Genomic DNA, 144,179 nt, shown 5'->3' with positions numbered 1-144,179 from the left:
AAACACATCTCATGATGCACTGGGAGTAGACAGTTTCAAGGAGTGGGTCATCTGCCACCAGCAGCACTTAAAAGTTGCTCCTGAAGAAGGGGAGAAATGGCGGCAGCACGCTTTACAACTTTGGAGGTGCAGCTGAAGGAAGTTCTGCAAAGGGTAATCTGGGGGAATTTTAACCCCAAAAACGGGTGGGTTGGGGTCGGGTGGGAGGTTTAAAAGTTAAAAATCTGAATCCCGACCTGAACCCACCTCCAACCCACCCACTTCCGGTTTTAACGCCCAGGAGGTGGGTTGGCATTTTAAATATTATAATAAGGCTCTGTGCCGCATTTGGAAGCTCCATTTTAAATTTAGCTCTGGCTGGCCAGGTTCCTGGGCCTCAGACAGGGACTGCTGGATCAGGAGCTAAGTGCCTTTCCACTTACCTGCTGGATCCAGCATTCCTGCCTCGCCAGTCCCCCACAATCGGACACCTCCCCCACCCCCCACACTGTTCCAATCTCCCCCCCCGCATCACCAACCTCCCCACAAGGCCTCCGAGCTCCGATCCCCCCCCCACCCCCTCCACCTTCCTGACCCCCCCACCCCACCTCGGCCTCCAAACCTCCCCCCAACACCAGTCCCCGACCTCGCCATCGATCTGGCCCCCGAGCCACCCCTCCAACAATTTGGCCCCCAAGCTCACCGATGATCCCTGACCTTCCAACCCACCACCCCCCTCTGATATCCCCCCCCCCTCTCTGCAGCCTGGTGCCGCAGGCCTACCCGCCTGACAGCCAGCCAGCCTCTCCATCTGGTTGGCTGCGGGCAGGAAACAGAATCAAAAAGCTAATCAGGCCCTGCCATTAAATTCGGCAGGGCCTGAGGGAAGCCCATTCTCTCGGATTTCCCGGCCTCTTTCCAGCCTCCCTGCTCCCTACCCGCCTCCAAATTAAAATTCCGGCCACTGTTTCACGGATGAGGGCCACCCTACATGATAAGTACTACCACAGCAGGTGGCAGAAAGTGTCAATGTTTTTTCAACTGTGCACCAAACCTGGTAGCAGGTGAGAAATATTTCTCAGGAATATACTAGAAACATAGAAAAATAGGAGCAGGAATAGGCCATTCGGCCCTTCGAGCCTGCTCTGCCATTCAATATGATCATGGCTGATCCTCTATCTCAATACCATATTCCCGCGCTCTCCCCATGCCCCTTGACGCCTTTTGCGTCTAGAAATCTATCTATCTCCTTCTTAAATATATTCAGTGACTTGGCCTCCACAGCCTTCTGTGGTAGAGAATTTCACAGGTTCACCACCCTCCGAGTGAAGAAATTTCTCCTCATCTCAGTCCTAAATGTCCTACCCCGTATCCTGAGACTGTGACCCCTTGTTCTGGACCTCCCCCCAGCCAGAGGAAACATCCTCCCTACATCCAGGAAGGTTGCCAAGGTAAGTACTATTCATATTTTGCTTAATTTTACAATTTTGTCTTACAAGGCACTTCCCTTTATGTTTTGGGGCAACATTACAGAGAGAGAGAATACACAGCACTAAAGCATAAGGTCATGTACTTTTCAAGTGTACAGCATGCCCATGTTTACATGGGCACTGTGTAATGCTGTCATGGAAATGACCTTGCACTTGAGCCCATTACATAGGGCAACAAGCACTCAGCATGCTGCCAATACAAGCTACCTGCATGCTGAATGTTCACAGACTTATCAAGATCAATGGGAACTGCTAAAAGCTACTTTAACTTCAGTCTGCCAGCAAACTATCGGCAAACTAGGAGAAAGCATCGAGATTGGTTTAATGAAAATTACCAGCAAATTAAAGATCTTATCAAACGGAAATGCTACAGGTTCATTGATTGACAGAACCATCCTAACTTATGGGCCAAGAAAGAATACTACCGTCAACTATGAGCTGAAGTATAGCACAAGCTGCATTCAATGAAGAATAAAAACAGAAAATGCTGGAAATACTCAGCAGGTCAGATAGCATCTGTGGAGAGAGAAACAGAGTTAACGTTTCAGGTCGATGACCATTCGTTAGAACTGGAAAAAGTTGGAGATGGAGCAGGTTTTAATGAAGAATAATTGGTGGATAAAGAAACCCCAAGAAATCCAAAACTATGCCAATCATCATGAGACACAAGAAATATTCGATGCCGTTAAAGCTATCTACAGGCCATCAACTAACAGATCAGTACCCCTTCGGTCGAAGGATGGTAACTATTTTATTAAGGATAGTGAGGGGGTTTTAAAGCAAGGAAGGAGCATTTCCATGACAAATAATTGATCAGATGCTCTAACACAATATCTCAGCCGAACTAAACAACATGCCTAGACTCAGGGAAGTACAAAGAGTGATCAAGCAAGTATGTAACAACAAAGCTGCTGGACCAGGTGGGATTCCAAGTGAAATTTATGGGTGGGGATGAGGTGCTGACCAACAATCTCCACCTTCTTCTGCAAAGAAATTGGGAGCAGGAAGCAGTCACCCAAGATCTGAAAGATACAAATATTGTAACCAATATAAAAAAAAGTGAGAAAGCAGATTGTAGCAGATAAAATCGCACAGCTTTCAATAGCTCAGAAAAGATTCTTCCTGAAACCCAGAGTAGTTTCAGACCTGGTAGCGGTACTAATGACACGCTATTTGTAGTGTGCCAGTTACAAGAAAAGTGCCAAGATCAGCGCCATGATTTATACATGGTATTTATTGCTAAGACTTATGATTCAGTCAACAGAGAGGCTCTATGGAAAACTGTCCAGAAGTTTGGTTGTCTCCGAAATTTTGTCTCAATTGTCAGACAACTTCACGAAAACATGATATGAGGGGTACTCTACAGTGGGTCTCAGTCTAAATCCTTCCCCGTCAAAACTGCATTGCAACAAGGATGCTTCATTGCACCAATCCTTTTTTACTATTTACTTGACGGTTTTGCTATCTTGAGCTTCTGTCAATCTATCCTGCAGTGTAGAGATGAAGTACGAACTCGATGGCAAGCTTTTCAATCTAAGGGGCTTAGAGGCAAAGAGGAAAGTTCTCGCCACCATCATCATCAATCTTCAGTATGCTGACGACTGTGCAATTGTGGCTCACTCTGCCAGCTGCCTTCAAATGATCCTAGAAAGCTCTTTTGAAGCCTGCAATCTATTTGTACTCTCTATTAATGTTTCCAAAACTAAAATGTTTTATCAACCTGCACCTGGTACTCCAGCTTCACTCCCATCAATAACCATCAAAGGAACAATTCTAGAGAATGTAGACTACTTTGTGTACCTTGGTAGCTATCTATTAAAGAATGCAAACATCGATGAGGCAGGACTAGACAGACTAGATGCAGGAAGGATGTTCCTGATGGCGGGGGAGTCCAGAACCAGGGGTCACAGTCTAAGGATAAGGGGTAAGCCATTTAGGACTGAGATGAGGAGGAATTTCTTCACCCAGAGAGTGGTGAACCTGTGGAATTCTCTACCACACAAGGCAATTGAGGCCAATTCATTAAATATATTCAAGAAGGAGTTAGATATATTTCTTAAGGCTAAAGGGATCAAGGGATATGGGGAGAAGGCAGGGACAGGGTACTGAATTTGGATGATCAGCCATAATCTCATTAAATGGCGGAGCAGGCTCGAGGGGCCGAATGGCCTGCTCCTGCTCCTATCGTCTATGTTTCTATGAGGCGGTTCAACATCGCATTAATGGCTTTTGGCCCCCTGAGGACCCGCGTCTTCGATGAAAAAGGACTTTATGGATCTACGAAGAACATGGTTTACAAGTCCGTTGTTCTCTCAGCTTTGCTCTGAATCCTGGGTCACTTACAGAAGGCATCTCAAGACTCTTAAGTGCTTCTGTCAAAGCTCCTTATGCACAATCCTTTAAATTTGCTGGGATGATCCTTAAACAAATGTGTTTGACCACCCACAAAAAACAATTGTACCAGTATTGGAGCTATGGTTATCAAAGCCCAACTACGCTGATCTGGCCACATATGCTGAATGGATGACTCCAGACTCCCAAAACAACTACTTTATTCGGGACTGAGCTCCCGCCAAAGAAGTGTTGGCGGCCAGAAAAAGAGATATAAAGAAGTCCAACCTGAAGAAATGCGGTATTGACATCAATACACGGGAGGAAACCATCAAAGACCACAAGCTGTAGCGATCCATAAGCAGGATTGAAGTTAATGATTTTGAATAAGCTAGGATTGCCAAAGAAAAGAAACACAGGCAGAGGAAAGAGTGTCAGTCTGCTGTGACTACATCATCAACTGGGATGTCTTGCATATGTCAGCTTTGTGGTAAAATATGTCCCTCTAGGAATGGTTTACAAAGCCATCCAAATGCTCACCAAAGACCTGGCCAATCTTAAAACTCAATTTTGTTTTAATGCTGAAAAACAATCTTACTCGATTACCGAGGGATTGCCAAATAAGAAAGGACCTTTTTTAAAATTTGTTTATGGGATGTGGGCGTCTCTGGCAAGGCCAGCATTTATTGTCCATCCCTAATTGCCCTTGAGAAGGTGGTGGCGAGCCGTCGTCTTGAACCGCTGCAGTCCGTGTGGTGAAGATACTCCCACAGTGCTGTTAGGTAGGGAGTTCCAGGATTTTGACCCAGCGACGATGAAGGATCGGCAATAAACTTCTAAGCCAGGATGGTGTGTGACTTGGAGGGGAACTTGGAGGTGGTGGTGTTCCCATGTGTCTGCTGCCCTTGTCCTTCTAGGTGGAAGAGTTTGCGGGTTTGGGAGGTGCTGTCGAAGAAGCCTTGGCGAGTTGCTGCAGTGCATCTTGTAGATGGTACACACTGCAGCCATGGTACGCCGGTGGTAGAGGGAGTGAATGTTTAAGGTTGGGGTGCCAATCAAGCGGGCTGCTTTGTCCTGGATGGTGTCGAGCTTCCTGAGTGTTGTTGGAGCTGCACTCACTAGGCAAGTGGAGCGTGTTCCATCACACTCCTTACTTGTGCCTTCTAAATGGTGGAAAGGCTTGCTGAATGGTCACAGACCTACATCAGGTGGCTGCTGGTCTAGAGACTTGGATGGCCCACATCTCTCAGGTTCCTGCTTGCCCACATATGGTGCATAGCAAGCAGCAGTGAATGCATACGGGGGGAGATTTCCTAAGATGCAGCTCTTGGCTCCTTACAAGGACAGGGCCCGAGAGATTCTGGGTGCAGAGGCAATGGAAAGAGTGAGGGAGGGGAACCTAAGGGTTAGCATCATACTTTTTTTTCATTCTTTATTGACCTAAATCAATCACCCAACACTCCTCACACAGCCATACACTGCAATGTTGTCCTATGTAAGTATTTATTGAAAGAGTGCCTTATTGCTAGTATTCTAAATTCTGTGCATTTCCTCCTTTAGGTGACCTAGAGGAGGAGGGATCAGAGCCGAATGTGCAGGCTGAACCAAGCACCTCACAGCACCTTGTATCACCCACTCCTACAGCAGTAGGAAAAATAAAATTCTGTTTTAAACAGTGAAAATGTTTGAGATTTCGGGACAGCCCACTGAAAGAACATGTTGTCCAGGTCAAAATCCGATTAGGTAACAATGCTGAGAAGAAAACTCTGTGTAGGCTCCACTATAGAATGATAAAAAAGCAAAGAGAAAACAAGTACGGAGAGCAAATAAATGAGATAGCGAGAAGCACAGAGACTGAAGTGAGAGAAACTGGGAGAAAAGTCTTGTGAGATAAAGTTGGCTGATCAAAAATTCCAGAACACCACTGATAGTGACCATTGACAATTGTGTGCCCCAGACATTCACAACTCAGAACAAAAATGTAGTAGCTAGAAATAGTAGATGGGAATTTTACAGTAGCTGTAAAATATACATTTTTTATTATAACCTTAAATCAAAATATTTTAATTCTATTATTTCCATTTTGTCATTCAACAACAACAACTTGTATTTATATCGTAGTAAAACGTCCCAAGGTGCTTCACAGGAGCGTTATAAAACAAAATTTGACACCGAGCCACATAGGGAGAAATTAGGGCAGGTCAAAGCTTGGTCAAAGAGGTAGGTTTTAAAGAGCATCTTAAAGGAGGAAAGAGAGGTAGAGAGGCGGTGAGGTTTAGGGAAAGAATTCCAGAGCTTGGGGCCTAGGCAGCTGAATGACGGCGCAATTAAAATCAGGGATGCTCAAGAGGCCAGAATTAGCGGAGCACAGGTATCTCAGTGGAGTTGTGGGGCTGGAGGAGATTACAGAGATAGGGAGGGGTGAGGCCATGGAGGGATTTGAAAACAAGGATGAGAATTTTAAAACCGAGGCTTTGCTTAACCAGGAGACAATGTGGGTCAGTGAGCACAGAATAGGCTTATGTGTCTATTCAAGAAAATCATCCAAGAGAATACAGATAAAATATGTAGTGCACAGGAATCCATTTGAGTAAGGCAGCATTACTTTTAGTTATAAAACAGTGGAAAGTTTCCACCTTCATTGTTGTTGTGTTAAAAATCAAACTTTTCAGGTACACTAAATTCCTGGAACAACCAGGAAAACCACAGCCTAGAAGTTGTGATTTGTGTACTATTTGAGGTTACTAAATTTTGGGGGGAGAATTTACTCCTGCTGGCCAACTCAGAATGTTGCTGTTTTCTGTCTGTGACCTAACATGTGGGCTATATTTCTCGCATTGTGGGACAGCCACTGAAAAGGAAGAAGAAATGATCCTGTTAATCAGCTGTGAACTACAATTAGAATGCCATTAAGCATGTGAAACAGCAACAAGGTAGGCAAAGCCAGATGCTTACTGAGCAAAATTGCTGTAAATTGGGAAATACAGAGGGAGGAAAGCCAATTTTGCAGGTCAGGGTTCGAAACTGTACTGCCCTCCCGCCACAAAGTGACTCGTCTAACAGGTATGGGAGGAGGTGTCTGACAGGAAGCACCAACAGTCAGCCACCATATGGCTGACTCAGATGCAGGAGTCACAAAATACTCAGCTCAAGGAGCTCTGGAGGGACCAGCATCTCAGCAGGAGAACATAAGAACATAAGAAATAGGAGCAGGACTAGGCCACTTGGCCCCTCGACATTGCTCCGCCATTCAATAAGATCATGGCTGATCTTGGGCTCAAAGCCACTTCCCCGCTCGCTCCCCATAACCCTTCACTCCCTTATCTTGCAAAAATCTGTCTATCTCCACCTTAAATGTATTTAATGACCCAGCCTCCACAGCTCTCTGGGGCAGAGAATTCCACAGATTTACGACCCTCTGAGAGAAGAAACCCCCTCCTCATCTCAGTTCTAAAAGGGCGACCCTTTATTCTAAAACTGTGCCCCTGCGTTCTAGATTTCCCCACAAGGGGAAACATCCTCTCTGCATCTACCTTGTCGAGCCCCCTCAGTATCTTATATGTTTCAATAAGATCACCTCTCATTCTTCTAAATTCCAATGAGTATAGGCCCAGCCTGCTCAACCTTTCTTCATAAGTCAACCCCCTCATCTCTGGAATTAGCCTAGTGAATCATCTCTGAACTACCTCCAGTGCAAGTATATCCTTCCTTAAATAAGGAGATCAAAACTGTACGCAGTACTCAAGGTGTGGTCTCACCAATACCCTGTATAGATGTAGCAGGACTTCCCTGCTTTTATACTCCAACCCCTTTGAAATAAAGGTCAACATTCCATTTGCCTTTTTGATTACTTGCTGTACCTGCATGCTAACTTTTTGTGTTTCATGCACAAGGACCCCCAGGTCCCTCTGAACTGTAGCATTTTGTAATCTCCATTTAAATAATAATTTGCTTTTTTATTTTTCCTGCCAAAGTGGATAACCTCACACTTTCCCACATTATACTCCATCTACCAAATGTTTGCCCACTCACCTAGCCTGTCTATATCCCTTTGCAGGTTCTCTGAGTCCTCTGCACAACTTGCTTTCCCACCCATCTTTGTATCATCCGCAAACTTGGCTAGATTACACTCGGTCTTTCATCCAAGTCATCAATGTAGATTATAAATAGTTGAGGCCCCAGCACCGATCCCTGTGGCACCCCACTAGCTACAGTTTGCCAACTGGAAAATGACCCATTTATCCTGACTCTCGGCTTTCTGTTAGTTAGCCGATTCTCTATCCATGCTAATATATTACCCCCAATTCCGTGAGCTCTTATCTTATGCATTAACCTTTTATGTGGCACATTATCGAATGCCTTCTGGAAATCCAAATACATCACATCCACTGGTTCACCTTTGTCCACCCTACTCGTTACATCCTTAAAGAACTCCAGCAAATTTGTTAAACATGATTTCCCTTTCATAAAACCATGCTGACTCTGCTTGACTGCATTATGATTTTCCAAATGCCCTGCTACTGCTTCCTTAATGAAGGACTCCAGCATTTTCCCAACGACAGATGTTAGGCTAACTGGTCTATAGTTTCCTGCTTTCTGTCTCCCTCCTTTCTTAAATAGAGGTGTTACATTTGCGGTTTTCCAATCCGCTGGGACCTCTCCAGATTCCAGGGAATTTTGGTATATTGCAACCGATGCATCCACTATCTCTGCAGCCATTTCTTTTAAGACCCTGGGATGCAGGCCATCTGGTCCAGGGGACTTGTCATCTTTTAGTCCCATTATTTTACCAAGTACTATTTCCTTAGTGATAGTGATTGTCTTTAGTTCCCCCCTCCCTAGGGCCCCTTGATTATCCATTATTGGGATGTTGTTAGTGTCTACTACCGTGAAGACAGATACAAAATATTTGTTCAGAGTCTCTGCCATTTCCCCGTTCCCCATTATTAATTCCCCAGTCTCATCCTCTAAGGGACCAATGTTTACTTTAGCTACCCTCTTCCTTTTTATATACCTGTAGCGGCTCTTACTATCTGTTTTAATGTTTCTTGCCAGTTTTCTCTCATAATTCATCTTCTCTCTCTTTATTTTTTTTTTGTCATCCTTTGCTGGTTTTTTTTTAATTCCCAATCCTCCGGTCTCCCCCCAATCTTAGCAACATTGTATGCCTTTGTTTTCAATTTGATACCATCCTTTAATTCCTTAGTTAGCCATGGATGGTGCTTCCTTCTCTTAAAATCTTTCTTTCTCACTGGAATATATTTTTGTTGAGAGTTTTGAAATATCTTCTTAAATGTCCACCACTGCATTTCAACTATCTTACCCTTTAATTTATTTTTCCAGTCCACTTTAGCCAGTTCTGCCCTCATGCCATTGTAATTGCCTTTGTTTATGATCAGGACACTGGTTTGAAATACAACTTTCTCACCCTCCAACTGAATTTGAAATTCAACCATGCTATGATCACTCTTTCCTAGAGGATCCTTTACTATGAGATCATTTATTAATTCTGTCTCATTACACAGTACCAGATCCAAGATAGCCTGCTCCCTGGTTTGTTCCATTACATACTGTTCTAGGAAATCATCCTGAATGCACTCTATGAACTCCTCCTCAAGGTTACTATGGCCAATTTGATTTGTCCAACCAATATGGAGATTAAAATCACCCATGATTATTACCGTACCTTTTTTACAGGCCTCCATTATTTGTTGATTTATACTCTGTCCAACAGTATTGCTACTGTTCGGGGGCCTGTATACCACGCCCACCGGAGACATTTTCCCCTTATTATTTTTTATCTCCACCCAAACCGATTCTACATCTTGATCTTCTGAGCCAATATCACTTCTCGCCACTGTACTGATCCCATCCTTTACCAACAAAGCCATCCCACCTCCCTTTCCTTTCTGTCTATCCTTCCGAATTGTCAAATACCCTGGAATATTCAGTTCCCAGCCCTGGTCGCCTTGCAACCACGTCTCTGTAATGGCGATCAGATCATACCCATTTGTATCTATTTATGCCGTCAGCTCATCTATCTTGTTACGAATGCTGCGTGCATTCAGATATAGAGCTTTTATCTTTGTCTTTTTACCATTTCTCCTTGTTTTGGCCCCATTTTCTCTTGCACTCTTATTTTTAAACATTCTGTCCCTTCCTGTCACACTCTGGTTATTATATCCCCCATCTATATCCTGCTCTATTGCTTTCTCATTTCACATTGACTTTTTAAATTCCCGCTCACCTGGATCCTCCAGCACCTCCCCCCCCACCCCTACTATTTAGTTTAAAGCCCTCTCTACAGCCCTAGTTATTCGATTTGCCAGACTCTAGTCCCAGCATGGTTCAAGTGAAGCCCGTCCAAACGGAACAGCTCCCTCTTATCCCAGTACTGGTGCCAGTGCCCCACAAATCGAAACCCATTTCTCCCACACCAGTCTTTGAGCCACTCGTTCATTTCTCTGATCTTATTTACCCTATGCAAATTCACTCGTGGCTCAGGTAGTAATCCAGAGATTATTACCTTTGTGGTACTACTTTTTAATTTAGCCCCTAGCTGCTCATACTCTCTTTCTTTATCCTACCTATGTCATTGGTGCCTACGTGGACCATGACAACTGGATCCTCCCCCTCCCACTCCAAGTTTCTCTCCAGCCCAGAGGAGATGTCCTTAACCCTGGCACCGGGCAGGCAACACAGCCTTCGGGACTCACGCTCTCGGCTGCAGAGAACAGTGTCTATACCCCTAACTATACTATTCCCTATCACTATAACATTTATTTTTTACTCCCCCCACTTGGATGGCTCCCTGTACCACGGTGCTGTGGTCAGATTGCTCATCCTCCCTGCAGTCCCTGCCCTCGTCCACACAGGGAGCAAGAATCTCGTACCTGTTGGACAAGGCCAAGGGCTGAGGCGCCTCCATCACTACTTCCTGGATCCCAATACCTGCCTCGCTTGTAGTCACACCCTCCTGTCCCTGACCATGGGCCAACTTGGAAGTAAATACTCTAGTGGGTGTGACTGCCTCCTGGAACTTAGTGTCCAGGTAACGCTCCCCCTCCCTAACGTGTCACAGTGTCTGAATCTCGGACTCCAGCTCATCAACTCTGAGCCGAAGTTCCTCGAGCAGCCAACATTTGCTGCAGATGTGGTCGCCTTGGACCTCAATGGTGTCCACCAGCTCCCACATGCAACAACAACAACAACACATTGCCTGATCTCCCATCTCAATTAATTAATGAGTTAGTTTTAAAATTTGGAACACGTATATCTTTTAATCTCCACCAAGGCACTTAAATTTAGAAGCTCAAGTTTGGTTAAAAAAAAGCGAGAAATATAGAAATGCTCACCAACCAATCACTTACCTGCTTTCTGGTGACATCACACTTCGATTACTTTTTACTTCTTTACACTCACCGGTCTGTTGTAGTCGCTCTCCTGGGCTCCCGCTGTGTTTAGTACCGCCGAACTCTCCCGCTCTCCTGGGCTCCCGCTGTGTTTAGTACCGCCGAACTCTCCCGCTCTCCTGGGCTCCTGCTGTGTTTTGTACCACTTGAACTCTCGCGCTCTCCTGGGCTCTCGCTGTGTTTAGTACCACTTGAACTCTCGCGCTCTCCTGGGCTCTCGCTGTGTTTAGTACCACTTGAACTCTCGCGCTCTCCTGGTCTCCCGCTGTGTTTAGTACCGCCGAACTCTCCCGCTCTCCTGGGCTCCTGCTGTGTTTAGTACCGCCGAACTCTCCCGCTCTCCTGGGCTCCCGCTGTGTTTAGTACCACTTGAACTCTCGCGCTCTCCTGGGCTCCCGCTGTGTTTAGTACCATGGAACTCTCGCGCTCTCCTGGGCTCCTGCTGTTCTTTGTACCGCTGAACTCTCCCGCTCTCCTGGGCTCCCGCTGTGTTTAGTACCGCCGAACTCTCCCGCTCTCCTGGGCTCTCGCTGTGTTTAGTACCACCAAGGTCTCGCGCTCTCCTGGGCTCCCGCTGTGTTTAGTACCACCAAGGTCTCGCGCTCTCCTGGGCTCCCGCTGTGTTTAGTACCACCAAGGTCTCGCGCTCTCCTGGGCTCCCGCTCTCCTGGGCTCCCGCTCTCCTGAGCTCCCGCTCACCTGGGCTCCCGCTGTGTTTAGTACCATCAAGGTCTCGCGCTCTCCTGGGCTCCTGCTCTCCTGGGCTCCCGCTCTCCTGGGCTCCCGCTCACCTGGGCTCCCGCTCACCTGGGCTCCTGCTGTGTTTAATACCGCCGAACTCTCGTGCTCTCCTGGTCTCCCGCTCTCCTGGGCTCCCGCTGTGTTTTGTACCACTTGAATTCTCGCGCTCTCCTGGGCTCCCGCTGTGTTTAGTACCGCTGAACTCTCACACTCTCCTGGGCTCCCGCTGTGTTTAGTACCGCCAAACTCTTGCGCTCTCCTGGGCTCCCGCTGTGCTTTGTACCGCCGAACTCTCGCGCTCGCCTGAGCTCCCGCTGTGTTTTGTATCGCCGAACTCTCGCACTCTCCTGGGCTCCCGCTGTGTTTAGTACCGCCGAACTCTCGCGCTCTCCTGGGCTCCCGCTGTGTTTTGTACCGCCGAACTCTCGCGCCCTCCTGAGCTCCCGCTATGTTTTGTACCGCCGAACTCTCGCGCTCTCCTGGGCTCCCGCTGTGCTTAGTACCGCCGAACTCTCGTGCTCTCCTGGGCTCCTGCTGTGTTTTGTATCGCCGAACTCTCGCGCTCTCCTGGGCTCCCGCTGTGTTTAGTACCGCCGAACTCTCGTGCTCTCCTGGGCTCCCGCTGTGCTTAGTACCGCCGAACTCTCGTGCTCTCCTGGGCTCCTGCTGTGTTTTGTATCGCCGAACTCTCGCGCCCTCCTGGTCTCCCGCTGTGTTTTGTACCGCCGAACTCTTGCGCTCTCCATAGCTCCCGCTGTGTTTTGTACCACCGAACTCTCGCGCTCTCCTGGGCTCCCGCTGTGTTTAGTACCGCCGAACCCTTGAGCTCTCCTGGGCTCCCGCTGTGTTTTGTACCACCGAACTCTCGCGCCCTCCTGAGCTCCCGCTGTGTTTTGTACCGCCGAACTCTCACGCCCTCCTGGTCTCCCGCTGTGTTTTGTACCGCCGAACTCTCGCGCTCTCCATAGCTCCAGCTGTGTTTTGTACCGCCGAACTCCCGTGCTCTCCTGGGCTCCCGCTGTGTTTAGTACCGCCGAACTCTCGTGCTCTCCTGGGCTCCCGCTGTGATTTGTACCGCCGAACTCTCGTGCTCTCCTGGGCTCCCGCTGTGTTTAGTACCGCCGAACACTCGCGCTCTCCTGGGCTCCCGATCTGTTTAGTACCGCCGAACTCTCGTGCTCTCCTGGGTTCCCACTGTGTTTGTACCGCCGAGCTCTCGCGCTCTCCTGGTCTCCCGCTGTGTTTAGTACCGCCGAACTCTGGTGCTCTCCTGGGCTCCCGCTGTTTTTTGTACCGCCGAACTCTCGCGCCCTCCTGGGCTCCCGATCTGTTTAGTACCGCCGAACTCTCGCGCTCTCCTGGGTTCCCGCTGTGTTTGTACCGCCGAGCTCTCGCGCTCTCCTGGTCTCCCGCTGTGTTTAGTACCGCCGAACTCTGGTGCTCTCCTGGGCTCCCGCTGTTTTTTGTACCGCCGAACTCTCGCGCTCTCCTGGGCTCCAGCTGTGTTTGTGCCACCGAGGTCTCGCGCTCTCCTGGGCTTCCGCTGTGTTTTGTACCGCCGAACTCTCGCGCCCTCCTGGGCTCCCGCTGTATTTGTACTGCCGAACTCTCGCACTCACCTGGGCTCCTGCTGTTCTTTGTACCGCCGAACTCTCGTGCTCTCCTGGACTCCAGCTGTGTTTGTACAGCCGAACTCTCGTGCTCTCCTGGACTCCAGCTGTTCTTTGTACCGCCGAACTCTCGTGCTCTCCTGGACTCCAGCTGTGTTTGTACAGCCGAACTCTCGCGCTCTCCTGGGCTCCAGCTGTTTTTGTACAGCCGAACTCTCGTGCTCTCCTGGACTCCAGCTGTGTTTGTACAGCCGAACTCTCGCGCTCTCCTGGGCTCCAGCTGTTTTTGTACAGCCGAACTCTCGTGCTCTCCTGGACTCCAGCTGTGTTTGTACAGCCGAACTCTCGCGCTCTCCTGGACTCCAGCTGTGTTTGTACAGCCGAACTCTCGCGCTCTCCTGGGCTCCAGCTGTTTTTGTACAGCCGAACTCTCGTGCTCTCCTGGACTCCAGCTGTGTTTGTACAGCCGAACTCTCGTGCTCTCCTGGACTCCAGCTGTGTTTGTACAGCCGAACTCTCGTGCTCTCCTGGACTCCAGCTGTTTTTGTACAGCCGAACTCTCGCGCTCTCCTGGACTCCAGCTGTGTTTGTACAGCCGAACTCTCGTGCTCTCCTGGACTCCAGCTGTTCTTTGTACCGCCGAACTCTCGCGCCCTCCTGGGCTCCAGCTGTTTTTGTACTGCCGAACTCTTGCGCTCTCCTGGGCTCCCAATGTAACCTGCAGCTAGCCAGCCAGCACACTTACTTCTTTCACAAGGCAATCACTTAGAAGGAATGGTACATTAGGTGAATCAAAGCACCTGCACCATCTCAGCTCAGAATGTTCCCCAGCACAAGATACGTCCAGCGGAGGGCTCAGGGAGGAGAATCGTGGTTGGGGCGGCGGGGGGAAGCCCAGGGCAGGAGAAGTCCAAACTTTCCTTGTGGAACTTAGAAGAGAATTTAAATTGAAAGTAATCTTGAGATTCATAGCTGCGGCCATCTGACAAGATAATAAGAGCTTGTGCTACTTGGCAAGTCTAGTATTTTTGTCTGTTAAACTCTTGCATCTATATTAAAATCAAGGTGCATTGTAAAAAGAAAGATTTGCATTTATATAGCACCTTTCATGATTTCAGGATGTCCCAAAGCGCTTTACAGCCAATTAAGTACTTTTGGTGTTGTCACTGTTGTAAGGCAGGAAACGCAGTAGCCAATTTGTGCACAGTAAACAGCAATGTGAATAATGACCAAATAATCCATTTTAGTGATGTTGAGTGAGGGATAAATATTGGCCAGAACACCAGGAATAACCCCGTGCTCTTCTTCGATATAGTACCATGGAATGTTTTACGTCCACCTGAGAGAGCAGACAGGGCCTTGGTTTAACATCTCATCGGAAAGACATCAGCTGAAATTTTCCCCTAAACAAATGTGTGCGTTTGGAGCATGGGGGCAATTAAATGGTTAAAAATGGGATTCCCGACCTGATCCCGTATCCAACCCGCCCACTTACGGTTTTAATGGAGGTGGGATGGGGTAGGACGGGTGACAACCCACTCCCAGGGGGGCAGTATGGCAATTTAAATATTATAATGAGGCTGGAAGCCTCTTTTTTCCACCTCCATTTTGAATTTAACTGCATGTGGGTGGGTTTCACAGGTGAAGCCCAGCAATTAAAGCGAGGCGGGGACTGCTGCATCCAGGAGGTTTTGGTGTGGAGATGCCGGAGTTGGACTGGGGTGGACAAATGTAAGAAGTCACACAACACCAGGTTATAGTCCAACAGCTTTATTTGAAATCACAAGCTTTCGGAGCGCTGCTCCTTCTTCAGGTGAAGTGGAGAAATGCATAAAGACACAGCTTATATAGTCAGAGAATCATGTCAGATGTTTACAGGTAACCTTTCCAGCTGCCATTTATCACACCTCGGCAGAGAGATAATCACAGCAGTCAAAGGTGTGAATGGTGTCCAAACAGGTCAGTCAGGGAAACATTACATCAAAGAACAATGAGGTGGGGTCACAAGGGGTCAAATATTGCAGATGCTGGGGTCTGTATGAAAAACAAAAAAACAGACAAAAAACATTTTTTTTGGCTGGAAATCACAGCAGGTTCGGCCGCATCTGTGTAGAGAGAACAAGCTAATGTCGACTCGAGTCTGGATGACCCTGCATCAGGTGGGGTTACATGTAGCGTGACATGAACCCAAGATCTCGGTTGAGGCCGTCCTCATGGGTGCGGAACTTGGCTATCAGTTTCTGCTCCTGGATCCAGGATCCCCAACTAACCCACCCCCTACGATCGGAGACCCCCTCACGAGGCCTCCGATCGCCTTCCCAGGCCTCCGATCTCCACCATGAGGCCTTCCCCCCGCCACCCTACTGATGATGCTGAGGCCAGCCACAATCCTCCGGTGGCCAGCCCCAATCCCCTCTCCCCTCTTGCTGATGCTCCAGCCAACCCCACCCCGTCGACCTCCACCCCCCCCAGCCGCGATCCCTGGCCAACCCCCATCCCCCGCAATCCTCCCTCACTGCTGATCCATGACCAAGCCCCCCACCGCAATCCCTCCCCCGGACCAACCCCTCGCTCCCTCTCTGCATCTGCAGGCCTACTCACCCATAGCCAGCCAGCCAGCCAGCCTCTCAATCCAGCCTCCCGGGTTTCCCGCCTGCCTCAGAGGCCCCCCGCCCCCAACCAAACTACCTGAAGAAAATTCCGGCCAGCATCTCCGACAGTGCAGCAACTCCTCAGCACTGCACTGGAGTGTCAGCCTAGATTTTTGTGCTGAAGTTTCTGGGAGTGGAACTCTGAACCCACAACCTTCTGACTCAGAGGCAGGAGTGCTATCTACTGAGCCACAGCTGACACAGTTGCATTAGTCAGCTTCTGCTTCACAACACAAATGCTGCCTGACCAGCTGTTTCCAGCATTTTCTGTTTAGAAATGGCATGCAAGTCTGCACCCTTGGTGTCGACCTGCTTTTTCCTTCTCCCAGCTTCCTGGACTGCTAGAGCCTGCTCCACTTTGCTGGTTTTTCCTGCTTTCATCTAAGTCCTTTATAGGTAATTTTACCTTCTCTCTCATATGGCTTTTTTCATCTGCAGTTTATAGATTTTTGACTCTATTTCGAATTTTTATTTACGGGAACTTATATCTGTCATCACTTTAAATTGAGTTACTACTCTGACTGAGCAAATGCTGTCCAGTTGGAATACACATATCTGTGGCTCATATCAATGCAAATAGGGCAGGCCTGAGTTCCTATTCTTTCTGTGTCAATTACATAAGAGACATCACATAGTCACGGGCCTGTCCTATAGAATAGAAGCATTATTATGCTATTATTCAGCTAGTGAAAAAAAAGACTCACAGCTTACTCAGTTAATATTGATAACTGGCAATTCAATGGGTTTCATCCAGCCAAGCCTTTGAAATGAGATTGTGTGTGTGTGGTGGGGTGGGGTGGGCGGGGGGAGGGTGGGCGGGAGAGGGGTTGGTGAAGAGATTTTCACCCTGCAAACATGTGAATGACATCTTTTCTGATATTTCTTTGTTTCAGTTCAGATTTCAAAGCAATGAGTGGATCCAACTGTTGTACTGAATGTAGTCTCTGGTAGGTTTCTGTTTTGTAGAGGCCATTGACAAGTAGCAGCTCGTGGGCACAGTTGTGAATACGTGTTTTCAAGTCCAAACTTCATATTACAGACACAGGTCCAAGCTGAGCATCATTATGGACAACACTAAGGACATTGAATCACTTTTATTGTTTTGGAACAGGGATTGTAAACTTTTGTCACCTAGTGAAATCTACAAGGAGGTTTTTCAATCTCCCCTCCCACCTCCCCCCCCCCACCCGTCGTGAACGGTGCAGGCAATGGGTTAAGATGCCAGGGGGAGGTGTTTCTCATTGTGTTCCTGCCTCCCACCATCTTAATTTAATTTACATGGGAAGGCTGCCCAACCCAGAGGAGCTCGGGCCTAATTTAAATAGTAAAGTCGCATCCCAATTACATCATTGGGATGTGCACGCCATTTTAACTCCCACAATCAGGAGGTCTGCATGGCGTCAAACCTGCCAGTAAAAGCTGGCGCCAATCAGAAGAGGCCAAGATAAGTCTTTGTTTTTACATTTTCATAAGCTTCCTTGTGGCCCAACAGGGAAACCTTGGGCCTTCTCTCCCCAGGCTCTGCCATCCCCCTTCTGCAGCTGTGGTCGGCCCGGACACCTCCTCCTCACTTACTCAAGGGAAAAGTCCCCGGCGGTGTCGGACGGCCTCCCATCTGATTTCCTATTCCCAACAACCATCTCTTACGTCATTCCCGCCGGCTTCAGGCGGGAGACCGTGCACATAATGTAAATGAGGCCCGAAAGTTAAAATGGTCGAGGAATCTGTGGGGGTAACCCACCCAGAGTTAAAATTGGTGCTACAGTTTTGCTTTATTTTCTGCTAATTTTACTTCTTAATAAACATGATTCATAGTTTATAGACTGAGGATGTATGGTTGTTATTTGTCTGTCTGTCGAAGAGATCTGGCAAGTATATTCAGTAACATTATTATCAGCAACATAAGGGATTCATTGCTCACCCAGTGCATGCTATCTCCTAGATTACTTTGCAATTAAGATCATATTTCAGTTCAGAGGAAGGGTGAGCTTTGCACTAGGCATGTGAAAAAGATATCTGGCTAACTTCCAAATCATAACACCGTATACTAATATTGCAGTATATCTAACTGTTCCAATAGATTTAATGCACTGTCCTGAAAATGCCATGTAAGCAAAATTTACAACTGCATCGTCATGCAAAATTCTGAATTTCATTTGTAAAATGACAGTAACCGTGGCTAGTGTTGTCATATTATTCTGAGGCCTCAGCCACAGTAAAATAAGACTTTAGAAATGTTTTGTTAGAGTATAAAGGGATATTGATAAAATACTAATATAAAAGGACAGATTGAAGCAGTTAAGAAGGAAAACTGAATAGAGGAATCTTGTGACGTACAAACGCTGGGCAAAATTTGGACCCCTGCTGTTTAATTCTCAGATTTTACGTAGTGATCTCAACCAACAATAACACACTCCAAGCTCTATGTTGCCTTATAAATAGTGATTGTATCACTTAAAATATATTACTCTTCAAATATTTCATTAATACTAGTTGATATCCAGTGGCATTCACATGGGAGGTCAAGAGCAAATGTAGTTATCAGGTGAGGTAGGGTTAAAGGGTCCTGCAGTGCCTCCACTAGTGAAAGTGTGTAATTACAGTGTGACAAGTTTACATAAGCATTTTCCATTATAAATGTGGACATAGGAATTTATAATGGTAGAAGTTGACAGGAAGTGCACACAGATGTAAGATTATTGATATTTTATCAATAATCTGATATTTACACCTTCATTTTTCTTTTAGTCCCTATTCTCTGTTTCTCCAACTTCGTGTAACCGACATTTATTTTCCAGCAGGCTCTCTCTATGGGAAATCTACTTGTCACAAGGTGATCTAACCCGTTTCTATTTCAATATGTGCCCTGGAATCACCTGCATTATTATTGTAGCAGTGATGTTGATACAGAATCTCACTTTGTATTTTTGGCAAAGTTCAAAATTGTAAAGCTTAAAAATGTCCACCCACCTTCAGCTATGTTCTTTCAGAGAGGCAATCTACAGAGTTAACTGAATTAATCAGCTGGAATATAAAGCAGAAATATTAAGCGGGAGTGATAGGTAATCATTGATGTTGTTGCATTATGCAGGAGGGACTACAGCCAACAACGTTTGGCAATGTTGCTACAGTGTCGAGTTAGCAACAAATCCAGAAACATGTCAGTCAGACAAATATCCATTGATGGGCCTCGCAGAGGGATCAAATGATAATCATATCATACAAATATTGTTTCTCTTCAATGAGTCGTAATAAAAACAATTTGCTTATGTATGTAAATTAATACTTGCAACATTGCAACAATAAAAACTTACTTTATTCAGTGGCACAATGGGAAATAATACATGCTTAGTTCAGAGGTATTTTCACATAGCCACATGTGTTGCCAGTACTTAAATTGACCTTTTCAACAGACCAGATTAGCACCTGGGTGAAAAAAAACAGCTGATAACAACACAAAGGCTTTTTGGGACCCATGACCAGTTGAGGACAAGGGTCCTAATACTGTGCCTTTTTAAATTTTGGGCTGTAGAATATAGAAGGAGTTAAGGAGTGTCACTGCCGTGCTACTTCCAGGGCAGTAGGATCAGCACCACCATCAAACGTATTAAAATCCTGTTGGCATCATTTGACTTGCCAATACTGGGCAGAACAAAATTCTGTCACTATATACAACAACAGAAAATGCTTGAAACACTCAGCAGGTCAGGCAGCATCGTGGAGAGAGAAACAGAGTTAACGTTTCAGGTCGATGACCCTTTGTCAGAACTGGAAAATAGGTATTTAAGCAAGTGTGGGGCAGGGAAAGGGAGGAAAGAACAAAGGGAAGGTCTGTGATAGGATGGAAGGCAGGAGAGATTAAAAGACAAAAGGGATGATGGTGCAAGGCAAAAGGAGATGGTAATGGGACAAGTTAAGAAACAAAAGATGACTCTAGATGAGGTGTAAATGGCAATGGCAGAGTCATCAACAGTTGCCATGTGAGAAAAAAAGGAAATCACAGGGGCCAGGTTATTCTGTCACTATATATACTGCTGAATAGTATTGCCACCACATTTTCCCTTCCTTTTCCAGCCAATTTTCTCCACTCTTGGTCACCTGATGACATTGACTCCTTGGTGGGGTATGGTTCCATGGGCACTGTACTTCATCCAAGTACCCATTCTTCACATGTGACATCTCTGTTCAGTGATAGACGTTAGGCTATTGAACTGTGGGGTGCACTGAGTACTATTTTCATCCCATTTATGCATTATGTCATAACTAATGATCAATAGAGGTGCTAGTTTGGTAGTCCATGCGCTGTATTGATGTGGATCATTTTACAACCAAAATAGATTTCTGTTTTTGGGAAGGAGGTCACAATGGGTTGTGTGAAATAAACAATAGTGCACAGCAAGCTAGGGTGGGGATAACCTCAATAGCAGCAACAACAACAAAAACATGCATTTATATAGAGCCTTTAACATAGAAAAATGTCCCAAGGTGCTTCACAGAGGCATAATCAGACAAAAGTGGACGCTGAACCAAAGGAGGAGATATTAGGAGCGATGACCTAATGCTGGATTTTAAGAAGGTTCTGAAAGGAAGAGAGGGATGTGCAGAGCAGAGGATATCGAGAGGAAATTCCAGAGCTTGGGGCCCAGGCAGCTGAAGGCACAGCCACCAATGGTGGAGGTGAAGGAAGGGGAGGTGCACATAAGGCCAAAATCAGAGGAACAAAGAGTTCTGGGGGGGCTTGGAACATTGAAAGAAGTTACAGACATATTGAGTGGTGAGGCCATGAAGGGATTTAAACACAGGATAAATTTAAGGTGTTAGGGGATTGGGACCAAATATAGGTCAGTATGGCCAGGAGTGATGGGTGAGTGGGACTTGGTGTGGGAGAGGATACGGGCAGCAGAATTCTGAATGAACTAAACTTTAGAGAGCATGGAGGATGGGAAATTGGCATGGGGAGCATTGGAATAGTTGGGTCTGGAGATGACAATGACATGGATGAGAGTTTCAACAACAACAACTTGTATTTATATAGTGCCTTTAACGTAGTTAAATGTCCCAAGGTGCCTCACAGGAGGGATTATCAAACAAAGTTTGACACCGAACCACACAAGGAGATATTAGGGCAGATGACCAAAAGCTTGGTCAAAGAGGTCATTTTTAAGGAGCGTCTTAAATGAGGAAAGAGAGGTAGGGAGGCGGAGAAGTTTAGGGAGGGAATTCCAGAGCTTATGGACTTGGTAGATGGTCTCAGACAGGGTGGAGGCAGGAAATGTTGTGGAGGTGGACTGTTATGATGCGGAGGATATGGGTTTGGAAACTCAGCTCCATGTCGAATAAGATGCCGAGATTGTGAGCAGTCTGCTTCAACCTGAAACACTGAACCGGGAGGAAAGAAAGACTTGCATTTCTATAGCACCTTTCATGACCACCAGATGTCTCAAAACGCTTTAAGACAATTAAGTACTTTTTGAAGTGTAGTCACTGTTTTAATGTAAAAACGCGGAGGCCAATTTGCACACAGCAAAATCCCACAAACAGCAATGTGATAATGACCCAGATAATCTGTTTTAGTGATGTTGATTGAGAGATAAATATTGGCCAGGACACCGGGGATAACTCCCCTGCTCTTCTTCGAAATAGTGCCATTAGATCTTTTACGTCCACCTGAGAGCACAGATGTTTAACGTCTCATCTGAAAGACTGCACTCCCTCCGTACTGCACTGGAGTGTCAGCCTAGATTTTTGCGCTCAAGTCTCTTGAGTGAGACTTGAACCCACAACCTTCTGACTCAGGCGAGAGTGCTACCAACTGAGCCATAGCTGACTCCATAGGAGGGGAGTGGAATCAGTGCAAATGTTACGGTGTTTGTGGTGGGGTCTTAGAATGACAGCTTTGGTCTTGCCAGTGTTTTAACTGGAGGAAATTGCAGCTCAGTCTGACAACACAGAGGCACTGGGGCAGTGGAGAAAGGTAGTGAAGAGGTAGAGATGTGTGTGGTCAGCGTTACACGTGGAAGCTGGGCTCTCTACGCGGGAGTCCTCCCTTTATCTATTGGGGACTTGGCCTGGAGGGTGTTGCATGGAGCAGTCCCGTGCAATAAGGTTTTAAGTAGGTTCATGGACTCCCAGGCCGCCTGCCTTTTCTGCGGCCTGGAGGAATCCGTGTTCCACGTTTATATGGAGCGTGAGAGGTTGCAGCCCCTCTTCCATTATTTGAAGGGGCTGCTCCTCGATTTTTGGCTGCACTTCAGTCCCACGCTCCTGATCATTGGTCACCTGGTGCGGAGGGGAGCGGGCAGATCGGGGCACCTCCTCGTGGGACTGCTCCTGGGCCTGGTCAAAGTGGCCATCAACTGGTCCAGGCAGTGGGCGGTCGGCCCGACTGCCTGCCTCTTTTCCGCGGCCATGTTTGCACCCGGGTGGCCCTGGAGGTGGAGCACGCGGTGTCCGCCGGCACGCTCGGGGCCTTCCGCCACCGATGGGCACCGCAGGGACTGGAGTGCATCATCACCCCCTGGGAATAACATTTTAATTTAAGTTGTTAAGTTTCATTTAATGTTTTTGTTAATCTACAGTTTATTTGTTTATTGTTCCTACCCAAAAGAGTGCACGTGGAAGCTGACCCCGGGTCTTGAACAGTGTGACATTACTGGGAAGAAACACCTCAGTGAGAAAACTCCCCCCTCTCATGGATCAATGCCACAATTAATGGGATTGGCAGAATTTTTGGAAGGTTTTAAATCTCGCTGCCCGCCCGCGCTGGTAATATCCTCTCTTTGCGCGCATCCCTGAGAATTTAACCCAGTGGAGCTGCGGAAAACACCCACTGCGGGTTTTCCTTTCGCTTTTTTTAAAACCTCATGACGTAATGGACGTGTTTCGACGTCATGACGCAGAAGGGGGGCAGGCGGAATACGTCAGCACGTTTAGCGTAAGTTGAAAAAAACAGGCTGTGTTCTGCCTGCCGAGGAAATTGTCCAAAAATGAAGTGGGAGGAAGAAGAGGCGGCGGTGGTGGTGGAGGAAGCGTTTTTGAATTAAATGGCATTTTAATCGATTATTATTATTTTTTTAAAACACGACTGGGTTGTTTGAAAGGTGACGATCGGTGTGTTTTTTTTGGGGGGTGGGGGGTAGGTGGGAGAAGCTCGGTCAGTTGGTGCCTCTGCCGGGTGGGAGACGGCCGCTGAAGTGGGAGGGGGGGGGGAAAGACATCAACAATATGGCGGCGGTGGAGCTGGAATGGATTCCCGAAACCCTGTACAACACCGCAATCTCGGCCGTGGTGGACAGCTACACCCGCTCCCGCAGGGAGATCCGCTCGCTGCCCGAGAACATCCAGTTTGACGTTTACTACAAGGTATGGCCGCCTAACCCTCCCTCCCCCGGCGCTTTTTTCTTTCAGTTGCTTTTTTTTTGCATTGCAGCTGGCTCGAGTATTGAGCTGTTTTCAGTGGGTTATGTGTAATCCCCCGTTATCCAGTGCTGATCATGTCATGTCATGTCAATGTAGTGCTCCGGAACACGGGACACAAGCTGGAGGGGGTTCTTGTCATTAGTAATTGGGTTGCAAGAATTTAAAAATGAGCTTTTTTTGAAAAAACAACCCACATTTGCCGCAGTTGTAATCTGTCATTTATAACCAGGCCAGTAATGACACAATCCCAATCTATCGCTACACTGCAGTTTATATGTACTATATATTTACACAACTGGGATATTGGTTTATTGTATTTTGTAATTACCTGGAGTAAGTATTGTAGCTTTTTATTTTATGCAAATAGCAAAGTGTTTTTTGAGAGGTTTTATTTCTTATCGTATGTTAACATCAAGAAATTATCAAACTTGTACGGGGGGGCGGTGGGTGGTGAGGTGCACAATTCAACTGTACTGATTATGTATGTAGATTTGTTTTAACCATATCTTCTCTTCCCTTCCTCCACATTCTTATTTGTAAAAATGTATTGCTGATTTATCGTTCACTGGAATCCCAGGTTGATTATCTTGGGCAAGTCCAGTGCACCCTTCAGATTCCTGCTAGGCTTGCAAAAACTTTTTTTGCTTCATTGATCAGCTGTTGTTGCCTTCCATTTGTTTAGTGAAGAATTGAAATGACAAAACTACAGTGCTGCTGTCCAATTGTATGCCCATCTGTAGTAGCAAACAAAATTCACTATGTATTAGTTTTAGCAGACTATACCATGAATTAAGCTTTGAATACAATGGTACATAGTCTTATATAGTCAGATTTATTACCATTTCACATATGCTGTGATGGTGTGTTCATTATTTTTTGCTGTGCAGTGGTAAGTCAAAAATAAAAACTTAAGACAATAATCCCATCATGATGGAGTACCAATGTGCTGTAAGATGAAGTACTGGGATGCAGGATTGTACCCCTCATGGTAAATTCCCAGTCTTGCTGCACTGTATTGAGTGGAGACAAGGTGAAGAATTAGAGGGCCAGTCACCCTAAGCTGCTTCTATGTAACTTCAACCAGTTGTTTAAAGAGTATCACTGACGTTGGCCTTGGAGTGGCCTTGTCACTTGGCCAAAGATAGTGCATGTTGCAAGAAGACTTTGGGACAGGAGAAAATATTAACCAAAAGGTAAGTGACAGTAGCTTATTCAAGGGTCACTCTGGCATCCATAAATCACCAGCTTTGCTCTTGACACTTATGGCATCAAAAGTGCTTGATTTGTAAAATATTCTCCTGTGATGAACTTATAGGAACAAGAGTAGGCCATTGAGCCCCCTCGAGCCTGTTCCGCCATTCAATGAGATCATGGCTGATCTGCGACCTAACTCCATATACCTGCTTTTGGCCCAATATCCCTTAATACCTTTGGTTAACAAAAAGCTGTCAATCTCAGATTTAAAATTTGTTGATCTATCAGTAGAGATGGCGATTCTGGTAAAATATATGGAATGGATTTGCTCTGCGTGTCCTTGCTACAGGCAGAAAGATGATCAAACAGAATAAAGCTTCACAATGTATCAAACTATATATTGGAGCAGAAAGTTACAAAGGGACATAGACAGATTAAGTGAGTGGGCAAAACTGTGATAGATGGAATTCAATGTGGGGATGTGTGAGGCTATCCACTTTGGATCCACAAAAACAAATCGGAATGTGTTCATCATGGCGGGAACTGTGGAGGAGCAAAAGGATTTGGGTGTCCACATATCACTAAAAGCTAGTGCATAAGTACAAAAAGTAATCAAAAAGGCTACTGGAATGTTGACCTATCTCAAGCGGGTTGGAATACAAAGGAGAGGAAGTTATGCTTCAGTTGTACAGAGACTTGATCAAACTCCATCTGGAGTACTGTGTTCAATTTTGAGCACCGCACCTCAGGAAGGATATATTGGCCTTGGAGGAGGAACAGTGCAGAATTATACTCTGGCTTAACGGGTTAAATTATGAAGACCGGTTACATAGACTAGGTTTGTATTCCCTTTAGTTTAGAAGGTTGTGGGGTGATCTTATTGAGGTGTATAAAAGGATGCAGTAGAGTAGATTCAGAAAAGTTACTTCCTCTGGTGGGGGAATCCAGAACCAGAGGGCACAATCTTAAAATTAGAGCTAGGTCATTTAGGAATGAAATCAAGAAGCACAACAGGGAGTGGAAATCTGGAACTCTGTTCCCCAAATGGTTGTGGGTACTGCGTCAATTGAAATTTTAAAGATGGATCAAAGGTGGGTAAATGGAGTTGATATGCAGACCAGCCGCGATCAAATTGAACGGCAGAACAGGATCGAGGTGCTGAGTGGCCTACTCATGTTCCTAACAGCAGAACTTAAAATGTTATTTGCAAGAAAGAGTTATAGAATATGCCATTGCAAATTTCATCTAGATTTTGGTAATTAAGCACCCATTGCTGAGGGAGGATGGGGTAAGGAAAGGCAGAAAGAAAAAGGTTTCTTTATAAGTACAATAATATTTATGAAATAGTAATGGTGTTCTGCCTTGGCTTAGTACGTGTGAGAATTATTATGCTTCATAAAGTTTGATAAATACCGCAAAGCACATAAGACAATCGCATTTGTCATAACGTTTTAATGATTTTTTTTCCTTCTGAAATTTAGACACATTTCCTATAACCTCATATTCAGGGCTGATGATTTATGGTGACTGTACAAGTCACATTCCAATTTTATTACATGGAATTCAAAGGTTGTCAATTTTTTTGTGAAACCCATAAACCAATTGCCTTGCTCATACTGTGCCAAAGCTCTGGATGCAATTTAATTCTCTCCTTCACGTCTTTAACAATATGAAGTATGTATTTCATTTTGCCCACGCTTCAAAGGAAACTATTCCGATTGATTTCCCTGAGGTGTTTGTCATGGCATTACCAAAGAGCACTTTGAAGGACAAGTTGGAGTACTGGGATGCACATTCATTTTCCTAATCTGATTGCCCAGAGGAAAAGCAGTAGTTTTCATTTACTTGACTCAAAGATGCTAATTGGGTGTGGTAATTCCAAATGTATTAAAATCATACAAAAGAAATTGAGTTTTCAGTTTAGTAAATTAATTCTATTGTTTCTCCAAAAATCTGCTGTCCATAGTCTATCCCATACCAAGCCCCACTTGCCCATTGTTCCTGTCCTCGCTGACTTACATAGGCTCCCAGTGCCTCAATGCTGCAAATTTAAAATTCTTACCTCTGTTTAAATCCCTCCATGGTGTCTGTCTTTGCTAACACTGTAACCTTCTCCAGCCCTTCATCATCCACCAAGCGCTCCGTTCCTCTGACTATAGTTTCTTGTGCATTCCCCCCACTGCTGATGGCTGTTCCTTCAGCTATCTAGGCCTCATGCTCTGAATTTCCCACTGTAAACCCCTCTGCCCCTCTAGCTCCCTTCCCTCATTCAAAGACCACCTTAAAACCTACATCTGTGACCTAGCTTTCGGCCACTTCTAATCTCTCCTTTGGCTCGGGTCCATTTTTTTCCCTTGTGTCTTGGGATGTTTTTCTACGTTAAAAGCTCTGTATAACTGCAAGTTATTGTAGTCTACTTGTAAATCGACTGGAATACTTGGACAATGTTTGCATGTTATAAATTGTTACACAATGGGCATTGGCTTAAAATGCCTGAGATTTTAAATTCCAGTATTAACACAGTGCATTTAGTGTCAGTTTGTTACAAATGCATTTTAAATAGTTTCATTGTTTCTGCATAGTGATACTGCCACAGATTCAGAGAATACTGAACTATACAAATTGCAGAGATTAAAATAATTTGCAGGACTAAATGTTCCGGGGTTGACTCTTATCTCAATTTTTACTACTGTCTCAACTAATTTTCATATCAAGAGTAAAGTTTAAGCCCCAACTTGAGTTATTTAGTGTGGACAGTTAAGCACAGTGATATAAAATTGTCATTATTTTAATTAAACCATAACTGCCACAAAAAATTTAATCCTCTTTTCCACTTTTTTTAACATACTTATCTAAAAATGACTTGTGTCTACGAATAATAGAGCTGGGAAATTAAAATAAGCATTCCAGTTATTAATTCAGGGACTTGCTTGTACAACTCCTGTCTTTCATTTCTTGTAGGGGTAGTTCCACCTTTTTTCTTAGGATGCGGGGCTTCAACATTAGGTAATGAAACAGTCTTTGGACTCATTCAGGACAAGAATAGCTTTTTGGGGGCCAGCTGGGTATCTGACATGCATGAAAACCTCGCACCATATTTTAAGAGTTTCCAATTAAATATACACCAACCTGTAGGGTTTATGTTGGCCCACCAATTGCACAAGCTCTCTCCTTGCAGATTGGCAAAGCCAAGGCATAGCTAAATGTGCGCCGGGGTACTGCTGCAACTTAATTAGCTAAGATGGCTGGTAAGTTTCCCACTGCTTGTTCGTCTAGAACATCCTACCCATTAGCACTGTGGTTTGTGAGGAGCATCACAGATGCCCTGCCCAAAGTCCACATATGTGTTCCCAGCAGCGGTCGCTCGATAGCGATCAGGCGTAGGAAACATAAGAGACTTTTTTTTATGTCCTCCTCCCTAACTTAGTGAGAGAGGCTGATTGTAGCACATGTCTACTGTGATCAGCTAACTCAGTAACTTAGCAAAGAGTAGAGATTGAACATGCGACCTTCTAGTTTGTATACTTAATCAGCCGAGCTGTTGGAGGAGCAAAATAAGTTTTATAATAAAAATTGCACATGTACATTCAGTAGCATTTTTAAAAATTTACTTTTTTTAAACTTCTTTCAGCCAGACTCCATGCATGTACTGAAATAGGGTAAAATTGCTGCACAGGATATGTATTGTTAAGGAGCAATGGATATGAAAGGGCTCGGGTCATTTTTTTCTTCTTGCCAATGCTGAAAATTACTTGTTGATTAAATGCAGAAGTCTTCTGAACTGGCAAGTACAAGACCTCATTTCACCACAAACTGAATTCACTCAAACGTGATTATCTTTTTCCACTAAGTACAGTACTTTGCATAATTAACTGCTGTTTCTGATTTATATCAGTGACCTAGACACACAAGTTCAATGCAAATTGGTCAAATTTGCAGATGATACCAAACTAGGAGGGGGAGTGAAATCGAAGGAGGCAGCTCAGATTATGGAATAAGTTAAATCAAATATGTGAGTAGGTAGAACATTAGCAGATGAAATTTAATGCAATCAAGTGTAAATAAAGTACTGCACATAAGGAGAAGTGGTTGTACTCCATGAATAGTGTTGAAATAACTAAAGAGCCCTAGGAATTTTATTAGACTTGGTGCTCAACATGTCCAACCAATGCAGAGCAGCAATTAACAAAACCAATATAATGTTGAGTAAGTAACAACAGAAAATGCTGGAAAAACTCAGCAGGCCAGGCAACATCCGTGGAGAGAGAAATAGAGTCAACGTTTCGGGTCAAAACCCTTCATTAGTTTGGGGGCTGGGAAATGGGGGAGGGGATGAAAGAGTAACATTAGCTAATACAGTAGAATACAAGCCAGAGGGAGCTGCAATCAAACTGTAAGGGCTCTGGTCAGATCCTATCTTGAGTATTGTGTCCATTACATTTAATATTGTAATTGTAGAATCAAACTTCATCAGATGAAAATAACATTTGTAGTAAGGCAGCACTTCTGTTACTCTGCCAACCTATCGCTTTCAACGTGGGTGTCAGTGAAAGACTACCTTTTATGTGCCCACCTACCCTGTTGGTACGGTGATTGAAAGGTAGGTTTATCTCTCTCCAACTGATCTGCAGGAGGAAGGACCAGCAATATTAGAGCTGTGTTAGAGTAACTTTTCTTAAATAAATATTGTTTTCTCATCACTCTGCAGATACATTTAAGCCAAAATGTATTGTGTTCATGGTATATTTTTATTCTATCTTTTTGTTACAGTACTTTCAGGGTTAAAACCAGGTGCACCTAAGCTGTGTATTTTGTGCCAGTTTATCCCGCCACTGGACAAACCAGTTGAGATCTGACATGCTGGCTTTTATGTATAATATTGACTAATTTAAAAGGCATTCAGGTTGCCATCACCAGAAGCACCGCTTGATAGTGTGCCGATTTTGTTATGCAAATAGTCCATTAAGACAAGAAATTTGCAATCTGGTGACAAAATACATTTGGGCCTGATACTTATGAGCTGCACATGGCTGCCACTCCAGGGATAGCCTCCATAGAAACATAGAAGATAGGAGCAGGAGTAGGCCATTTGGCCCCTCGAGCCTGCTCTGCCATTCAATGAGATCATGGCTGATCATCCAAATTCAGTACCCTGTCCCTGCTTTCTCCCCATATCCCTTGATCCCTTTAGCCTTAAGAAATATATCCAACTCCTTCTTGAATATATTTAATGAATTGGCCTCTACTGCCTTCTGTGGTAGAGAATTCCACAGGTTCACCACTCTCTGGGTGAAGAAATTCCTCCTCATTTCTGTCCTAAATGGCTTACCCCTTATCCTTAGACTGTGACCCCTGGTTCTGGACTCCCCGACCATCGGGAACATCCTTCCTGCATCTAGTCTGTCCAGTCCTGTCAGAATTTTATAAGTTTCAATGAGATCCCCTCTCATTCTTCTAAACTCCAGCGAATATAAGCCCAATCGACCCAATCTCTCCTCATACGTCATTCCTGCCGTCCCAGGTATCAGCCTGGTGAATCTTCGCTGAACTCCCTCCATGGCAAGAACATTCTTCCTCAGATAAGGCGACCAAAACTGCACACAATACTCAAGATGTGGTCTGACCAAGGCCCTGTACAACTGTAGCAAGCCATCCTTGTTCCTGTACTCAAACCCTCTCGCTACGAAGGCTAACATACCATTTGCCGCCTTAACCGCCTGCTGCAGCTGCATGCTTACCTTCAGTGACTGGTGCACAAGGACACCCAGGTCTCGTTGCACTTCTCCTTCTCCCAATCTATTGCCGTTCAGATAATTGCCTTCCTGTTTTTGACACCAAAGTGGATAACCTCGCATTTATCCACGTTATATCCAGAACTACATACATACTGTTTTTAATTATAGATACACGATTGGTCACTTTATTTGATTTTTAAAGATGCATTTTTGATTTTTCTTTGTTCCTGGTTGAACTTAAAAGGGTACATCTCGGGGAACGTGCTCCTCACTTAGCGGTTCCTAAAAAGGGCAAGCGAAACGCAGGATTAGGAAGCTCCATGAGGGAGTAAAATTGGAAAGGGATTCTATCTCAGCTTCAGTGTAACGAAGAGTATTACTGAAGGGTCATGTCTATTTATTATCTGCATTCAAGGAGAAATGGATATGTGATATGACTTTGGTACTACTCTACCTGTTACTAATAAATGTGAATAAAGAAAAATAGTTCCCATCAGGTCCTTCACATATTTGTTATTGTACAAACCACATAATCATTACATTCCCCTTCTGGTCTGTGGTAAACGTGGCTGATTGTTGCTAGCCATGTTACCATTTTTATATTGCATTGTTAGCAACATTCTTGGCTTTGCCAGAAGGTCAGACATATGTGTTTCTAGATCCAGTGCCATTCAACATGAAGGAAACTCCATCTTGTCCCATTAGGAAAATGTCCAGGACTTGACCCAGGTTTATATGGTGATGGAGAGTTTGTGTGATGCTGTGGAGATTTTCTACAGAAACTAGGAAAAGGGTGGGGTTGGGGAGGGGTGTCGGGGGGGGAAGGGGTGGGAGGAGGAGGTATGAATATAAGTTAATTAACTACTTAAAAATTTTAAGGAATACCTTGCCAAGTTGAATATAAATCCAGTTACAGCATTCAATTTGCTGATTCATGTGGGGTGAGAGAAATAGGCCTGGCAATAAAGTGCAGTAGAGATTTAAGCATGTGCCTGTCATGAATTAGGACTTGAATGTCAAAATGAGTTAGATGGGCTGAATGACATTTTGGATTTGCGTTAGTCATCAATTGTGGCTTTTCATAACGCCCTTTTTTGTTTACTATACTTCAAGGAGTGTTCAGTAACTATATTGTTTACATCATCTCTAAGGCAGGGAAAAACGAGGCTCTTTCGGACAGTTCTTTACCCAAGTCCTAACACTCTAGTTACAATATATGTAACCATGAATTATTTGATGTAAGATATGAGAATTGGAATTCTTTCTCGCAGTTTGTCATTAAGGGCCAATTACAGTGTATCAGGCCGAGAATCTAACCCTTAACAGCGTCCGTATTTGTTGTTCAGTCTCCCTTGGCCAGTTGTATTTTTTAAAAATCCCATGAAGCAGGAATATAGAATTGACAATGTTAATTTAAAAATAAGTATCAGAAATTAATCTCTGATATAAGAGATTGTTAGGTTTCAAGATTCTGGCCTCACTGAGTAGGTTTGGATGTTCTAAACAGTGACCATGAGGCTCAAACAGTGCAATATTTACATCTGAACACAGATTATAGCCTTAAATGTTTCCCATTAACCTTTTAAAATGTGCATTGTGCAGTTTACACATTCGGTTTTAATCTATATTTGGATCTTTTTGTTTGATTGTCATTAATATCTGACTGGGTTCTGCACGTGATCATTCATTAATCCTTCAATAAGATCATGTTACACTGTAATTGTTCATAATACTGCCAGTCTACCAACAGATGCTGTTCATATAATTACATTGGATGAATACAACATAATGACATTCAGCCATAAATGTACTTTGTTTCCATATTGTGTTTAACAGAAACTCTGAACTGAACTCTGTAAAGATATTAAATCATAGGTTGTTGCCTGTTAAATGTGTGATTAGCTACTTGCGTTTGATAGACCTTCAGATTATTAAAAGCACTGGGTCAGCCAATAAAATTATTGACTTTCTGCATGTATTTGGTTTCCAGTGTAATTTGTAAAGTAGTTCTGTTGAACATTGGGGGGGTGCAGGCGAATGGGCGCTACAAGTTCCCTTAGGGTTCTAAAATGGTGTCTGCGGCGTGCGCACACACTTCTGACGCCAAGCGCGCCGGACGGCATCGTGGTAAAGTGGTTAGCACGCACATTTAACATCCACCGGAAGTATGCAGAGCAGGAAGATCATGACTTTCTGATTTGAGGCCAGCGCTGCCATTTTGGAGCTCCACGCTCCAGCTGACGCCCCCTCAACCTCGCACAGCTGAACATGCATTCAGCAGCATGAAGGACCCCCCCCCCCCCCCACCAGCGCTATTTAAAGGGATCATCAACTACTTGCAGGTTAGTTGTTAGTTTATTTCTTCTGGCTGTTGCTACGATTCTACATGTTTTTAGTGCTTTCCATAGTTGTTTCAAAAGTCTACAGGGAGTGGTGTGGCAGGTAATCAAGTACCTTTTGCTGATTTCGAGGCTTCTGCACAAACCAGTTACTCCCAGACATGGGTGCACTAGTAAGCCCTTCCTGTTGGAATCAAGCATCATTGGAAGAATGAGCAGAGGCCATGCAGAGCAGGACAAGCTCTGAGAGCTCAAGAAGAGGGAAGCTTTGGCAATATGGTTCTCTGTAAACTTTCATGCCAATAAAGCATTTGAATTGGAATTGGAATTGGGAAGGGAAGAAGGGCTCTTGGCAGGAGGCCATATCCGCACAGGGTGTTCAGGAAGCAATTCTCCTACCTGAACCTCAGTGACAACCAATGTTTGAGACATCTGCGCTTCACTAAGGAGGTTATTACTGAAATCTGCCAACTGTTGCAGCCACAACTCCCAACCTCCAAGCAGGTCAGGAACCTCATTGCCAGTGGCTCAGAAGGTGACTGTGGCAATGAACTTCTATGCGTCTGGCTCCTTCCATGCTAGAGCTGGAGATATTAGCAACTAGGGTTGCAAAATTCCAGGAATATTTTAAAAGAGGAAACTTTCCATGGGAATTTTGAGTTTTTTTGCACACTGATGGTTTTTGTCTCTGACCCTTATTATCTTTTGTCATCAAAATAGACATACTGTTCCATACAAATAAAAACAGGCTTTCAAAACTTTATTTAGGTTATAATTTTGAACTTTATTGAACTCCCACAAAAAAGACCTAAAATAAAATAAAAAGAGCGTCAGCTTATTTAGCCTGTAATTTGTCCTTATTTTGTCCCTTTGAGTCTTCTACTCATCATTGCTCCTCCTGATGCTCTGGCTCTGACGTGTCCATTTCCTTCTCTGTGTCACTGTCTAGCTGTGTGGTGGACACTTCTGTATCTGGCTCAATAAGTTGTAGGTTCGCTCGGCTAGACACCAGTTTCTCCACTCTCTTGTTAGTCAGCCTGTTGCGCACCTTTGTATGCGTATTCCCAAAAAGTGACCAGTTTCGTTCAGAAACCGCTGATGAAGGTGGGATTTGGGGTATCACCGATGCAATAGGTGACAGGGCCTCAGATGCACAAAGTCCCTTCCACCAGGTATGTGCACTGATATGCTTGCATGATTCCCTTATCCCGTCCCCATTCCAAAGACCTTGCTTGGTAGAGAACTTTGCCAGACTTCCCAGAACTTTGCCCACATCCAGATTGAGGTGGCGTGAGAGGGTAGAAATCACACTGTAAGCGCTGTTGATCTGTTCTCCAGAAAGTATTGGTCTCCCAACATGCTTTGGGTCCAGCATGTATGCTGCAGCTTGAATCGGCTTGACACAAAATTCTTGACGTGTTTGTATGAATTGAACAATTGCCTTCTCCTCTGCTTTGAGCAGCAGGGATGTGGGTAGGGCAATGCTGATTTTGTTCTTTTAAATCAGCAAAAAGCCTGAGAACATCTGACAAGACAGCGTCATCTCCTTCAATCTGAGCAATTGCAGATGCTACTGGTGAGAGTAGTTTAAGGCTGCTAACCACTCTCTCCCAAAACACATCATCCAGCAGTATTTTCTTGATGGTGGTTTCCATATCCCCAGACTGGGATGTTGCCATTTCTTGCAGCAACTCCTTACCCTCCAGAAGGCTGTTGTACATTATGACAATGCCACCCCATCTAGTGTTGCTGGGCAGCTTCAGTGTGGTGGTGGTGTTCTTTGTCGTTTGCTTGGAGTTGTAGGTTGCTGCAACTACCTGTTTTCCCCTGACATACTTAACAACTTGCTTGGCTCTCTTGTACAGTGTTTCCATGGTTCTCCACCCCATGATGTCCTTGAGGAGCAGGTTGAGCCCATGAGCTGCGCACCCAGTAGATGTAATATGAGGGTAGGCCTCCTCCACTTGAGCCCAAGCAGCCTTCATATATTCGCAGCATTGTCAGTAACTACTGCAAAGACCTTTTGTGATCCAAGATCGTTGATGACCGCTTTCAGCTCATCAGCAATGTATGTGCCTGTGTGTCTGTTGTCCTTCGTGCCTGTGCTCTTAAAGAACACTGGAAGAGGAGTGGAGACGATGTAGTTTATAATGCCCTCCCCTCGTACATTTGACCACCCATCTGAGATAACTGCAACACAGTCTGCCATCTCTATTGTTTCTTTGAGTTTTCCTTGGACTCTGTTATACTCAGCCTCCAGCAAATAAGTAGACAAAGCATGTCTGGTGGGAGGACAGTATGCAGGGCGAATAACATTGAAAAATCTCTTCCAGTACACATTGTGAGCATGAGGGGTGAGCCTGTCGCATATACAGCTCAAGCAAGGCACTCATCTGCATTCTTCTGGCTATGGTTATCCATTGTATCAAAGAACCTTCCAAGTGGGCCAGGAGTTGCTGATGATAAGGAGCCTGATGCTGAATGTGAACCATCATCTTCTTGAATGGAAGCAGAGGAACTCTGGGCTGACTGCTGTGAGCTTTGAGTGAAGTTGTTGCATTTGGATAAATGCTGCTGCATCTTTGTGGCATTCTTTACATATGGCTTTGTACAGTGTTTGCACGTGTACACAGTCTTTCCATCTTTAATGCCTGGGGTAAAATGCTTCCACACATCCGACGGTAAACGTGGCATTGTTCTATGCAGCGAAATAAAGGGCATTCTTCTCTGTGTCGAACTGTGCTCGATCAGCACGATTGCAACAGGGTGAGTAAATTTTTCCTGATGCTCCATGTGATGGAAGCATGACCTGTGCACGCACGACGCTACACCACCAATAGAGGGAGCTAATCACTCATCCAACCAATCAGGACACATTTGTTCAGTCACACAAACTTGTAATTATTAAAACAAGCCAAGTAAGAAGATAAACATATATTGATTAAGAAATTCCTTAATAATTAAGATTCCATCTCTGTTAGTAATTTTAAGAGAGGACCTGTGGGGGAAAAAAAAAATGAAAGAAATACAAAAAAAAAACAATATTATGCTAGCATGTGCTTTTTTGGGCAAAATTCCCAAGCTAAACTTCCTGTGGAAAATTTTCCGGAAACTTTCCACCCCTTCGCAACCATATTAACAACATCTCACCATTTGCAGTGCACTGTTGCATAAGGGAGGTCACTGAGGCTGTCTAGTCAACGAGAGATAACTTTATTTCATTCCCTCTTGCCAGAGACAAGCAGGCAGAGTGAGCACGAAAGTTTGCAGGATGCTATTGACTGCACGCACATTGCTTTGCAGGCGCCGCATGTCAACTCTGCCATGTACCAGAACTGAAGGGGATTCCACTTCACCAACATGCAGCTGGTGTGTGACCATAGGCAGTGCATCAAGCAGGTCAGCGCCCGGTATCCTGGCAGCAGTTATGATGCGTTCATTCTGCAGCAGTCTGCTGTGCCAACTATATTTCAGCCACCATAGCAAACCAAAGGGTGGCTACTGAGCGACGAGGGCTATCCACTGACCACATGGCTCATGATTCTGGTTCGCAACCCATGCACATGTGCGCAGCATGCATACCGTGAGAGTCATGCTGCCACAAGAAATGTGGTAGAGCAGCCCATTGGCATGCTGAAGCAACGATACTGCTGTCTGAACCGCTCTGCTGTACTCGGCTGAGCGGGTCTCAAGATATGTGGTGGTACGCTGTATACTGCACAACCTGAGGCCCAAGAACATTATATTCATATGTGCTTAAATACAACACAACAAAGATTAAAAATTTGCAGCACATGAACTGCAGCGGTTCAAGAAGGTGGCTCACCACCACCTTCTCGAGAGCAATTAGGGATGGGCAATAAATGCTGGCCTTGCTGTCGCTGCCCGCATCCTGTGAACAAATAATTTTTTAAAAAACCTCGCCATCATGAGGGGACAGTCCTTGCCACCACCTCAGGCAAGAAGCTCAGGAGCACGAGAAGGAGGAAGAAGAGGAAGGAAGGCTGCAACCTAGATGGCCACTTTCTGCCCGTGCTGTACGTGAAATACTAATTCAAGTGCGATACCAGTAACCTCAACCCCATTCACCCACATTCCTTACCTTCCCTCTGTCACTGACCATCACATCGTCCTCTTGGCCACAATCGCGTATTGCAATCCCCGCGCCCGTTTTTGGGTGCTATCCAGTTTAGCCCCCAGTATGTCTTAAGTTTCAGATAAAACCTGGTTAGGTTAAACACGATAATTTGCCTCTCTCCAATACTAAGAGCAGATCCATAACCTAGGCACAAAAATGACTCGACATGCTAGCTCCTGTTTCTAATACTTTCTGCTGGCTTGTTCTCCTGTGCAGTTGGTTCTTCTACATAATTGCTCTCACATTTTGCCAGCAATCTCCATTTAAAAGGAAAATAAGGATGTCATTTGTCATCACAAGCATCAAGTTCTAGCATGCTTTATGAATGGTCAGTCTTGTTGTCCAACATAAAATAAATCCTATTGCGTTTTGTGGCTCCCACCACCCCCACTCAAGACCATGTGGCTGCATAATTGTACAGTAGAGTGGTCTAGTGGATGGGTCAAAATGGCTTTGTGTTCAATTACTGATCAGCTTTAGTAAAAGTGTGATAGCCTTGGGTCTTGAGCAGTGCGAAACTTGTAGTAATGCAGTATTCTATCAGTCTATTTTTATATAAGGTACATACCACAAAATTTGCTTCAAAAACACAGCAAAATTTACAGTGGACTTTCTCTTCTATTCAGTTTTTCTCTTTTTTTCCCCTTTATCCTGAAACGTTCAACTTCTTGTTTGGATATGATTCCGTGGGTGCCAGTATCTTGTCCAAGTGACCATTATTGATATGGGAACCTTGATGGTGGCTGTCGGCAGAATGCTGAACTGCAGAGGGCATCACAGCTAAGCCAGATCCTATCCTTGCATGAAGTCAATATGTATACACTTCCAGCAGAGATTAGAATCATAGAAATTTACGACACAGAAGGAGGCCATTTGACCCATCGTGTCTGTGCTGGCTGAAAAAGAGCTATCCAGCCTAATCCTACTTTTCAGCTTTTGGTCCGTAGCCTTGTAAGTTATGGCACTTCAAGTGCATATCCAAGTACTTTTTAAATGCAATGAGGGTTTCTGCCTCTACCATTCTTTCAGGCAGTGAGTTCCAGTCCCCCACCACCCTCTGGGTGAAAAAATTTCTCAACTCCCCACTAATCCTTCTACCAATTGCTGTAAATCTATGCTGCCTGGTTATTGACCTCTCTCTGCTAAGGGAAATAGGTCCTTCCTCTTCACTCTATCTAGGCCCCTCATAATTTTATACACCTCAATCAATTCTTCCCCTCAGCCTCCTCTGTTGCGAAGAAAACAACCCCAGCCTATCCAATCTTTCCTCATAGCTAAAATTCTCCAGTCCTGGCAACATCCTCGTAAATCTGCTCCCTACCCTCTCTAGTGCAATGTTGCGGCAGTGGCTAGATGGAAGCAATCGCACGGGACGAGGGTGGCTGTGCAGTGTAACAGCAACTTCAAGCACATTCCCAGTTCCTGATTCGGACCAATGGTGAAGTCTCAGATTCCAAACCACCCTCCAAGAAAACTAGCACTTCATGCAGGATGCATTGCACAGATCGCTTCCTGTCCCCACATCCCAGTTTTCTCCCCTTCTCCAAGGAAGGCACCAGCTCAAGCTAGGGGCACAGTTCCAACTTCCCTCCACCCCCTCCCTCACGCTGTCAATTATTTATTCGCCAGCCTAGAGTGCCAGCTAGCTATTTGGACATGGTGGGCATCGTGACCAAGATCGTATTACAGGACAGCTGACTCAGCACAAACCCCAAGCCTTGTCCTTCACCCATCTGGCTCAGTACCACCCCAGGAGTTCTTTCCACCAATCAGGATATGGGACAAAGCGGGGAACTGTGTGAAATCAAGAGATTTCCCCCCTGCCCTCCCACCAGATCAAAAACAAAACCACTGCCTTGTACACAGGTTGTACACGCTCCGCTTCTAACCCTTTCATTACATAGCGGAGGAGGCTTGTGTGGAGCACAAATGACAGCATGGACCAGTTGGGCCGAATGGCCTTGCTGGACATTGATCAAAAGTGTGAATTGGAAATGAAATGTTGAAGCATTCCTTATATAGTAATAAAAGCTGTCTTGTGTAAAATTGTCTATTCAGTCAAGGTTTTGATTATTCTTAAATACAGTTTACATTTAGGTTGTGGAGGTGTGCGATCCAAGTTGTAACTAGTTATCTTTTACAACCTATGACTTTTATGTGTTATTTACGTTTGAGTCTTTCCATTTTGATTGGTTCTGCAGTTTCCAGTCTTTGAAAAGTGCAATTTTTAGGTCAGAGTCCATCTTGGAATGATGGAATGAAAGTCTTCTTTGTCCAGGTCCTTAACGGTGAGAAGACAGACACGATGGGTCGAATGGGTCCTTCTGTGCCGTAAATTTCTATGATTCTATGGAGCAAAAGTAGTTTGGGCATCTTAGTAGGCATAAATTGTGCCTAATTCAGTACTAAGTTGGCAGTCTCAATAAGAGAGTATAGGACAGCTGGTGTAAAAAATGAAAAAAATACCATGCTGCACCAGGAGCAGTATAGAGGAAGCAATAGTCTGCATATAAGTGTGCTGTACTGACCTGGGCGTGCTTGATATTGATACTGGTTGCCCACAATGGAAAGTGGCCCATTCCCAGCATTAACTTTTGGCTGTAAAGAAACGTTGTACAACTGCTGCTTGTTATGTAATATGGAAAAGAACAAAAACAGTGCCAAGCCCAAGTAAAACTGGGGAAATGGACCAATATGGTTTCTTAAAAGTAAGCAAAATATGATTTGGATGCTCATAACAGGTGCTGTAATTTTTCTGACTCAAATCACCATTGGCTTTTGCAGCTTTATCAACAAGGACGCCTATGCCAACTGGGTGGTGAATTCTGTGAGCTGGAGGTGTTTGCGAAGGTGCTTAGAGCATCAGACAAAAGGTAAGCGTACCTGATTCTATGTACAGTACATGTAAATATTTATACTATAATTAATCAATTCATATTTGTCATTACCCAGTCAATAGATTACGTTTTTCTGTGTGTCTAGTTTCAATCTGGAAGCAGCAACTGAGTAATAGGATTCCGAGCGTGAAATTTAGTGATCTGGAATTGCCTCCAGTGTTTTCTATCGCACTTTCTTTCATAAACTCCATATAGTTGGAATCGTGGGCCAGTGTCAAAACATTCTGACCACCATTTCTGGCTTCCAAGTATTTTGGTAAACTGAAGGATAAGGCTCTATCTTAAAGTATAGGCTTAACCTGCTCCTACAGGTATTATTGGTACTTTTGACTGAATTTATTTTAGATCTGCTTTAATTATATCTTCCTGATGGGAAATGTGCAATCCAATTCTATTAGTAAGATAGCTCTTACTTCAGATTGCCAATACTTGTAATTCTGTAATGACCAAGTAATTTTGCTTTCCTCTCGATATAATGTTAATTCGTCTATTTCAGCAGTTGTAGAACTTTTCCATGTTGGGAGCTTTTTTAAAAATCATAATATTATGACCCAGCCCCCTTCCCATAACCATAACCATTGGTGGTTAAGTACAAAAAATGTTCTCCCTCCCTGCCCTGCCAACTCTTTGCCTTTACACTTTTTCCTCCATCCCTTGAAGAGATCTTTTCCCCCCACCCCCACCCCACTCCCCTTTCCTGGTTCACACATCATTATCAGACCTGATTCTTAGGTGGTCCTTTTGTTTAACTTGGACTAAAGCCTCTTCTGTATAGTACTGGTGGAAATTCCTGGTGTTTTTGTTGAATCAGAAATTCCTTCGTAAGATTTTCAGTTCCTATCCGTAGCACAGGAATAACATCTTGTATTCATCATATAGAGTCTCTAAAGTAGAAAAATATCCCAAAGCGCTTCACAGAAGCATAATCGATAATGAGCTAAAGGAGGAGATATTAGGATGGGTGACCAAAAGCTTGCTCAAAGTGGTCGGTTTTAAGGAGGGCATTCCAGACCGTGGGACCTAGGCAGTTGAAGGCGTGGCCAACGATGAGGGGATGAAGGGAGAGCGGGATGCACAAGGGGCCAGAGTCCGAATAAGAGTTGGGGTGGGTGCTGTAGGGCTGGATTAGGTAACCAATAGGGAAGGTCCAAGCCATGTATGGATTTAAACAGGAGGATGAGAATTTTTAATTTGAGAGATTGGGAGACCAGGAGCCAATGTAGATCAGGGAGGACAGAGCTGATGGGTGAGCGAGATTTCATGCAGGAAAGGATGCGGACAGCAGAGTTTTGGTTGAGCCGACATTTACGGAGTCTGGAGTTGACAAAAGCATAGGTGAGAGTTTCAGTAGCAGATGGATTGAGGTAGGGATGGAGGTGGACAATGTAATAGAAGTGGAAGTAGGCAGTCTTCATGATGGAGAGCATAAAGCGTCATAAGCTCAGGGTCAAATAGGATACCGAATAGGAGCACGCAGTAATGTCTGATCCCAGAGCAGTGCAAGTGTCTGCTAGGAGCTGGATCTGAGCTCTGCATTCAGGAATGCATCAAGGAATTCAATAGCAGTGACACTCGTACCTCCCCTTAATAAGCGCTTGTGACCTCTCTCCCTCTTCCTGCCCCCGCCCCCCCCCCCCCCCAAAAAAAATCCATCTTGGTAACGCCTAATACATTTTACACTGTTAAATTGCACATTTAAAAAGTTAATGAAGCAGTCATTTTATTTTGTACCCAAACGTAGACTCCAGGTGCACTTCTCCCCCCACCCTCCAGAAAGAGCTTGTGGAAACTTGTAATTCCACATCTTGCAGTAGCTCAGTAAGCAAATGCATTGCCTGGTTTGGTAAAGACCAGGACGGTCTAAAGTTTGATCTCTGGTTAGTGCTGAGTTAGCTGGTCTTACTGGGACAATCATATGGGTGCTGCAGTTACGGAGAAGAAAGTAATCAGCCAGAATTTCTGCTTTTATGCTCTTCAGTGACTTTTTGCTGGATTCTTTTGTGGGTATATGCTGTACAAGGACCAATTTAGGTTCAGTTGTGGCGGGTCCTTTTACCTTCATGGCAAGTAGCTTGTTGGCAGTCGCCTTGTGCTTTATCGTACATGAATGGCTATTCGGGTTGAAGGGATAATTACTCGTCCTAGCTCTTTTCGGGCTACCCCAGATCAGGCGTATTTCCCAGACGTTCACCTTCAACTAAAGTTAAAGAAAGCCGAATTCTATAAGACGCTTAATTGGGTCTAAAGGTTTAGACTATCTCTCCCTAAAGGAAAGGAACGACGTGAAGATGTTAGCGTCCTCCGGATAGCACTTTTAATAAGTTTAACTAGACTGTAACCTTCCGGATATTATGAGGGTCTGGAATGCCCCCCAGAATTCTGCAACTCCTCACAAAAGAGTGTACAGAAATTGAGTTTGCGAGTTTGATGCAGAAATACTACTTGAGACAATTCTAAAAATACATAGATTTATTTAAGAGCCGACATACAGTTGACAATTGTGAGTCAACTTTAACAGTTCAAAAACAAATAGCTTACATTTCTTAGCCTCAGAGATTCTTATTCTCAAATCTTAACTTCGTACATTTTACATTTCTTATTCTTAATTCTAATCCAGAATATTCACCAAAATCAAATTTTAAATACCTTTTTGATCCCCGAGACTCAAAGAATTAAAAACTTACAGAAATGCCTCTGAAGAGTGAAAGAATCGCTTTGCCCCTTTCCAGCAACTTCTGACTGTCTATCTGAAAAGCTCTATTTTTATACCTCTTTTTAGTGGTTTATCCTTTGAAGTTTTCTGCTGATGTAAGCTAATTATCTCTAGTCATCTTCCTGTTGACTTTTTTCTATACTTACTGCCAATTCAACTGTTGCATGAATAATTATGTCTCTACCTTTTTAGGTGTTCCAAAAACTTATATAATATAAAATTGTTATTACAGATGTATCTCTTTGATGCCATTCTTATCGAAGGCCTTGCATTCAATTCTAAAACCACCTTAACTGGTTACAACCACAGACTCCTGTCTCTGTGGTGTTCCAAGCTCAATACAAAAACCATGTGATTGCTTGGTGCATCTATTGAAGTCATGGGCCAAAAATTCGGGTCGGGGGCTTCCCGCGGGTGCAAGCCCCCGATCTGCACTCACCCTGCGCGCTGACATCTGAAGCCCGGGCCTGCTTGCATTTCCTGTGACAGGCCCGGTTCAGATGTCAGCGCGCAGTGCTTACCTGATCCAGCGGCGTAGTTAGTGCGATGTGCCGGCTGGGATCAGGTGAGCACTGTACAACCAATCGGGGGAGGGGAAGGTTCATTCATGAGTTTGAGAGTAAGAACTGTCAAACTCATGAAAACTACGGGGGCCCAAAACACTATTTAAACTTTAAATAAAAATTAAAAAAACATCCCAATCATTAAATTAAGTATAAATAAGTTTTAAAAAAAAATTTAAACTTTTTTTTGAAAAAAATAAATTTTTAATAAAAAGGGTCTAAAACTAAACTTACCTTATCGTAGATTCTTTAAAATAATAAACCTGTGGAAAAAAAAATTCTAAATTACACTAAAACACCACTTACCTGTAAAAGTAAATACTTACGTGTGCTTTTTACAAGCGTAAAGACCGGAGGCCTTTACACATGCGCAAATCCCCCAAAACAGAGGAAATCCAAGACGCACGCGCTGCCCCCTACAGCGCACGCGCTAGCCTCTTCACCTCTTGGGTTAGAGGAGAGGAAATGCCGGTTTTCAGCGAATGCGCTGTGCATGCTGAAAACCGGCATTTCCTCCGGCCAGACGCGTGAGTACCCCTTCCATACTCAGCGTTTGGGGAGGAATTTCTGCCCCCATATCTTCAAAGTGTTCTGTTGGTATCGTATTTACAACATGTAAATTAAAGACACTTCAGCTAGGGTGTTTGTTTTCCTAGCCATCTTATATTGGTTATATTATATCATGTTTCCTGTTTCATTTGATGTTACTTTTACAAAGGCACATGGTTTTTTAATATTCTGTGTTCCTGTTCGAAGTGTTAGTTTTAACACTTTACTTGGGTCATTCCATTGTGTTTCTCCCAAACTCCAGACCTTCTGGAAGCGCCAAACTGCTATTTCAATAGGGCCATTGTTTTAGTATTTTTAACCAATTCCCATTTCAGAAGCTTGTGGTGTTTACAACTTTTGTGTTATCAAACCATCCCATCTTAGAAGCCTGTCTGCACAGCTTGTGTCATTGAGACTTCAGATTTTTAAACCCAGTATATCATGTATTAATAAAATCATAATTCTGTTCATATGATGGTGTATTTTTCTGAAATATGGCCTATTCCTTCACAACCTTGTTGCCAGTGGTGCCCAATCTGGAGTCACAGCATTTAGGATAGGAGAATTGAAGGTGTCGTTTAAAAAAAAAATTCATTTATGGGATCTGGGTGTCGCTGGCAAGGCCACCATTTATTGCCCATCCCTAGTTGCCCTTGAGAAGGTGATGGTGAGCCGTCTTCTTGAACTGCTGCAGTCCGTGTCGTGATAGTACTCCCACAGTGCTGTTAGGGAGGGAGTTCCAGGATTTTGATCCACCGACGATGATGGATCGGCGATATACTTCTAAGTCATGATGGTGTGTGACTTGGAGGGGAACTTGGAGGTGGTGGTGTTCCCATGCGCCTGCTGCCCTTGTCCTTCTAGGTGGAAGAGGTCGTGGGTTTGGGAGGTGCTGCCGAAGAAGCCTTGGCGAGTTGCTGCAGTGCATCTTGTAGATGGTACACACTGCAGCCACGGTACGCCGGTGGTGGAGGGAGTGAATGTTTAAGGCGGTAGATGGGGTGCCAATTGACGAGCTTCTTGAGTGTTGTTGGAGCTGCACTCATCCAGGCAAATGGAGAGTATTCCATCACACTCCTTACTTGTGCCTTGTAGATGGTGGAAAGGCTTTGGGGAGTCAGGAGGTGAGACACTCGCTGCAGAATACCTAGCCTCTGACCTGCTCTTGTTGCCACAGTATTTATGTGGCTGGTCCAGGTAAGTTTCTGGTTAATGGTGACCCCCCAGGATGTTGATAGTGGGGGATTCGCCGATGGTAATGCCGTTGAATGTCAAGGGGCGGTGGTTAGACTCTCGCTTGTTGGAGATGGTCATTGCCCGTCACTTGTGTGGCGCAAATGTTACCTGCCACTTATCAGCCCAAGCCTGAACATCGTCCAGGTCTTGTTGCATGCTAGGTATGACTCCAGCCAGTGGAGTGTTTTCCCCCTGATTCCCATTGACTTCAATTTTACTAGGGCTCCTTGATACCACACTCGGTCAAATGCTGCCTTGATGTCAAGGGCAGTCACTCTCACCTCACCTCTGGAATTCAGCTCTTTTGTCCATGTTTGGACCAAGGCTGTAATGAGGTCAGGAACCGAGTGGTCTTGGCGGAACCCAAACTGGGCATCAGTGAGCAGGTTATTGGTGAGTAAGTGCTGCTTGATAGCACTGTCGATGACACCTTCCATCACTTTGCTGATGATTGAGAGTAGACTGATGGGGCGGTAATTGGCCGGGTTGGATTTGTCCTGCTTTGTAGACAGGACATACCTGGGCAGTTTTCCACATTGTCGGATAGATGCCAGTGTTGTAGCTGTACTGGAACAGCTTGGCTAGTCCTGGAGCACAAGTCTTCAGCACGATAGCCGGATGTTGTCGGGGCCCATAGCCTTTGCTGTATCCAGTGCGCTCAGCTGTTGCTTGATATCACGTGGAGTGAATCGAATTGGCTGAAGAATGGCTTCTTTGATGGTGGGGACCTCGGGAGTAGGCCGACATGGATCATCCACTCAGCACTTCTGGCTGAAGTTGGTTGCAAACGCTTCAGCCTTGTCTTTTGCACTCGCGTGCTGGGCCCCACCATCATTGAGGATGGGGATATTCTTGGAGCCTCTTTCTCCCGTTAGTCGTTTAATGGTTCACCACCATTCATGACTGGGTGTGGCAGGACTGCAGAGCTTTGATCTGATCCGTTGATTGTGGGATCGCCTAGCCCTGCCTATAGCATGCTGCTTCCACTTTTTAGCATGCATGAAGTCCTGTGTTGCAGCTTCCCCAGGTTGGCACCTCATTTTTAGGTACACCTTGTGCTGCTCCTGGCATGCTCTTCTACACTCGTCGTTGAACCAGGGTTGGTCCCCTGGCTTGGTGGTAATTGTAGAGTGAGGGATAGGCTGGGCCATGAGGTTACTGATTGTGGTGGAATACAATTCTGCTGCTGCTGATGGCCCACAGCGCCTCATGGAGGCCCAGTTTTGAGCTGCTAGATCTGTTCTGAATCTATTCCATTTAGCACGGTGGTAGTGCCACACAACACGATGGAGGGTGTCTTCAGGGATGGTGATGGAGGAGTCTGGGACATTGATTGAAAGCTATGATTCTGTGAGTATGACTATGTCAAGGCTGTTGCTTGACTAATCTGTGGGACAGCTCTCCCAATTTTGGTACAAGTCCCCAGATGTTGGTGAGGTGGACTTTGCAAGGTTGACTGGGCTGGGTGTGCTGAGGTTGATGCCAGTTGGTCTATCCGGTTTCATTCTTATTTTGTTTCGTAGCGGTTAGTTACAAGTGAGTGGCTTGCTAGGCCATTTCAGAGGGCAGTTAAGAGTCAACCACGTTGCTGTGGGTCTGGAGTCACATATAAGCCAGACCAGGTAACGACAGCAGATTTCCTTCCCTAAAGGACATTAGTGAACCAGATGGGTTTTTGCGACAATCCGATAGTTTCATGGTCATCGATAGTGATACTAGCTTTTTATTCCAGATTTACTTAATTAACTGAATTTAAATTCCCCAGCTGCCATCATGGGATTTGAACTCACGTCTCTGGATCATTAGTTCAGGCCTCTGGATTACTAGCCCAGTGATATTACCACTACGCTACCATTCCCTCACTTAGACTCCTCATGTTATGTATCTGCCTGAAGGCTGTATGGTTGCTTTCCATTATTTTATCTTTTAAGCCATGTCAGTTTATTCATTTTCCCTTTTTTGGATTTAAGTGGTTCATAACATAAGAAATAGGAGCAGGAGTAGGCCATCGAGCCTGCTCCGCCATTCAATAAGGTCATGGCTGATCTTCTACATCAACTCCACTTTCCTGCCCTATCACCATATCCCTTGATTCCCTTAGTGCTCAAAAATCTATTGATCTCCATCTTTAATATACTCATCGTCTGAGCATCCAAAGCCCTCTGGGGTAGAGAATTCCAAAGATTCGCAACCCCCCCCCCCCCCCCCCCAAAAGAAATGTCTCCTCCTCTCAGTCCTAAATGGCCGACCCCTTATCTTAAGACTGAACCCTAGTTCTAGACACTCCAGTCAGGAGAAACAGCCTCTCCGCATCTACCCTGTCAAGCCCTCTCAGAATTTTATACATTTCAATGAGATCACCTCTCATTCTTCCAAACTCCAGAGAATATAGGCCCATTCTACTCAATCTCTCCTCATGACTTCCTGTGACTTTGTTTTGGTTACACTTCCACCTTATTTTATTTTAAATATTTAGGCCAGTTTGCTCTTGATGCTGAATTTGGTGTGATTTTTTTCATTTCACCTGGAGTTCGTACAGCTCTGGGAAATTCTCCCCATTGAAATCAGTTAGTGACTACACCTGGCTCACTTATCTGAGGGGGTTTTCATTTTTGGTGTAACGTCTTCAGGGTTGCCAGTCTTCTGTATACTCATGCTAAAGAATCCACATCTGGTTCTTTGAAGAAAGGAATGTTTTTTTAAAAACTTATTTATAGTAGTTATAATAAATAATTAGCTAAGTAAAGCCTTTAACCGATCAAGTATGGATTAAATTTGTCTCCTTCACCCGTTATTTTAATTGTCAAAATAAAAAATGGATTTAGCACAGCAGAGACTTTCCTGGCTTTACTAAATTTTCTGAGATCCAACTAAAGAAACTATGGCATGTGGAAGAAATAATGTATAAAGGGGAAGGAACTGGTGGGAAAGAAACAATCCTAATTGCTGTTTGATGTGAAATCTGGCAGCTCAAATATGGACTGCTAAGAGGGTTGACTGTTTCATGAATATGTAATGCTACAGTGCATCCTCTTTACAAAATAAACATGAATTGTGATTATGACTGGAAGCATTCTACAAGTGCACTAAACATTGAAACTGAGCCTAACCAAAATAGTTATTTAAATATTATGCATTGTGTTTGGCGGGGGGGTGGTGGTGGTGGTGGAAGGAAGTTACTAACGCCATGGTCATCCTTCAAAATCAACACTTTTCCCCATGGCATTTAGTACAACCAGGTAATGGAAAAATTGCAGCGTATGAAATTTCTATATGATTAGAGAAGTTGGTACCAAACCTTTTAACTTGTAGGGTGTGTTGCCATGCTTAACAGGTTTCAGTTGTCAGAGTATAGAAATTAAGAACTGATTTTAAAGTAAATGTGAACTTAATTTTTGCTTTTTATTAGAACCTCGTAATGGGTTAAAGTTGATTTATTCACCCAAAGTAGTTCTAGAGGGAGACAGTTTGGGAAGTTGTAGAAAAACACCCACTCTACTCTAATTAGACTATTTGTAATGAGCAACAACAAAAAGGATAAAGTACCCAAGGCAACTGTGGTAAACCATTGAAAGAAAAGGGAATGGTTTATTGGGAAGTCCTTAACCGAGCCGAGTGTGGTACAATTGAGTACAGTATGTAATTTACGCTTGCACAGATTATTTGCACTCCCTTTTCTGTCACAATACAGTCATCCGCAATTGGATGTCCATGAGTTTTCAAAGAAGGTGGTCACTGCAGGATTCTCCTCAAAAAGGAAGTGTATTAATCTGAGTTGGCACATAATGACAAAGGGTAATATTTGTATGTGCATATTATTTTGCTTGTCAAGAATGTGTGCACTAAGACGGTGGTTCTCAAACTTTTTTAGTTGAAGGACTCCTTTTCAAATCGATTAGTAATCGCAGACCCCCCCCCCCCCATCTAAATTATAATACTCATAATATGAAAGTACTGCATATAAAGAGTGATTTAATAATGCTTTTAAGGAAACAGGTGTTTACTTCCAGATATCAGTGAGATGGGTGTGCCTGCTTCTCTCACCAATTCTGGGTACTCTGCAGCAACAGATGGCCACTATTAGCCACTTAGTGCTGGATAATTTTTTAAGCTGTCAGCAGGCTGGCCAAGGCGAGTGAGGGCACAAGCACCCATGTACATGCTGGGATGCTGCAGGAAGCCTGACTCACCACCACACTGTCCCACTGGCATGTTCTGTAACAGCTGCACTGTGGAATTGTACATGTTTGCGTGAACCCTTTCAGGCACGTGTTTGAAGGGCCCTGCAGGCGCTCTGATCACGTGTTGGGAAGATGGCACAGGGTCATGGCGCCAGGGAGAGGAATTGGTTCACCCAGCCGGGAATGCTCCTGGCAAAGTGAGTGAGAGCTGTGGGTCTCTGTGAGGATACGGGCCCAGCCGTTAAGATTAATTCACAAGAACTGAATCAGTGTCGGTTTTATAAAAAAGGTGCAGGCTTGAAATGACCTCTGACCGTCTCCGGTCGTGGACCCCCGGAAAGTCTCTATGAACCCCAGTTTGAGGAGCACTGCACTAAGAAATGGAACATCTCTTACTGAACATAAGAAATAGGAACAGGAGTAGGCTGTCCGGCCCCTCGAGCCTGCTCCGCCATTCAATAAGATCATGGCTGATCTGATCTTGGCCTCAACTCCACTTCCCTGCCTGCTCCCCATAACCCTTGACTCCCTTACCTTTCAAAAATCTGTCTATCTCCTCTTTAAATATATTCAATGATCCAGCCTCCACAGCTCTCTGGGGAAGAGAATTCCAAAGATTCACAACCCTCAGAGAAGAAATTCCTCCTCATTTCCGACTTAAAAGGGCGCCCCCTTATTCTGAAATTATGCCCCCTCGTTCTAGATTCCCCCACGAGGGAAACATCCTCTCTGCATCTACCCTGTCGAGCCCCTTCAGAATCTTATATTTCAATAAGATCCCCTCTCATTCTTCTAAACTCCAGAGAGTATCGGCCCATTCTACACAATCTCTCCTCATAGGACAGCCCTCTCACCCCAGGAATCAATCTAGTGAACCTTCGTTGCACCGCCTCCAAGGCAAGTATATCCTTCCTTTAGATAAGGAGACCAAAACTGTGCACTGTACTCCAGGTGTGGTTTCACCAAGGTTTCTCACCATTTAAAAATAATTCTGTTTTTCTATTCTTCCTACCAAAGTGAATAACCTCACATTTCCCTATATTATACTCCATCTGCCACCTTACTGCCCACTCACTTAGTCTATCTATATCCCTATACAGACTCTGTGTTCTCTTCACAGCTTACTGCCCCACCTAGCTTTGTATCATCAGCAAACTTGCATACATTACACTCGGTTCCTTCATCTAGGTCATTCATATAGATTGTAAATAGCTGAGGCCCCAACACTGATCCTTGCGGCACCCCACGAGTTACAGCCTGCCAACCTGAAAAAGATTTCTTTATCCCGACTCTCTCTTTTCTGACCATTAACCAATCCTCTATCCATGCTACTATATTACCCCCATCCCCATGAGTCCTAATCTTGTGTAATCACCTTTTTATGTGGCACCTTATCGAATGCTTTTTGGAAATCCAAATATACTATATCCACTGGTTCCCCTTTATCTACCCTGCTAGTTACATCCTCAAAAAACTCTAATAAATATGCACACTTGCATACCTGCATTTACACGCGCACGTGTTCCCACTCGCGCACATGAATATGCGTGCAGATGGCCATACACATAATCTCTGTAGCTGCACAATCTTGGCATTTCTCATTGTGATACAGAGTGTTCAGGAGGTGTTATTTGCAGAGTTTGTACTTTAACTGTTTTTACCACAGTAGAAATACACTAATAAAATTTGTAAAAATCAGCTTTATGTAATCCATTGAGACGGTTCAGTAGAAAAGTACATTGAAATAGCTCCTACTGTGGCAGGAGTGATGATTGTTAGGTGTGTGCTAAATAAATGTACCATCCAGCACTTCGGTTTTGACGTTGCTTTTGAAACAGGTGATTGAAGGAACTGAATTTGGCAGAAAACTCATTTTGGCAATGACAGCATTTTAAACATTTTTTTAAAAATGTGAGCGTGTCCTAACCACATGTTTTGAGGCCTAAGCCTGCTGTTGAGCAACTCTAAATATTGGAAGTGAAGTGGCAATTAATTTTCACTCTCATTTTCACACTTCTGAGGCCACACTTATATTTGTACATGCTGGGGCCTATAATGCTAGTGTAATCTGTTGGTGGTTAATTGTTAATCTTGTGAGCAGTTTAGGAAAGTACACTATGTTCTGGTATAAGTTTAGAGGTTAGACTTTAATTTCTGTACATTTTCATTTGAGAGTGTATGAAATCCATTCATTTGTTTTACTCCCAGGCCTCCACCAATGTCACTGTTGCCACCCAGGAGATGCTTGAGTGGTCTGGTGAGGACTCTAGTTATCCTAATTTACTGCCTTTGTCTTTGTCTTTGCCTCCTACTCTTTTTTTTCTTCCGCCCTCCAATACAAAATCTTCGATTTTAAATATTCTTCCTATTCAATATTGGTTTCTGTGTGTTGGGTCAATTTTGGCAATTTTCGTGATTCTTGGCAGTTCAGAAAAAGTAAAAAGCAGGCCTTGATGTAATTATCTACTTTTGAATAGGAACTACAGATAAGAGGTAACATCAGAAGCTGTGTAAACAGGCCTGTTTGTTTATTATATAAACATGAAGTCCAATTTTGAGCAGAAGCTAAACTTGGTCTTGCAAGTGAAAGGAGCTATTTTTGCTAAGTGTAGAATATTGAGCTTGTGAGATCCCCTAAATTTCTAAGCTCTGAAAAGATGTTAGTTAAAGTATCTAGTGTTGAACACTATAGCGTACGGACGCTGCTGTGCACAGTGGCGAGAACAGGTGACATTCAAGTCAGCTGAAAAAGGAGTTTTGATTATTTTACTGCTTGATCTGCTGATGTCATTTGACGTGGATTTTCTTTTGCAGGTGGCTAAAGGAGGTATAAACTCCGTCATTTTACACATTAAAGAGAAACCTTTCAATTGTAACCGAAAGATTAAAAAGCAGCTTTTATTCCAGTGTGTGTGTGGTTTCCCCCCCCCCCCCACCCCCACGTTTCCTTTGTAAATGTAGTACAATAAGATACGCCACACTGCGTAGTTGCATTCTCTTTTCCGGTAAACAGAGGTGAGGGTAGAGGCACAGTTGTGCTTTATTTTTCTTGCCAGCTGTAAGCAATTTTATGTGTATATTGAGCAGTTGCATGCTAATTTTTTTTTTACGGGAACTGATTGAGAATAGCTATCTTAAATTGTTCTTTTGGTTCCACCTTTAGCAGTGTACAGCTTCTAGATCATTCTGCATTTCCAAATAATTTTCTAGGCTGTGACTTTTTGTGTAACCCAGTTGCTGTTGTGCCACTGAAAACAACAGGATCCAGTGCTGATAGCTTGTGGATGCAGAATGATCAATTGTTCCACTAGGTTATTGTTCACACTAAATTCATGCGTTAGTCATTCTAGTTTGGCTAAATATTTGAAGTTCACTGGTAGCTGCAGAAGGTAAACTGTGGTCTGTTGTCGCTGACTACCACATATTTGCATATAAGGCATGCATATATAAAATGACCATCTTAGTTTCTGGTCAAAAAGCCTGAGAAAAACAGTCTGGCTCCTGTAAAATGTCTCATCTGTCACTACGGTCCTCCAGTCAGTGAGGGATTTTGATCTTCATTTGTGTTGCCTGCTCCCTACACCACTTGCTGTGGAGGACTAGGAGTTGGAGAGTGGCAAGTTGCATTTCCTGCAAGTCACTTATAACTGCACTTTCAAACTCCCAACCTTCTAGCCTTTGGCCCTCCATTTGCTGTGATACTTCTGCAGCTGTTGATCCACTCGACCTAGCCTTCATTTTTGATGCCCATGTCCCCAGAAAAGTCCTTTCTCACTTCTACCCTGGTCCTTCCCCCTCGTGGCTCCCATCTTGGCTCCAAGGATGCAGACTTCAGCTTATTTGGTGCACAACTGGGTTAGCCATCCATCACCAAATCTGGCTGGACCACATCAAGCACTATTGAGCCTTGTTCTAGTCTGCCAAAAGCACTCACTGCTCCTGAATCTCTTGCGGAGTAAAGATAATCCCTGGTTTCATTTCTCCACTACCAACTGTCTCCATGAATCCTTCTGCCCTGCCACTTCCACCCTCATCTCCAACAAGTGTGAAGAGCTCGTGAACTTCTTTGTCACTAAGATTGAGACCATCTGTTTCTCTGCTGCATCCCTCCTTCCCCTTGTCCGCCAAGCCAAACTTCCCCCGAGGCTCTTGTGTGCCCAAGCTCTGAAACCGAATCTTTGTCTAGTTCTTCTCCTATCTCCCCTCATGCCCTCTCTGAACTCATCGTGTTCATGAGACTCGCCTCCTGCTCCCTTGCCTCCATTCCTACTAAACTGCTGACCATCCAACTGCCTTTCCTGGCCCTGTTGCTAACTGACGCTGTAAATGGTTCCCTCTTCTTGGGTACTATCCCCCCTCCCTTTAAAAACCACCATCATCCGCTTTCTCAGAAAACACACTCTTGACCCCTCTGTCATTGCAAACTACCGCCCCGTCTCCAACCTCCCTTTCCTCTCAAGTCTCTAAAATCCGTGCCCATCTTTCCACAACGTGATGTTTGAATTTTTCCATCCGTCACCGCACTGAAACAGCCTCAAATTTAAAATTCTCATCCTCCATGTTTAAAATCCCTTCATAGCCTTGCCCCTTCCTATCTCTGTAACCTCCTCCAATCCTACAACCCTCCGAGAACTCTGTGTCCCTCCGATTCTGGCCTCCTGTGCATCCCCATTTGCTTCATCATTGATGGCTGTGCATTCAGCTATGTAGCCCTATGGCATTCCCTCCCTAAACCACTTCACCTCTCTTAAAAGCAAAATGTTGCGGATGCTGGAAATCTGAAATAAAAACAGAAAATGCTGGAAATACTCAACAGGTCAGGCAGCATCTGTGGAGAGAGAAACCGAGTTAGAGTGCCGGGTCGATGACCTTTTGAAAGGCCCTTTGGTTCAGTTCCACCTGATTTAGGCTTCTGTGAAGCGCCTTGGAACTTTTTTTTCTATGTTACAGGTGGTATTTAAATTAAAGTTGTTGTCATTGAGTCTAGAATAAACAGGAGAACGGGACAAGACCCAGTGTGTTCACAGAGTAGCCTACAGTTCCAGCTGACTGTATACATGACCATCTCCAACCCACTTTCAACATCCAAAGTGATTTTACTTTTTAGTCTTGTATACAAAGTATATATGGTATATTTTTTGTGACTTTGGGCACTTGCTGTGGTGAGTAGGGCAGAAAAAATTGAAAGTTGATCTATTAAAGCAATAACAAAAGTAATCAATTTATAGAGTGGATGCATTTGTTATGAGTAGTGACTGATTGATCTGGGCCTTAGTTACCTTTTCCTATATTGATTGTCCACCCAATTCTTATTTTTGATCTGCTCTGACCCTATTTTTTTTAAACGTACTGACAAAAAACTTATCAACTCTCCCAATTTCAGAGAGTAATAGGGATCTTGTGTACTTTTTTTGCTTTGTTGGTTATTTTCTATGTATTTTCTTGGGCTGAAATTCAATTCCACGTTTAGATAGGAACAGAAACTTACTGATTGTGGTTGGGTGTGTAGATTAAATAATTTTCATTAAATTTTTTTTAAGTTCTCAAATAAGGGACGTTGATAATGGGGAATAAGAGTTTTCCATTTTGGTAGTCAGAATCGAGCATTCCCAGGTCAGGTGTTACGCAGCTTGAAGAAAAGTAAGGATATCTATTCACAGCCTCTTACAAGAATATAAGAAAAAGCAACAGGAGTAGGCCATTTGGCCCTTCGAGTCTGCTCCGCCATTTAATAAGTTAACAGCTGATCTTTTACCTTAACTCCACCTTCCCGCACTATTCCCATATCCCTTGATTCCCTTAGTATCCAAAAATCTATTGATCTCTGCCTTGCATAGACTCAACGACTAAGCATCCACAGTAATTCTTTTCAATAATCTTTCTTAAACCCAGTGTGATATTTCCATTCCTCACATCTATCATCCTTGTGCCCTCGTGATTGCCGAGCCTGTGTATAATTGTAGCCACTTTTGTTCTGTGGACCTATACCCACAAGTGACTTGTCTAAACTCATTTCATTTTATAGCTGGCACAAGGAGGATTTGGTGCAATTAGGCTGAACTGTACTTCAACCAAAATCAGCTTCTTGACTTTGATCCTAGGTTGGGAATGACTGGACAAGATGCGTACAGGCCAGTGACCCCAAAAAAGGCACTGATGGCCTGTTTTGATGACCTGAAAAGATGGTGACTTTTGCGTCTAATGCAGGCAGTGTTTATATTGTCACTGGAAATGCAGGTGCCTCATTTACCTTCTAGCCCATCTGCTGAAGCTATAGCTACTGTCAACATTAGCATTGTGAAAGAATGTTCATTCCTGAATCAATGGAATATATATCTGGAAGGATATAACTTGTGCACAAGAGACTGTATCAGGAGAAAAGAGGCACTGTGGCAGTATATATAAACTCCAGTATTGAGGCACAAGTGAGAGAGGATATAAAAAAAGAATGTGGTAGACTCATTAATTGGGTAGAATTAATAGATGGTAACTGAGGTAAACTATTACCGACGGTATGCTCTTGACGGACAGACCCGGGTGAAAGCTTTGATCTTAGTCTGTGGAATAAGGATGGTGACTGGTAAGGGTTGGAGATTTTAACTTACCAGAAATTGACTGGAACAATAATGCCTCTACTGTTAAGACAGGGTAGGAGTTTCTAGAGTTAATGGAAGACTGTTTTTTGACTCGGTTTGTAAAGGAGCCAACAAAGGGAGAAACATCCTGGATTTGATTGAGTAATAGGGATGACCAAATCTCCAACACAAAGGTGGGTGGGGCTTTAAGTACCAGTAATCATAATGTGATCACATTTGACATAAGAATTTGAGGTTTCCAAAAACCAAACAAAATTGCCAAATTTTAAGAGGGCCAACTTTAAGGTCTTGAAGTCTTGTCAGAGTGGGCCTGGAAGGTTTGAATATAGCTAGGAGAGTGGAGGAACTGTGGAGTTCCTTCTAGGAGGTGATTCTGAATACATGAGAATATAAGAAATAGGAGCAGGAGTAGGCCATTCGGCCCCTCGAGCCTGCTCCGCCATTCAATAAGATCATGGCTGATCTTCTATCTCAACTCCACTTTCCTGCACTATCCCCATATCCCTTGATTCTCTTAATATCCAAAAATCTATCGATCTTTGTCTTGAATATACTGAGCCGCCACAGCCCTCTGGAGTAGAGATTTCAAAAGATTCACCACCCTCTGAGTGAAGAAATTTCTCCTCATCTCAGTCCTAAATGGCCGACCCCTTATTCTGAGACTCTGACCCCTGGTTCTAGACTCTCCACTAAATGCAGTGGATCGATGTGTATGCATGCAAAGGAAAGGTACCAAGTGTAAAGACACTCCTGCCTGTTTGAATGGCAAGCAACTGAAAAAGAACATTTAAGGTCTTGAAGGAAAATGACACAGAATTAAGACTGATTCAATACCAAAAAGCATGCTGAGAATGTAAAAGGGGCATCAAAATGGCAAAAAGAAAATTCTAATTTGATGTGAATAATTTTTTTAGTCTTTCTGCAATTCTTAATTATGAATACTGTTACTACTCCTTCAAGTTCTATCGTTTGCAAAAATGCACTTTTTACATTCCATTATTATAAAAAATAAAATGCATTATGCTGTAATTTACACTATTATGCAAAAGGTTCTGCATCTGTGAAGATGCTTATATTAAATGGTCAGAGCAGAAAATATTAAGTTTGTTACCAGTATGAAAAGTCTTGTCTGTCGTCTGCTAGGCTGGAGTCCATAAGACCCTGAAAAACTATGCTAAAGGCTGAGACTGCAATTGTGATATCCTGGAATCGAATGTCAACCAAATATACTAACGGGGAGGGAGACATAGAAAAATAGGAGCAGGAGTAGACCATTCGGCACTTCGAGCCTGCTCCGCCATTCAATATGATCATGGCTGATCCTCTATCTCAATACCATATTCCCGCTCTCTCCCCATACCCCTAGACGCCTTTCGACCCTACTCAAATCTCCATCCTGTTACGAAGCTTGATAATTTCCACTCAGATCATTTTTTAATAAAATAGGTGAGGACTTCAAACAAGTCCTACCCCGCCCCACCCCCCAAACACATTCCTTCTCCTTTAAACTATGGGCCGGATTTTCCAATCGGAGGCTTCCTGCGTGCGGATGACCCGATTGGGAAAAATCTACGAACTTACCTGCTTGCTCTGTAGATCCCGACACTTCCGCTCCTGGTCCATGTGCGCAGAGGCCCAGGTATCCCAGGGGCGCATGCGATTCGCAAGCGTCCCTGGGATCACGTGGGCCATGGGGAACCAATCAAAAAAGGGAATCCACCCTTCATACTTTTGACGGGTCTCTCTGCATAGATCTGTCAAAAGTATGAATGGGGATCACATTAAAAAAGTTAAATATTTTTTAAAATTTCAAAGTCACGTATTTAAAATGAGTTAAAATGACATTAAATATTTCAAACAAAAATGCAATTAACAAGTTTTTTACGGGGCTAAAAATAAACTTTTTTAAAAAAGTATTTTAAAATTATACATGAGTGGGGGGAAAAAATTATTTTTTTACTTTTTTAAACTCTTTTATGCTGGTAAAAAAGCAGGCCGTACGATTTTTAAAGGTTTTATGGCGGGCGGAGGTTGTGCAGAAAGCGGAACTCTTTCCCCCCCCCCCCCCCCCCCCCCAAGCAGAGGCCCTTCTCCAGGGCAGGTGGATGATCTGTCAAGAGAATTCTTGACCGATCGGAAGTGCCGGTTTTCAGCACATGCGCTTCGCAAGCCTGAAAACGGCACTTGCGAGGCCCCTACGGATGCATACACACCCGTGGGGGTCGGAAAATCTGGCCTATATTTTTTTTGTGAGCAGAGGAGGTCTATAGGGATTGGCTATAAATTTTAGACAGTGACCATTTTGGAACAGATTTATATAAATCACTCTAGTCTTGGAGAACAAAAAGATACAAAAGTCTATGATATTGGTGAAATTTAAGAAAATGAGAAGGGAATATTTTTTAAAAATAATTCTGATATAAAGCTCGTGCTTCATTACACTCAGTCATGTAACCAAGGCTGAATACTGGTGGGACTAGGGTTGCAAAGGGGTGGAAAGTTTCCGGTAAATTTCCGGAAATTTTCCACGGGAAGTTTAGCTTGGGAATTTTGGGAATTTTGCCCAAAAAAGCACATGCTAGCATAATATTTTTTTTTGTATTTTTTTTTTTCCCACAGGTCCTCTCTTAAAATTACTAACCGAGATGGAATCTTAATTATTAAGGAATTTCTTAATCAATATATGTTTATCTTCTTACTTGGCTTGTTTTAATAATTACAAGTTTTGTGTGTGACTGTGAACAAATGTGTCCTGATTGGTTGGATGAGCAATTAGCTCCCTCTATTTGTAATATTTGCATATCAAATTGTGATTGGCCTGCAGGCATCTGTAAGACTGCTATAGTTTTTTTAAGATCCAGGTTAGGGGTCCTGAGGGAAGTCATTTTGTTTTCTGCTGATGTTGTGATGATGCAGTAAGTAAATCAGACTTTATACCAAATAAACCAGTTACTTGTTGAACTCTGTTGTCCTTCAATTTAAAATATACAAAATAATACACTATTGGTGATGTAGCGTCGTGTGTGTACAGGTCATGCTTCCATCACATGGAGCATCAGCAAAAATGTACTCACCCTGTTGCAATCGTGCTGATCGACCGCAGTTCGACACAGACGAATGCCCTTTATTTCTCTGCATAGAACAATGCCACGTTTACCGTCGGATGTGTGGAAGCATTTTACCCCAGGCATTAAAGATGGAAAGACTGTGTACATGTGCAAACACTGTAGAAAGCCATATGTAAAGAATGCCACAAAGATGCAGCAGCATTTATCCAACGATCTTGGATCACAAAGGTCTTTGCAGTAGTTACTGACAATGCTGCGAATATAAAGGCTGCTTGGGCTCAAGTGGAGGAGGCCTACCCTCATATTACGTCTATTGGGTGCGCAGCTCATGGGCTTAACCTGCTCCTCAAGGACATCATGGGTTTGAGAACCATGGAAGCACTGTACAAGAGAGCCAAGCAAGTTGTTAAGTATGTCAGGGGAAAACAGGTAGCTGCAGCAACCTACAACTCCAAGCAAATGACAAAGAACAAGAACACCACACTGAAGCTGCCCAACAACACTAGATGGGGTGGTGTTGTTATAATGTACAACAGCCTTCTTGAGGGTAAGGGGTCGCTGCAAGAAATGGCAACATCCCAGTCTGGGGATATGGAAACCACCATCAAGAAAATACTGCTGGATGATGTGTTTTGGGAGAGAGTGGTTAGCAGCCTTAAACTACTCTCGCCAGTAGCATCTGCAATTGCTCAGATTGAAGGAGATGACGCTGTCTTGTCAGATGTTCTCAGGCTTTTTACTGATTTAAAAGAACAAATCAGCATTGCCCTACCCACATCCCTGCTGCTCAAAGCAGAGGAGAAGGCAATTGTTCAATTCATACAGACGCGTCAAGAATTTTGTGTCAAGCCGATTCATGCTGCAGCATACATGCTGGACCCAAAGCATGTTGGGATTCCAATACTTTCTGGAGGACAGATCAACAGCGCTTACAGTGTGATTTCTACCCTCTCACACCATCTCAATCTGGATGTGGGCAAAGTTCTGGGAAGCCTGGCAAAGTTCTCTACCAAGCAAGGTCTTTGGAATGGGGATGGGATATGGGAATCATGCAAGCATATCAGTGCACATACCTGGTGGAAGGGACTTTGTGCATCTGAGGCCCTGTCACCTATTGCATCGGTGATACTCCAAATCCCACCTTCATCAGCGGCCTCTGAACGAAACTGGTCACTTTTTGGGAATACGCATACAAAGGTGCGCAACAGGCTGACTAACAAGAGAGTGGAGAAACTGGTGGCTATCCGGGCGAACCTGCAACTTATTGAGCCAGATACAGAAGTGTCCACCACACAGCTAGACACTGACACAGAGGAGGAAGTGGACACGTCAGAGCCAGAGTCAGAGAATCAGGCGGAGCAATGAGGAGTAGAAGACTCAGAAGACTCATGAGTAGAAGACTCAAAGGGACAAAATAAGGACAAATTACAGGCTAAATAAGCTGACGCTCTTTTTATTTTATTTTAGATGGGTCTTTTTTGTGGGGGTTCAATAACGTTCAAAATTATAACCTAAATAAAGTTTTGAAAGCCTGTTTTTATTTATATGGAACAGTATGTCTATTTTGACGACAAAGATAATATAAGGGTCAGAGACAAAAACCATCAGTGTGCAAAAAAACTCTAAATTCCTGAAAATTCCCATGGAAAGTTTCCTCTTTTAAAAAATTCCCAGAATTTTGCAACCCTAGGTGGGACATATGGGGCTAATTAAGCACTGCAATTTAAGGCACAGTTTAATCATTGCTCTCCAGTATATGTCTTCAGTACCATGAGCTGTTTAGTTGATAAATCTAAATTCTTGTGCACAATATAAATTGCATTTTTTTTGTGGTAAACTGACTTTAAACAAAAACCACTTTAGCAAGCAAGTAATATTACTCCACAGAATGGAATAGTCTTCAGTTTTCGCCTCTAATTACTGTCTCACCCACCGCTGGAAACAAACACTTAATAATCCTGAACACCTCTATGCTATCACCCATTAACTTTTTCAGCTCTCATGAATTAAGCCCTAATTTCTCTAGTCTCTCTTCATAACTGTAGCCCCTCATCTCTGATAATGTTGTAGTGAATCGACACTGAACTGTTTCCCAATGCTTTTATTTCCTTCCGATAATGACGCATCGAAAAATGAACATAATACGCCAACTGCAGCTTAACTAAGGTCTTGCACAAGCTCAGCATCACCTCTTTGCTTTTGTATTCTATACCTCTAGATACAGTCTAAGGATTTGTCTTTTTAAGGTCTTGCGGTGTCACCTTTTAATGACCTCTGCTCCTCTACTCCGTTTAAAATCTTACCATTTATGCAGGTTTTTCTATTCTTGCTTCCAAAATGTATTACTTCATTTTTTATATTGAACTGCTTCTGTCACCTGTCTGCCCATCCCGCTACCTTCTCTATATCCTTCTGCAGTCTTCCCCAATTTGACATGCTCATTTTGGTGTCTTCAGCAAATTTCAATATTATTCCCTCAATTGTTAAGGCCAGAAGATTTTTCTATATTGAACCTGAATATTTCAATCTACTAAATCAGTCCTGTTCGACCCATCATGTTAATAATAAATTCTTGCTATCCTTACCATATGTCATGACTTATTCTTGAGGACTTCTGTGAATGGAAAAAATGCTCAACATTTTCTAGTCATAAATTTAATCAAATTTGCAAGTTATGAAAAATGTTGTCTGTTCTCTCACGGAGGCTGGATTGAGTAAGGTTCCAGTGCAGAAATAGTTCCCCGTGAACACACACAATTCTAGCAAGCAATATATCCATTTTTAAAAACAATCATCAAGTAAGCTATGGTAGCTTATTTTATAATACGTTGTGTTCCTTCTCTTTCTTCCCCCCCCCCCCCCCCCCCCCCACCCCCCGAATTCACATTTAATCTTTTTTATGCTGAGTTAGACCACTTTTGTTAGTAAAATACATTATACAGGAAAAGTTCTGATATCCGGGACCGGCGTGATGCCGATCTATCAAAAGTTCCGGAGTGGTGAGCGGATTATCTACCCAGGCTGTTTTTAACTAAGAAAAATTTAAAAATCAAGAAATGTGCAATATACAGTAATTGGGTACTCACCTACAGAATGTTGTTAAATCGATGGTGAAAGATGCTTGATGAAGTACAGTACTGCCAGTTGATGGTAATCCATAACTCTTTAATAACTTAAGTAGTTTATAAGTTTTGTTTTACTGTTAACAGTAAAACAAAACTTATAAACGACTGTGTGCAGTGCACCAAAACTTAAATGACTGTACAGTATAAAGTACTGTACGGTGGTTGACTGTACACTTATTCCAAGCCAACTGGTTCATCAGGATCATGCACTTCAACAGATTCTCCAGGCACTTCCACTGCTCCAACTCTTTTGGAAGCTTTCTTAAACATGTCCCGGATGTCTGCTTGCTTAGTGGACTCTTGCCTTCTTTGCAGAAAGGTAGACTGCAGAATATGGAGCTGCATAACTTCTTGGGCAGAATAGCAAGAACGGCTTTCAGCAAATTTGGTGAATGAAGCAAGATCTGCTGCAGCTTTAGCCCAAGAAATCTTGTTCACTTCAGAAATCTCATCGTCTTCATTTTCCATCACACTTTCCTTTTCTTTCCTTGGATTCAAAACATTCTCCATTATTTCATCATCACTTAGCAAATGCACAACAGCAACTTCTCTATCGGCATCAACCCACTGCTCAATATCACTTTCACTGAGGTGAAGTAGAGGGTTTGCTGGGCCTACATCTTTCACCATGTCAGCCATTTCCATTACTGCAGTCTTCTGCGGATGAACATTGAACCCACGAAATTCCTCCTCTGAAGAGGAACCTTCAGCAAACATTACAGAAGGCCACAATTTGCACCAGGCTTGTCTCAAAGTGTGACCTTTCACCAATTTCCAGGAACATGCAACATTAAAGATGGCATCTTTAAGATTGTATTCCTTCTGAAATGCCTGAATAGTACCTGTACTGTCATCTTGGCTTATCAGTCTACGTAGGAAGTCTTTCTTGTAACGACACTTGAGATTTTGGATAACGCCCTGGTCCATGGGTTGTATGAGAGAAGTTACATTTGGTGGCAAATAAATGGTGAAAATATTTCCAGAAACCAACTTGGATTCATGCGGATGGGCTCTACAATTATCCAGCAATAAAATGCATTTGCTATCTTCAGGTTTCCTTATTCTACGGAAATGTTCCCTCACAGATGGAGCAAAAGTATGATGGAACCAATTTGAAAAGATTTCCTTATCCGTCCAAGCATTTGCTTGAGCTTTGTACTCAACAGGTAAGTGCCTCACATTTTTAAATGCACGGGGATTTTTATACTTCCCAATGACGAGAAGTTTAACCCGGTGTGATCCAGCAGCGTTCGCACATGTTAGCACGGTTACACGATCTTTATTTTTCTTGTAACCTGAAGCATTAGCCTCACTAGCCCCAGCAAGTGTTGATTCTGGCAAACACCTCCAAAATAAGCCTGTTTCATCAGCATTGTATAGCTGTGCTGGCGACAAATCATGTTGCTGCACAATCCGATTGAAATAATCGCAGTATTCTTCTGCGGCGTTGTGATCAGCTGATTTCTTCTCCCCGCAAACATCGAGTCGTCGTATCCCATGCCGTGCCTTGAAGCACGATAGCCATCCATCAGAGAAAGCACACTTGTCAGTGAGCTCCATCTTTGCATAAAAATCCTTCGCTTTTGATATTAGCATGGGTCCGGAAATCAGAACACCCTCTGAACGCTTCAGAGCAAACCACTCATAAAGCACGGTATCCAGCTCTTCAAGCTTAGGCTTACGAAGCGTGCGCCGTTTCTCTACACTCTTGGATGTCTCCGAGCTTGCATAAAACTTGAGCAGCTTATCCTTCTGCGCTTTGATGTCGTACATTGTTGACGAACCGATTTTGAATTCTTTCATAATGTGCATACGCTTCGCTCCCATTTCTAGTCGTTTGCATAGATCAATTTTCTGCTTTAAAGTTAACACCACTCTCTTTCTTTTGGTTGGATCAACTTTTGGGATTTCCATAATGCAGTCCAATGAGTTGCAGCAGCGTGGGAGACACACAGTACTGGACTGGAACCCCAGAAAATGGCGGATCAGAGGAGGCTACCGGCAGCGTGGGAGACACACAGTACTGGACTGGAACCCTGAAAACTGGCAGATCAGAGGAGGCTACCGGCAGCGTGGGAGACACACAGGCCTAGAAATTCAGTGGGCCTTGCGCCCACTTAGCGCCTAAAGAGGTCTTTTGCGCCGGCGGGGTGGTAGCGCGGAAATTGAGTGCAGCGGTATTGGCGGCGGTAGCTGTTGGCGCTGCGCCGGGACCGATGACGTCATCGGTGTGCGCGGTGGCCCGTAACGCCCCGAAACCGCGCCGATCCCCATATTTATTTGCGGCCGCCTCCTCCGAAGCGGGCGCAAACAGCGACCAGAAAACGGGGCCGTCCTGCTGCCATAGTGGGGCGCTTTAAAGCGGAAGGTGCGGCCGGCTGCTTTTTCGGCGTCCGCCTGCCCGCACCTCCTTCCCCGGCCTCCCCCCACCTCCCCCCCCCCCCCCCCCCCCCCCTCCCCCCCCCGGCGGCATTGCCGGCTGGTTTCCGTGGAGCCCGGCACTTCTCCGTTGTGCCGGGCTCTTTTGCCGGCACTCGCGATCGGGGCTCCGGCCGTTGCAGGCACCTCCCCCTTAAGAGAAGGAGGAGGCCTGCAGTACCGCAGCCTGCCGCACCGCATCGGGTGGCGCTGCGGCAACTAGCGTGCCGATATTCAGTTGCAGCGCCCCAAACGGAGGCGGGCACACCCTGGTATAGCGCCTGCTTCCGAATTGGGGCGCAGAAGACGAATATACGGCGTGCGCTAATGCCTCCCCGCCCAGCGCTAACTTTTGGGCGCGAGCGAGCTGCCCGCGCCCAAGTGAATTTCTAGGCCACAGCACTGGACTGGAACCCCGAAAACTGGCAGATCAGAGGAGGCTACCGGCAGCGTGGGAGACACACAGCACTGGACTGGAACCCCGAAAACTGGCGGATCAGAAGAGGCTACCGGCAGCGTGGGAGGGTGAGACTCCTGATGCAGGGTTTCTGAGGTGTTCCGAGTTCCGCAGGCGCCAAGAGGCCGAGTAGTGGCAGTTTGTAGAACTACCCCCACTGACGAACTCGGCAACCGTTGGAGACTCGGACTCGGAACCGGCAACATTGCCGGTTACTCAGGCGCTGTTTTCGGGGGGCGAATTCTGCCAGTAGAGCGAGGTTTCCAGACATACAACCTCCGGTTAAACCAAAGTTTCCTGTACACTGCTTTAAAATTACATTCAGTGTGTATAGTTTTTAGTCATACTGGATTGTATGACATTCTTTGCTTGATCAAAGAAAATTAAGGTTAACACTTCAATATTATTATATTCCCAAACTCCGCCTTGCTGTCTGGGATGAGATTGCAGAACAGATGCAACTGATGTGTCACTCTTGCTATAAATGAAACAAGATGCTTTGATACTCTTGACCGTAGTGTCACTGTTGCATGCTGTATATAGAATTAAATTGGTAAAAGCAACTTTTACTTCTCTACAGCACCTGCGGTCTACAGATTGATTAAAATGTCAAAATGTTAATGGACTCCCCAGTGGGTAAATATGGCACAAAGCCATACAACCAGAAGGTCTTTGATTCAGTACCTGATGTGATCTCAACCAGGGCAGCAGTTTCGGTGCTCCAATTGGCCTCAATTCCTCTGGGCTAAGGAAGAAAAAAACTGCTTGTCTCTCGTGTATCTGGGCCCGTTCATGCAGAATAGCCACTTGAGCAAGGGGTTGGAGAGCTGTTTGCACTGCAGCACTTTGTTCCAGGAACATCTGGTGTCTTCAGCAGAGGAGGAGGGGAGAAAAAAATGCATCTCCGTTTCAAAATTCAATTCTGAATGTCATATTTGAATATTATGACCTATTGACTTTGAATATTTAATTCCTGTTTTAGGAAATTGATACTAAACTGTCAATTTTAGAGGAGCGAGGGGGGCAGGTCAAAGCATTGTTAGTGCTTGAAATTACCCATTGAAACTTTTTTCACATGGAGTATAAGCAGAATACAGGTACAGGAAACTCTCTTTTAACTGGCACCTAAATAACCGGAAACCTCTGTTAACCGGCAAAATTCAGGAGTAGGTTCAAGTAAGTTTTACTTCATATTAGTGGCAGTTCCTGGATCTGTGGCTGTGTAACTGGGGTTCGTGCACTTGTTGCTAAGCAACAGGAACGCTTGGTCTGTGGCTGGAGTTCCTGCACATGTTGCTAAGCAACAGGGAAGCCTGGATTTATTGCTGTGTACGGAGCTCTCGTACCTTTTAACTATACCTCTCTGTAATCCGGACTTTTTGATAAACCGGCACCATGCCGGTCCCGTTGGTGCCGGATAATAGAGTTTCCTGTACACAGTTTACCCTGCTGTTTAACTTGTCCATGCCATGTTTTCCTCCATCCGAGAGCAAGTTAAGTGGTTACCTGATCCACATTGTCTAGTACAGGTATAACCTTTTTTAAAAAAAAATTATGAACCATGTACCACAAATAGGAGTAATTGATCTACTGCAATCCATTGCCATAGCCCAGGCTTGGTACAAATTGCAGACAATTAGTGCAGCAGCCTTGCTGGATGTCCCCAGGAACTCATGTGAAACCTTTTCTTCTGTTATTTGTTCCAAAAAGTGCCTCTACAAAGACAAAACAATCTTGGTTTCAAAAAACAGAATATACTGACCATCACTAGGCACAAATGTGTGATGTGACAACGTGACTTACCACAATGATTGCTACAGTGACTACACTTCAAAAATACTTCATTGGCTGTAAAGCGCTTTGTAACGTCCTGAGGTTGTGAAAGGCGCTGTAGAAATGCAAGTCTGTCTTTTTTTTAAGATTACATTGGCATGCAGGGTTGAAATGGAACATAACCATCCAGTATATGTTCCAGCCCTTAAACTTTCTTGTCTCATGTTATGGCAGGATGTGCAAATTTTCTGCTCTTCACTGACCTTTTCCATTCTCTCAATATTTGCTAAAGATATGGGTATAGTCATGTCTTTTTTGGCTTGTCTATACTGCCTGGAGTCCAATATGTGTTTGGCAAGCTCCTCAAATATTTTTGAAACATCTTGGCTGCTCACTTTTACCACTGAATAGAAGAGGATGCTTCTCGGATCTGTCCATATTGGTGCTCAGAAGAGTCAAGTATTCCTTGCTCCGTTTCCCACCAGTGCATTTCCTGTTGTGAAAAGTGCGAATCCCACCTGGAAGAAGCTTCCAGAAAAGAGCCCACGCTTTTGAAATAATGCAGGTAGTGATGATGATAGCCATCTGTTTGCCATTTCAGGGATCACTTCATTAGCTTCACTGATCATTTTCTTATGAGTTATGGCATGAACGTTTTTCTGTCTCTTGATCCATCCCAATTTGACTTTAGAGTGATTGCTGAACCTGATGTCTTCAGTGATTTGTGATGGAATTTTCCAATAAAATTTGTTTTGAAAGTCCAAAGAGATTATTTATTTCCTTCAACCATTCAAGATATTCTGCTCCAACATCATCAAGTTGAGAAGTGTGCAACCGTTTCATGTTTCTTCTAATCTACTGGAATTTTTTGAGGATGTAACTGGTAGAATAGATAAGGGAGAACCAGTGGATGTGGAGTATTTGGACTTTCGGAAGGCTTTCGATAACGTCCCGCATAAGAGGTTAGCGTGCAAAGTTAAAGCACATGGGACTGGGGGTAAGGTACTGACTTGGATAGAGAACTGGTTGGCAGACAGGAAGCAAAGAGTTGGAATAAACGGGTCTTTTTCCGAGTGGCAGGCAGTGACTAGTGGGGTACCGCAGGGATCGGTGCTAGGACCCCAGCTATTCACAATATATATTAATGATCTAGACGAGGGAACTAGATGTAATATCTCCAAGTTTGCAGACGACACAAAGCTGGGTGGGTGTGTGTACTGTGAGGAGGATGCAGAGAAACTCCAGTATGATTTGGACAGGTTGGGTGATTGGGCAGATGCATGGCAGATGCAGTATAATGTGGATAAATGCGAGGTTATCCACTTTGGTGGCAAAAACAGGAAGGCACATTATTATCTGAACGGCAATAAATTGGGAAAAGGGGAAGTGCAGCGAGATCTGGGTGTCCTTGTGCACCAGTCGCTGAAGGTAAGCATGCAGGTACAGCAGACGGTTAAGAAGGCAAATGGTATGTTGGGCTTCATAGCAAGAGGATTCGAGTACAGGAGCAAGGATGTCTTGCTGCAGTTGTACAGGGCCTTGGTGAGACCACACCTTGAGTATTGTGTGCAGTTTTGGTTGCCTTATCTGAGAAAGGATGTTGTTGCCATGGAGAGAGTGCAGCGAAGATTCACCAGACTGATACCTGGGATGGCAGGAATGACGTATGAGGAGAGATTGGGTCGATTAGGCTTATATTCGCTGGAGTTTAGAAGAATGAGAGGGGATCTCATTGAAACTTATAAAATTCTAACAGGACTAGACAGACTAGATGCAGGAAGGATGTTCCCGATGGCGGGGGAGTACAGAACCAGGGGTCACAGTCTAAGGATAAGGGGTAAGTCATTTAGGACTGAGATGAGGAGGAATTTCTTCACCCAGAGAGTGGTGAACCTGTGGAATTCTCTACCACATAAGGCAGTTGAGGCCAATTCATTAAATATATTCAAGAAGGAGTTAGATATATTTCTTAAGGCTAAAGGGATCAAGGGATATGGGGAGAAAGCAGGGACAGGGTACTGAATTTGGATGATCAGCCATGATCTCATTAAATGGCGGAACAGGCTCGAGGGGCCGAATGGCCTTCTCCTGCTCCTATCTTCTATGTTTCTGAACTCTCCACTTCTAACCCGTTTCAAGACAGAATCCCGATGTTCTTGTAGATTTTGCAGATGGCTGCTTGAATGACACCATATTCTTTTGTTTGTTCAATCTATGGCTTTAAGCTTTTGCCAAGAGCAGTTATACAGCAGAGCAGTACTTGTGGCTCAAATTCAGCTCTGCACGCACATTTTAAAAATTTGGTTCAATTTTCACAAAAATAACAGCCACTGTGGGTGTTAAAATACTGTACCTGATAACCTTTCCTAAATAAGTGCCCATTGTGGGAAGCCCCTCTTTTTTGGAAGAAGATGAAATAATTATGAACAAACAGCCCAGTCTGGTCAACCGGTGGTAGTTAAAATTTCCACATGAAATGAGAACTTGAGGGTTGAAATATATATATATATTAGGACCACAAACTTGCATACCATTAGACTAATCATTATGCAGGAAACTTTCTGGTATCCGGCACTGACGGGACCGAGCTGGTGCCGTACCATCAAAACCGCCGGATAAACCAGCGCTAATGTTAAAACATACGGAACTTTTGAGCTCCGTGTGAATCAACAAACCCTGTGCTTCAAAACAGTCGGCCGCAGCTTAAAAGCGTCTCTGTAGCTAAGCAACAGCTTCAGCTAGACCTTGCAGAGCCTGACTGGGGGGAAAAAAAGCAACGAGAAGTAAAAAAAACTTGTAGGAAACGGCTCCTGAATTTTGCCGGTAGATAGAGCTTTCCGGACATTTAACCTCCAGTTAAACGAAAGTTTCCTGTACAGCAATAACTACGCAAACTCATATGTACAAAACCTAGCAAGCACTGCTGCGACCAGAACCAGTATAACATGCAGATTATAATGATAGACAACTGAACATTATGCAAACTTGACTATATACATCAATGACTTGATTTCAGCAACCCAATGCAAACTGGTTAAATTTGCAGAGGGTACTAAATTGGGAGGTGAGGCAGTTGAGTTGGAGGAAGCAGCCAAGGTCCTTCAAAATTAATTAGATAAATTCTGCAAATGGGCAGAGTAGTGGCAGATGAAGTTCAAAACAGATATTTGGAAGATACAGACACTAGAAGGAAAAATCGGTGTCATAATATACTATAAATAGCATAGAAATGGGCAAGATGGGAAGAAATTTGAAGTGATATTGATTTGACACTTAGCATGTCAAATCATTGTGGAGCAGCAATAAATAAAGTGAATAGAATTCTGAATTATATTGCTAAATCAGTAGATTACAAGTCAGAGGATGTCTTGCTAAAATGCACAGTGCCCTAGCCAGACTGCACTTTGATCAGTTTTAGTCACCCATATGCAAGGGAAACATTCAAACCAGCGAAGACTGCAAAGAAGATCCCTCAATCTAAGAATTAAATTACAGGGAAAGATTGGTGAAGGTAAACCTCAAGTGCTACTTCGAGGTAACCCAAGATGCTAGAACAAGGTTGCATAAACTGAAGATGATCAGACAATTTAAGACAGATGTCCTACAAACAGCAATCAATACTTGGAATGATGTTCCATCTAGGGTGATAAAGGTGAAAATCTAGATATAATTAGATGATAGGGCAAGAGGGAGAAGGGCATTTTAAGTGCATCCATCAAAAAAAAATTCCATTATGTCAAACTAACAGTCTCAACATTGTTCCTGATGGGCACAGGCACCCTACCCAAAGCATCATTAAGCAGAATAAATTGGCAATCTCAGTCGTAGACTGCAAGGATAACTGATAGCTGGATAGCACCGATTCAATAAGTATTTGGCTGCTTGGGGCAGCAACATAGAGGAAGCTTACTCTGCATCTCTCTTCCAATTTCCCTGATTTGGGATGCTAACACTGGGTCCCAAAACTGGAAGTGTTCTGTTCACAGCATTGATATCCCTACTCCTTTAAGCATAAATATTTGCCAAAATCATACATAGAATTACACTGCACAAAAACGGGTCATTTGGTCTAATGTGTCTATGTAGGTGTTTATGCTCCACACTAGCCTCCTCCCACCTTACTTAATCTCACCCTATCAACTTATTCATCTATTCCTTTCTCCTCATGTAGTTATCTAGCTTTCCCTTAAATGCATCTATGCTATTCGCCTCAACCACTCCATTTGGAAGCGAGTTCCACATTCTCACCACTCTGAATAAAGAAGTCCTTCTTGGATTTATTAGTGACTACAGGAAACTTTGTGTTATCCGGAGGCTAAATGTCCGGCAAGCTCGAGCCACCGGCAAAAATCAGGAGCCGTTTTGTTAGGTTTTTTATTCTTCTCGTGGCTTTTTTTTCCAACAGTCGGGCTCTGCAAAGTCTCTCTGAAGCTGTTGCTAAGCGACAGAGAAGCTTCCAAGGTACTGCCGACTGTTTAGAAGCTGTTTGTTGCCAGATTTCAGCTCCGTATGCTTCAACATTAACGTTGGTTTGTCCGGCAGTTTTGAGGGAACGGCAACAGCTCAGCCCCGTCGGTGCCGGATAGCACAAAGTTTCCTGTATCTTGTATTTATGGCCCCTAGTTTTGGACTCCCCCACAAGTGGAAGCATCCTCTACGTTTGTCCTATCGAACCCCTTCATACTTTTAAAGACCTCTATCAGGTTGCCTCTCTGTCTTTTTTTTTCTAGAGAAAAATGCCCCAGTCTATTCAGTCTTACCTGATAGTTGTACCCAGTTCTGATATCATCCTTGTAAATCTTTTTTGCACTTTCTTCAGTGCTTCTAAATCCTTTTTGTAATCTGGAGACGAGAGCTATGCACAGTATTTTAAGTGTGGCCTAGCCGAGGTTCTACGTACATTTAACGTGACTTCTCTACTTTTGAATCCCTCTAGAAATGAACTCCAGTGCTTTGCTTGTACTTTTTATAGCTTTGTTAACCTGCATTGCTACGTTTAATGATTTGTGAATCTGTACCTCTAGATCCCTTTGTGCCTCTGTCCCATTTAGACTCTTATTTTCCAAGGAATAGGTGGCCTCCTTATTCATCCTACCAAAATGCAACACCTCACACCTATCTATTGAAATTCATTTGCCACATACACGCCCATTCTGCAAGTTCATTACGTCATCTTGTATTTTGTTGCAGTCTTCCTCAGTATTTATATCCCCTAAACAGGCATCATAAAATGCAAAAACTCCATGCCATTTTTGTTAGGACCAGTGAAGGGATTGAGTTTTTTTCCTCCAGCAGTCAATAGTCGCTGAAAATGAAACATTTATTTATTCTATTTATATTTTAAAAAGCTAGCTGTAGCAATGGATCTTGAAGAAGTATTACTTAAAACAGCTTAATGTTTAATCAGTGCCACTCTATCTCTTCCAGACATCTTCTGCATCACTGTTTCCAGGCTCTGATGGACCATGGAGTAAAGGTGGCCTCAGTGCTGGCCAACTCCTTCAGCAGGCGCTGTTCATACATTGAAGAGTCAGATGCCCATGTAAAAGAAAAGGCAATCCAATTTGGGTTTGTTTTAGGTAAGAAATGGTTTTAAATAAATTGAATGATGGATTGAAAAGATAAAACCAGTATGAGGGGTAAAATGTATTTGGAACCTGGTATAAAGGTAGACTCTGTGCTTCTTATAGGTACTGTTGGATACCCATCATGCATCCTCATTCTGTTTTTCCCAGTGTATTTGAATTTTTCCCTGACGTTTGCCAAACCCATTTAGCTTTGATTCTGTTGTACTGACCACTTTCTCATTCCTTTGTTAATTTTAGGACCAAGATAAATACACAAATTTTAAGTATGCGAGAGGCAAATCTTTTTGCTACATTTTTCAAAGATTGCAAACAACGCCTGAAATGTTATGGTTGAGCTCTTGACTCTAGTCTTTTCTGGGTTGAGTAACTTATTGCTATGACGATGGCCAAAAATTTGGGTGAATTTGAAAACTAGTGGTCCTGCTGATATCTGTTCATTTTCCATGTTTTTTCGAGATTAGATGTAAGTGGTTTACATCCTCTCACTGTTCACAGAGAACAGTTTGTGGTAATCGTGTGGCAGTGACTTTAAGCTTACAAGATCTACAATTTTTCTTACAATCAGAATAAGATACTGGGATTCCATCTAGTTCGATATTGGAAAGTGTGTGTTTAAAGATAAAATTGCCCTGAATATTCAGTTGCTTGTTAAATGTAAATTTATTAGAGGGGATATTCATGCATCCTTTTATCTGCTGAAAAACTGAGCCACGAGTAAATGTTTTTAAAGCTTTAAGTTTTGTTGTATCTATTCATAAGAGAAGGGAGGATCGAAGAAAGCTGAGTGGAATCACTTCAAAATTAGAGGGACTTTGGCTGCCAGCGGGTATTGCAACAGTCATTTAGGAAGCTGCAGCTTAGTAAACAAATATAGTAATAACTTTTTTAAAACAAAATTGATACTACACTAACTCAGATGTAACTGATTATTGGGTCTGATTTCTTGTAGATCTCCTGGATTAGTATCTTTGTTATTAACGTTGGCTCTGTCCTGTGCCATGTTATAAAACATGTCTTGCATCTTTTCATTTCAAGGTGTAACTTGGCCAGGGTGCTGGGATTGTTAACATTGACACTGCAGTTTCTGTTAAAAGATTTTCTTTGTCCTTTTTATCTTGCGAACCCGTTGACTGAACTAATGTGTGATTCTGTCTGTGGGAATGGCAGTTACATGAAACTTTTTTTTATCCGGCACGGACGGGACCGACGTGGTGCCGGTTCATCAAAAATTCCGAATAACCGAAAGCTATAGTAAAAGATACGGAGCTGAGAGCTCCGTATAAAGCAACAAACCCTGTTGCTTAGCAACAGGTTCAAAACAATGGCCACAAGTTGCAAGTGTCTCTGTAGCTTAGCAACAGCTGCAGCCACACCCTTACACAGCAACAGATGGAGGAAGGCAAGTAATAAAAGTTACCTGAACCTACTCCTGAATTTTGCCGGTTAACCGAGATTTCTGGTTATTTAGGCGCCGGTAAATCGAAAGTTTCCTGTAATAGCATAAAAATTCTCTCTGCTCAATGTGACATTTGCTGGCTTGTTGATGGTTAATGTTTTATAACAAAGACGCCTGGCCTCCCCAGACGTGATTCCAGTGGATTTTGTCCTGAGCCTGACATAGTAATTCATCAGGGAGGAAGAGGGCTTTTCACCTCACAACCATCTGGAATTGTAGAAATAATTAATATTGCTCATCAGCCCTCTGAGTTTGGATTTTCATCAGACGCTTGCAATTATGAAATATCTGCATTTGATCGGAGTTGTAAAAAGCTGCCTGATTCGGGCATATTTATTGTAGCCTTTCACCATACCTTCAGTTCACTTAACCGAACTGGAATTGTTATGGCAGCGAGGCAGAACTCCAAGTAGCTGAAATGTTAATCAAATTATGGCAAATTTCATAATTTTTTAATGTAAAACTTATTTCAAACCTGTAGTTGGAAGGCTGAAGAAGACAGAAACATTTTCAGTGTTTTGAGCAGTTTCATTGGTTGACCGTAGAATCATAGAAGGTTTTAGCACAGAAGGAGGCCATTCAACCCATTGTGCCTGTGCTGGCTCTCTGAAAGAGCTCTCCAATTAGTCCCACTCGCCTGCTCTTTCCCCATAGCCCCGCAGATTTTTCCACTTCAAATATTTATCCAATTCCCTTTTGAAAGTTAGCAGTGCTTTCCAGATCATCATAACTCATTGCATAATTTGTTTTTGCATATGTTTGATGTACAGCGAATAAATTTGCTTATGAGGCAATCAAGTGGACAAATTTTGAAGTGAGATAGGACAAATTTGATAAATGTGGCACAGAGATTTGCCTTACAGTTGATGCTAGAGTGTGATGCTTAAAATGTGGCATACGAATTGCACACTAGATGCACCTATTTTTGTATTGATCTCCCGTGGCATTGACTCGCTGAAAGTTGCACTACAGATAGAGTTTATATTTTGGCTGTAATCGGTGCCCAAAATTTCAGCCGTTTTGAAACGTGTCTCCACCCCCCCCCCCCCCCCCCTTCACCGAGCTTACGCTCAAACTCATCTGCATATCACTGAACGCAAAATCTGTCATGAGCCAGTACAATCGGGCAGCATTTTAATACTTTAATTTTTTTTTTTAATTCCTTGACATATTTGAGAGTGGTAACTTGGTGCAGTTTGATTAATACAACTGAAAATGGGTTTATCACAAAAAAATAAGCATTTTTAATCGGTGTCAATCTGTGAGTAAACTGATTTTAAATAACTGAAAATTACTTTTTTTAAAAATAGACAGAACCATTTGTTAGTTATATTGGGGTAGAGTAGTCAGTTTCTTAGTTTAAAAAAAAATTAAAAATTTGCATTAAAATGCTTTTAAAATGTGTTTAGTAGTGGCCTTGCGCCCAAAAGAACCAGCTTAATTTTTAGAGCCTCCTCTAAGGCCAGCAAACGAGCACAATTAAAGGAAACTCTCTGGTGATTAGTTTGTCCTGGGGGCGTGGGCAGGGCCTGCTTCTAGCCCGTTGTTTTTAAAACTAGCGCAACAGATCACGGTAACCCAATTTGTGATGGATGTAGTTTGTGTTTAAAATTCCACAATCTTTTGCGTTGATTACACCGATTTTTGGATGAATTACACCGATTTAAAACCAGCGCAATCTGGCAGAAACTCTACCCCACACCGCTTTATAGGGAAGTGGATCTTCTGGGGCATTGTTCACATTGAGGGAGGGAGTATATTTGGCAAATGATTGAGTTCATAGAGATTCGGGCAGGGTCTAGGGAAGAGAGTAGTTTAGGTTAGGGGGGTACTGAGTGGTTGGGGACATAAATTAGGATTTATGGGAATAGTAAGTATTGGGTAAAGGAGTGAGAATTCAAGGTGCCCAGTATAAGCGGTGGGGACTGTACGTCTCCGCTGAAGGAATTTGGAAAGATCTCCCGAGACAATCCAGTAAATGCTTGTAGTTTTTGCTTAGCTCCACCACAGATAGTTTAACAAACAAAATTGTTCCTTTCACGTACCACATTTAACTAGATAAATGTATCTCTGCATATCAAATGAGGTAGCAAACATTCTGTTTAAAGCACGACTTCAATTCAGATCCTACCTTCATACTCGAATATAGTCTGCTGATAATTCAAAGACGTTTTTACACTGAAAATTTTGAATTATCGATAATTTGAATTAAGCAAAGTGTAAACTTAGTGCTTAAAAAAAATTGCATTTTTGGTTTATTTGAAATTGAAAAGTAGACTGCAATGGTACCGTTCTTCCAAAACTCATTGCGGTTTATACAAATCATTTTGTTTTGCTGGTTGTTCTTGAGTTCCAGGATGAACATAAATAAAAAGCAGCTGATGTGACCATTTAGAACACAATACTAAGTATAAGGACCTACTCCTAGTTGTTCTCTTCCCAAATTCTTCCCCATTAACTAGTTTTCATTTCAGCTGCATCGTTGTTAGACTTCTGCTGAACTTGCCATCTGTAGTCATGGAGATCAGCGAATATATAGTAAACAACGTTCATACTTAGTTACCTCAGGAAAAACTGGGAGTTTGTACCTTGTTTTGAAGTTTTATACAAAAAAATCCTCTTGCTTTCAATATTCCTAAAAATTGTTTTTCCTCTGGTCTTTGTGCATTGTAATTTTCCATTAATGTGGACAAGGGGGGGAGAATTAAACAGCAGTCCTCCTGTAGTCTTGCTGTCATTCAGCCATGATCGCATTGAATGGCGGAGCAGGCTCAAGGGGTCGAATGGCCTACTCCTGCTCCTATCTTCTATGTTTCTATGATTCATTTTGAAAAGAAAATGGAGTTGTCGGTACAAATGCATGCTGGAAGAAATAGCTTACTGCCTAATTTGAGTCTCCAGCTGAGACTAATAGCTCTGGGCGCTCTTATGAACTCGAGACTCGAGTTTCTCAGATGGACACTTGTGTGCCTCTTTGATTTGTGTACTCAAGTTAACCAGAAATTGAATTGAGTGTACCTAATTTCAATTAGAGCTCTTAACATGACCAGCTCAAAGGAGTATTCCAGCACACTGCACCACCCAGTTCTTTACTTTAAATCTGGTGCCTGGTTATCTAAACAATTCATTTTCTCTGCGTTTGTTTTTAGAAAGTAAAATGCAAAATAATTTGGGTGGAAATCATACCCAGGGCAAGCCATTTCAATTATTTTTGGATAGGTTTTGTGGCAAGCGTTTTGAAAAATAACTTCTTAATCACAAGATAAAAAGATGACTAGAAGTCAGCTGAGTTTAAATTGAATACTGCATGAAGACGTGCCTCTGATTATGTATAAGATGCATTTGAAAGCTGTACAGGATATCCATTCATGAGCCAGAGATTTATTGTAAAGTAAAACCATGCTTAATCATTTTCTGGGTTATTTTCTCTCTTCCCCTCCTGCAGGTGGGTTTCTTTCTGATGCAGGCTGGTATAGTGATGCTGAGAAGGTGTTCCTTTCTTGTCTGCAGCTATGTTCGCTACATGATGAGGTGCTTCACTGGTTTCGTGCAGTTGAATGCTGTGTCAGGTGTGTAGTAACTAAAAAGAAAGAACTTGCATTTGTATAGCGCCTTTCACAACCTCAGGCCATCCCAAAGCATTTCACAGCCAATTCAGTACTTTTGAAGTGAAGTCACTGTTGTAATGTAGTGAAACGTGACCGCAATTTGCACAGCAGTCGCTCGAACAGCAGCAAGTGACCAGATAATCTGAAATAAAAACAGAGAATGCTGGAAATACTCAGCAGGTCAGGCAGCATCTGTGGAGAGAGAACCTAATTTAACGTTTCGGGTTGATGACCTTTCATCTGAAGTGTCAGCCTGGATTATGTGCTGAAGTCTCTGGCGTAGGTCATCGACCTGAAACATTAACTCTGTTTCTCTCTCCACAGATGTTGCCTGACCTCCTGAATATTTCCAGCATTTTCTGTTTTTATTTCAGTTTTCCCGCATCTGCAGTATTTTGTTTTTGGACCAGATAGTCTGTTTTAGTGATGTTTGTTGAAGGCTGAATATTGGCCAGGACACATGGAAAAACTTCCCTTTTCTTCAAATTGTACTATGGGATCTATTATGCCCCAGAGAGGGTAGACAGGTCCTCAGTTTAATTTCTCATCTGAAAGACGGCACTTCCAACAGTGCAGCACCTCTTCGGTACTGCACTGAAGTGTCAGCCTGTATTATGTACTCAAGTCTCTGGAGTGGGGTTTGAACATACATTCTTCTGACTCAGAGCTGAGAGTGCTACCCCTGAGACAAGGTTAACACTATGAAAGCCAATACTCTAGTCCACAGGCATAAGGTGAAGGTCATCCAGTAGACCACCTTCTTACCCGGAGTATTTGTGTTCCTGTGAAGGGCATGCTGTCAGTTTTTCTTCCTGGTCCTTGACACTGGGTAGATGGCTTCCTTGCAGACCTCTTTCAGTACATGCTCTTCAGCATGGTCAATCTGACCAGATTTGCCCCATCTAATTCTCTTTCTCTTCTCCCTTCCTCCCCCCCCCCCCCCCCAACCCTTACAAAGTGCAACTTAGATCAGAAAGTGGCAATTTTGGGTTGAATATGTAATATCCCAATTTGTGTCTGAATGTTAGTACTTCAATTTGCTGCATCACTCTGCATCCCAACTGTTTGTCAGGAGTGTGATGGAATACTCTCCACTTGCCTGGATGAGTGCAGCTCCAACAACACTCAAGAAGCTCGACACCATTCAGGATAAAGCAGTCCGCTTGATTGGCACTCCATCCACCACCTTCAACATTCACTCCCTCCACCACCGGCGCACTGTGGCTGCAGTGTGTACCATCTACAAGATGCACTGCAGCAACTCGCCAAAGCTCCTTCAACAGCACCTTCCAAACCCGCGACCTCTACCACTTAGAAGGACAAGGGCAGCAGACGCATGGGAACATCACCACCTACAAGTTCCCCTCCAAGCCACACACCATCCTGACTTGGACCTGTATTGCTGTCGCTGGGCCAAAATCCTGGAACTCCCTTCCTAATAGCATTGTGGGTGTACCTACACCATATGGACTGCAGCGGTTCAAGAAGGTGGCTCACCACCATCTTCTCAAGGGCAATTAGGGATGGGCACTAAATGTAGGCCTAGCCAGCCACGCCCACATCCCATCAATGAATTAAAAAAAATTTAGAAAACCGTATTCTGGGGGATGGAATTCAAACAAGCTTTTTTTTTTATAAAGTAAAAACAGAAAATGCTGGAAATGCTCAGCAGGTCAGGCAGCATCTGTGGAGAGAGAGAAAGAGAGTTAACATTTCAGATTGATGACCTTTCGCCAGTTCTGACAATTCCTTTCCTCTGTCATCTTGAGACATTCAAAATTGTAGCAGAAGAAGGAACTTCAGAGCATCAGGTTTGGATAAAAAACCTACTGAAGTGGATATTGGGGATGTCATCATAGCATGAATAGGAAAACATTGCAATCACAAATAAGTCTACAGGTGCACCAAAAAAATCTTCTGTTGTTGAATCTAAACTCATGACTTCCAAGAATGAATAATGTACATGTTCTATAAAAGTATCCAGACAGCTTTGCATTTGTAAGCTAATTGGGAAGCTTGATTTGGAAGATTTCTGTATTTAAAAAATAGATATACATATGCAGGATAAATTGATTTCAGAAATTGCTGGAGTTCAGATGGAAGTTCTTTCCTTACTAAACTTCAGAATAGAGACTGGAGCCCAGCTGTTTGCAAGGTACAGGCAGTTTGTTTGATCTAAAAATTTACCAGGATGCAGCAGTTTGGTTTTTGGGGGCTAATCAGATTATCAGTCCTTTTAAAGGGCAATGGGTGTTCTATTTGTAGACTCTAGCCCATGCCAATCAGATTTAGGAATGGTGCCAATTGCTGAGAGTTTACTGACTAATGCATTAACATCTTAAGTGGCTGAGCCATTATGACGTATATTCTAGCAGAAGTTCAAAATGCACATTTAAATTATGAATAAGATCTTGCCACAAGCATGAACTATTGTACTTTTGAATGTGACCCAATGTGTAAAAAGCTCAACAAGGGAGGGATAGGAGAAGTAAAAGTAGGTGAACATCTAGGCAATAGTGACTGACGTAAGAAAACTACTAGGCACCTGGTCCGGATGGATTACATCCGCACATTTTAAAAGAATCTATGGAAGAGATAGCTGAGGCATTATTATACATATTTAATTTCATTAGAAAAAGTGTAGTGCCAGAGGACTGGTGGATAGCTAACATAATACCTATATTTAAGAAGGGAGATAGAACATGTCCAGGGAACTATAGGCCAGTCAGCTTAACATCGGTGGTAGGAAAAATAATGAAATCCCTACTAAAGGAGAAAATAGAGGAACATCTATAAGCCAAAAATATAATAATGAATAGTCAGCATGGATTTCAAAAGGGAAAGTCTTGCTTGACCAACCTCATGACATTTTTTGAAGAGGTAACCGAGAGAATAGACAAGGGTAATGCAGTAGATGTAATTTATCTAGATTTTCAAAAGGCCTTTGATAAAGTACTACATAATAGACTAATGAATAAGGTCAGAGAATGCGGAGTAGGGACAAAGTAGCAGAATTGATAGCTAGTTGACTTCAAGACAGAAAGCAGAGAGTAGGGCAGAGAGTAGGGGTAAAGGATAGCTGTTCACAGTGGCAGAAGGTGGGTAGTGGTGTTCCACAAGGATCAGTGCTGGGACCACGGTTGTTCACAATTTATATTAACGATTTAGACTTTGGAATCAAAAACACCTCATTTCACTAAAGTGCTTTTCAGTCTGTCTTTCATAAAGGCAGGAGAACACACTACTGTATTACAGTAGATGGTGTGCAGCATGGATTCTGTATTCATGCAAGCAGAAACTAGATATTAGGCAGTGAATGAGGTACTCCAGATCACTAGGAAAGGAATGCATAATGGTAAATGACACTGAGACCAAGATCATATAACGTGCAAAATCCCAAATTTTGCAACAGTAATATAAGGCCAGAGTTTCATCAGACTTATGACAGTTTCTATGTCGACCAGGCCAAAGGCAACTTACTGAGAATTTCCTGAGAATCTCATTAGCATTTGTTGGAATGTAAAAACCGACGTGAAATCAGCATAAACAGTCAGGGCCCAAGGAGAGCGCATAACATATACTATCTGCTTTCTTTAAGTCCTGATCGATGAATTTTGCACTTATCAAGGTTCTAGTCTAAGTCACATACATGCGAATTTCATCATAATTTTCAGCACAACACAGCTCTTGCACCATTGTTGTGCTGAAAATTACGAGGAAATTCTGGGCCATAATCTCCAAAAAGTAACCTTTGGTGAAAAGCATTGAAAATGGTTGCTGTGGAAAATAATATTTTTGGTTTTGGATTATGTCGCTCTGGTGTCATTCTAATTCCAATTTATTTGTTTTTAAGGTTACTCCATGTGCGCAATGGCAATTGTAAGTACCACTTGGGGGAAGAGACCTACAAACTGGCTCAAACCTACATTGATAAACTGGCAAAACATGGTCACCAGGCAAACAAAGCCGCACTCTTTGGAGAGCTCTGTGCATTACTGTTCGCTAAAAGTCATTATGATGAGGTAAGTTGTGTGCAGTGCAAAAAAACAATCACTGGAGACAGTGATCAAATCGTAAGTGACGTATATCTGGCTCTTCCAAGAAGTACAGCCTACAATTATACCTTTTTCTTTTAATTTTGAATTAGTAATGACTGATTATTGGACATGTTTGTGGATGAACATTCAGAAAATTCCCATCAGAACTTGTAACTATGTACAATATTGTGCAGTATCATACTACACCAGGTTCAGTCTGCAGTTTGTGCTTCGTTAGCGGATTTCAACCTATGCAGTAGTGAGGGCATAAAAATTGATCCCAGTGTCCAGGGATAGCAAGGTGAAAATTAGCTGAGATTTAACCTTACTAATTTCTCTCGGGCGACCCCTGAAAAGCTTGCTTCTGTTACATCATGTGAGGACAGATTCAGGCTCAGCTCTGATGTTTCTCATGTTTGAATAGCCTGCAGAGGTTCACTGTCCAGGGTCGCACATGAAAAAATCTACTTGGGCAAGTTTCCTGAGAATTTCAGGTTCCTGCGACACAACAGTACGAGTTACTACGTTCAGGAGAGGAGAGAAAACAAATACAAAATTAGATATTCATTGTTTATTTTCAGCACACTGGTCAAACCCATACATTTACCATAGCAGATTTGTAGTACCACAGTATCTTTCACTTGGGTAGCAGCATCAACAAATAGGATGCAGATTTGCAAATTTTGTTTGACGGTTATAGAAGCAAACCTCCAAAGACAACTTCGATTTGCAAAATACTTGAAAGAAAGAACAAGCTTGCTTTCACATCCTCAGGATGTCGCAAAGTGCTTCACAGCCAACTACTTTTGAAGTGTAGTCACTGTTATAACATAGGGAAACATGTAGCCAATTTGCACACAGCAAGATTCCACAAACAGCAATGAGATGAGTGATCAAATAATCACTTTTAATGATATTGGTTGAGGGATAGATGTTGGCCAGGGCACTGGGCAAACTCCCCTGTTCTTATTTGAAAAGTACCATGGTATTTTTTGCAACCACTTGAAGGGCCAGACAGGGTGAGGTTTTAACTGAGCAACCTTCTGCCTCCGAGGTGAGAGTGCACCAAACTGAGCCATGGCTGACGCTAATCATTTATCAAGATACAAATGTGCATATACAAGAAAGAAAGATTGACTTACATTTATATAATGTCTTTCACATCTTCAGGATGCCCAACGCACTTCAAAAGTAATTGTGGTTGAAATGTAGTTACAAGTTCATGCTTCTCCGGAAGTTGTGAAGTTTTTTTCTCGCCCACTACAGTGTTGCACTGTCTTTGGCCTAAGTTTATTTTCACAGAAAATTGTTCTCTGACTTGTTTCAAATTATGTACAAGCAGACAGCTGTGATCAACATCTCCTAGCTGACGTAGATTCTGTTTCTGACAAGTACTGTGTCAACTTCCAGGGAAGGTCAAAGAATTGATACCATATGCTAAAGATTAAGAACGGTGTCTCCTCTATCAAGAGACCTGGTACAATTTTTAACCAGTATGGTTACCACGTAGATTTGGATAGCGTGCTGTAAGTGGTAATCGGGCTGAGAGCTTTAAATGTTTTTGGGTAGCCATTCAGTGATTTAATTTGGGAAATATTTATAGGTCAAGTATGCACTGGGTTGCTCATGTATCATCCACCTAATGAAACAGGGACAATTATTGTAGCATAACCTTAATTATGTGCAACCTGCTACATTATTGCAGTCTGTATCTAAAAAGGATTTATTATACTGCAGTATATTAGAAAATTGATTAAAGGTGTTGTATATTGTGTTTAAAGATATGCAATTACAATGCAATTGTTTTTTGTAGGCTTATAAATGGTGTGTAGAAGCCATGAAGGAAATCACAGTTGGCTTGCCAGTGAAAGTAGCGGTTGATGTTTTGAGGCAAGCTTCAAAAGTGAGTCATTTGTTCTGTTATGAGCTAGTATTGGTTAATGCATTTTGAAGTTATCTAGAAAAAATTAGTGAAAAAATAATTGTGATTGTCAAAATTGTAATGTATTAAAAGTTTGCTAAGCCTTGTTTTTATAAATTAAATAGTAATGTACATTCCTCATCTAGTTTGTAAGTTGGTAGGGCAGTGTGCCCTTAATCTAACTAATCCTACCCAGACCTATTAGTGTCAGATGTGGTTAGTGTACTGCATCTGTCCAGTTACCATATATTTCATGAGCTGAGCCCAAGTGCAGCTGGGTGATGACATGTAGTTGTATTTCCTTTTTGCTCATTAGCATCAAAAATGGCAGGATAACCAAGTGTTCCTTCACTTTAATCAAACTTAAAAGTTGGTAAGTTTGCGATGGTGCACTGAAACACAACAAATGCCACTATGGAGTTGTGGAACAGTTTAGTTTGTATAGGTAAACAGGTTCTTAAAACTTGGCTTTGAGCACAATACTAGGTTCAGACATTACCAACAAAACAAAAGATAAGTTTTTTTCCTGCAAAGGACAATGGTACAGTAGATTCCCAGAAAAGGCAATTATTGTTGATTGATTTTTAATTCCTTCAAGAAAACACTCCACATGTAACTGGCAGTAATGGGGACAAGTATAGATAGAAATAATCACCCAATGGAACTTGCAGATCCATGGGTTGCTTGGGACCAAATGCATGTCAACAATGGAAAATTGCCAGCCAGGGTTGAATTGTGAAATATAGTGCCTTTAACATCTTTCTGTAGTAATGGACCATCTATAGTTTTGTTCAGTTATCTTTGGCTCAGGAAGAAATTTCATCTTGGCAAATGATGTAGGTGTTATAGTAACGATAATTAAGTAGAATATATTGACCATGTCCAAATACCCTTTTTTAGTGCTGTGCCTTCTCTCCCACTCACTCTGCTTGAGTTACAAATAGTTTTCCTGACAAAATTTAGTGTTTATTCCTGTCCTTGTATGTGCTGTATATAACACCTCCGAAGATTTAAAAAAAAAAAAATCTCTTTATAGAGTCAAATCTTCTTTGCACAATTCGTGACCTGTGCGTGTTTGGAAGAAAGGGTTTAATTGTTTTATTTTGCCGGTGCCATCGGGCTAAAAAAACTGAATGAACAATTGGAATTTTAGTCACATACGAACAGTTGGTGCCATTCCTAATCTAAAGCAAGATGAAAATTCAATTTTTATTTTTCATTATTGATTGGTGTCCAGCGTCTTCAGCGTTAATTTTTTTATATATAAAATTTTTAAAGTATAAATAGTTCTGGGTCATTTTGAGTCCTTTTATTGCAACCTGCATTGATGATGCAAAAGCTATTGCTGGCTACTGTATAGTAGAAGCAAAAATGACTCAAGACTCTATTCCTGCAGGAGAGTTTTTTATAATATAATAATGATTTCCCAATGTTATTCTAGCAGGGGAGTTTGTATTTTGATTTTTGAATTGTATCATCAGTTCACTCTCAATTATATTTGGGTCATTAAGTTATTTGGAATTGAATTATTTTTGTTTTATAGGCTTGTGTAGTGAAGCGGGAATTCAAGAAGGCAGAGCAGTTAATAAAACATGCAGTGTATTTAGCACGGTAAGTTACAATGTCATAGTAATTCACAAAGAATGTAATGCCTTAAATTACAGGGTTTCCATTAGTTCAATTTTCATTTAAGTACAGATCTTGTTTATTATGGGCATGCTGATGTATATTTTGACCACCAAGTTTGGATTTTACTTTTTGCTATTGTCAGTTCCTTCTTTACAGTTCCTTTCCATCATTCTCATTTTGATGTGCTCAGTAACAACTAGGCCAAAATTCAGATGTTTCTATTCCATTCTTTACTTTGGCACAGATCTTTCGATGTGATAACAAGGAACAAAATAAACACAACAGAAAGCAAGAGACTTTTTCCACAGTTAGCATATCATGTTTTCTATAGGGTTGGGGAAAAGACAGTTTAACAAGGTAGTGTTGACAGCATTCACCCTTTTATTTAAGGAGAGGACTTAAAATTTTGCAATGTAATGGAAAAGTGTCTGAAATACTATAGTACATGATTGAATATTTACTGCAGAAATTTGGTATTTTGTTTTCAGGGAACATTTTGGACCTAAACATCCCAAATACTCTGATACCCTCTTAGATTATGGATTTTACTTGCTGAACGTAGATAATATTTGTCAATCAGTGGCTATTTATCAGGTATGTTGGAAAATTGTGTTAGTTTACCACTTAAGGTGCACTTTAAATTATTGTTCTCTCAAACATGTTAAGTTTGTAAATGGGAAGCATATTGGCCCAGAATTTGCTGTTGTAATGACGGCGAAACTGTCAGCGTTCGCTGTCATTACAACTGTGAATCTGACTGCAACGTCTGGAGTACGCACCTGCGCAGTTAAACATGGAAATCCAGAAGTTGCTGTCAGAGATGCCCTGCTCCTCCACAGGGTATGATGTTGAACTCCCTGGAGCTGGCAATCAATTGAAATCACTGAACTAACGAAAACTTCCCCTTTTACGCTGGAATATCGCTGTTTAAAAGTTCCCGAAAAAGTTGAGCCTTATTGAATGAGGTGTAACTGGGTTTTTAATGGTGTACTGAGTCATAATTACTGCTGAACAACCGTTCTGGCCCTGAAAAAATAATTTTATATTTGTGAAATGTCAAAATTGTTCCACTATGATAAAAATTCCATGGTTTTTAACTTCTTTAAGTTATGATATTTCAGCTTCTACTGTAATCCCCTATGTATGTTCCCAATCTTTATTTTGCTCTGTAAAATGGTTAAAAAGTGAAGGAAAATCTGTGCATTTTACTTCCTGGCTTGCTGTCTGAGAATTCTTCAATGTGATTGGCTGCTTAGCCAGCTTAATGACATTACTGTTGCTGGACACTGGCGATCCCCTAGACCTGGCATCAGATTCAAATTAACATCAGAAGAGGTGAAATCGACGCCACAGAGATCACTAGATCTTTGTGGCCAACTTTCTTCAAGGTCAGCGACGAGCGGCTTCACTTCGCCGCTGGCTGCAAAATCCGGTCCAACATATGCAGTCTTGGATGAGCTGTAATTTCCTCTGGCTAAACATTAGGAAGACCAAAGCTAACATCTTTGGCCCTGCCACAAACACCGTACCTTCACTACTGATGCAATCCTCCCTGTTCACTTTTTCAGACTAAACCAGATTATTTGTAACTTCGGCAACCTGTTGCACCATGAGCTTAGTTTGTGACCCCATATCTTCGTCACTATAGGGTGCCTTTTTCTTCCTCTGTAACATTGCCTGCCTTCCCCTATACCTCAGATCATCAGCCCTAAACTCTTTATACATGCTTTTATCACCTCCAGACTCGATTACTTCTATGCTCTTGTGGTTAGCCTCCCATCCTTAAGTCTCCATAATAATTCAGCTCATCCAAAACTCTTGCCCATTTCTGACTCCACACCAAGTTCTCTTTGCTTATCCTCCCTGTCCTTGCCGATCTACATTTGACTCCAGGCACTCAATGCCTCAGATTGTCACTATTCAATTTTAAATAGAATCATAGAAATTTACAGCACAGAAGGCCATTCGTGTCTGCTGGCCAGTGGTCATTCTTCATATAAATCCCTTCATGGCCTCACTCCAGCTGTACGGCCACTTCGCTTTTACAATCCCCCATTCCCCCCTCCCCCAGCCTACTGCGTCTCTGACTCTGACATCCCACTTTCCATTGGTGGTTACACCTTCAGCTGCCTAGGTCCCCCGCTCTGGAATTCCATCTCTAAATCCCTTTCTCCTTGGTGCTTTCCTTTCCTGATTCAAAACCCACCTCTTTGGCGAGGTTTTTAGTCACCTCTCTCAATCTTTCCTTCTCCAGTTCAGCGCCTGTTTTTTCTCACACCAGTGTGAAGTGTCTTGGGGCGTTTTCTATGTTAAAGGTATTGTATAAATGCAAGTTGTCATCGTCATCATTATGCTGCTGCTGCTACTTCTGCTACTGTCTCCCTGAAGGGGGAGGCCACAGCCTGAGGAAGAATGCCAGTGAATACTGTGTCCCTCCTCCTGTTGACAATCCTTCCCACCCCCACACACTCTCCATAACTGGGCTGGAATATTCCAATCACATACTTTCTTTGGTGACCTGGGAGGAAAAGCAGTTTGCCACCTTGGCAGCATTTTTTTTCTCCCAGAAAGGCTTTGAATTTTTTCTTTATTGCATCTGATGCATTTTTTTCTTCTTGTAGCTGTAGACCTGTTCTGCTGAATGGTGTCATTTAAAAATAAATTCTCCTGGTCAAGGCACTTGCTAGCTAATGAGAAGTTAATATAGGAGAGTGCAAGAACAATGCTGCTACTATAACGGTAGCTGTGAAACTACTCCTACACAGGGTCATTTTTTAATTTTAAACAAATGGCACCTTGATTTAAGTGTCACTATTTGTGATCTTGCACTTCAGCAAAAAAATGGCCTAAAAATGGAGAGTCTTGATTGAGAAAATTACTCCACTAGTAGACAGACATAGAGGGCAGATAACTGTAATAGTACTCAAAATGACTAATTACAAGAAATTAATGTGTGAAGAAGATTTTACAAGTATGTGGTACTTGCAGCTTATCCAAGTTAATCATTTTAAACTTAAACTCTGAACAATATTTTGCTTCTTAGACAGCACTCGATATCCGGCAGTCTGTATTTGGAGGCAAGAACATCCATGTAGCAACAGCTCATGAGGACCTGGCTTATTCCTCTTACGTACACCAGTATAGTTCTGGGAAGTTTGACAATGCACTGTAAGTTGATCAATTAGTTGTATGTCAGTAATGTTTTATTAAAATGGTAATTCAAAAATGCTTTTCAGAACTTTATCTTCTAATTTAGATCAAAATAGGAAACTATTCCTATTGCATATTTCAGTATTTTAAAAGTAACTTTATAAATATGTAAGAAAAGGTAATATTCAAAATGTTTCTTCATTATTCTTCAGATGTGAATAACAATATTTTAAACAGGAAATCAGTCTGTCCACATTTAATTCTACCAGAACTTCTGACGACAGATGATATTTGTATTATTTATTTGTACTGTGGGTCTGCATCTACCACGAGCTGGATTGAGGCAACCCTTCGTCATAACTCTTTCTTGCCCCCAACTTCACCACCCCCCCCCCCCACCATTGCAAAACGAAATGAACAACTTTGAAGTTACCTGATTGAAGGCCTACTGCCCTGACGGAAGCAACATTCTGCCTTTTTTAAAGTTAGGAATGTACTTTTTCCTCTACAGATTCCATGCTGAGCGTGCCATAGATATCATCACTCATATCCTCCCTGAAGACCACCTATTGTTGGCTTCTTCTAAAAGAGTTAAAGGTTTGTATATTAGAATTCACTGTTTCATCTCTTGTGACTTGATACATTTGAGGTTTCAGTGTTGCATACCTTCTACCTATCTGAACTGTACATGTATAATTTAATTTACAGGAACAATATTTGAATTATGTTATAACAAAGTTTCAGTGTTTATCTTTTAAGTTTGAAGAGTAGCCTGTTTTGCTAATTGGTACCAAAGAATATTCAAGTCATTGTGAGTTCTCAAATATTACACACAACACAAAGTTAACAAGTATGTTTAGAAGGAAAGTTAATGGTAAAACAGACTTCAAAGTAGAATAATTACAAACAGACTTCTTGAGGTATGATTCTCTTTAACCTTTTTCTGTGTGCTTTGAGCCTGTATACTCCCTGGATGGGCCAAGCATTAATGCACCAATGGGGTAGACGAGCTACTTTAAGGCCTCTGCCAAGACTACTCCAGCGGCAGCCACTTGGTGGCGCACAAGAGCAACCTAAGAATTACATATTTTTATCCCTCTGGACCAGTGACGGGCAAAATACGGCCTGCGGGGCGTATCGGGGCCTGCCAATTCATTCTATCCGGCCCACCATCTGGCTTTGAGGTTGAACGTCCGCCATACATGACCCCGCCCCAGGTAACTTTAGAAGGCAGGTCATTGTCTCTGAGGCAGCCGGGGAGTCGAGCAATGTGCCTTCAAGATGGGAGGCGACGTTACAGACACCGGTGGCTGAGGTGGACAGAAGGTGGCCAGGAGTTGCGGATTGGGCCACGGCCCACCGGGTGAGAGTCTTTTACCGATGGCAGCACGGCTCCTAAACCAGTTTCTCGATGGGTCTTTGGTGTGAGTGACCATAACATGGTTGAATTCCAAATTCAGTTGGAGGGTGAGAGAGTTGGATCTCAAACCAGCGTACTAAGCTTAAATAAAGGAGACTATGAAGGTATGAGAGCAGAGTTGACTAAAGTGGACTGGGAAAATAGATTACGGTGTAAGACGGTACAGGAGCAGTGGTGTACATTCAAGGAGATATTTCACAACTTTCAAGAAAAATATATTCCACTGAGGAAAAAGGGGCATAAAAGAAAAGACAGCCATCCGTGGCTAAGTAAAGTAATAAAGGATAGTATCCGACTGAAAACAAGGGCATCTAAAGTAGCCAAATCTAGTGGGAGGATAGAAGATTGGGAAGCATTTAAAAGCCAGCAAAGAATAACTAAAAGATTAATTAAGAAAGGGAAGATAGATTATGAAAGTAAACTAGCAAAAAATATAAAAACAGATAGCAAGAGTTTCTACAGTTATATAAAAAGAGTGGCTAAAGTGAATGTTGGTCCCTTAGAGGACGAGACCGGGAAATTAGTAGTGGGGAACATGGAGATGGCAAATACGCTGAACAAATATTTTGTATCAGTCTTTACAGTAGAAGACACTAAGAATATCCCAACATTGGACAAACAGGGGGCTAAAGGGGGGGGAGGAGCTAAACACGATCAAAATCACTAAGGAAGTGGTACTCGGTAAAATAATGGGACTCGAGGCGGATAAATCGCCTGGACCTGATGGCTTACATCCTAGGGTCTTGAGGGAAGTGGCGGTAGGGATTGTGGATGTATTGGCAATAATTTTCCAAAACTCCCTGGACTCGGCAAAGGTCCCGGCAGACTGGAAAACTGCTAATGTAACACCCTTATTTAAAAAGGGCAGGAGACAGAAGGCTGGAAACTATAGACCGGTTAGCCTAACATCTGTGGTAGGTAAAATTTTGGAGTCCATTATTAAGGAGACAGTAACAGGACATTTGGATAATCATAATTTAATAGGACAAAGTCAGCATGGTTTTATGAAGGGGAAGTCATGTTTGACAAATTTGCTGGAGTTCTTTGAGGAAGTTACAAACAGGGTGGATAAAAGGGAACCAGTGGACGTAGTGTATTTAGACTTCCAAAAGGCATTTGACAAGGTGCCACACAAAAGATTATTGCTTAAGATAAAAAATCACGGGATTGGGGGTAATATTCTGGCATGGATAGAGGATTGGCTATCTAACAGAAGGCAGAGAGTTGGGATAAATGGTTCATTCTCAGACTGGCAATCAGTAACTAGTGGTGTTCCGCAGGGGTCAGTGCTGGGTCCCCAACTCTTTACAATCTATATTACCGATTTGGAGGAGGGGACCGAGTGTAACATATCAAAGTTTGCAGATGATACTAAGATGGGAGGGAAAGTAGTGAGTGAGGAGGACATAAAAAACCTGCAAGGGGACATCGACAGTGGGCAGAGATTTGGCAGATGGAATACAATACTGGAAAGTGTGAGGTTATGCACTTTGGCAGGAGAAATCGTAGAGCAAGTTATTATCTTAATGGCAAGAAACTGGAAAGTACTGAAGTACAAAGGGACCTGGGGGTCCTGGTGCACGAAACTCAAAAGGTTAGTGTGCAGGTGCAGCAAGTGATTAAGAAGGCCAATGGAATGTTGGCTTTCATTGCTAGGGGGATAGAATATAAAAATAGGGAGGTATTGCTTCAGTTGTACAAGGTATTGGTGAGACCGCACCTGGAATACTGCGTACAGTTTTGGTGTCCATACTTAAGAAAAGACATACTTGCTCTCGAGTCAGTACAAAGAAGGTTCACTCGGTTAATCCTGGGGATGAGGGGATGGACATATGAGGAGAGGTTGAGTAGATTGGGACTCTACTCATTGGAGTTCAGAAGAATGAGAGGCGATCTTATTGAAACATATAAGATTGTGAAGGGGTTGGATCGGGTGGATGCGGGGAAGATGTTCCCGATGATGGGTGAAACTAGAACTAGGGGGCATAGTCTTAGAATAAGGGGCTGCTCTTTCAAAACTGAGATGAGGAGGAACTACTTCACTCAGAGGGTGGTAGGTCCATGGAATATGCTGCCCCAAAAAGCTGTAGAAGCTACATCATTACATAAATTTAAAACAGAAATAGACAGTTTCCTAGAAGTAAAGGGAATTAAGGGTTACGGGGAGCGGGCAGGAATTTGGACATGAGTCTGGGTTCGGATCGGTCATGGCCCTGTGGGTAGCGGAGCGGGCCCAGGGGCCGTGTAGCCTGATCCTATTTCATGTGTCTAATTCTGTTCGATTCAGGAGATGGTTCTGTGATAGTGGATTGGCGGTTAGGATCAGATCAGCCATGATCTTATTGAATGGCGGAGCAGGCTCGAGGGGCCGATTGGCCTACTCCTGCTCCTATTTCTTATGTTCTTATCAGGAAGGCCAATGGAATTTTGGCTTTTATTGCAAGGGGGATGGAGTATAAAAGCAGGGAAGTCTTGCTTCAGTTATACAGGGTACTGGTGAGGCCACACCTGGAATACTGCGTACAGTTTTGGTTTCCATATTTAAGAAAAGATATACTTGCTCTCGAGGCAGTTCAGAGAAGGTTCACTCGGTTGATTCGGGAGATGAGGGGGTTGACTTATGAGGAAAGGTTGAGTAGGTTGGGCCTCTACTCATTGGAATTCAGAAGAATGAAAGGCGATCTTATCGAAACATATAAGATTGTGAGGGGGCTTGATCGGGTGAATGCGGGGAGGATGTTTCCACTGATGGGTGAGACTAGAACTAGGGGGCATAATCTTGGAATAAGGGGCTGCTGTTTCAAAACGGAGATGAGAAACTTCTTCACTCAGAGGGTAATAAATCTATGGAATTTGCTACCTCAGAGCTGTGGAAGCTGTGACATTAAATAAATTTAAAACAGAGATAGACAGTTTCCTAGCTGATAAGGGAATTAAGGGTTATGGGGAGCGGGCAGGGAAGTGGATGTGAGTCTAGGTTTGGATCAGCCATGATCCTATTGAATGGCGGAGCAGGCCCGAGGGGCCGTATGGCCTACTCCTGCTCCTACTTATGTTATGTATGTTCTTATGTTTTTGTCTCTTGATGGGTGTGTGCAACTCTGAAAGTCAGTCACATGAGAAATTAAATCCACTTTTATCCCCATTGGTTATTTAACCGCAACCAATTCCAGCCATCCCTTTGTAACGTATGGCGTACATTGCCAGATTGAGCAAGATCTCCGGCACCTGCTCACAAGCAGAAATATAATGATTTTTCTTGTCAGTTGTGGTTGAAATTTATTTGACGTGATTAAAAAGTACCAGAGGGTGAAACCCATCCCCTCTTTTTTTTGTTTCCTTTTATTAAAAGAATGGTATTTTCTCCCCTTCCACTTTTGGCCTTTGTGGTCTATACTATTCAAGTTATAAAACAAAGTATTCGCAAATAATCCATCCATGCATCATAAAGAGCAATAATTTCCTCATCAAACTTTGCTGATACGGTGACCTGGTCAAAAAGAGTGCAGCTTGACATTTAATGAGGTCAAATTACGAGCCTGTTTATACGATAAATAAACCCACCTCCTTAAGCTAACACTGCTCCACAGTTAAATCTGTCCCAGTTTGAACCTTTTATGTACCCCACTTCCCAAAAACAAATATACACACTCATATTCTCCTCTCTCTCTCTCTCTCTCTCTCTCTCTCTCTCTCTCTCTCTCTCTCTCTCACACTTTCACTCTAGCACACAAGGAGAAGCCCAGCTTCTTCATGCTTGGGTTTCTGATGTGTTTTTTTATATAGCAGAGTGAGGAGCCCTTGATAAAGTTAGCTCATGCAAACACAGAGAAAAATTGCAAAACGAGGAAAATTTAGAAAAAAAACTACGTGCTCTGAGAAAATGTACACCAAAATAGTGCATATTTTGCAATGATAACAGGAACCTTAAAAAAAAAAGTGAATAAGTAAAGTTTTAAATGGGATCCTATACTCCAGACAAATCTAGTTTTGCCATTCGGTAACTGGTTGGTATTGCTGCTAGACTTCAAAATAGAAGTTGAGGGCTTTCTCTAATAATTTGGGAAAGCAAAAAAATCTCCCAGTGGCAGGAGCTGGTAAGCAGCCTTCACAGGACCATACGATTGGTGCACAGCCGCGCACCTTGGGGAGGAACATTGTTGTGCGGCCCTGAGCAGCTCACCAAAACTTGTTAATGGCCCTCCGGCCCAAATAATTTTCCACCCCTGCTCCGACATACCCAGTCTCCACTCGTCACTTGTGCACAATAGAGGTGTGTGAATCTTGGGCATAAACTTATATCCAGCACTTTATGGCATTAATGCATGATGGCACAGTACTGAAACTCTCTTGTGGTTTTAATAACATTTTTTAAATAAATTAGTTCGAGAGACTGGGTAGTCTAGTGGGTCAGAACATTTTATCTTGGAATATGAGTTACTGTACAAATCTGTAATTGTAAATACATTTAGGTACTCTTAATTGAGCAGACAGATATTCACTGCAACAATTTGAGAGTAATTGGGTAGAGACTGAGCAGTTGAAATGATGAAGGAAATTAACGTGCAAAACTTGTGTAGTTGATGAAATGTAGGCATAGCTCTACTATGTCATATTATTCTTGATATAGGACTGCCTGGTGGTTTGAGTGTAAAGTAGAAAAATGTTTATTTCTAGCAAGTTGATCTGTTTTTTACAATACAGAATTCACTTTCTTCAAATGGTTGACCTAAGGAACCTGGAAGGGTGACTAACTGAATAGTGAGCTATAAAACCTAGCAACTTGTTACTGGAGTAAACTAAGCTTGAGAATGGATAAGAATCTAGGAACAGGGGTAGGCCATTTAGCTCCTTGAACCTGTTTCGCTATTCACCAAGATCATGGCTGATCTGCGACCTAACTCCATATACCTGCCGTTACCCTATATCCCTTAATACCTTTGGTTAACAAAAATCTATCAATCTCAGATTTAAAATTAACAATTGACCTAGCATCAACTGCCGTTAGCGGAAGAGTTTTACAAACTTCTACTTTGCGTGTAGAAGTGTTTCCTAACTTCATTCTTGAAAGGTCTGGCTCTAATCTTTAGACTCTGCCCCCTAGTCCTCGACTCCCCAACCAGTGGAAATAGTTTCTCTATCTACCCTATCAGTTCCCCTTAATATCCTGAAAACTTTGATCAAATCACCCCTTAACCTCCTAAATGTCAGGGAATACAACCCTAGTTTGTGTCATCTTTCCTTGTAATTTAACCCTTGGAGTCCAGGTATCATTCTGGTAAACCTGCGCTGCACTCCCTCCAAGGCCAATATATCCTTCCGAAGGTGTGGTGCCCAGAATTGAACACACTACTCCAGCTGTGGTCTAACTGCAGCTTTGTATAGCTGTAGCATAACTTCTACACCCCCACCCCCCCCTTGTAGTCTAGTCCTCTAGATATAAAATGCAGCATTCCATTAGCCTTTTTGATTATTTTCTGTACCTATCCATGACATTTTAACGAGCTATGAACATGGTGTCCCTTTGGACCTCCACTGTTTCTAGTTTTTCACCATTTAGAAAGTACTCTTTAGGTCCAACGTGGATGACCTCACACTTGCCTACTTTGAAATCCATTTGCCACAATTTTGCCCATTCACTTAATCTATTAATACCTCTTTGTAATTTTATGCTTCCATCTACACTGCTTACAGTGCCACCTATCTTTGTGTCATCAGCAAACTTGGATATGTAGCTCTCTATCCAATCATCTAAGTCTTTAATAAATATGGTGAATAATTAAGGCCCCAAAAAAGATCCCTTTGGAACACCACGAGTCACATCCTGCCAATTAGAGTACCTGCATAAAAGATTAGCATGGAAAATTGAGGCTCATGGGATAAAGGGGAAAGTTTTGGCGTGGATAGGGAACTGGCTGTCAGATAGAAAACAGAGAGTTGGAATAAACGGCTCATTTTCTGAATGGCAGGCAGTAACAAGTGGGGTACCACAGGGATCTGTCCTGGGCCCCCAGCTGTTCACAATTTACATTAATGACCTGGATCAGGGAGTCGGATGCAGCATTTCCAAATTTGCAGACGACACTAAACTAGGAGGGGGGGTGGGCTCAGAGGAAGAGACCAGGAAGCTCCAGAGCGATTTGGACAGACTGGGCGATTGGGCGGATAAATGGCAGATGCACTATAATGTGGACAAGTGCGAAGTTATCCACCTTGGGTGCAGGAACGGGAGGGCAAATTATTATTTAAATGGCAATAGATTGGGAGAGGGGGAAGTACAGAGAGACCTGGGTGTTCTTGTACACCAGTCACTGAAGGCGAGCATGCAGGTGCAACAGGCGGTCAAGAAGGCAAACGGTATGCTGGCCTTCATAGCAAAAGGGTTAGAATACAGGAACAGGGATACCTTGCTGCAGCTGTACAGGGCACTGGTGAGACCACACCTCGAGTACTGTGTACAGTTTTGGTCGCCTCATCTGAGGAAGGATGTTCTTGCCATGGAGGGGGTGCAGCGGCGATTCACCAGGCTGATACCAGGAATGGCGGGAATGACCTATGAGGAGAGACTATGTAGTTTAGGGATGTACACACTGGAGTTTAGAAGATTGAGAGGGGACCTCATAGAAGTGTATAAAATTCTGACAGGTCTAGACAGACTGGATGCAGAAGGAATGTTTCCCTTGGCGGGTGAGAACAGAACTAGAGGACATAATTTAAGGATAAGGGCTAAACCATTTAGGACAGAGATGAGGGGGAATTTCTTCACTCAGAGAGTGGTGAACCTGTGGAACTCATTGCCACAGAGGGCAGTGTACGCCAGCTCATTAAATATATTTAAGAGGGAATTAGATATATTTCTACGGGCAAAAGGGGTTAAGGGTTACGGAGAGAAGGCGGGGACGGGATACTGAATTAAAGGATCAGCCATGATCTCATCGAATGGCGGAGCAGGCACGAAGGGCCGAATGGCCTACTCCTGCTCCTATCTTCTATGTATCTATGTATGTATCTGCCCATTATACCTACTCTCTGTCTCCTGCTGTTCAGCCAACTTCCTAATTGGGTCAATAATTTGTTTTCAATTCCATAAGCTTCAACTCTTGAGAGACTTATCAAATGCCTTCTGGAAGTCCATATAAATAACATCCATAAACGTTCCCCTGTCTGCTACTTTAGTCACCTCTTCAAAAAATTCAGTCCGGTTCATCAGGCATGGCCTACCCTTTACAAATCTATGATGGCTCTCTGATCAGCTGAAAATCTTCAAGGTGTTCAGTCACTCTGTCCTTAATTATAAACACTAGTAATTTCTCGACAAGAGATGTTACGCTAACTGGTCTATAATTCCCTGGTTTCCCACTCTCACCTTTCTTAAAATAGCAGAGTGACATGCACTTTTCTAATCTAAAGGACCAGTTGGGGCATCTGCAATGTTCTCGCCTACTTACTTTAAAACCTTGGGATGGAAACCATCCAATCCTGGGGATTTGTCAACTTTAGTGGCATTATTTTCTTCATTACTGTTACTTTGCTTACGTTAATTTTGGTGAGCTATGTCCCTGATTCAATATTAATTTGCTTGGGATATCTGGCATACTATCCTCTTCCTCTACTGTAAATACTGATGTAACGTAATTATTCAACATGTCCATTTCCTTATTTTCAGCATCTAATTGTTTAACTTTTTATTTGGAAGAAAGAGAAGTGAATAAGTATCAATGTGGTGACATGCTGGTGTGGTATAGCAGATGTCTACATGAGTCATGGATCGATCGCATGCATTTCCGTTCACTTCTGAATAACGTAATATATTGCGTAATGTGATATGGCTGGCATCAATTAGGCATAAAAAAATTATCCTGATTTTAAAACATTCATTCCAGAGTGGGTGAGGGTTTCAAGGGGGTAGGATTAAACAGGTGTCATTTTTCAGGTAAGGAAGAGAAGCAGAATTTTTTAGCCTAATTTCTATCTGAATATTGAAACCATGCTGCATAATCTAAGACTTGATGTCTGACCTTGGTTTTTTTTTAAACTCATTCACTGGATATGGGCGTCGTTGGCAAAGCCAGCATTTACTGCCCATCCCTAATTGCCCTCAAGGTGGTGGTCAGCCGCATTCTTGAACCGCTCCAGCCCATCTGGTAGACTATTACTTTCAATCTTCAGGATTTATAAATTCTCAGGATTATTGTCACTAGTCATGTCCTCTTTGAAATGTGTTTGCAGATTGATTTTGTCACGTTATTTTACAGCACTTATCCTGGAGGAGATTGCTATTGACTGTCATAACAAGGAAACTGAGCAACGGCTTCTTCAGGAGGCCCATGATTTGCACCTTTCTTCGCTCCAGTTAGCCAAGAAAGCCTTTGGAGAGTTCAATGTGCAGACAGCAAAGCACTATGGAAACCTGGGCAGGCTCTACCAATCTATGCGGAAGTTCAAGGTAATGTTAAATGATGCATAGCTTTCCGAGTCCACAATTAGCATTTTCAGAACCCATTTTATTCTTTGGGTGGGGGGTGGGAAGAGCACCACCCCACCTTTTTTTATGCCACTCGTGAGTATCTTGCAGACAGTTAATTGTCCCCATTTCAGAAAGTCCCACACCTCACTTGCTGTTTCTTTCCAGCTTATTTCTAGCCATGTGAAACCTTGTCTTTGGGTCTAACATGAGAAAAATGGAAACTTGCACTAGGCAGCCAGGTGGTGCTGGTGCTGTTCTTGATTAGGAAGTTCTCCGAATGATGGTGTTCAGAGTTACCTCAGATGTCAATCTTATCTGCCACTTTGGTTAATTTAGCATAGTGGGTACCTAATGCCTCATGACAAGCTTGCGGTTCTTCTGTGGCTTTGAATGCTTTTTGTAGCACCTGCCCTATACACTGAATTTCATGTCGAATAACATAGCGAATACAATCTGCCACAATAAACCGGGTGACCTTTCTTCCATTCTGACCCAGCTAACTGATCTATTTTGAATTAGCTGCAATCTAAACTAATTTTAGTTCAAATGCGCAACCATATCCAGCAGGGGCCTGAATGCACACGTGGCGCAAACAATAAACTGGTGGGAGCCCCTCAAAGGAGCAAACAGGTACACTGCAACTACCACTGTAAACTAAGAGCTGCTTCATACTACCAACTTCTTGGAGTTGCAACATCTCAAGATTACAAAACAAAGAACTCCTGTAGGAGATTTGGAATAGCAGGCAAGAGGAGGGATAAAGGTGAGAATGAAGATGGAAGAGTACATCCAGATTTCAAGTAAATAGTTGGAGACAAAAGCATGTTATCACATTGGGCTAGATTTCTTGTATGATATACCTCTAGTTATAGATAGAATACTAGTATAATATATTTAAAACCTGGCAGCTTTTTTGGTATCCATTTTCTTTCTCTAGCACCTGAGCTTTGAAAGGTTGCCCGCACTTGATATAATAAGATAGTAATAAGAACATAAGACACAGGAGGAGGTCATTTGGCCGCTCGAGCCTGCTCCGCCATTCAATAAGATCGTGGCTGATCTGATCTTGGCCTCAACTCCACTTCCCTGCCCGCTCCCCATAACCCTTGACTCCCTTACCTTTCAAAAATCTGTCTATCTCCACCTTAAATATATTCAATGACCCAGCCTCCACAGCTCTCTGGGGAAGAGAATTCCAAAGATTCACGACCCTCAGAGAAGAAATTCCTCCTCATTTACGATTTAAAAGGGTGCCCCCTTATTCTGAAATTATGCCCCCTAGTTCTAGATTCCCCCACAAGGGAAACATCCTCTCTGCATCTACCCTGTCAAGCCCCTTCGGAATTTTATGTTTCAATAAGATCCCCTCTCGTTCTTCCAAACTCCAGAGAGTATAGGCCCAACCTGCTCAACCTTTCTTCTTAAGACAACCGCTTCATCTCTGGAATCAACCTCGTGAACCTTCTCTGACCTGCCTCAAATGCAAGTATATCCTTCCTTAAATAAGGAGACCAAAACTGTACGGAGTACTACAGGTGTGGTCTCACCAACACCTTGTACAGTTGTAACAGGACTTCCCTACTTTTATACTCCATTCCCTTTGCAATAAAGGCCAACATTCCATTTGCCTTCCTAATTACTTGCTGTACTTCCATGCTAATTTTTTGTGATTGATGTACAAGGACCCCCAGATCCCTCTGTACCTCAGCATTTTGTAATCTCTCCCCAGTTAAATAATAATTTGCTTTTTTTATTTTTCCTACCAAAGTGGATGACCTCGCATTTTCCCACATTAAACTCCATCTGCCAGATTTTTGCCCACTCACTTAACCTATCTATATCCCTTTGGAGATTCTTTGCGGCCTCCACACAATATTCTTTCTCACCTATCTTTGTATCATCAGCAAATTTGGCAACTTTACACTCAGTCCCTTCATCAAAGTCATTAATATAGATTGTAAATAGTTGAGGCCCCAGCACAGATCCCTGCGGCACCCTACTAGTTACAATTTGCCAACCTTAAAATTACCCATTTATCCCGACTCTCTGCTTTCTGTTAGTTAGCCAATCCTCTATCCATGCTAATTTGTTACCTCCAACCCCGTGAACTCTTATCTAGTGTAGTGACCTTTTGTGGCACCTTATCGAATGCCTTCTGGAAATCTAAATACACGACATCTACTGGTTCCCCTTTATCCACCCTGCTCGTTACATCCTCAAAGAACTCCAGCAAATTTGTCAAACATGATTTCCCTTTCATAAAACCATGCTGACTCTGCTTGATTATATTAGGATTTTCTAAATGTCCTGCTACCACTTCCAGCATTTTCCCAATGACAGATGTTAGGCTAACTGGTCGATAGTTGCCTGCTTTCTATCTCCCTCCTTTCTTAAATCGGGGCGTTACATTTGCGGTTTTCCAGTCCGCTGGGACCTCTCCAGAATCCAGTGAATTTTGGTAGATTACAACCAATGCATCCACTATCTCTGCAGCCACCTCTTTTAAGACTCTAGGATGCAGGCCATCGGGTCCAGGGGACTTGTCCACCTTTAGTCCCGTTAGTTTGCCTAGTACTTTCTCTCTAGTGATAGTGATTGTTTTAAGTTCCCCCCCACCCCAATAGCCCCTTGATTATCCATTATTGGGATGCTTTTAGTGTCTTCTACTGTGAAGACCAATACAAAATATTTGTTCAAAGTCTCTGCCATTTCCCTGTTTCCCATTATTAATCCTCTAAGGGACCAGTGTTTACTTTAGCTACTCGCTTCCTTTTTATATACCTGTAGAAGCTTTTACTGTCTGTTTTTATATTTCTTGCTAGCTTACTCTCACACAAGCTATCTTCTCTCTTTTTTAGTCGTCCTTTGCTGGTTTTTAAAAATTTCCTTTCACTATTCTTCGTAACATTGAATGCTTTTGTTTTCAATTTGATACCATCCTTTACTTCCTTAGTTAGCCACGGATGGTTCATCCTTCTCACTGGAATATATCTTTGCTGAGAGTTATGAAATATCTCCTTAAATGTTTGCCACTGCTTTTCTACAGTCTTGCCCTGTAATATATTTTCCCAGTCCACTTAAACAAAGGTAATTACAAAGGTATGAAGGTAGACTTGGTTAAAGTTCAGGACACTAGTTTGAGACCTAGCTTTCTCACTCTCAAACTGAATTTGAAATTCTACCATGCTATGATCACTCTTCCCAAGAGGATCCTTCACTTCAAGATCATTAATTAATCCAGCCTCGTTACACATTACCAGATCTAAAATAATCTTCTCCCTGGTTGGTTCCACAACATATTGTTCCAAGAAACCATCCCATATACACTCTTAAGAACTCTTCTTCAAGTCTACCTTTGCCAATTTGCTTTGTCCAATCAATATGAAGATTAAAATCTCCCATGATTATAGTCATACGTTTCTTACAAGCCTTTATTATTTTTTGATTTATACTCTGTCCTACAGTGTGGCTACTGTTTGGGGCCTGTAGACCACTCCCACCAGTGACTTCTTAATCTCCACCCAAACTGATTCTACGTCTTGATCTTCTAGGCCAATATCATTTCTCATTACTGCACTGATCTCATCCCTTATTAACAGAGCTACACCACCTCCTTTTCCTTTCTTCCTATCCTTACGAAATGGCAAATACCCCATAATAATCAGTTCCCAGCCTTGGTCACCTTGCAACGACGTCTCTGTAATGGCTATCAGATCATACCGATTTATTTTAATTTGTGCTGTCAACTCATCTATCTTGTTACAAATGCTGCGTGCGTTCAGATATAGAGCTTTTAATGTTGTAATTTTACCATTTTTCCCTACTCTGACCCCTCTTTCTGATAATCAACTTTATTGTCATTGTTAGTGCACAAGTGCAGTACAACGAAATGTAGGCTTGTGGCTCCCGAGAGTGTACATTTAGATTAAGACATTTAAACATTCAACATTCATTTCGCTTGTAATACATTAACATAAACATAATAAAGTGCATTGACAGATGTGCAGGCTTTAGAGTTTATTTGTGGAGTTCAGTAGGATGACAGCCCTGGGAAAGAAGCTGTTCCTAAATCTGGTCGTTCGGGTGCGAATGCATCTGTAGCGTTTCCCAGATGGCAGGGGGACGAACAGACTGTGGCTGGGGTGGGTAGGGTCTTTTGATGATGGTCCGTGACCTCCGTAAACAGCGTTTCTGGTATATGTGCTCTATGGTCGGTATGCGCCCTTATGTGTATGCGCTCTGTCCCTTCCTGTCACACTCTGGTTATCATTACCCCTATCGCTACCCTGCACTTTTGCCTTCTCATTTTTTGACTTTAAATTTCCGCTCAGCATATCCCTGCCCCCCACTATTTAGTTTAAAGCCCTAACTGCAGCCCTAGTTATTTGATTGACCAGGACATTGGTCCAAGCCTGGTTCAAATGAAGCCCGTCCCGACGGAACAGCTCCCTCTTATCCCAGTACTGGTGCCAGTACCCCAGGAATCGAAACCCATTTCTCCCACACCAATCTTTGAGCCACTCGTTCATCTCTCTGATCTTATTTACCCTATGCCAAATTGCACGTGGCTCAGGTAGTAATCCAGAGATTATTACCTTTGTGGTTCTGCTTTTTAAATTTAGCCCCTAGCTGCTCATACTCCCTCAGCAGAGCCTCTTTCTTTGTCCTACCTAGGTCATTGGTACCTACATGGACCACGACAACTGGATCTTTCCTCTCCAGCCCAGAGGTGATGTCCTTTACCCTGGCAGGCAACACAGCCTTCGGGACTCACGCTCTCAGCTGCAGAGAACAGTATCAATCCCCCTAACTATACTGTCCCCTACCACATTTCTTTTTACTCCCCCCACTTGAATGGCTCCCTGTACCACGGTGCTGTGGTCAGTTTGCTCATCCTCCCTGCAGTCCCTGCTCTCGTCCACACGGGGAGTAAGAACCTCGTAACTGTTGGACACGAGCAAGGACTGAGGCTCCGCCACCACTACCTCCTCGGCTCCCATACCTGCCTCGCTCGTAGTCGCACCCACCTGTCCCTGACCATGGACCAAATTTGAATGAATTAATCTGAGGGGTGTGACTGCCTCCTGGAACACAGCGTCCAGGTAACTCTTCCTCCTCCCTGATGTGTCGCAATGTTTGACGCTCGGACTCCAGCTCATCAACACGGAGCCGAAGTTCCTCGAGCAACCAACACTTACTGCAAATATGGTTGCCGTGGACCTCAATGGTGTCCACCATTTCCCACATGTTGCAACAGTAACACCTCGACTGCCCTGTCATCTCTAATATATTTAATTAAGTGTTAAAATTTTGAACGTTTAGTTTTCAATCCCGGCTCTTAATTTAAACCAATGCCCAAGAAAACAAATACTGACCAACCAATCACTTCCCTGCTTTCCTGTGACATCACTCCTTGTTTTTGTTGTCGGGTCCGCTTCCTCTGCTGCGCTGTTTATTTACTCAGCCTCCGCTCTTGCTCCCGCTCAGATCCGCTGCCTCTGCCTTGTGATGTGACCTTTTATTTTTTTCCGAAAGCGGTTGGGGGGTTTCACAGAGCCGAACTCCCGCTGGTTCTCTGTCCCCTCTCGTGCAGATTTTTTTTACTCCTGTTCTCCTGGAGGCTGAGCAAGATAAAGAAGAAAGGAGCACCTCCCTCCCCTCCTCACCGAACTCCCTTACTCACCAAACTTGCAGGCTTACATGCTGTTTCAAGCTGCACTCAGTGATAACTGCACTCTAGCCTTCCTTATTTATACTACTGAGATTTGAGTCCGCTCTCTGGCAGTTGCAGATCCAGACCAGTTAATTAACTAACTAGCCCACCCGCTCTCCAGCAGAGCTTGCTTTGCCCTGCCCAAGCCTGGAAGAAACTTAGAAACAGTAAATTTAAGTTAAATGCTAATTGCAAGCACACGGGACTAGATTTTACATTTTTAAAAAGAGAGATTAACCCTTAAGATTCACTCCCTTACCAAACTCGCAGACTTACACTTTGTTCCAGTCTAGTAATAAATCATTCGAGCACATAAAGGTGAAGTAGAATCATTATGTTGACTCCTTTTAAAACTAAAGAGAAAAAGTATTTGGCTGCTGCAGACTTCAAGAAAACATATAGAGACAACAAGAAGGATAAATAGAGCAAAAGCGATTTGTCCCATTTGCTGATGTAGGTTAAGGTTTGGACATTTTTCAGCTATCTGTTAGGTATTCCCTCCAGTGGGTAAATTATGTTGAACCAAGGCATCCTTGATGGCTGTAAAGGAACATTCCTAATACCATACCTGTGGCGTGCCAGCTGTACGGTGTTCCATGCTTCTTGGCAACATTTGAAACTGAAGGCTCAAGAGTAGGATACTGAAACTATGGAAGACCTACTAGAATCACTTTTTCTCCAATGGTGTAAAGAAATAACTCTTCGTACCAGTTTATTTTGGTATTCGTTATGAGGTAATGCTGAAAATCATTACCTTCAGCAGACTATTCAGTTCATCGTCATAATGGTAATAGTTATTACTAATACTTTTTATTTTTATAGGAAGCAGAAGAAATGCACATCAAAGCAATTCAAATTAAGGAGCAACTCTTGGGCCAAGAAGATTATGAAGTGGCATTGTCGGTGGGACATCTTGCATCTCTCTATAACTATGATATGAATCAGTATGAAGATGCTGAAAAGCTTTATCTGAGATCTATAGCAATAGGTATGTTCCATCATCACTTGAATTTGAGAATACCTGTACAATGCCAAACACTTAAACCTATTTTATTTGAATGTCTAATGGAGGTTAAAGTTCTAGTTCTAGTTCAACAATTGAGGGAAAAGCTTCCCACACAAACATTTTCCAGAATGCTTTGAGCACTGGTATTCTGATTGGGAATTCCAGTTCTTAGTTAACTTAAGCAGTAGCCTGGTAGCTACAAATATATATATTCATCTACTGTTAAAAATGGTTAGCAGTTGTCTAACCTGAATACTTTTTGTATCTTGCTGCTTACTGCTCGGTGGCTGTTTCTGTTTGTAAATAAATCTGAGTTTTACCCTATACCTTACTCTTACCCTACACTGGCAAGATGGAAGCCATTCTGTTTAGCCGCCTGCTAGAAACTCTTCAGCGTAGCCTCTGATCACATTCTTCTTCCTTGTTTCCTATCAACGTACAACTCAACAGTGTTTAAACTTGGCTTCCTGTTTGATGCCAAGCATTGCCTCAAATCCCACATCCAGCCTTCTCACCAAGATTGCCTATTTTCACCTCATTAATCTTGCCCGTGATCAGCCTGACATCTCTCCTACCCCCCATCCTTAAAAGCTGCTGCAATCCTCATTTATGCCTTTGTCATCTCCAGATTTAATTTTTCTAGTTTCCTTCCAAGCTCTGCCCTCTTCTGCCCAAACCACCTCCTTGGTTCCCCCATCCCTCAGTGCATCCCATTCAAAATCCTCCTAGTCATCTTCAAATTCCTCCCATGATTTCACCACATTCCCAACCTCTCAGACCACATACATTCCACCGCATACCATCTCCAAATCTGGCCTGCTGAATGTTTCTACTCCCTCAACCCTACCATTGGTGGCAGAGCACTCAATGACCTCGCCTCTATTCTCTGGAATTAGTTCCCTAAATCCCTCTGCCTTACTATATCACTCCCCACCGTTAGAAGTTTCCTTAAGTTTGACCAAGTTGTCAGCCACCTCACCTAATTTCCCCTCCTCCTGTTTGGGTCTAGCATTGAGCTATGGTGTGTTTTGCTACATTAAAGGTGTGTACAAATGTAAGTTGTAAATTCAATGCAATTTGACCATGACCTGGTCCAAAATTTTGTTACTGAGATTTTGAATGCAGTTCAATATATGTATGAAGGTTCAAAGGTGACTTACCTGTCATTTTAATGTCTCAAATTTTATCAAAAAGGCTTTAATTGTGATTGTGTTAAAGAATCTGACTTAAGTTCTGTGTGATGTGTTTACTTGCAGGAAAGAAGTTATTTGGAGAAGGTTACAGTGGATTGGAGTATGATTACAGAGGTCTTATCAAACTGTACAACTCTATTGGCAATTTTGAGAAAGTATTTGAATACCATAATATTCTGTCCAATTGGAACCGCCTGCGGGATAGACAGTTTGCCATCAGTGATGCCCTTGAGGATGTAAATGGCAGCACACAATCCACAGAGGAAGTGGTCAGATCATTTCTGTTAGCTCAGCCTACAAATGGACAGGGTTGCTGAGGATCAAAACAGGAATAAATTGTCACATACAGTCTTTATTCCCTGGACTGCAAGGGAGAAGCATACTGTGAAACAATCCAGTAACTACACTTAATACCATTAGGGTAATTACTTTCATTTAGGTGTTAAGCTCAGAGATAAAAGTAATGGAAAAAAATTCATGTAATAGATACAAGACTAGGAAAGAACTGACCGGAAACAGTCGCCGTGGCATGTCATTGTCTAGTAAAGTTTGCAAATGCTGATGACGTGGAGGATTTGTCTCGGTACCTGAATGCCATAAACATTGGTTAAAGTGAAGTTATTTTGCAGCTGCAGCCTTTTAATACTTTATTTTAATTATATTTCCAGCCATTTGCTGCTGACCACATGAATAACTTTTTGAATAGTAATCCAACCATTTCTTAATGCATAATCAGATCATTTCAGGATGTGTAAGTGGATTTCAAATGTTCAGGCCTTGATGCCTATTGGCTGAATATTTTTTGCATCTTGAAAGATATAGCAGTTCCCTGTGAAGTATGTTAACAGGTGCCATTTCACTGCGCGTCTCCACAGACTCGCAGTTACTCCCAATTATTTGCTTGTCACCAATTCCAAAATGACATCCTTAAGGGCACTGTGATAGGTTTGCTGTACATTACAGTATGTCATTATATTCCTAGGTATCTATAGCATGAGTGGCCTTAGTGAGTTTGTTGAAGTGCACATTTTTTAAACTGAAATATTAAAGGATATATCTAGAAGTTGGTTTGTGGTGCACAAGTTCAGTGTTGGATCACTAACTGATGTTTTTAGGTACCATTGGTGTCATCCTTTTTTTTTTAAATTCAATTTATATTCCTCATTGGGAATAATGTTGCCATGTTCCGCATTAAGTGAATAATAAAGTTTTGATAACATTGAGGATATGGAAATGAAAAAAAGTCAACGGTGTTCATTTTATTGCACATTTAAGTAAACAGTACTATTTTTGTATTTTCCCGAATTGCTTTAACAGCAATGGCTTAACACTATTACCATATTCAGCCTCTGCTGTTCTAAAGCAAGATGACAAGCAGACACTCTGATACTTGAGCAGGAATCCCTGTAATAGTGCCACGCTGAATTTGTACAATGACATCACAGTTTTGTGTTTCATTTTAAATAATTCCATTATATGTGTACAGAAACTTTTAGTGTAACGACAAACAGGCTGCAGCGCCCAACATTATGTGCAACCACCAAACCATTATTGCTTATGTTTGTAACAAACATTGTGATATTCTGTAACTGTACTACTATAAAACATTATTGATCTGCTAAATATAGTGTTCATGCACAACCTCAGTCTTTGCTTCTTAGTTGATTGTTGAATTTATTTGTATTTTTAAATGATTTTCCTATGGATACTTCAATGTATTTAATTCATGTGCATGGGTATAACTGGCAGTATTTTGCCTAGGAAAATTTTAAATGCAAAAATGTTCACATTAGAAACAATTTTTAAAAAGCCCAACAGAGGGGGGTGGGTAGAGAAACAGACCAACGTACAATATTAGAGTAAAACTGTCAGTCATCAGATTGCTGCCTTGCAAGCTCTGTTGCCAGATATGCTCACAAGGAGCTATCACTACTTTTGCCTTTGTTGCTATAGTGGCACTTAGTAGGAAGTGATCAACAGTTAGTCTGGGTTTTGCCACAATGGTGATGTATTTTTAGAATGGCAAAGGAGTCTGGGATGATGGTGTGGTTGCAAAGTATAAAACAGCAGGGTCTGGTAAGTAGCAACAACATTTTACACATGGATATTCCAGGTGCATTTAGCCATACACCTGGCAGTTCAGTTGCTATGGCCACCAAATGCACTACCGATAATATTTGTCTAGAGCAGTACTGGAGGTTTTATTTATTGCAACTTGATTTGTATAGAAGTGCCCTTTCTCACACCAAAAAAAAATCACAATCACAGAAACCCCACAGTGCAGATAGAGGCCATTTCGGCCCATCGAGCCTGCACCGACACATATCCCACCCAATCCCCGTAACCCCATGTATTTAATCCCCCTAACACTAAGGGTCAATTTATCATAGCCAATCAACCTAACCCGCACATCTTTGGACTGTGGGAGGAAACCGGAGCACCCGGAGAAAACCCACGCAAACACGGGGAGAATGTGCAAACTCCACACAGACAGTCGCCCGAGGCCGGATTCGAACCCGGGTCCCTGGCGCTGTGAGGCAACAGTGCTAACCACTATGCCACCGTGCTGGAGTGGTAAACATCTAACATTTTGTGTATGAAACCCTGACACTTCCAAAAAAAAAGGCCCAAAATGTTTTAGTTTACAGTAATTGAATGTTTACAGTTAGTATACCAGAATTTCCACAACCTTTTCTATCAACACATTCAAAGATGTTTGATTTTTATTTAAACTTGCCCTCAGTTAGAATTTGTAGTAGCATATTAACTGTACCCTTGGATAATAGCAACCTAATTACAGGAAACTTTCTGGTATTTCTGGTATCTGGCACCGACGGGACCAAGCTGGTGCCGTACCATCAAAACTGCCGTAGAAACCAGCGCTAATGTTAAAACATAGAGCTTTTGAGCTCTGTGAATCAACAAACCCAGCTTCAAAACAGTTGGCCACAGCTTAAAAGCGTCGCTGTAGCTAAGCAACAGCTTCAGCTAGACCTTGCAGAGCCTGACTGGGGAAAAAAAACCTATAGGAAACAGCTCCTGAATTTTGCCAGTAGATAGCTTTCTGGACATTAAAGTTTCCTATACATGTAATAGCAACTTAAATGGTTGTGTTAATTTATCAAAGTTATTGATAATGGAACACATTTTAAAGTTATGTGGCCCCAGGTGACTTCTATATTTAATTTGTTAAATAGCATTGTCCAAGAAATCTCTTGGCTTTTGATAACTTTTATGATGTTAGTATGACAAAGGAGGAACAGTGATTCATTATAACATGTAAAGTTTGCATTTGCTATGTGCTGTCCAAAATAACATTTTTTGCCTTGCATAGAAAGGTATACTGCACATCCCAGATGACTTCTATATTTTAATTTGTTAAATAGCATTGTACAGTAATTGTAAAGTGGAAGCGCAGATCAAGAACTGGAAATTCAAGGTTAGTTCAGTTCACAATCATTGTTTTATCTGCAGAAGTCTTGTCGGAATTGTGATCCTTCCCCCAAAGCCAGAGATAATCCAAATCTATCTGATTGCTCCATATGCCAAAGGCCTACACTACATATTGTTAACCACTCTGCCTCACCAGAAATTAATACCTGAAAATATTTTATGTAAATTGGAGTTTTCATTGGCGTACAGTCCCACTCATGCTCACTTTTCCTGCTGTTGCCCTGATTAATTGGCCCAAGCCTCAATTGTGATTATAAGCACTGAAAATCGACTTTCCTTCATGTGACTGAACAATTATTTCATGTTTTGCAGTTTGGAAGAGTTTATACAAGCAATTCATTGCAAGCTAGTGAAGCTGAAATTGTGCTTTTCAATCAATTACCTTCTGTGATAAGCCATCTATTGTACATTAACAAGTTTGGACAAAAGCACTATTTTAGTATTAAAAGAGTCATGAGCAGGACCAGTTTCAAATAAAAACAATGAATTATAGTGAGGTACATCATTCTGTAGTATTTGCATTTTTCTTCCTGTCATTTGTGTCAACTGTGGCATTACTGTGATGAGGAGGGTGGGTTGGAAGAATAGTTGTGCAAGGGAGCTTAATTAGCATAACTGAATAATATGCACGGCTTCACAGTGCATTTCTTAATTCAGCTCCCCTGCTTCTAGCCACATCCCAATGTTTGTTTAATCATTTGTAATTGATTTTTCAAGAACAAATCCTGCTCTTTGGAATCCCTCCAAGATTTGAGATCAAAGTGTTAAGTCTTTTATAATCACTGCATTGCAGTAAAGTGCCATTTATATCCAAACAGTCACACCAGAGGCATTACAAGCTGGCAATGAGGGGTACACATTATCAGAGGTGTTTAACATTGGTTATCTGAACCTTCAGATGTGACACCATTTATTTCAGCTGTTAGACTGTCATGTTAATTGTTCTTACATAATACTTGAAAAATTCACAACTGCCAAGTTTGAAATAGTTTTACAAATAACTAAGTTTTTCCAGGAGGTTTCAAGCAACATAAAACCAGTTTTAACATTCTATCCAGTATAATAACGTTTTAATTTGTTGGCTTTACATTGATACAAGACCACATCCTGCAAGTGCCCAAATAGTAGGTTCTAGGCAGTGATTTTGTGCCAGAAGCCTGCAGTCTATGGTGCGAGGTGAAGAATATAAACTGGAGCAAAAGAAAAGTTTACAGAAAGAAATACAAACACATTGAAGGAAACTTTCTAACCAGCGATTCAAAATGACTGCATTTATCTTGAAAGCAAAAATATTTATCAAGTTGTATATGCAATAAGGTTTTCTAAAAGTTAGAGATTTGAAAACAAAAACAAGTTGTTTTTTTTTTTTAAATGGGAGAAGAATATTCACCCTTAAATCAAGGGTGTGAATATTCTCTCCCCACATTACAAAAGTATGTACTTCTAGATCACAACTTTTCAGAACATAGCTTGTTCCTAGAATAGCACCAATGCCCTCTTCCGCTAGTTCCTAGAATAGCACCAATGCCCTCTTCTGCTAGTTTCTAAGAGTGCATAATAGCTGGAGAAGATACTCCTTTGATTTTCCTTTTTGCAGGAAGATACTTTACTGAGCAATCTCTGAGCAGCACAGCTAAAGCTGGTAATTGAGTGGAATGAGAAATCCAACCTGTAAACTCACTGCACTATTACGATAAAATGCAGCTTTTTTTTTGCGATTACTTTTTTTTTAAAAGAAAAGATCTCTTCCACTTAGTGAACAGGACTGGAGATGCAATTGTTTTAAGGTGAATCACAAACATAAAAGTGTAAGGAAACTTGTTGACAATTTAATTTGCCGATCACAAAAGCATGCAACAAATAACAATCTACAATTGGCAACTACAAATTCAGAAAACTGTTGAGGTTTCTTTTGTGGAAACCTGTAAGTTAACTCTCCTGAATGTAGGCAACAGTCTCAATTCCTTTTTGCAGCATTTCACAGCTTAGCCTTCAATATGTAAAAACTAAACAAGCTTTTTAACTTTGTGTAAACATTTGAACATTGCAATGTAAACATTTCTACTGTAGCTTTTAAGATTCTGTACCAATTATTTCTCCTGAGGGTTTTGAGGCACATTTCTCCCTTCACTCAAATTTTACCAAGTGACCATTAATTGTGCAAGATTTGGCAGTGGTGGGTAACAGCTGGGCATGCTGGCCAACTCTGCTCCTTAAGCTAGAGACTATTTCTATTTTAGTTTAAACTATAAATTGTTTTTTTTTAAAAACCTGAGGCCTGGTGCACTGTAGGATATGTGCCCTACTGTTTCTATTCACTCTCAGGTAAGATTGAAGTTCAGGTGCTTGCTGGTCTGAGAAAATTGAGTCAACCTCTCCCAGAAAATGAATACAATATTATCAAATGGGCATATCTAAAAATGATTCTATTTCCATTTTAGACAAAGGTAAAGTTCAATTTAGGGGAGAGTACTTTCTCAATGTTAACTCCTGCCTTGTAGGATATTTGCTATTTCTCTGCTGTTCCTGGTCTGTAAACTCAACAACCATCAGCAATAACAGAGAACTAAAAGATGAGTTTTTTTTGTGTAATCCAATTCCTCCCAACAATTTAAGGTTTCTGCCATCCCTACTAGGCGGCAAGATACTTCACTGACGGCCCACAGCTGATGTTGATGAGCAACTACGGTAAATAATGCAAACCAGCATGTATTAATTTTCCCAGTTGGGCTCTGTTTAAGCACCAGTCAAGTGCGTTGTAATATTCAGCTAATCCTAGCTCAGCTACCTCCCACTTGGCATCCAGTAGAGGAAAGGATACCAATCAAGATCATTTCCCATTGAGTCACTCATTGGCAGCAGCTGTGGCCCTCAGCAACTGAGCCATTTCTGTTTACTGTAGAGACTCAAAGCAGCAGAAATGGACTTCATTAAGGGTACACTGCACCTACCAGTTGGAAACTGCCATCTGTACATTGCTCAGCAGACACAAGTTCTACTGATTGTGCCACACTGGGCTCAGTGTATCAGGGCACTGCTCCCGGATGGCTATTTTTTTAAATTTCAGGAGAGCAAGCTAGATCAGCTACTGTAGTAATAATCAAAAAGACAAAAATAAGTTTATAAAGGCCCCAGGTGCCTCAGTGGACAGTTTGGACATCTTAGGCTGCTTTAACTGTACAGTTGTATTATTTTGAAGCGGTCTTGTGCCACTTTGAAACAGGCAGGTTAGGCCTGGCTTCTGAATTTAGACTACAGCTTTAGGGTCAGTTCAAAGCAAAATTGCGACACAGGATGCTAAAGTTGTAGTGTAAATGCAGCATCACATAGTTTTGCACCAATCTGGGGTTGCCCTGTATCCGTTGTGAAGTAACAGTGTGTAACTAGGTATTAGAGGTGGTCTGAGTTTGGTCTGGAGTGCTCAGGAGTAATTATATTGCTACTTTCATATCAATGGACACAAAGCCAATTTACATCAAAGGTGAAAGTGGCAGCATAACTGCACCCTAAATTATTTTTTTTTATATATACACACACAATATATAAATGGAAGGCAGGGAGTTTGCATTAAAAGGACTTCTTCCTCTCTCCACATGTCTAGAGTTCATTGCATTGATTAAACTCAAATTACAATGGATTTCAATAACAGGATGGTGTATCCTTAGAAGTGTACATTAATTAACCCATAACTAAGGCTTTTTAAACCATTAACAAAAAAAGCAAATAGCCTATGAAAGTTTCAAGTGAAAACACAGAAAATCCCTTTCTTTGAAAAATAACATCCACAAATGTGATTTGTTGGTGGTCATGAAAAAATGATTTAAGATAGAAAAAAAATACCAGAACAAGAATTTTAATGACCTTTTCTTTCCCCACCCCTGCAAAAATGGGGAAACATTCTCCCAAAGGCCCCCCAATGTAAACATCACACAACCTACTTCAGTCAGAACTTAAATCTTGATTTATACTTCACTGTGTTGGAGGATCCCGTTTACCTTACTTAACCAGGAACACCTGCTTTAGTAAGTGTTGAATTAACAAATCATGTTCCTGAACAACCCAAACTGCCTTCAGTGCATTTACAATCAGTCCATTACTCCTTTGGTTTCTTGGTCACTTCGTACAAGGTACAGAATATGAATCCAGATACACCAGAACTAAAATGAAAACAGAAATCTTTCAATTATTTGCTCTGAAACAGTATTTTTTTTTTTTTTTTTTTTTTAAACACCTTTTTTCTTCTTACCTCCACAGCCATACATAGAAGCCTTCCCGCAATAAGGAGTGCCGTTGCAAGCCATTGCAGGGTGAAAGGCAGCAGAAAGGTTGCTGTTAGAACTGGATTGTAGTACCCATACAGCCAAATGGGAAGTACATGTAATCCCATGATGGCAAATGCTCCTACAGGAGTCTTAAAACCTGTAGGTAGGATATTGCACATTTAGCCATAGCATTATTACAGTAAAGTACAAACAGTATTTTATAAACTGACCTTAAAGATCCAATGTAGATTATCAAAGACCTATAACATTTTTGACCCAATAACTAGAGTAAGAGAGCTTTGCTCTCCTGGAGATTCAGTAAATGTCAATCAAGATCAATCAGCTGTAATAAATTCTCACCGGGAAAATGGGGTAGGAGGTAAAAGTGAAGGGGCAAACTCCCCATTTACACTGGGTGGGAGAGGTCCCATTATTTTCTCCATTACCATTTTTAAATTTATTAAGTTCCTCCCCTTGAATTATTTTAAGGTTCCCTTGTACCATTGGTATTTTGTACTCTTGCTCCAGTGAAAATGGATATGAAATACATATGACAAGTCGGCCATTTTCTGATTCATCCATTATAGTTTTGCCTGCATCCGTGTTTAATCAGCCTGAATTCCCCTTTACCACTCAATATATTTATAAAAGTTCGAATTTCACTTTTGCTGTTTGTCATTGTGAATATGTAGGCTGTGTTCTACCTGGGAACGTGTTGCCAGGTTTTTTTTCCTGTTTCATTTATAATTCTGTCTTTTCTTGTTTGCACTTTAAATGTCATATTTAGATTAACTTGGCAATAAGACCCATATTAGATTAGCTGCACCAGTAAATGCTATTAAGCATTTTGAAAGAATTACGGTATTTGGGTATTTTAAGTGCTTTATCACACAATGTAAACATTGGTATCATGCAGAGATGCAAAAACACAAGTTCTATTTTTGCCAAAACTGTGTCCTGTTATTTCAATAAATGCCCATTTCAGTAAAATATATTTATAGCCACTATTTTGAACAAAACCTACTGAAAGTTTGTAAAGTATCAGCCAATCGGGGAATAACATTTTAATTAGGTTTTTTTAAAGCCCTGTCCTGAAGTCGACCTGCACCAGATTTCTTTGACTGGATCTATTCCAAGCCAACCAGCACTGCTGTTCTTCAGTTAACTGGCACTGCGTGTGTGGAAATGTCCCAGTGACTGCTGCTTAGATTTTCTCTGGCCTCCACTCAGTGCTTCCCAAATACAGCAGGGCCAAGAGGGGGCATGAACGTGTGGGGCCCTTCCATGCAACAGTGTGCTGGCATGCCAACGTGTTGCACAACTATGTCGTCCTCCAATCATCATTAAAAACTGTCATTCCTAAAAGTGAGGAAGACCGCACCGCAACAGGAAAGTTGCCCATGGATTTTACTGCAAAATGCAGAACTACTTTTTAAATATTTTTTACAATTTGGTAGGAACTATTGAGTCACAGAGCTTCACACTTTAAAGAGAAGTGTGCAATTTATAGGTTTTGACTACCTTCTAAAATGATAATTTGTGGAGGAAAACAAACTCCATCTGTAGTGTTTTAAATTAATAACCTTTCAATGGAATTCATGGCAGACCCCACTTGTCTTCTAGAATTATGGTCAAAAATATTGGCCTAGGTTTCTACCCTGCTGCCCATTGATTAAAGGTGGCGTTCCACAGGAGCAGGACTTCTGTCCATCAGAGAGTTGCCCCACTGACCCAGAGCTCCTTTGCATAGGGGAGGCAGGGACCTTGGCCTCTGCCAGACAGTCCGTCCAATAGGGGACAGAGACTTGTTGCAGCAGGTCTTGGGCATCTGTTGCAGAAGGGTGGCTGGCATGGGCCATCTCTTCCTCACCACAAGTTGCTGGCCAATTTGCAGATTAATACAAACACTGTTATTTTTTCAACTAATTCCAGCCCAACATGTTCAAGTCTCACTGCTCATGTACACTTGCACTTTCACCTCCTTCTAGACCTCAGTGTTCAGCCACCAGTCACTGACTTCCAACAACTCCCTGATAAATTGAGGAACTAGAGAGTTGAGGGAATTGAACTTTGTAAGATTCGCGAAATTTTCATTAAATAATCACGTAGGAAAGTAGGGTTAATTAAACAGCTTTATTGACCAAAAAGCTTTTACAGAGAAACCTTTGATAAAAGGGCACACAAAATGGCCACCAGACCTCGTGACCAGCTTCTGGGCCCATTTGAATTTCTGTTACTGCAAGCCAGACAGGCTTGTGGATTGAGGACATTAAAAGCCCGCGAAAACCAGTTTCGGGAAGCCGAAACTCATGGAACTGAGCATACATATTACAAGTACAGGACAGATTTGGGTGGCAGGATGAGACCCATCAAGAAATGGGCGGACAATTGAACGAACGCTTAAGCCCATTACACTGTACAAAGAGAAGCCATTTAACAGCCATCCAGGGCAATCTCCAGACCGATCAATATACAAACCAAGTTACGGTAACAAAGCAAAGACATTATCGGCCCAGGAAGGCCAGTTCAGCTATCACCGACTCCTGTTATGAAGACAAAACACCCCTGCAGAGAGTTCTGCCCGCCAAAATTATTACAAAGACAGGACTATGATTTGGCAGGAGATAAGAATGTTCCAAAAGGGTATAACTGGATTAAGTAAAGTCCATCAGTGAGTTCTCCACCGGTACGCTTCGGGACAGACTCCATCGGAACCAAGCAGCACTTCGGTTCGGACAGTGTTCGGTGTTCGGCCAGGCAAGGCCCGGCCACGACAAGAAGATTTCGGCTTAGAAGCCAGCTCGGTCAGGCAAGGCCCGGCCACGACGGAAAGACGACGAGGGAGGCCCGGGTACTTTTGTTGGGAGATCATCGACGACCCAGGCCGGAGAAGAAGACACTCAGGGCCCAGGTACCCCAGTTCTCAGAAGGACAATGATGACTGTATAAAGAGTCATCGGGAGATCATCGACGACCCAGGAAGACACCCAGGGCCCGGTACCCCAGTTCGTCAACATCACATCGGCGAGCGCTCATCGCAGGAGAACCAAGAGGAAAACAAGCTGCGCCAGAAGCTTCCAAACCCATGTGACGACAGAAAGCTGTGTCGAAAGGCTGCAAAGCCTTTTTCGCAATTCTTAAAGTGGTGAGCATGATCCCGAGTCCCTCAAATCGAAACTTAGTTAGGTCTAGGGGAGGGGGTTAAGGGGAATTGTAATGTGTTACCCCTTTTATGATGTGCCGTGTGTTCCCCATTTCTATAGAGTTAAGTTTATAGATGTGTGCATGCTTGTAGTTGCTTTAATCTGTGCATATGACATGTATTTTATAATGCTGCAAACTGTTCAATAAAGGCATCCATTTTGTGCTATTCGACCTGGTCTATTGAGTTTTTCTGCACTACAGCTCCCTGCACCCAAGTCCAAGGTCTAGGACCGTAGGGGCGAACCACTCACGGGTAAATTATTGCAAGAAGCCTGGCAGGAGACCAGAGCAAGCAAGAGAAACCCCCTACAACTTGCATCTCCACCATAGCTCTCAACCATACTGTTGTGGTGAGGTTGTGATTGCACACCAAAGTACTTTGTTCTTCCCCCACCTGCCCTCATCATGGCAAAGAAAATTCAGAGGGAAAGATGTATTCCTGTCTCACTACTGGGTATGTCTTGCTAGGCAGCTGGAGATCAGCATTGGCAGATGCCTAGAAGGTAGTACAGTAGGTGCATAGCTTGGATGACTTGTGTGCAGGTAGAAAAAGCTGGCAGTATAGAAATTTGGGGTTCTCTCACTTGGTCACGCTGTCGCTACAACACAGGCCTTTTTATTGCACTTAATTCAGGGGCATTGTCAGTGAAATTCACAAATGCTATTTGTACACACTTGCATCGGGAATACTTTCAAACCATTCCTTACTTTAAACAAAATAATCCTGCAATGACTGGAATAACACTTTTGCCAAAATATGAAGAGAACATCTGTGTTAGGTTTGAAAATAGCAACACTGTCAACTCAAGCTAGAAAAAAGAGTACCGGGAAACCCAGGTGGTCTGATAAAAGTATTCCAAGTCACAGACATCTGTTAGTTTGAATATTCCCCCAATACACTCTCCAGTTCATGACTACACTTTCTATAAACAGACAGTGCCTTATAAAATGTATAGGCTGGGTTTGCATGCCCAGATTTAACAATGAACCCCTAATTGTGATACATCACTCAATGGAAAAATAGGTGTTCTCCCAAAAGGTGGAAATAACAGATCAGACAAGCCAAGCTACTCCGCTGAAACAATATACAGAAGCAAAAAAGATCCAACAAGATATTAAAACAGCACAAATATTAATTGTACAAAAATATATGAACTCCTTAACAAAAGGCCCAAATGCTCGCCGTTCTTTTCAGTTATGTTCTTATGTTACTAAAAACCTAAGAAATAGGAGTAGGCCAATCGGCCCCTCGAGCCTGCTCCGCCATTCAATAAGATCATGGCTGATCTGATCCTAACCGCCAATCCACTATCACAGAACCATCTCCTGAATCTAACCGAATTAGACACCCGAAATAGGAGCAGGATCAGGCTACACGGCCCCTGGGCCCGCTCCGCTACCCACAGGGCCATGACCGATCCGAACCTAGACTCGTGTCCAAATTCCTGCCCGCTCCCCGTAACCTTTAATTCCCTTTACTTCTAGGAAACTGTCTATTTCTGTTTTAAATTTATGTAATGATGTAGCTTCTACAGCTTTTTGGGGCAGTATATTCCATGGACCTACCACCCTCTGAGTGAAGTAGTTCCTCCTCATCTCAGTTTTGAAAGAGCAGCCCCTTATTCTAAGACTATGCCCCCTAGTTCTAGTTTCACCCATCCTCGGGAACATCCTCCCCGCATCCACCCGATCCAACCCCTTCACAATCTTATATGTTTCAATAAGATCGCCTCTCATTCTTCTGAACTCCAATGAGTAGAGTCCCAATCAGCCATGATCTCATTGAATGGCGGAGCAGGCTCGAAGGGCCGAATGGCCTACTCCTGTTCCTATCTCTATGTTTCTATGTTTCAATGAAAGCCAACATTCCATTGGCCTTCTTAAAGTCTTTCACTTTGATCCCAGAAGACCACGCCTGAAGTTCCTATTTGAAACAACCCTAATCAAATTTTTACAGCGCTTGAGAGCCAATCGAAACTTACAATTTTCCACTAGTATAATTTCTAATACAACCATTTATTATTTTTTTCAAATTAAATCAAGATTTTCATACCATTTGCCATGGTTTTCTGAACCCACCAAGGACCACTGCCAAACTTGTTCTTCCAGTCTGCTCCCATGGAATTGTGTGCACAGACAAAAACACACCATTCTAAGCTACCGATCAAATGTCCCCACTGGAAAATATATAAAAATTTGGCATTGAAATAAGAAGTTTATTTGCAATCACCTTTCATTCATACCATAGAAGTTTACAGCACAGAAGGAGGCCATTCATCTCATCGTATCTATAGCAGCTCTTTCCTAGATCAGTTGAAAACTAATCCCATTACCTTATTCTCTCCCATAGCCCATCTTCATCTGCTTCAAATGTTTGCCTACTTTTTCCTTCAAAGAAGCAATGGTCTCTGCCTCAACTATTCCTTGTGGCAAAGCAGTCAATGATCTAACAATCCTCTGCACAAAGAAATTTCCTCTAACCTCTCTCGCTCTTTAGGTGAGGATATTAAATCGATGGTGCTTCATCACTGACTCCCCAACCAGAATTATTAGCCTTTCCCGATTCATGCTAGAAAAACCCTTCATAATTTTACAATCTCTATTAAATCTCCTTAGTTTTCTCTGCTGCAATGGAACTAGTCCTAGTATCTCAAGTCCCTCCTCATAATTATAGCTTCCATTCACGGACCTGATCCTGACAATCTAATGCTGTATATTCTCCACGGCTTTACCTTGCGCATTTCTTACTTTTCTTTTTTACCTAGGCATATTTGAAAAGTGCTCAAATGTGTTCAGTAATGTCACTTTCACAGCTCAGTCAGTCGTGCGCTTACCTCAAAGAGTAAGCTCCATAACATGTTACGCCCCAAGTTGTCGATAGCAACATCAAACCAGGCTCCAAATTCAGATATCTGATTTAATTTGCGAGCTGCAAACCCATCAAACCCTGTAATTTGAAACATTTTATAAGTGGATATATTATAATCATGGGGGAAAAAAAATACACCTCAGAATGGAAGAAACTTAATACAAGTGCAATTTAATAACTGTTACATTAGATGGCCAAACTTGTACACAGTGTAGTCTAAAGTAATGTCAGTGTTGGTAGGATTATACTCAGCATAAAGCTTATACACTAGCATTTTAGTGCATGATGGGTTTGCTACCTTATACAGTACTCAGCATGGAATCTATAAATCTCTGATCACATTTACTAATACACACATTTCCTGGGTTTTCTCTAAAATTCAGCTGTGCATCATGCAGCTTTGACCACTTGCCATCTGTTGATATATTCAATGACAAAGTAAAATCCCTGCCAATGGAACCTGATTGTTAATCAGTGATAAAATGAAAGTGTACTGTCTGGCACAAAAGGGGACATTAATGTACTGTCTGACCACTTCACTGAAGGGAACTTCTGAAGCGTTCAGACCGAGTGAAAGCCTTCAACTCTCTCAATAAGGTCCATTAAGCTGCAGCATCAAAAAACGTAGCTCCAGAATTTCCATCGGTCAGAACGCCACGGAGAATTGGGTTCTCATCACCAGTCACACGGAGATTGTACAGAATCTCTTTCCCCTTAAAAATACTCTGAGGAAACAGTTGATCACTCTCACCTGTCCTTTATGCCAAGCCACTCTAGGACAGAACAAAATGTATTTCTCAGGGAATGAAAGTTCATCCTTTGAGAGAGAACATCCCACTGGGAGAGAGATTAAGTTTTCACAGAAACCAGTAAATCATCACTACAATCAGTCCTCTTGCCTTTGACGATAATTCCAAGGTAGTATGTGCTACAATTCAGCTGCTTCTGTAGCAGCTCTTGTGTACTCATTAACTGGAGCCTTCCTTCCAGCTTCTTTGGTTATGTATTTTCTACACGAGTAGAGCAAGAAGGCTTTGCAAATTTCTAGAGGGACCATACCACATGATTTCCTAAATGTCTGTGTATCACTAATTTATCAGGTTCCTGCTTACATTCTGAATCACTGCAGGCCCATATGCTGACTGAATAGAACCTATCTTACATAACATGAGCTTTAGTCTCCAGCTTCACTGGACAAGTTGGGCCGCAAAGCTGCTGAAAACGCAAAGTTCAGCAAATTAATTTTAGGTGCTTACTCTTGTTCTATTTATTATCACCAGCCAGTCTCCACAGATATGGGCACAGTGCATTAAACCAATGTGCTACATCACAATTGGTGACATGTTGATTCACTCCTGTGATTTCAGTGGAGTCAGCAAGCAGATACCAGATGCTTCCCAACATCTGGGAAGTTGAAAATTTCAAAAACGGAGATTAGTAGATTTGTTAGGCAAGGGTATGAAGGGTTACAGAAGCAACACGGGTAGACGGAGTTAAATACAGATCAGCCATGACGTAATTGATGGCTTCAGGCTCGAGGGGCTGAATGACCTACTCCTGTTCCCATGTCCCTAAGCACCCAAAATTAAAACAATGAATAGTCAGCATACATTTAAAAAATGGCAAGCTATGCCTCACAAAACTTCTGGAATTCTTTAACAATGTAAATAAATTAGTAAACAATCACTACCCACTTAATGTAATTTACTTGGATTTTCAGAAAGTTTGAATTAATAGCAAATTTACTAACAGGATTAAAACTGATCAATGAGAAACATTCTATTTTGGGGCTAGTAACTAGGGCAGTTCCACAGGACAGTCCCTGTCCTGGGTCAATTGCTATTCACATGGTTCATTTACTACACAGAGGGAGAATCTAAAAATATTGAAAAACTGATTGCACCAGCCTATGTGACTAATGAAAGGGACTTGCATCAATACAGTAGACTGTTTACAGAGTCCAATAAAATTAGTAATTGAGATTCTTAATACTTTAAACAGAGTTGTTTGATGTGGTTTTATGTAATTGTACACCACTGCACTTGAGGTATTCTGTCTCACCGCAGTAACCTGGCATACTGTTGGTTTGAGCAAGTTCCAAAACAGATGACAGCTTCCATATTTATCGAAGCCTGAACAACCCTTTGATACAGAAATGTCACTCAACAAAAACATCTGACGAACAAATGTTTACATCTCGCCTCACTGCCAGCGACTGTATCACTTGCCCCTTATATGATTAATTACCAGATCAAAAACCTGGCCTGTTCCTCAGGTAGCCTGATCCTGTTCTCAGCTGGTAGTTTTGTGAAGAATTTTACCTATAATTAGTGAAAAATTATATCCTTATAGATCTAAAAATACAAAACGAACGATATATCACATCAACATTTGATTATTTGCAGATGGAAGGAGTCAACTGTGGATCAGTGGGTAGCACTCTCGCCTCGGAGTCAGAAGGTCGTGGGTTCAAGTCCCACTCCAGGGACTGGAGCACACAAATCTAGGCTGACACTCTAGTGCAGTACTGAGGGAATGCTGCACTGTCAGTGGTGCTGTCTTTCGGATGAGACGTCTGCTCTCAGCTGGACGTAAAAGATCCCATGGCACTATTTCGAAGAAGAGCAGGGCAGTTATCCCTGGTGTCCTGGCCAATATTTATCCCTCAATCAACATCACGAAAACAGATCATCTGGTTATTATCACATTGCTGTTTGTGGGAGCTTGCCGTGTGCAAATTGGCTGTGGCATTTCCTACATTACAACAGTGACTACACTTCAAAAAGTGCTTCATTGGCTGTAAAGCACTTTGAGACGTCTGGTGGTCATGAAAAGCGCTATAAAAATGCAAGTCTTTGCTTTTATTATATGCACATGAGTGCCCATTAAAGTGGAAAGGAAGAATTGGGATCGGATTATTGACTATTAACTGAAAGTAGTCAATGAATGTAAGTTTAACAGGATTTTATTACCTGGGATCCACATATAATTAATTAGTGAGGCCACATGTTACAAATTCAGATATTGCCTTAGATATCTTCTCAGGTACAGTGGTGTTGGTCACTCCCTCAGGCAGTCTGTGCATCTTGCAGTCGGGTGTGCCTGTACTGCCCAATATCTAACTATACGATAGCATAACCCAGGGGTTTAACAGTAGGACCTCCTTGTGGACTAAACTGGATATTCGTGTCTTTTGTACGTGCCCCCAATCAGTGCCTCTCTTTTGAAGGTGAACCGAGAAAACACTTGGTAAGAGACGAATTGTTAAGCAGCTTTATTTCGCAGACATCAAATAAACACAGAACAACCGCTAAGATCAGACTCACAATTAAATCAGTACATAATACAAAATGCTGAACACATTTTAGTTCCCCAAGTCAGAGGGTCATCTTGCTTGACTTAAATGAGATAACTTCTAACTACCCTCCTTCATTCTAATCTTCTGAGCCATGCAAAAAGCTTTCCCTCACAGCTTTATATTTTAAAGCCTGGCTGCCAGTGTGTATTTCTGTCCCTATTTTTATTTCCGTTAATAACCAGCAGGGACGGACTACGCCAGTCAACCCCAAGTGCCCAGGACAAGGGTCCTCCCAATGCTATGCCCGTGAAGTGTTTATCTATTACCAAGACTGGCTAACTTATTGCTTATTATTTTTAAGCTTTTGGGAAATAACATCAATGCCTAGTGCATTAGCATTTAAACCACTGTTCGTTTCGGTGCTTATTTTAAACTTGTGCGAATACACTTTGCTTTCAAGCCCAACATTTAAATGGGACTCTCTTCCAAATCCTTTCTGTGGAAAAAAAAACCTTGAAATGCGAGGCAATTTAGAATATTGTGCGCAGATTTGGGCACTTTACCTTCAAAGGGGCATTGATGTGTTGGCGAGAGTTCAGAGAAGAGCAACTATGATGATTCTGGATTTAGAGTTCCAAGTTATAAAAAGAGACAAACAGAATTGGATTGGGTTTCACTGACTCAAGGGAGCTTTTACTCGCTTTTCTTGGAGAAAAGACCAAATTTAGCTCTGTGTAATATTGAAAGATATAAGCAGCTTAAAGTGTGATGGTAGAATTAGAGTACAAGTACAAAATTCACAAGTTTCATGTGGCATTAGAGATTATAAGATGTCCCCTCATTTGAAAGGATAGGCGATATTTGGAATGGACTCCCAGTAAAAGTCATATCAAATAGTTGCTTGAAAAAACCTAGATAAATATCTATTTATGCATACAATTGAACATAACAAGAGCATGCACATATGATCAAATTCTCCCTGAAACACAATTGTTCATGTGTTTCTAGGACTATGGAGGAGTTATCTGTAGAATGTAACTGGATAGAGTTTACGAGTAGGTACTGCAAGTGTGATTAAGTAGCCTGGAGCTCTGCTCAAAAAGGTCTCGAGAGGGAAGTGTGATCCAACCAATATCAAGTGTGGCTCGTGAACCAGGTTAAGTGGGGGATAAACAGTCACCAAGATGCTGGAGTCAGCCTTAACTTCAACCCATCCTCCAAGCGGTCGGTGACAGAATAGGAGTGAAAGGGGAAAATGTAAATCGAAGAAGTGTGGACACACTGCCCTATGCATACCAATTATACCTTTTTATAAAGTAAAATATTTGAAATTCACAAGATTAACAGATGGCAACTTTAGTAATAAAAACAGATTGCTTGGGTGAATTTCTTGGCTAAATCCACTGAAAACTAAAAAAAGGAAGTTCCTTTAAAATAAAAAAAGAAAAAGGTGGGTTTTTTTCAAAATAATTATCTTAGGTGGTGGTTTGCCTCTCAATCTGGATGTGCTTTTTTAAACCACAAAAAGGGAAGCTTTATTTTTTATAAAACACAAAAGGGAAGTTTATGCATTATGAACATGAAACTAACAGATGCAAAATGCAATGATTCAGAGAACGAGTAACACCTGTGAGCTACAACCCCCAAGATGGGAACCAGCATCAGCCAGACAGACATTCAGGTTATTTTAAAACTTTTTCTGAGAGTGTCAGCCGTGGCTTAGTGGGTAGCACCCTCGCCTCCGAGTCCGAAGGTTGTGGGTTCAAGTCCCACTCCAGAGACTTGAGTACAAAGTCTAGGCCAACACTCCAGTGCAGTGCTGAGGGAGTGCTGCACTGTCAGAGGTCCCGTCTTTCAGATGAGACGTTAAACCAAAGCCCCGCCTGCTCTCTCAGGTGGACGTAAAAGATCCCATGGCACTATTCGAAGAAGAGCAGGGGGTTCTCCCCAGTGTCCTGGCCGATATTTATCCCTCAATCAACATCACAAAAAATCTGGTCGTTATCGCATTGCTGTTTGTGGGACCTTGCTGTGCGCAAGTTAGCTGCCGCGTTTCCTACATTGCAACAGTGACTGCACTTCAAAAATGTACTTAATTGACTGTAAAGCGCTTTGGGTAGTCCGGTAGCCGTGAAAGGCGCTATATAAATGCAAGCCTTTCTTTTGGATCAACATTTCAAGATGCACACTCACCATCAAGAATAATGGAAATCAGATAGCAGGGAATAAACACTGCAGGATAATTGAAAGTCCACCAGCTAACCAGCAGTAGGAGTATCCTTATATAACCTGAAAACAACAGTTTGGATTTAGTTAAAATAAAGTAAGTCTCAAATTTACACATAACACAGATTCTACACTTACAGAAATTAGTTATAACTTGTTAACCTTTCAGAATAGGGCAAAGCAAAATATATTTTACCTGAACACTTCATTCAAGTTTGTTTTGGAACAGTATACGTTTTCCTTCAAACTGAAAGCTATTTTCTAACCGTAGCTATTTTTCACTTATCTTTCCTTTAAAGGTCTGTAAGTTAATGCAGTAGCAGTACTCAGCTTAAAGCAGCAGGAGTGTGTTGCAGGTTAAAGCTCCCTCTACACTATCAGAACCTCAATGGAGTATGCCTATTTCCCACAGTCACCTAAATTCTTAGTTTTCCAAATAACATTGCAAATTTAGTACAATTATAGTGCAGAATCACAGGCAAGTTTGCACAGTACAGCCCTACACATGGGAACCAGATGGAGACTGCTCAACTCACTTCACTTGGGACCCTTAAAGTCAGCAGAATGAGGAGACTTTGATCCCATCAATCTGAACTGCATTTAAAAGTAGGTCCCAGAAATGAAAGGGTGATGATCGAACTAACTACAGTACATTGTCCAGTTCTCTTTCACACAGTATTATTTACATAAAAGTAGTTCGGGAATTAATTCCCTGATCTAGTCAGTTTCTTCTTCCTGCACCCACTTTCCAGCTCAAGTAACAACTAAGATAGACTACTATGCAAGTATGTCGCTGCATCATGCAAGAACAATAGCTTTGATATTACACCTACTCCTACACCTAGGGGGGAAAAAAATGGAAATTTTACATATTTGGGAGACATCTCACAATATCTTTGACTCTTAAACATTCATAGTTCAGCAGATTCTTAATAAATAGCGTAAAAGAAATGGCCTCTATCTGCACTGTGGGGTTTCTGTGATTCTGTGATTAACATAGTATGGAAAGGTAAGTCATCTTGTCCACGAGACCCACCTCCTGCTCCCTCGACCCTATTCCAAACTGCTGACCACTCAACTTCCCTTCCTGGCCCCCATATTAGCCGATATTGTTAATGGTTCCCCCTCCTCGGGTACTGTCACCCACCCCTACAAATCTGCCGTCATCACCCCTCTCCTCAAAAACCAACCCTTGACCCCTCTGTCCCTGCAAACTACTGCCCATCTCCAACCTCCCTTTCCTCTCCCAAGTCCAGTCCTTGAACATAAGAAATAGGAGCAGGAATAGGTCACTTGGCCCCTCAAGCCTGCTCCGCCATTCAATAAGATCATGGCTGATCTTGGGCTCAAAGCCACTTCCCTGCCCACTCCCCATAACCCTTCACTCCCTTATCTTGCAAAAATCTGTATCTCCACCTTAAATGTACTTAAATGACCCAGCCTCCACAGCTCTCTGGGGCAGAGAATTCCACAGATTTACAACCCTCAGAAGAAATTCCTCCTCATCTCAGTTCTAAAAGGGCAACCCTTTATTCTAAAACTATGCCCCAGAGTTCTAGATTTCCCCGCGAGGGGAAACATCCTCTCTGCATCTACCTTGTCAAGCCCCCTCAGTATCTTAGATGTTTCAATAAGATTACCTCTCACTCTTCTAAATTCCAATGAGTATAGGTCCAACCTGCTCAACCTTACTTCATAAGTCAACCCCCTCATCTCTGGAATTAACCTAGTGAATCGTCTCTGAACTACCTTCAATGCAAGTACAGGTTGAGCGTCCCGAATCCGGCAACCTCGGGACCGAGGCGGTTTTCCTATTTCCGGTTTTTGGTAAGCCTCCCTCAGGGTGTCCGGAACATTTTAAGGATTCCAGACGACCCTGCCACCAATTGTCCCGGAGTCCGGATTCTGGAACATTCCAGTTCTCCGGATTTTGGACACTCAACCTGTATATCCTTCCTTAAATAAGGAGACCAAAACTGTACGCAGTACTCAAGGTGTGGTCTTACCAATACCCTGTACAGTTGTAGCAGGACTTCCCTACTTTTATACTCTAACCCCCCCTTGCAATAAAGGCCAACATTTCATTTGCCTTTTTGATTACTTGCTGTACCTGCATGCTAACTTTTTGTGTTTCATGCACAAGGACCGCCCTCTGAACTGTAGCATTTTGTAATCTCCATTTAAATAATAATTTGCTTTTTTATTTTTCCTGCCAAAGTGTATAACCTCACACTTTCCCACATTATACTCCATCTACCAAATGTTTGCCCACTCACTTAGCCTGTCTATATCCCTTTGCAGGTTCTTTGAGTCCTCTGCACAACTTGCTTTCCCACCCATCTTTGTATCATCCGCAAACTTGGCTACATTACACTCGGTCCCTTCATCCAAGTCATTAATGTAGATTGTAAATAGCGGAGGCCCAGCACCGATCCCTGTGGCACCCCACTGGTTACCATTTGCCAACTGGAAAATGACCCATTTATCCCGACTCTCTGCTTTCTGTTAGTTAGCCAATTCTCTATCTATGCTAATGTATTAACCCCCAACTCCATGAGGTCTTATCTTATGCAGTAACCTTTTATGTGGCACCTTATCGAATGCCTTCTGGAAATCCAAATACACCACACCCACTGGCTCACCTTTGAGAAGGTAACGAGCAGGGTGGACAAAGAACTCCAGCAAATTTGTTAAACATGATTTCCCTTTCATAAAACCATGCTGACTCTGCTTGACTGCATTATGATTTTCCAAATGCCCTGCTGCTGCTTCCTTAATGAAGGACTCCAGCATTTTCCCAACGACAGATGTTAGGCTAACTGGTCTATAGTTTGAATGTGTGGTCTCCCAAATTCAGGCCCATCTTCCCTGCAACTCCATGTTTGAATCCTTCAATCAGCTTTCCACCCATGGCACAGTACTGAAATGGCCCTTATCAAAGCTACAAATTACATCTTTTGTGACTGACCAAGGTAAACTATCCCTCCTCATCCTTCTTGACCTGTCTACATCATCCTCCTCCAATGCCCCTCATCCTTCACCCAGCTGGATGGGACTGCCCTGGTCTGGTTCCATTCTTATCTATCCAGTCATAGCCAGAGAATCACCTGCAATGGCTTCTCTTCCCGCTCCTGCACCATTACCGCTGGAGTCCCCCAAGGAACTACGGTTCACCTCCCCCTATTTCTCGTCTACATGCTGCCCCTCAGCAACAACATCCGAAAACATGTCAGGTTCCACATGTATGCTGACGACACCCAGCTGTACCTCACCACCACCTCTCTTGACCCATCCACCGCCTCGGATTTGTCACACTGCTTGTCCGGCATCCAGGACTGGATGAGCAGAAATTTCCTTCCAACTCAATATTGGGAAGACCGAAGCCATTTTCTTTGGACCCTATCACAAACTCCATCCCCAAGCCACCATCTCCATCCCTCTCCCTGGCAACTGTCTGAGGCTAAACCAGACCATTCACAACCTTGCGGTTGTATTTGACCCTGAGATGAGCTTCCGACCACATATCCGCTCCATCACCAAAACCGCCTACTTCCACCACCTTCTTCGATAGCACCTCCCAAACCCGCAACCTCTACCATCTAGAAGGACAAGGGCAGTAGGCGCATGGGAACACCACCACCTCCAAGTTCCCCTCCAAGTCACACACCATTCCGACTTGGAAATATATCACCGTTCCTTCATAGTCACTGGGTCAAAATCCTGGAACTCCTTCCCTAACTGCACTATGGGAGAACCTTCACCACACGGACTGCAGTGGTTCAAGGCGGCGGCGGCTCACCACCACCACCTTCTCATGGGCAATAAATGATGGCCTTGCCAGCGACGCCCACATCCCAGGAACGGATAAAAAACATCTCCCGACTCCGCCCTTGCCTCAGCTTATCTGTCACTGAAACCCTCATCCATGCCTTTTGTTACCTCTAGACATGATTATTCCAATGCTCTCCTGGCCGGCCTCTCATCTTCCATCCTACATAAACTTAAGCTCATCCAAAATCTTTTGCCAGTATCCTAATTCGCACCAAGTCCCGTTCACCCATCACCCCTGTGCTCGCTAACCTACATTGGCTCTCGGTCTGGCAACACTTCAATTTTAAAATTCTCATTCTTGTTTTCAAATCCGTCCATGGCCTCACCCCGCCCCATCTCTAACCTCCTCCAGCCCTACAACCCTCCAAGATCTCTGCACTCCTCCAATTCTGGCCTCGTGTGCATCCCCGACTTTAAATCGCTCCACCATTGGTGGTCTTACCTTTAGCTGCCTAGGCCACAAGCTCTAGAATTCCTGCCCAAAACCTCTCCACTCAACCTCAACACCTAACTCTGTGACCAAGCTTTTGCTCATCTGCCCTAATTTCTCCTTATGTGGCTCGGTGTCAAATTTTGTTCGATAACGCTCCAGTGAAGCACCTTGGGACATTTTGCTACGTTAAGGATGCTATATAAAATACAAGTTGTTGCTGTTAAGTATATTTGCTTCATTTTGTCAGTTATGGTTGCTAGGTGTGTGAAGTCTATGATTAAATGAAAATTCTAATTATAAAAAAGGTGTAAAGTTTCAACCAAAAGGAAGAAATGATACTGAAAGATTAAACTGTTCCTCTATAAATAATGTAATGAGAACTCCACCTAGACCGGCAGTGCTGGCTTCTCCACCAGCACCAAGCATTTATATAGCATGTAGAAAACATCACAAGGGGTGGGGAGGGGGGAGGAAAAGAATAAACAGGAACAGACAATAATGAACGAGAGAGAATAATGAGAACTTGGAGAGCTCCTGGACAGGTGTCAAACTCCATCCCTGCCCCAAATGCCCATTTAACGTCCTCTTTAACAGTCTCGATCCTACTTAAAAAGGGGTGGGAAAGAGAAGTGAAACAAAATGAGGCAATAATGAAACAAGTAATTTTCATAGGAGCTAGAACCACAAGGCAGTAACCTGCTATACAACAAAGAAGGACAGTGCTGGCAGCTGCAACGTGTGTACATGTCCATTAAAATCAGCAGATTCAAATTGCCTAAACTCAGGGGACCTGCAGTGACCAAATCGGTGACTCCCAAGAACATAGATCATTTGAATCTGTTCGTTTTACTGCAAGTCCGTGCTGCCAGTAACTCCCTAAATAGTTGAGCTCAGTCTCCAAGCCAACCTATCAATGGCCAAACAGAGGATGGGCTATAATTCAGAGGGAGACAGAACACAGGCAACTGAATGCCAACATTCACAGCTGCAAAAATCAACAGATCAAAGCAGTACATGCTCCATCATTCACCCTTGAAAAATGGTAATAAAACTGCAGTGCTGAAACCAAATTCATACTAGCGATTTGATATATAGGATGCCAGGAAAATCTTCACGCAGAATGACCCCATGTGTGGAATAAACTATCAGATAGAGTAGTGGAGGCAAAAACCCTTGAATAATTTAAGCAACAACTGAATGCTACAGTGAAGGGGGGGGGGGGGGGGGGGGTGATTAGTATCTCTCTGAATGGTTGAATTAAGATGGGTTTAAATGGCCTTCGTCATCCATAATTATCTTGTGTCACAGTGCTGGAGAAGTGGAGCACAACAACAGCTGACAAGAATGCACTCCATTCCGCCAGAGCTCCAACATTTAAATGGGGACTCTCACTCGTGGCACATGTTCACAACACAAGCCAACTTTCTACCAAATATGGCACCAACGAGCCCTAGCTTAAAAAAAGTGAGGTCACAGGGGGTCAAGGGAAAAAACCTTCCAATGGTTGGAATAATACTTGACACACAGGAAGATGGTTGTGATCGTCATAGGTCAATTATTACAGCCCCAGGATATTACTGCACTTACTCACGGCAGTGTCCTCAGCTGAACCATCTTCAGCTACTTCATCAATGACCTTTCCTCCATTATTTAGTTGAGGAGTAGGGCGGTTTACTGATGATACCAGTGTTCAGTCCCATCACAACCCCTCCAATACTGAAGCCCATAACAACCAGCAGCAGGACCTGAACAATATCCAGGGTTGAGCTGACAAGTGGCAGGTAATATTTCCACCACACAAGTGCCAGGTAATGACCAGCACCAACTAGAGAAAGACCAACCATCTTGCCAATCTTCTGCAGCACTACCATAGCCATGTAGCCCACCTTCAATATCTTGATGGCAACTATTAACCAGAAGCTAATTGAACCAGACATATCAACATAGCTACAGTAACAGGGTGAAGCTGGATGTTCTGCAATAAATGGCTGAACTCCTGACACCTCAAAGCCTCTTCACCATCTACAACACTCAAATCAAGAGTGTGTGATGGAATACTCGCCACTCGCCTGGACGCGTGAAGCCACAAAAACATACAAAAAGCTCAACACTATCCAGAACAAAGTTGTTCACTTGATCAGCATCCCTGCCACTGAACTTGATTTCGAACTTCATAGAATAATACAGCACAGGAGACCATTCGGCCCACTGTGTCTGTGCCAGATCTTTGAGGAAGCTATCCATTTAGTCCCACTCCCCTGCTCTTCCTCCATAGCCCTGCAAATTTCCCCCCTTCAAGTATCTATCCAACACCCTTTTGAAAGTTATTACTGAATCTGTTTACCACCCTATGAGGCAGTGCATTCCAGATCATAACAACTCACTGCATAAATTTTTTTTTCTCATGTTACATCTGATTCTTTTGCCAATTACCTTAAATCTGTCCCCTCTGGTTACCGACCCTTTTTTGTAATGAGAAACAGTTTCTCATGATTTTGAGCACCTCTATCAAATGCCCCTTAACCTTCTCTGCTCTAAAGGAGAACAATCCCAGTTTCTCTAATCCCCCCATGGAACTGAAGTCTTTTATCCCTGGTACCATTCCAGTAAATCTCCTCTGCACCATCTCCAAGACCTTGACATCCTTCCTAAAGTGTGGTGCCCAGAATTGGCCATAATACTCCAGCTGGGGCTTATTTTTAACCTCAGTGCACTAGCTGCAGTATATACACTATCTACAGGATGCACTGTAATAACTCACTACACTTGCTTCACTCACTGCACCTCCTAGCTCTGTGACCTCCACCACGGAGAAGGACAAGAATATCATGGGAACACCATCACTTGCAAGTTGCCCTCCAAGTCACACATCATCCTTATATGTAGTATAAAGTTATAGAAACACTCTGGAATTTTTTTTTTTTTTGGGGGGGGGGGGGGGGGGGGGGGGGGAAGAACACTACACAATCTTTATGAAATTTAATGGATTAAGAGACCATTAAAACATACAACGTTTGCACTTCCTTCTTTCTCTTAAGCACATAATATAGAGCCCAATTATAGCTTTCTTGGTAAAATGTAGCAACACAGAGCAGAAGGTCCCAGATTCAAATCACACTTTTTTTTTTTTTTTAATTAACTACTCTCAGCTAGGAGACCATCTAAAGTAGTAAGATTGTACTAAGTTGGTACCCGAGGAGGGGGGGGGGGGGGGTGGAAATTTGCCAGGGATCCCCTACCAGACTTCTGCAGGAAAGTGCACGTGTGTGAATATTGAGCTCAGCTGTAATGCACACTGTGGCAGAATAGCCCATCATCATCATTCACTATCTAGGCTCACAGCTCAAGAAATTGAGTTGCTAGTGCCTCTAAAATCATAATCTAGCAAAAGGAGGGAACTGGAACTAAAAAAGGTAAAAAAATAGAAAATAGAATTCTACTGACAACTCTCTCCCCACATACTTTAATTTTTACTTGTGTTTTATGTTTCCAAACTAGCTTTCCTTTTTATTAATAGTACAGAGAATATTTTGTGAACAGATGTTTCCTATTTAAACAGATGCTACCCAACAATGACTAAGCTATTTTAAAAAAGGTGCTTGAACACAAATTTTCTATAAAAGAGAATCCAATACATAATCATGTATTTTGCTTGATATCAAAAATGTTTTACATTTTTTCAAACATTCATCTTAATGCTTAATATTTTTTCTCCTCATCCAAATTCCTGCATTCGCAAAATTCTTTCTAACCTTCTGTTTTAACCCCCCTACACTCCTGAAGTTCAACTTCGCAAGAAGTAGCAGCATGTCAATACATCACTTAAACAAACAGCTCGTCTTCAGACAGACTACAAATACATAGGCCAAGAAAAAAGGTGCTCTTCCAAACACGGTGACCTTTTGCAAGCTCTGTTCAATAGCACATCAGTAAAAACACATGGCCACGTTTCTAAGCGCATCTCAGGGCGGAGAGGGGGAGGAGATTTCAAAATCCGAGCAAGAAAGCAACAAAAAAAGGTGCAGATGAGATACGAATGCAGAACATATAAATCCCCCCTCCTTACCACCCCAGACACAGTGCATCAATCACATGCTCCAAATCAGGGTCAGAACTCGCCAAGCATCACCTCCACACATTATTACACTTTTTTTTTAAATGATAAAATCAAAACTTATCGTAAAATCCGGAAAAGCCACTTACCGATAATGTTGGGCACATAAAGCAAAACTCTCAAACCCATCTTGTAGCTGCGTACACTACGACCGACAACATTAACATTTATTGGTTTCAGATCCGAATCCTCCCCCCACCCAATCACCTGACCATTTATTTCAATTAAACCGCAGTTCACTTGCGACTGCCCGCTAAATCTTCAGCAATTCCTGACCCAGACAATGCATCCGAGTGTCACTGTCCCTCGCAACCTGTGGGTGTCGCGTTTCACCGGAATATTACCAAAGCAAATAAACATGGAGCACATTTAGGGGGCGGTGCAGATGGTCGGAGCCGCCTCCTCCAAAATCCCAGCCCCCAGCGGATTTGAGCTCTCTGGCGGCTCAGTCCATCCTGAGTTGTTGCGTTGACGTTTGCATTCTAGCGTGTTCTTTAATTAATCATTTGATTCCTAAAGAGGGAGGAGGAGCATCTGCTCTCATATTCCTCCCTGGCTGTTGCTGGGCAGAACCGTCACTTCCTCTGTCTGGGCAGATTTCACTGGCATCACCTGTGGAAGCTTACACGTCGTGGCTGTCCATAAATGTACTGCAGCTTGAGAGCAGCTTTTCTATCGTTTCAACGCCAATGTAACCATTTCAGGTGGTTTGTTGGCAGAATAACAACAGAAAATGCTGGAAAAACTCAGCAGGCCAGGCAACATCCGTGGAGAGAAAATAGAGTCAACATTTGACCCGAAATGGGATTGGGGGCAAGGTATTGACTTGGATAGAGAACTGGTTGGCGGACAGAAAGCAAAGAGTTGGAATAAATGGGTCGTTTTCCGAGTGGCAGGCAGTGACTAGTGGGGTACCGCAAGGATCGGTCCTAGGCCCCCAGCTGTTCACAATATATATTAATGATCTGGACGAGGGAATTGGATGTAATATCTCCAAATTTGCAGACGACACAAAGCTGGGTGGGAGGGTAAGCTGTGAGGAGGATGTCGTGAAACTCCAGTACGATTTGGACAGGTTGGGTGACTGTTTCTGGGACAACTGGAATACATTACACAAAAACAACACGACGAATTGGCCATTCAAAACAGAGACACATGGGAAAACCATTTTTAAAAATTATACCAGAAAAACACACTAAGCCCAGAGCAATACCAAATATGCGAAAGACTGGAAAAGCTCAAATTTGCCATAAAAGATAACCAAAACCCGATAGACCCCATAATATCTGAAAAAGAGCTAATTGAAAAACTCAAGGACCTGCGACCAGGAAAAGCTTGCGGGGCAGACGGCATCCTAAGCAAGATGATTAAACACACGGACGATAAAATGAAATTGGCTATACTGAAACTCTTCAACTTGGTTCTGAGTGTCGGTTACTTCCCTGATATCTGGAACAAAGGACTCATAACGCCCATATACAAAAGTGGGGACAAAATTGACCCAAATAACTATCGAGGCATCTGTGTAAACAGTAACCTGGGGAAGGTTTTCTGTAGTATCATAAACAAAAGACTTATAAACATCCTTGAGGAGCACAATGTCTTGAGTAAAAGCCAAATTGGATTCCTACCAAACTATAGAACATCAGATCATATCTTCACCCTACAGACCCTAATTGACAAACATGTTCATCAAAACAAAAGCAAAATTTTTGCCTGCTTTATAGATTTCCAGAAGGCCTTCGATTCCATCTGGCACGACGGTCTATTCTTGAAACTTATTGAAATTGGTGTAGGGGGAAAAACATATGATGTAATTAAATCAATGTATACAAACAATAAATGTGCAGTTAAAATTGGAGACAAACAAACAAAATACTTCCCACAGGGGCGTGGTGTGACGCAGGGCTCGCCCATCTCACCGACACTCTTTAATATTTACATAAATGAATTGGCAAAACTACTTGAACAATCTACAGCACCCGGCCTCACCCTATATGAATCCAAGGTTAAATTCCTCCTCTATGCAGATGACCTGGTTCTGCTGTCACCAACTAAGGGGGGTCTACAGCAGAACCTGGATCTGCTGGAGTCATTCTGTCAGACCTGGGCCCTGACAATAAACCCCCAAAAAACCAAAGTCCTTGTGTTCCAGCAAAGATCCAGACATCAGGGACCCAGAATAAATTTCACACTAGGAACAACTAAAATTGAACAAACCACTAACTACACATACTTGGGCTTAAAAATCAGCTCTAAGGGAAATTTTCATCTGGCTGTGAATGAACTGAAAGAGAAAGCTAGAAGGGCTTTCTATGCCATCAAAAAATCAATCCAAATAGAAATCCCAATTAGCATTTGGCTCAAAATGTTTTAATCAGTAATTGAACCAATTGCACTCTATGGCAGTGAGGTGTGGGGACCGCTAACACAACAAGAATTTGCAAAATGGGACAAACACCCAATTGAGATCCTACATGCAGAATTCTGTAAAGGTATCCTCCGGACTCAAAGGAAAACCGTAAACAATGCATGCAGGGCAGAACTAGGCCAATATCCATTAATAATTACTATCCAAAAAAGAGCCACCAATTTTGGAAACACCTAAAAATGAGCAACCCCCACTGCTATCATTACGAAGCCGTGAAATGCCAAGAGAGGACCATAAAGAAGAATACCTTCAGCCAACTAGTCCTGGGACTCAGTGAATTAACTACTAACACTACTAACAATAACCAGCCCCAGGACAGTGACATCATAGCACAGAGAATTCGACCCAACACAATTGTCACTAAGCAAAAGGAAAAATACCTGTCATATTGGGCAGAAACAACAAAAACCCAAAACAAACTCAATTGCTACTTGGCCCTAAACAGACAGTACAACATGGCTGAATACCTGACCATGGTAAAGGATAGCAAACTGAGAAAAACCTTGACAAGGTACAGACTTAGTGAACATAGCCTGGCCATCGAAAAAGGCAGACACAGACAGACCCGGCTGCCAAAAGAGGACAGGATATGCTCTCACTGCAGTCAGGGAGTGGTGGAGACAGAGAGGCACTTCCTCACAGCTTGTGGAAAATATCAGGGCATCAGGGAGAATTTCTACCAAAAATTCACAAAAATATGCCCTGAATTCAGAAATTTGAATGATGACCAAAAACTCCCATACCTACTAGGGGAACAGAGAAATTGTGTAACCTTAGCGGCACACTATGTTACAGCTTGCCATAAACAGAGGGACAACCAGTAAACCTAAGAAAAGAGTACATACAAATTATACGAATGTATATTTATACACTCAGGGATATATCTGTTTATACACTGTATGAATATGGTGTGGAGATGCCGGAGTTGGACTGGGGTGGACAAATGTAAGAAGTCACACAACACCAGGTTATAGTCCAACAGCTTTATTTGAAATCACAAGCTTTCGGAGCGCTGCTCCTTCTTCAGGTGAAGTGGAGAAATGCATAAAGACACAGCTTATATAGTCAGAGAATCATGTCAGATGTTTACAGGTAACCTTTCCAACTGCCATTTATCACACCTCGGCAGAGAGATAATCACAGCAGTCAAAGGTGTGAATGGTGTCCAAACAGGTCAGTCAGGGAAACATTATGTCAAAGAACAATGAGGTGGGGTCACAAGGGGTCAAATATTGCAGATGCTGGGGTCTGTATGAAAAACAAAAAAACAGACAAAAAACATTTTTTTTGGCTGGAAATCACAGCAGGTCCGGCCGCATCTGTGTAGAGAGAACAAGCCAATGTCGACTCGAGTCTGGATGACCCTGCATCAGGTGGGGTTACATGTAGCGTGACATGAACCCAAGATCTCGGTTGAGGCCGTCCTCATGGGTGCGAAACTTGGCTATCAGTTTCTGCTCGACGATTTTGCGTTGTCGTGTGTCTCGAAGGCCACCTTGGAGAATGCTTACCCGAAGATCGGAGGCTGAATGTCCTTGACTGCTGAAGTGTTCCCCGACTGGGAGGGAACACTCCTGCCTGGTGATTGTTGCGCGGTGTCCGTTCATCCGTTGTCGCAGTGTCTGCATGGTCTCGCCGATGTACCATGCTCCGGGGCATCCTTTCCTGCAACGTATGAGGTAGACAGCGTTGGCCGAGTCACATGAGTATGTACCATGTACCTGGTGGGTGGTGTCCTCATGTGTGATGATGGTATCTGTGTTGATGATCTGGCATGTCTTGCAGAGGTTGCTGTGGCAGGGTTGTGTGGTGTCGTGGTCGCTGTTCTCCTGAAAGCTGGGTAATTTGCTGCAAACGATGGTCTGTTTGAGGTTAGACGGCTGTTTGAAAGTGAGTAGTGGAGGCGTGGGGATGGCCTTAGCGAGGTGTTCATCGTCATCGATGACATGTTGAAGGCTGCGAAGAACATGGCGTAGTTTCTCCGCTCCGGGGAAGTACTGGACGACGAAGGGTACTCTGTTGGTTGTGTCCCGTGTTTGTCTTCTGAGGAGGTCTATGCGATTTTTCGCTGTGGCCCGTCGGAACTGTCGATCGATGAGTCGAGCGTCATATCCCGTTCTTACAAGGGCGTCTTTCAGTGTCTGTAGGTGTCCATCGCGTTCCTCCTCGTCTGAGCAGATCCTGTGTATTCGCAGGGCTTGTCCATAGGGGATGGCTTCTTTAACGTGGTTAGGGTGGAAGCTGGAGAAGTGAAGCATCGTGAGGTTGTCCGTGGGCTTGCGGTAGAGTGAAGTGCTGAGGTGTCCGTCTTTGATGGAGATTTGTGTGTCCAGGAATGAGACTGATTCTGAGGAGTAGTCCATGGTGAGTTTGATGGTGGGATGGAACTTGTTGATGTTATCGTGTAGTCTTTTCAGTGATTCTTCGCCGTGGGTCCATAGGAAGAAAATGTCGTCGATGTATCTGGTGTATAGCGTTGGTTGGAGATCCTGTGCAGCGAAGAAGTCTTGCTCGAACTTGTGCATGAAGATGTTTGCGTATTGGGGTGCGAATTTGGTCCCCATGGCTGTTCCGTGTGTTTGGGTAAAGAACTGGTTGTCGAAGGTGAAGACATTGTGGTCAAGGATGAAGCGGATGAGTTGTAGGATGGCGTCTGGAGATTGGCTGTTGTTGGTGTTGAGTACTGAGGCTGTCGCAGCGATGCCGTCATTGTGGGGGATACTGGTGTAGAGTGCCGAGACGTCCATCGTGGCGAGGAGTGTTCCTGGTTCAACTGGTCCGTGGGTGCTGAGCTTCTGTAAGAAGTCTGTAGTGTCGCGACAGAAGCTGGGGGTTCCCTGTACGATGGGTTTCAGGATGCCCTCGACATATCCAGAGAGGCTCTCACACAGGGTTCCGTTGCCTGATGCGATAGGACGTCCAGGTGTGTTGGCTTTGTGTATCTTTGGGAGGCAGTAGAAGTCTCCCACGCGGGGAGTACGTGGGATGAGAGCATGTAGGATGCTTTGAAGGTCTGGATCGAAGGTTTTGATCAGTCTGTTGAGTTGGCGGGTGTGTTCTTTGGTCGGATCTGCGGGTAACTGTCTGTAGTGTTCCTGGTTGTCCAGTTGTCGGTATACTTCTTTGCAATAGTCCGTTCTGTTCTGTATGACGATGGCACCTCCTTTGTCTGCTGGTTTGATGACGATGTTGCGGTTGGTCTTGAGAGCGTGGATGGCGTTGCGTTGTGCTCGGGTGACATTCTGGACTGTCTTGTGAGTGCGGCTGATGAATCTGGCGTTGATGCATCTCCTGACAGCTTGAGCATACATGTCAAGCTTAGGGCAGCGACCCTCCGGAGGGGTCCAATTTGACTCTTTCTTCTTTGGTTGCTGCACTGTGGATCCCTCTGTCTGCTGTTCCGGATCATTGATTGTCTCATTGGGTTCGCTGCTGACATCTTGGGATTTGTGGAAGAATTCCCGGAGCCTCATTCTCCTGATGAATTCCTCTGTGTCTGCTGCGAGACCGATGGGGTCCATTTTGGTGGTGGGGCAGAAATTGAGCCCTCGGCTGAGAACTTCAATTTCATCTGGTTGAAGGGTGTGGTCGGACAGGTTGACGATGGATTTCCCTGTGGTTTCAACCGTGGTACCGGGGGAGGCTTGGTTGCTGCTGCTGGTGATGCCAAGTTTCTCAAGCTTCCTGTTCTTGGTGTGCATGTAGGTAGCGTAGTTCCGTTGCCTTGTTTGTTTGGCGGTGTCTCGTAGCTGGTCTGCTGCGTCCTGAGCACAGGCTGAGAACATGGACTCCATCTCGGTTTCGAGGTTGCGGCGTCTGCTGTAGAGCTGGTGTACGAGATGGTTGAGGAGGGTGCGAGAGGTACGACGGCAGAGTCTCTCAGCGTAGTCTGTGTTGTAGGTCGACTTGAGTGGGTTAGTGATCTGTAGTCCTTTCAGGATCTTGTCTGCTTTCTTGCATCTCTGTAGAAACTTGATGTCTGTGTCGATATGCGCGATCTTCTTGGAGATCCTCTCCACTTTGAGCCGGCAGTTTGTGGTGTCGATAGTAGCCATGGTGTGGAGATGCCGGAGTTGGACTGGGGTGGACAAATGTAAGAAGTCACACAACACCAGGTTATAGTCCAACAGCTTTATTTGAAATCACAAGCTTTCGGAGCGCTGCTCCTTCTTCAGGTAAAGTGTCTTTATGCATTTCTCCACTTCACCTGAAGAAGGAGCAGCGCTCCGAAAGCTTGTGATTTCAAATAAAGCTGTTGGACTATAACCTGGTGTTGTGTGACTTCTTACTACTGTATGAATAGATCTGCGTTTATGTGTTCAACCATAAATGTTTTTCGATGCTTTGGCAACATAAGATGTACCTTATCATGCCAATAAAGCGATTTGAATTGAATTGAATTGAATTGATTGGGCAGAAACATGGCAAATGCACTATAATGTGGATAAATGTGAGGTTATCCACTTTGGTGGCAAAAACAGGAAGACAGATTATTATTTGAATGGCAATAGATTGGGAGAAGGGGAAGTGCAAAGAGACCTGGGTGTTCTTGTGCACCAGTCGCTGAAGGTAAGCATGCAGGTGCAGCAGGCGGTTAAGAAGGCAAATGGTATGTTGGCCTTCGTAGCAAGAGGGTTCGAGTACAGGAACAAGGATGTTTTGCTACAGTTGTACAGGGCCTTGGTGAGACCGCACCTTGAGTATTGTGTGCAGTTTTGGTCGCCTTACCTAAGGAAGGATGTTCTTGCCATGGAAGGAGTGCAGCGAAGATTCACCAGGCAGGAATGACTTATGAGGAGAGATTGTGTCGATTGGGCTTATACTCACTGGAGTTTAGAAGATTGAGAGGGGATCTCATCGAAACCTATAAAATTCTGTCAGGCCTGGACAGACTAGATGCAGGAAGGATGTTTCCGATGGCCGGGGAGTCCAGAACCAGGGGTCATAGTCTAAGGATAAGGGGTAAGCCATTTAGGACAGAAATGAGGAGGACTTTCTTCACCCAGAGAGTGGTGAACCTGTGGAATTCTCTGCCACAGAGGGCGGTGGAGACCAGTTCATTAAATATATTCAAGAAAGAGTTGGATATATTTCTTAAGGCTAAAGGGATCAAGGGATATGGGGAGAAGGCAGAGACAGGGTACTGAATTTGGATGATCAGCCATGATCTCATTGAATGGCGGAGCAGGCTCGAAGGGCCGAATGGCCTACTCCTGCTCCTATCTTCTATGTTTCTATGTTTCCACGGATGTTGCCTGGCCTGCTGAGTTTTTCCAGCATTTTCTGTTGTTATTTTGGATTTCCAGCATCTGCAGTATTTTGCTATCGTACTAGGGTTTGTTGGCAGATTTTGATTTGCTTGCCCGTATGCTCTTCAGTTATAAATATTATTATTTGGGCAAATAAAATATTTGCAGTTGCAAGGGCCAGAATTTGCTGGAAAACCACCAGTGAATTTAATGGCGCTCGCCATTATTAGTTGGTTAAAAAAAAATCCAGCAATTTGTGGTCAAGGTGAGATATGCCCTGCCTTCCGATTCTTCACAGATTGCTGGGCGAATTGTGCCACTCCGCCGTTAGCCTCATATTGGGCCGGAATCTGCGGCGGGTAATAACGGCGAACTAACAGCGTTCGCGGTTATTACCCCTTTGAAACTGACCGCAACTTCAGGTCGTAGCGCGTGCGCATCCTAACGCGGAAATCCTGAAGTTGCGGTCAGTCATTCACTGCTCCTACACTGGCTGCGCTGTGGAACACCCCACCATCACTCCAACCCATAGCTGGCAATCAGGGAAACTGATGAAAACTTTGGCTTTTCCACGGTAATATCGCTGTTAAATACCCCATTAAAAGTTAGGCCTTTTATTTTTTCTCTCTTTTTTCTCCCCTTGTCCAGTCTCTTCCCACCTACATTCGCGACTCTTCCGACGCCCTCCGTCACTTTAACAGTTTCCAGTTTCCTGGCCCCAACCGTCTCCTTTTCACCATGGACGTCCAATCCCTCTACACCTCCATCCCCCACCAGGACGACCTTCGGGCGCTCTGTTTCTTCTTTGAACAGAGGCCGACCAGTCCCCATCCACCACCACCCTCCTCTGCCTGGCTGAACTTGTTCTCACATTGAACAACTTCTCCTTTGACTCCACTCACTTCCTCCAAATTAAAGGTGTTGCTATGGGAACCCGCATGGGCCCTAGCTATGCCTGCCTGTTCATGGGACATGTGGAACATTCTTTGTTCCAGTCCTACTCAGGTCCCCTCCCTCACCTCTTTTTCCGGTACATCGATGACTGTATTGGTGCCGTTTCCTGCTCTCGCCCTGAACTGGATAAGTTCATTCACTTTACTTCCAATTTCCACCCTGCCCTCACCTTCACATGGTCCATCTCCGACTCTTCCCTTCCCTTCCTTGACTTCTCCGTCTCCATTTCTGGTGATCGGCTTTCAACAAACATCCACTACAAGCCCACCGACTCCCACAGCTACCTGGACTACACTTCCTCCCACCCCGCTTCCTGTAAGGACTCTATTCCGTTCTCCCAGTTTTTCCGTCTCCGCCGCGTCTGTTCTGACGATGCCACCTTCCATACTAGTGCTTCTGACATGTCTTCCTTTTTCCTCAACCGAGGATTCCCCTCTACCGTGGTTGACACAGCCCTTGACCGTGTCTGTTCTATTTCCCGCACTTCTGCTCTCACCCCTGCCCCTCCCTCCCAGAACCACGATAGGGTTCCCCTTGTCCTCACTTTTCACCCCACCAGCCTCCACATTCAACGGATCATCCTCCGCCATTACCGCCACCTCCAACGTGATCCCACCACCAAACACATCTTCCCCTCACCTCCCCTTTCAGCATTCCGAAGGGACCGCTCCCTCCGCGACACCCTGGTCCACTCCTCAATCACCCCCAACAGCCCTGCTCCTTCACCTGGCACCTTCCCGTGCAAGCGCAGGAGATGCAACACATGCCCTTTTACCTCCTCCCTTCCCACTGTCCAGGGCCCCAAGCACTCCTTCCAGGTGAAACAGCGATTTACTTGTACTTCTTGCAATTTAATATACTGTATTCGCTGCTCACGATGCGGTCTCCTCTACATTGGGGAAACCAAACGCAGATTGGGCGACCGCTTTGCGGAACACCTGCGTTCAGCCTGTACGGGTGACCCTGAGCTTCCGGTCGCCTGTCACTTTAATTCACCGCTTCACTCCCACTCTGATCTCTCTGTCCTCGGGCTATTGCATTGTTCCAATGAAGCTCAACGTAAGCTCGCGGAACAGCACCTCATCTTTCGATTGGACGCTTTGCAGCCTGCTCTCGGACTCAACATTGAGTTCAACAATTTCAGATAAAATTATCCCTGCCCCCATTTTTCATGCATATTATTTTTGCCATTCCCATTTGCAACATTTTATCTTTCCTGCCTCTTACAAAAGTACAGGATGTTCTTTCTACTCCTTCCTCCCCTCCTAACCCCCCCCCCCCCCCCCCCCCCGTCTCTGCACCTGCTTAATATCTGTTACATCTCCAGCTTTTTCCAGTTCTGATGAAGGGTCCCAGACCTGAAACGTTAACTCTGTTTCTCTCTCCACGGATGCTGCCTGGCCTGCTGAGTATTTCCAGCATTTTCTGTTGTTATTTCAGATTTCCAGCATCCGCAGTATTTTGCAATTATAAAAGTTAGGCCTTGTTGGATTAGGTGTAACTGGGGTTTTAACAGCGTATTGACTGCTAAACAAACATCTGGCCCTGAAAAGCTACTTTTTATTATAGTGGAGTGTCAAATTTCTCCATTATTATAACAATTACAATTTTTTTTAAAGTTAACTTTTTGTTAAGTTTGTTCATGATATTTCAAGTTCTACGCCATCCCCATGTGAGAGTCCCAATCTTTGTTTTGCTTTACAGTCCGGATAAAAGCAGCTTCTCATTTCCTGGTTTCCAGTGAGAATTCTGCAATGTGATTGGTTTCTTAGACAGCTTGTTGATGTCACAGAGCATCACACTAGGGATTCCTACTACAGAGCGCTGAAATCAATTGAAATTCTAAAAAGGCAAACTTCTCGCCAGCGAGATCGCGAGATCTCCGTGGGCCGCTTTCTTTGGGGTCGGCGGCATACGCCTTTGTTTCGCCGCTGACCGCAAATTACAGGCCAATATTTCTTAATTGCAGGCAAGGAGGAAAAGTGTATTTCAAGAATCTGAAGGTTTGGAAAGGGTTGCCTCTGGTGGAAAAATCATAAACTATGCCAAGTA

General features: G+C 43.0%; 2 protein-coding genes across 4 annotated transcripts; one reads left to right on the top strand and one right to left on the bottom strand.

Annotated features, from left to right (window-relative positions):
- Positions 1–23,402: 23,402 nt before the first annotated feature.
- On the top strand, positions 23,403–107,444 carry appbp2 (amyloid beta precursor protein (cytoplasmic tail) binding protein 2). Its single transcript, XM_085964533.1, has 13 exons — positions 23,403–23,576; positions 39,824–39,912; positions 72,043–72,194; positions 77,105–77,228; positions 81,121–81,289; positions 83,118–83,207; positions 84,769–84,836; positions 85,343–85,448; positions 87,898–88,022; positions 88,516–88,601; positions 97,680–97,870; positions 104,427–104,592; positions 105,867–107,444. Exons 1-13 carry the CDS (start codon positions 23,439–23,441, stop codon positions 106,118–106,120), a joined length of 1,758 nt encoding a protein of 585 aa, XP_085820659.1. The 5' UTR covers positions 23,403–23,438; the 3' UTR covers positions 106,121–107,444.
- A 2,681-nt stretch (positions 107,445–110,125) lies between these two features.
- Positions 110,126–134,057, bottom strand: LOC147102222 (uncharacterized). 3 transcript variants are annotated; one of them, XM_085964535.1, is made up of 6 exons: positions 133,838–134,057; positions 125,083–125,178; positions 119,557–119,669; positions 118,776–118,899; positions 113,503–113,675; positions 110,126–113,413 (listed from the first exon to the last, which is right to left on the bottom strand). In XM_085964535.1, the coding sequence occupies exons 1-6, from the start codon at positions 133,860–133,862 to the stop codon at positions 113,342–113,344; spliced, it is 603 nt and encodes a 200-aa protein (XP_085820661.1). In that variant the 5' UTR covers positions 133,863–134,057; the 3' UTR covers positions 110,126–113,341. The 3 variants fall into 3 exon arrangements, with proteins under 3 accessions (XP_085820661.1, XP_085820660.1, XP_085820662.1); XM_085964534.1 differs by lacking the exon at positions 133,838–134,057 and adding an exon at positions 133,583–133,831; XM_085964536.1 differs by lacking the exons at positions 125,083–125,178; positions 133,838–134,057 and adding an exon at positions 133,583–133,831.
- Between the last annotated feature and the right edge of the window lie 10,122 nt (positions 134,058–144,179).

This window comes from Somniosus microcephalus, chromosome 22 (genome assembly GCF_052327205.1).
Source record: "Somniosus microcephalus isolate GS21.2 chromosome 22, FLI_Smic_1.0, whole genome shotgun sequence".
Taxonomy (NCBI): domain Eukaryota; kingdom Metazoa; phylum Chordata; class Chondrichthyes; order Squaliformes; family Somniosidae; genus Somniosus; species Somniosus microcephalus.
Note: the sequence above shows the minus strand (reverse complement) of the source record. Positions and strands in the feature narration are given on the sequence as shown.

Excerpts from the sequence above, each read along its gene's own strand:
- appbp2 (XM_085964533.1), top strand. The coding sequence starts at position 23,439 with ATGGCGGCGGTGGAGCTGGAATGGATTCCCGAAACCCTGTACAACACC. Across the intron at positions 72,195-77,104 it reads CCAATTTGGGTTTGTTTTAG|GTGGGTTTCTTTCTGATGCA; the intron begins GTAAGAAATGGT and ends CCCCTCCTGCAG. Across the intron at positions 83,208-84,768 it reads TTTTGAGGCAAGCTTCAAAA|GCTTGTGTAGTGAAGCGGGA; the intron begins GTGAGTCATTTG and ends TTTGTTTTATAG.
- LOC147102222 (XM_085964534.1), bottom strand. The coding sequence starts at position 133,622 with ATGGGTTTGAGAGTTTTGCTTTATGTGCCCAACATTATCG. Across the intron at positions 125,179-133,582 it reads TTATGTGCCCAACATTATCG|GTTATATAAGGATACTCCTA; the intron begins GTAAGTGGCTTT and ends TGTTGTTTTCAG. Across the intron at positions 113,414-113,502 it reads TTCTATGTATGGCTGTGGAG|TTCTGGTGTATCTGGATTCA; the intron begins GTAAGAAGAAAA and ends TTTTCATTTTAG.